General features: G+C 39.3%; 4 protein-coding genes and 1 long non-coding RNA gene across 9 annotated transcripts; 3 read left to right on the plus strand and 2 right to left on the minus strand.

The window, feature by feature from the left end:
* Positions 1–54,090: 54,090 nt before the first annotated feature.
* LOC124068629 lies at positions 54,091–85,190 on the minus strand. The gene is made up of 3 exons (XR_006844954.1): positions 85,079–85,190; positions 83,004–83,182; positions 54,091–54,369 (listed from the first exon to the last, which is right to left on the minus strand). It is a non-coding gene; the product is annotated as an uncharacterized LOC124068629 (long non-coding RNA).
* Positions 85,191–99,636: 14,446 nt separating this feature from the next.
* On the minus strand, positions 99,637–104,488 carry LOC124068454 (alcohol dehydrogenase class-3-like). Of its 4 annotated transcripts, none has more exons than XM_046406724.1 (10): positions 104,380–104,488; positions 104,226–104,269; positions 103,902–104,003; positions 103,402–103,552; positions 103,211–103,298; positions 102,337–102,556; positions 101,441–101,701; positions 101,011–101,143; positions 100,379–100,517; positions 99,637–100,023 (listed from the first exon to the last, which is right to left on the minus strand). In XM_046406724.1, exons 2-10 carry the CDS (start codon positions 104,241–104,243, stop codon positions 99,981–99,983), a joined length of 1,155 nt encoding a protein of 384 aa, XP_046262680.1. In that variant the 5' UTR covers positions 104,244–104,269; positions 104,380–104,488; the 3' UTR covers positions 99,637–99,980. The 4 variants fall into 4 exon arrangements, with proteins under 4 accessions (XP_046262680.1, XP_046262681.1, XP_046262678.1 ...); XM_046406725.1 differs by having other exon boundaries at positions 104,369–104,447; XM_046406722.1 differs by having other exon boundaries at positions 103,902–104,145; positions 104,226–104,407.
* Positions 104,444–108,129, plus strand: gar1 (GAR1 homolog, ribonucleoprotein). Of its 2 annotated transcripts, none has more exons than XM_046406727.1 (7): positions 104,444–104,585; positions 104,827–105,014; positions 106,778–106,932; positions 107,077–107,136; positions 107,224–107,338; positions 107,431–107,562; positions 107,649–108,129. In XM_046406727.1, the coding sequence occupies exons 2-7, from the start codon at positions 104,840–104,842 to the stop codon at positions 107,657–107,659; spliced, it is 648 nt and encodes a 215-aa protein (XP_046262683.1). In that variant the 5' UTR covers positions 104,444–104,585; positions 104,827–104,839; the 3' UTR covers positions 107,660–108,129. The 2 variants fall into 2 exon arrangements, with proteins under 2 accessions (XP_046262683.1, XP_046262684.1); XM_046406728.1 differs by having other exon boundaries at positions 104,452–104,521.
* A 575-nt stretch (positions 108,130–108,704) lies between these two features.
* LOC124068237 (alcohol dehydrogenase class-3) lies at positions 108,705–112,764 on the plus strand. The gene is made up of 9 exons (XM_046406284.1): positions 108,705–108,827; positions 109,422–109,523; positions 109,814–109,955; positions 110,046–110,133; positions 110,408–110,627; positions 111,220–111,480; positions 111,685–111,820; positions 112,297–112,435; positions 112,544–112,764. Exons 1-9 carry the CDS (start codon positions 108,810–108,812, stop codon positions 112,566–112,568), a joined length of 1,131 nt encoding a protein of 376 aa, XP_046262240.1. The 5' UTR covers positions 108,705–108,809; the 3' UTR covers positions 112,569–112,764.
* Positions 112,765–113,523: 759 nt separating this feature from the next.
* Positions 113,524–119,669, plus strand: LOC124068238 (eukaryotic translation initiation factor 4E-1A-like). The gene is made up of 7 exons (XM_046406285.1): positions 113,524–113,658; positions 114,862–114,965; positions 115,417–115,512; positions 115,852–115,915; positions 116,792–116,905; positions 117,843–117,982; positions 118,346–119,669. Exons 1-7 carry the CDS (start codon positions 113,572–113,574, stop codon positions 118,458–118,460), a joined length of 720 nt encoding a protein of 239 aa, XP_046262241.1. The 5' UTR covers positions 113,524–113,571; the 3' UTR covers positions 118,461–119,669.
* Positions 119,670–144,179: the final 24,510 nt, after the last annotated feature.

Below are 144,179 nucleotides of genomic sequence, written 5' to 3' on the forward strand. Positions count from 1 at the left end.
AGGGTTAGGAGTTAGGGTCATCATTACAATTCAGAGAAGCTGTTGATCAAAGTAAAACCTCTCCAAGTTGTTACTTAAGTTAACAATTATTGGCTGATATCATTTTGGCTAAGTTTCGACAGGGCTTACATGTCTCATCTGTGAACCTCGGATCTGCTTGGTCCCTCCTGTTTGTACAGGAAGTCTGCACCACACCAAACCTGCCCACCCCATGTACAAACAACAGGTAATTATGGGACAATACAGCCTGAGCCAAATCCCTGAATATACAGTTAGTTTGAAAGAATTCTTTCAAGCTTCATATTCACAGACATACTCACTAAGCCCAGCAAAGCAGCAAAGAGATTCCTCTTTCCCGACTGAATAATCCATTAATTTCTCATTCCTTCTTTGCATTGCCCAGTGGCATGTCTGGTCTCAGCGATTTCTTTTACCTCCAACAGAGCTTTGGGAAAACGAGAAATTCACCTTCTCATGCTGCCTTTGCCTTTAGCCACAGTCTGACATTAGTCATATTAGGCAGGTTTTATTGCTATCTTAAAAAAAAAACAAAACAAAACAGAAAAATCCGTGATCGTCTAGTATACACACAAAACTGGGTGGAGAAGGTGGTGTAGTGTTGGCCACAGGTTATCTGCACCTGCATCCATAAACAAGACTTAGCAGTGAATGGAGAATTGGAAGGTGAAATTTGAAAATGACTGTTGATGACATAAATGACATTATCATTCATTTGAAAAGATACAGAGGATCAAACATGTAAGTCATCTTCTGCCTGTCAGAAACTTTGCCTAATTGTGCAAAGAAACATTATTAACGTACAAAGTTGTTGCTTGATCAAAATCAGTAATTTAAGCCTGTATTTAGCCTGCCTACTTTGTATCTGCTGTCGCAGTTTCAGATTTTATTACATAAGAAGCCAACAATTTAAAGATGAGGGTGAAAATGACATTTTAAAAATACACTTGCGGCACAGAAACTTTGTTATTTATTTACTTAGTTTTATTCAGTTCTTTAAACTGCTCTGGTGTCATTATAAGCAGAACATTTCTTTCTTTTCTAACCCCATTTTTCAATCCAATTTCTATAACTAAGAACACTTTCTCAGCTGTGCCAGTCAGAATTTTAAACAGTGCCCCTTTAGACTGAAAACTCTCCATTTGTCATTATGTTATTTAATAACTGATCAATCTACAAGATATAAAAACATATGATTAAAAAAAATGTCATCACAAGTTGCCATTTCTCACAACTTTCCCTAAAGTGATATCTTGAAATTGCTTCTTTTGTCCAACCAACAGTCCCAAACCCAAGGACTCCTCAGTTATTATCTGACAAAGAAAAGCAGAAAATCTTTACATTTAAGAAGATGGAACAAATATTGTGGCTTTTTAAAATGACTGAAACAATTAAATATCAAGCTGTTTGGCAACTAGTGTTTTAACGATGAACTAATAGATCAGTCTACTATTTAAATCACCTCTGATTTAGATATGCTTCAGTGCAGGTTTTAAGGAACATTAACGGAAGGTGGCCATAAGTCAGACTTTGTTACATTATTGTGGGTTTCACTGCTCATGGAAATCCAAAACCCCAGTGGAGGAGAACATCTGTCCCCCTCCCCTCCACATGACTGATCATGGAGTGGTTACAAAGTTAAAGAATTCACATTTTTCACAATTTTACATGATGCTTGTGCTGAAAGCCAAAAGTACTACTTGTGTTGTGGCTTCATGCGAGACATTTTTGGGTTTTCGTCCTTCCCTGACCCTAAAAAGTTTGGTCCACATCAAAGCCACGACACATCTGGTTCTGCGTAGAAGCAGAGGGCAGGTGGACACAAGAGGTCTTCATTTTAGCAGCAGGCGGATGTCAGAGGGTAGCAAGGGGTTAGCAGCAATACAGAAATGTTGACCACACTTCATGGAGATTAATCAGAGTTTAGCAGAACAGAATTGCTGTTTCCTGGATGAGTGTTGGAAAATTAGCTTGGCTATAATTCTCAGTAGATCCTGCCTTGCCTTGGCTTTTGTCAGATTTGTATACATTCAGGACAGCCAAATAATAATTTTGTGTGAAACAAAGGGCAGCTCCAATTCAATAACCAGTTTTATTAAGTTTCTCTTACATTAAAACCTTGCAATTCTTTTAAGTTAATCATTTCAAACAAACACTGTTTAATTATTATAGCATTTATTGTAAAAAGTACCTTTTCCTGCTTGCTCCTCAGTATGTTTAAAATTAATGAAATTAATGATATTTCATGCACAAAACCACCAAACACAATTTTGTTTTTAGAACAGCAAAGAAGTCAAATGGGCGGCTGTGTTCCACTGGTATACAGTGCAGTCTCGAAGTGTAGTTTTGTGTTTTACTCCACACACTGGATTTCAAGTGAAGTAGTTTGTATCCATCTTGAGTGAACAGTGAGAGACTCACAGCCTTTTTTGGGACCATATCTGAAAATATCCACAGTTATAACCACAATTATAATGTTGTTCATCAGATATTCAAACATCTCCAAATTAAAGGCCCCATAAATTTTGTTTTGTCAGTCAGCTTCTTACTATAACAGAAAGATCATACATGATGGTGATTTCTGTAGCAAATGCACCAATAATTAATTTTTCAATTAAATTGTTGTTTTGTGCATTGATATTTGTATGACAGAGATAAATGAAGAAACATGGGAGAGATGGAAACAGGAAAAAGGTGAGAGAAAGAGCAATGCAGAGTGTGTGTGTGTGTGTTTGTGTGTGTGTGTGTGTCAGAGTACCAGACCTCTGCAACCACAGCCAAGTCATCCTGCTGAAGATTGCTCGCAGGCCTGGGGTCAGGTGTCACGCCTCTCAGGGAATTGTCCCTTTAAAAGGTTATCTAGGCCCCACTTTGGTGCTGTGATGTGATTTCAGTTTGTAATTGTGTATGATTGAAATAATATATAATATCAAACAACCTCTGAAGGTCATCTTTTTCCCATGGTTCCACATTTTCTCTCCTCTGAGAGGAATTCTCCAAATGTGTGACTTGTCTGGCAAATCCATTAGCAAGCAGCGCTAAAAAAATAAAACACAACCCCAGTAATTCAAGACATGCAAAGGAGTGTCTAATCTGCTGCTACAGCAAAAGACACAACATACTATCTCTGTTATCTGTAATGTAAATATACTTATGACAGGGCATTATGTGTACACTTTGTCTTCAGCTGTGAAAATCCCCAATCGTTTAAATGAAAAAGGGACATTTATTTCTTTGTTCTTCTCCTTTTCTTCCATTGTCTGTTTGTTGGTTATTCCTGATTACAAAGGATCTCCATCTGCCTGTCTGGAGCTTGTAAGCCCGCTCAGATCTCCGCTTCTTGTTGGGCAAAAGCTCAGCTAAATCCATGCAAGCCTAATGTTTATCCGATGTGAAAATAATTACTCAAAAGTGTTTTTCTTAATCCTGATAATTAGAGCGCGAAAAGGAAGATCAGTGTCACTGTATATCACGGGGCCCTGGCGATTGACTTCCTGGTCGCTGTAAGTTTCAGGTGAAGATGGGAGCGGATAAAGGTTAGATTAGGCCTAATCCAGAGCAGCAGCAGCCCTTAATCTGTTATGATACAAGGATGATCACTTAAAAAGGTCTGGATCCAAGGCTCTGCCTCCTGGTTGGGCGAGAGAAGGCTCGTATGGGACCCGTCTTAAAACCTGCTTAGCGGCTCGGTGGCGCCGGCAGCTGTGAGCACTTGTGGACGACCGTGGTTAGAGAGCATGAGAAGGAAAGAAAGAGAGACACAGGAACAGAGGAAGACATCTCAATATCATCCCACGCCTGGGTTTCCCCATCGAGGGCGGACAGGGCTTACAGGGAAAACCTGTTGTCGGCCAGTAATCTCAAGATCAACAAGCAGGTTTGCATGATTTCAGTGTGGCACATTAGAGATCTGCAAAATGAAGCCCAAAGTAGCATCAAGGGCCCAAATGGAAAATAGTTCATTTTGTCAGAGCCAGGGAGGCAGAATACTAGCGACCCAGTGATACTGGACAGAACGGGAATGCAGTCATCTCTCCATATCGTATTACCAAGCTCCAGCGGGATAGGAGTGTGAGCAAAGGGGGGGATTAGGCAAGAAAATCTGCATGGCTTGGTGAATTAGGGTTGGAAAAGATGGCTGGATGGCATGTGGCACGGCTGGCATCTTGGAGATGTTGAACTAGATGGTTTGGATGACTGTGGATCCACACAAGGAGGGCAGTGATGTGGATGTAATGACATAAAGTCTCAAGATGTTGTTTTCATGTATTAAAAGGGATGCGTCGGCGGAAGAAACATGTAGAGGAACACACACACACACACACACATAGTAGCAAAAACAGCAGAAGGAGAATAAAATAAATGATTTTTGTCTTGAGTGCACTAAAACTGATTTCCTGTGACTTTTATTGATACAGAAATAATAACATAATGAATGTGGAGTAGTGAGCATTACTTTATGCAGGTTATCGGATATTGGAGTGTCACCAGTAATTAGTTGCATATTTACCAGGCTGTTTTATATGATAATAAGAAGATGGAATCAATTTACGCATATGTTTATTGACTTTTTTTAACCAGCCTATTGATTGGTGCAGAAATAACTCGACACCCAGTTGCCTAAAAGAGCTTCATTATCTCATTTGCTGTGTTTTAGCAACGTGACAGTTGAAATGCCATTTTGTTTTACTACTCATGACTCTCTAGTGTTTGTTTTGTTGTCACCAAACTGGAATAATAGTTCATACCTATTGATTATTGGCAATTGGGATGTGACAGATCCATCAGTTGAGAATGACTTTCAATTTAAAGCAAAACAAGCTGATGAATTCTTTAACTTGCGCTTTAATCACGCAATTTATATTCACTAATATGAGCTGCTGTTATTCAAATGATTACCTTCTGGTTATTGGTGCCACATTGTATGTACAAGCTGTAATGCGACTCATATGCAGCACTGAGCATCATGGTCATATCTGAATGGAACATGATAGACAGTCAATGCAATATAGGAACATGAATTTGTCTGGGTGACACTGACACAGAATTGCTCAAAGGGAAAAACTGAAAACTGGACTGGCACACTACATCACATCTCCGTAATGTCATATTATTTTTAGCAACAAATCAGTGTCTTGAATTTAGCTTGACTTTTGTGCATTTATGAGCTCATTCATGTAAACTCTCAGTTTAGGTTCTAAATAAAAAAAAAATAAAAAAAAATAAATGATAAAGTAAAACATGAAAGGAAAGACCCTGCCTTGCATAATTAACTGCAGGTCAGGGTCTTCTGCAGCTGCAATATATTTAAGTGCTTTTTACTAAGCCTTGTAGCACATTCTCACCTAATATCACTGACAAGACCTTAACATATGCTCAATATCTCTGCTGATCTCTTTGAACTGGCAGGGTGTGAACTCTTTGTTTAGCAGAGCAAGGGAAGTGAAATCAAATCTAATAATGAACTATACATGCATATTACCGTGTGACACTGTACACAAGCAGTGCCAGCTTGTGTCCAGAGTGATCATGTAGATAAATTAATTCCCTCAACATCTTATTATTTCCTGGAGGACACAGACAAACTTTTTGTGGCACTAAGGTAATTTTCCTTTATTAGAAATCCAATCAAGGCATACGTGACACAAGGCTTTTAATCAACGCGTGAGCTGCAGCTGACAGAGGGCCAAGAGCTGTAGGGTTGCATGCATGTTATTAGATTCCTGCATGTCATAAAACAAAAGGACAAGAGGAAGAAAAGAAAAAAGGTTGAAGAGCAACCGTGTAGTTTCTGAGGAAATTATTTTAAAATTAGCAGAAATGACATGTAACATGTGTCCAACTGGTATTACTCTTCCTACACTCATGACAGAAAACACAAGTTCTATATACAGTTTACAGTAATATTTTTTAATGTTTTGAATTGAGGAGCAGTGCAACAAGAAAATACATTATAATAAGAAGAAAAATAAGAAATTAATATGGTCACAGTCTGACATAGCACTACAAACAGCTGCAAGCAATAAATAAATAAATAAAATCTGTGTAAAGGTTAGGCCTGCATTTGCCACATTGTTTATGGCAGATTATTGGCAAGCTTTTGTAAGAATCTTCATAATGGAGTCTGATTATATTCAGGCTTCTTCTTGCTGGTTTTCTGGAGTGACTCTGGTGAGCACAGGAGGGCATGTGCAATCTCTTTTGTCTGGATATAAAAGAATAAATATCCTGCTAAATCCAGAGTGCTCGCAGGGCCGGGCTAAAGCTGCCGCTCAGTATTCACCGCTGTGTCTCTCTTTGCTCTTTGGTTCCACCATCCTGGAACTTTCCTCCTTTTTTGCCTCTCTTGCAGTGAGATGGAGCAAAGGAGGGGAGTAAGGCAGAGGGGGTAGAGGACGGCAAGGGAGGGAGGAAAATGAATTGGGGCTGGCGTTTGATGTGTTGATTGGGAGAAGAGCGAGGACAGCAGCTGCACTCAGAACCCTCCCTGGGGAGAGCAGGCTTGATAGCTAAATGAAGACCTCTAGTGCTTTCTTGTTAGCCAAGATGGATTCTGCACCCAGATGAAGCACAATTAGTCAATGGTGGCGGCTTTAGGTGTCCACCGATCACAAGGCACAAGTCAGTGTTTCTCAGGGGCGATGCTATTGGCAGTTAGTGCCCCGGGCTGTGTCCTAGCCCTGCTGGCCTTTTTGGGCCTCTTTACCACTACAGAGGAGAGAGCAGAAATCCCGAGCCGAGAGGGGCTGCAAATATCTCTCGTCAAATGATCCCCCTGGCATTTGGGATACAGCTGTGCACATCTGATTAGAGCGAGGCGGGCATGGTCCAGCTTGGCTAAGAAGTGCTTTTTCTTAGATCTCGGCGGCTTTCTCATCTGACACATAAAAAAGAGGAAAAAATTCTCAATAGAGTTGCAGTTTGCCCATCAGTCAGCTATTAAATCCCTCATGTCTGTGCGAGCCCATGGCATACTGACAAGAGGGGATTGATTGCTGCTGTATCTTATGTTTAAGAGAAGCCCAATTTGTACTCTCTATCGAGTCACTTGGAAATAAACCCTGTCTTTGGCTGTAAAAGCATTGATTCTTCTTGCTGCTACTCAGCATTCATATTTCTTTGTTGTTACTTTTCCATATTTTGCCTCCCAGACAAAACAAACCAGACCAACCATTTGAAACTATAACAAAACGTGTTTGCTTTTTTCTGCGTGCTACCGGTGCTCCATCCCGTCGGCATGTCCTTCTACCTCTGCTGGAACTGCTAATGCCACTGGAGCAATGCAACATGGGGAAGTTTGTGCCACTGCATGATGAAGCATTCTATTTATATTAAAATGAGGGAGCTCCTCTGGGAGATATAGAGGAGAATGGAACAACAAACATGAAGCTTTAGAAGCGAAGGGAAGTGTGGGGGGACCAGTGACAGCAAAATGGCAACTCCTCCATACAAAGTGGCCCTAAGGACCTCAGGAAGAGTTATAATATGAATGGTGGCATCAAGTAGCGTGGGTGTAGTGCAGATACTCTGCACTTTGCCATAAAACAACACCCACAGTAATAAAGTAAACCCTTTAAATCCACAGACCACACCACACTATCCCCTTAAGGTCTTGACTTTTTTTTTTTTTTAACTCTTAATGCATTGACCAACAGTGTTGTAGCATCAGCTGACCTGTGATAGATTGTTGAGTCTTTGTCTGTTTGTTGTAGTGCTTGTCAAAGCCTCTATTTGTTAGTATATTGACTACTGTCATTCATGTTCTCACCCCAAGACAAATGACCCCTCTAAGGACTGTATGGAGGTAAGAAACGACTGCACATCGTCATCTTTCACTGAGGTTATTATTGTAACGTGTGGTAGTTAAATCTCAGTTTGTTTTCAGTTGTCTGGGAAGCATGAATGACAAGACATGAGACAGACAAATGTAGATGGAAATTGATATAGATAAATACAGACACACATTACCATATACTAGATACATATATATATATACACAACAATAGATTGATAGATGCAAAAACATATATAGATGATTACAAGCTGAAATGCATTGTGATAACACCTTTTTTTCTTTTCATAATCTGGCATGATGATGATATATCAACATTTCTATTTGATGTGATGGATTGATGGATAACACATTTCTTGACATTTTTGTAAGGATTCTTTTCGAGGCGAGTTTCGGTATTGCACATCAGTGTAACAGGGGCTGTTAAAAAAAGACCATTCCTCACAACAACTTGCCCTAATAACCTATATTATCATCCAGCCATGGTAATAAAAGCTAGTGGGCAATAACAGCTGGGTTTTCCTCTTTCTCACCAAGAGCCTGGCGAGAGTGGAGGAGAATGGACCCTGGCCCTGCGGTCTGTCTAGTTAATTAAGCTCAGGGGTGAAGGTGTTATTTGTGGGAAAGAATCCAATTATTTTGCCTCTCCACTCCCGAAGAAGAAAAGGGTTTGTGTGGTGGTGATGATGAAGATGAAGATGATGATGATACCACTCAGAGGCAAGATAGCCACTTCATGACATAAGGAGTTCATTCTTTGTACCTCTTCTTCTCCCCTTCCCTTCCCTGGATTAGCCAATTCTCGTATGTAACTCTTTTAACAGAAACGGTGATATTTCATTTGGTGAAGTGCAAATGTGATTGTTGCGGCTGCAGAAAACACAACGCAAATTCAGAATTCTGCGTTTCAGTGTGGCTCACATGTTTCTGGTGGGAAATTCTTGGGATGAATAAAGTAAAAGAATACTCCTGTTCAGTGTAACTTCAAAGGCCAACAAGCTGATATGAAACAAGAGAACCAATTAAAATCTCTGAAACCTTAATTACTACTTTAACATCTAAAATCCGACAACTGACTCCCACGGTGTCATCTATGGCTTTATTTGAACACAGATTTTTGCACTTCTCCATGTGATTAATGGCCTCAAATTGGGATTAGTCTTATTTTCTTTTTGTGATAAAAAAAATATCAAAATGGATATTTTGATTTTCAAGCAGAAGTTTCACATGCGTATTAACTGCAGCAGACTTGTATTTATTTTTTTTACTGTGATATATTTGGTGCTAAGCAGTGCAGTGTTGTATTGTTTTTGCACTACGCTACCCTGGGATCACTTGGCAAACAAGCCAGGTAGCCACCCGTGCCTTTTATTTATTCATTTGGTTTTTTTGCTTCTATTTTCCCTGTAAGGTCTGGTAGCTTTCACTGCTCGTGCTGACAGCCAAGATGTTCTTTTTGCTTTTTATCCAGAATTTTTTGTCCTTTTGTCCAGAATTGAAGATTTCTCCTGCCAGAAATACAAAAGTCCCCATTTCCTGTGCATCACTGGATGTTCCCCTGGAAAACCCAAGGGAGTCTTGCAAGGGAGACTCACGACCAGCCTCCACTTGCAAGTTAATGAGAAGAGATTGATTAAAAGGGAATTATGTGGCTAATGGGAGGCAAATATGGTAAGAACAAACAAACAAAAAAAACAAACATACAAACAAACTAGTTTTCATTCAGATGATAATTTGGCAGTTCAGTTAGTACACTATATAGACAAAAATATTGGGACAGAATATCATTACACCAGCAGGTACTTTTATGACATCACATTCTAAATACACAGACAGTTTTGCAGCTGCAGTAGCTTCCACTCTTCTGGGAAGGCTTTCCACAAGATTTTTGCCCATTCATGCAGTTGAGCATTTGTGAGATGAGGTGACACTGATGTTGGACCAAAATGTCCTGGCTTGCAATCTCTGTTCTAGCTCGTCCCAAAGGTGTTGGATGGGGTTGAGGTCAGGGCTCTGTGTGGGCCAGTCAAGTTCTTCCACACCAAACTCATCCAACCATGTCTTTATGGAGCTTTGCTTTGTGCACTGAGGCACAGTCATGCTGGAATAGAAAAGGGCCTTCAACAAACTGTTGCCACAAAGCTGGAAGCATAGCATTGTCCAAAATGTCTCGGTATGCTGAAGCATTAAGATTTCCCTTCAGTAAGATGGGAGCACAAACCCTGAAAAACAATCCCATGAAGGGATGTGTCTGTATACTTTTGTCTATATTGTGCATATTAAGGATGTATTTAGGTCTAACATGAACTGAAATGGATATCCATCTTGCTAGATAGCTAGACAATAAGGTTGATCTGATTCACTCCCAAAACTAATGTCCAAGGACTTTAGTTTGTAAAAGCAAGCCTTAAAATATTCTTAATATTTTATGTACCTCAAACATGAGCAATCCATTTGTGTGGTGCTTGTGACCTGTTGTGAATATAATTCTTAGCTTCAGTTATGAGGTTTTCTTTCTTCATTTAGTTTGTCTTTTCTATAAGCGATCAGAACACTTTGAGTTTAAAAAGAAAACAAAAAAACAAAAAACATTTCTACTTATTTTAAAGCACAACACAGTAATCTTGTGTTTTTAGGTATTAGTCTAATATCACACTGAGAGATGTGTCCACCTGTCAAACGTGACACATTTCCTAATTGGAGTTTTGCCTGAACAAACCTGAGCCTGTTTGATGGGACTGTTTGTGTGTGTTCTTGCGCACTTACAAAGACACACTGTATCGTTTCACACTTTCATGTCTCCACAGGGAGAGACAGGGCCCCTAATCTGAGCCCAGGAGAGCTCACCCTGTTTTCCCCTCCTGAACTTTGCCTCAGTGCGGGTCACCTCGCCAGGGCCACAGGGGAGAGGCTGCCTCAGCCAAGCTCTAATCCTGGGGAGTCGATAGATGCTAGCATGGCTGCAGGCCTCAGCTCCTCATAAGAGCCCCAGGGAGAGCTGCTCATTTCAATAAATGTAAGTGGTGCTGTCCACAAGCAAACATGAAAACCACACACACATACATTATTATACATGCATACACATACCCACACACATGAGTCAGAGCTCATATGTACGCAGATGTGACGGAGAATTGGTTGTCCTCAGGGCAAAATATGGAGGACTGCTCTGCTGATGTAGTTAAATGACAGGCAAGCGAGTGGAACATTTGCTCGCTTGATGCTGTCGATGCGTCGCTGCTGCCCCGATAAGACCTTATTTACATTTGTCAGGGTGGAATTGATTTCTTTTTTGCCCTTTACAGACTGCTCAAACTGCAGAGTGGATAGGAGCTGTGTCACACGCCTCCGATAAAGCCAAGAACGTCTGTCAAAAGTCTCGGCTATAGGACAACTTCTGAAGAAAAACAAAACAAAACAAAACAAAAAACAAGTTTGAAAATTAAACGGAAAACCAAGAGTTTTGTCACATTCCATCTTACATTCTGCTGCATGTGTGGTCGCATGGGCCTGCATCCTACACCTTTAAGTGTGTGACAGGGACATGTGTCGAGGTTAACCCCCCTGTGGAGAGAAGGCTGGTGCGATATCTGTGTCTGTGTGGATGTAAACCCTCGATATGTGTGTGTCTGCATGTAGCTATACATGCACTGTGTGTCTGCATGCGGGGGTGTTAGGCAGAAGGGGACACAATGAAATGGGTGGCTGAGTGGGTGCCTCCCACCATTAAAGCACTAAATGGGCAGCCGGAGGTCCCAGTGAGTGTGTGAATGAGGAGAGTTCTCCTGGGAGGCTAAGGTCAGCAAGATTCTGATGGGACTGTATGATTAAGGTCGGACCCAGCTACTAACGCGACTGTGTGTGGCGTGGAGATGGAAACTCTTAAGGGTTAAGTTCATGTTGTTTTTTTTAAACAGACCAAGGTTAATATCAGACAAAAAATAAAATAAAATAAATAAATAAATAAAAAATAAATACATAAAAGTTATAAATGAGGAAGACAGGAAGTCAATCATCATGTAACAGACTTAAATGATACTCAGCACTTCTTCAATGTGCTTTTTGTCTTTGTGCTTAAGCACAAGAAGATAACTGTCTGTTACTACTTGTTTAAGTGTTTGGAAGGTACTTTGTGTCTTCCCTGGATCATCTCTACTTAGGTTTCTAAATTCCAGCCCCTGCTTCTCCTTATCTGAATTGAGGACCTGATCACAGAGGGTGTAGTATGTTATGTGGACTGGAAAGCCTTTCAGGATGATTTTGGGCTATATGAATAAAATCGCCTTCACTGACTAAAGTGTCAGAAATAAATGAAACATAAACCTAAACACATTCCTTGGGGCTAGACAATTTTGGCTTGAATGTTTTGCAGTCCAGCGCATGACGTGTGTCTGTGAAATATAAAACTGAACATTTTGAAAAATCTCATCAGCTTGACAGCAGCACTCGATGCCACTACAAGTCATTAAATTTTGATGAGATCTAAACAATGCAGTGATATTTTGACAGATCCAAGAGGGTCATTTCCAATGATGCTATCATTAAAACATTATCACATTATAATGACATTCCAGACGGTCTTCACCCACAGCCAATTCATTGCACATGTGTGGCCGGACTGACTGACAGATACACACGCAAATAGATAAATCTGACCTCCAGTACTAAGGGTATTTCACTTAGATCTGCCAGACGGGCCCTGCACCAAACAGTGTTTATTAACAAGCCCTCTCTAAAAAAATAAATTAGAAGTGGCCCTCCCTGCCTATCTCCCCCAAATCAAACTCTAAAAGATTATTCCACATAATTATACTAAAGGGCAATTGGTTGATATCTGACAGGGTCGGAGGTCGTGGCCTGGTATAAGCAATCTGTGGGTTTTGGTTGCCAGGCGCTAATACACAACCAGGCGTCAGCCTCTAACCCTATTCCCCAGGCTGATTGCTACCTGTCACCTCCCTTCAACTCATGTAAATTGCATCTGCTTTCTACAGAATGGGGGGTTGGGGTGAGGATGGGGATATGTGGATTTTCAGCTGTGTATGTGTGTATGCATTTGTGAATACATGCCTGTCTGTTGGTGTGTGTGTTGGGGTATGTGTCCACTCTCCACCAGTGCCGTCCTGCTGCTGTTGGGCGGTAATGGCTTCTCGGGGCAATCAGGAGACACTTTCTTGACTCATCTCCTTTAATGGTGTGTCCTCCTCAGGCTAAAATTGAACAGTCCCGACCTGGCCTAAGGCGGCCGATGAAAATTCAATAATTCGGCTCAGTCAACATCGTGTCTTTTTTTTTCTGTTTTTTTTTTCTTTTGAGGGGGGGAGTGTAGTTATGCTACACTAACATGACATCTGGACAAGGTTCTGTGTTTGTGTGCCTGTGTGGGTGTGGTGCTGTTGCAAAGCTTTCCCAGTGATACCTACAGCACCTCAGTTTGGGGCATGTCATTTCGATGCAGCCGTATGATATCAAAGCCTGTTTAAACTGGTATCTGCTCAGATGGGATAATCAGGCCAGTAACATGACAAACTGCATGTGTTTTCAGTTTGACAACAGAAATAACAATATCTCATTTGACAAGGTTGTAGTGCACTGCAGTCGGGCAGCCCAAAGCTGCCATTTTGAAGTACAGCTAATTGGTTTGCTTCCTGAAGTAATATAAAATGATAAAAAGATGGTCACAGAATCATTTAAGATACTATTTTGGAGTAATATTTTAGAAGACTGGCTACAGAGTTTATGTATTTTTAAGTTAACTAGTTAATCTAGAGTGATGGTTCACTGCAGGAATAACTAGGTAGAGATGACATGATGAAAAGATTGTCAGTGCATATTTTTTATTCACCTTTTTATAGCTTAAAAAGTTGTCTTACATTAAAACTTAACATTGGTAAATACAGAACAAAAATTATATTTGTTTCAGAAATCTGCTGAGTGAATAGTTGTTTAAAGACAGCTGCAGTTTACATAACATGTTGTTTTAATGTTATTAGCCCGTTCTTAAAATATAAATAGACACAATTTATATGTCTAATTTCTTTTATCAGGAAAGCAGACATATAAATTTGTCACAAAATAATGAAGTGTACCCTATGTATGGTTTCTACATTCATATTGATTTTTGCCTCCAATGTCAAACACAAATGTTTCATTTTCAGAAAACGGAGAGAGGGAGAGAGAGAGCAAATACATTTGAAATGGAGAGGCTGTGACAGGGCCGCCCCACCGGTGGGTTGGGGCCGAGATGAAGTGCGGGGCCCTATTTGGCTCTGTCAGTTTTTATATGACATTATTATTCTCTGGGTGATAAATTCTGGCATGTTAAGATCTCCGACAACAACGACATAAAATTCAATCAATGACGCCTCCTTTCCCCGTGTCGACTCTCAGCCCAGGGGCTCGGCCCGCTGATAGTTCCTAAATCAAAGCCAATGGGATTCTGCATAATTGTGCAACAGCAGTGGCCCCGCTTTGGGTCTCGAGCGGTAGCCACGCGGCCTTACGGAGTTAATGTGAATGGAGGTATAAAGCACTGCTTCATAAAGCACTACAGCGCTGACATATTGCCAAACAGGGTCCATGTTTATTTATAACTGCTGTATGGCTACGTGGAATTGGTGGTCCCTCTCACTGCTGATGTTGGGCTTTTTTTCTTTTTTTCTAAAATACAATGGGAATTTTAAAGTTGTACAACAAGCTGAAAAAAAATCACAGAACCCCTGAAACACATAAATGAACATATTTCAACATCAAAAATGTTTCACTGTTGTTTCGCTCATGTGATACAGCAAATGTAAAAAGCATTCACTTACGGTCTTTTTTAATGATTTTTTAAAATGTCCTTTTTTTAAACCAGCCTCAGACAAACGTGAAATTCATGTAATGTAACTGTTATTGATTTCAATCACTTTGTACATATCCGATGTCTCTTTGACAGGAAAGGATTTTGTTGATCAGTGTAAACAAAAAAGTTGCATTAAATCTAAGGTGATTTAGTGTTCTAAGACATTAAACATAAAAACTTCCAATGCTTTTTATAAGTCCCATATGAGACAGATTTCATGCAGATTTGCATACAGTGCTAGTTGATAAAATTACCTATGTTTCTTTCATAATTGCAACATTGAACTGTTCAGATTTTACTCTAAGGCATTTGATGTCAATATTGTCACTTTACTGTGATTTTAATGTTGTATCATATGTTTCCCCCCCTAAATTTGATGCAGTAGTGTGATAAATATGTAAGATGCAGTAGATATATCACCCTGACAGACAGAATAACAAAAGAGCATTGAACCAGATGTTTTCCTTTCCCCCGAATCACTGAAAAAACAGACACATTTTATGTTCATCTCCATGTTTGTGTGTGCATGTTTGTGCTCTGAAATGCACCTCTTCTCCATCTGCATGCTGCTGCTTGTCTGCCTGCTGATTGCTTTGATTGATCATTATCTGATGGCCTCTTAATTAGAATGCTAATGAGGAGGAGGTTTTCTGCCTGGCCCGTCTCCTCTTCCGTGCCTTGTCTCTGAAATGAGGCGTAATGGAAATGCAGTAATGGAAATGACATGGGCGATGTGGGATGGATGATCCCCCAGTTAATAATTCCAATCTGTTAATCAATGACCTGGTCGATTGGCTGCTATACAGTGTCGTGACACAAAACCGCCAAACCACTGTGGTGTCAGCACCCTGGGTGAAAGGGATTGTGGGAGATGACAGTGATTTTGGGTTGTGGCTGATCAAGTAGATTGGGAGATGCGTCTGACAGGTTTTTTTTCCCAGCAAAACACACAAAATGATTCATTTCTGTTACCTTTAATATCTGTAAATAAGAGTGTTCAGACATTGATTTAGCATTACATTTCTAATCAGTGTGTGTTGAAAAAAATGACTTTGTCCATCCAATATACTGAGACTTTGCAGCTCTGTTCACAAGGTTAGAAGAAATCTCTTTTTTTTTTTTTTTTTTTTTTCAGGCAGCGGCTGTGGGGCACTAGGGTAGGGTTTGTTTGAGATCAGCGCGTGGAAAGAAAACGTATTAACAGCATAATAACAAAAGATTATGTTCATCTGGGGCGAGGCCCTCCGTTTTCTCGCCAGGCGCTGACTGTGAAGTCTTTATTCTCTGAGTCGGCAGCACGCTGCACCCTTAAAAAGGTTATTATGTTCCCTCACTGAGGCAGCACCGGCCCACGGAGCTCCGATATTGTAACGGGGGTCGTCTGTACCACATTAGAGCCAATAAATGTGCGTTGGCACTTCCTCAATTTAAAGTAAAGCCCCCTTTCCCTTCTGCCTCCCTTCTTCATTCCTAATAGGGTATTCCAGCAACGCATCTAATAAGTTGTGGAATATCTGTGGTGGGATAGGGCTGAATATTTCTCTTCTCTCAGTTGTCTGTTGCTGCAGTGGGAATTTGTCATTTGGCGGTTGTTATTTTGAATGAAACACATTCTTCAGTTGGTTATTATCTTTAATTAGTGGATCCTTGACTGCTCGTGGTAACTGTAGAGACCTTCTTTTGCACTACTGCCGTTCATTTGCACTACTGTCATTTGCACAATATCGCAGTACTGTGACATCTCTTATTCTGATTGTTTTTTTTTTGTTTGTTTTTTTTTATATTTATATAGTGTTGTTTATATTTATTTGCATTAGGTATTTTGTTCGGTAATTGGGCTTATACCGGGACCGGGGAAACTAATTTCGTTCCACCTCATATTTCTACATGTGTGAAATGACAATAAAGCTCCTTGAATCCTTGAATCCTTGAATCCTTGAATCCTTCTCTATACAATGCTTGTTTGAATTTTCAGTCATTTTCATTTAAAGAATTATTCACTTTGACTCTCTTTTAATTCATGTACTCAAATGAAAATATCTTTAAGGTGACTCCAAGTGTATTTTCGAAGCACTGTCACATTACATATATACTTTACTTTCTTTCTTTCTTAAAAACTCCAGGTCCAGTGATCTTATTGTGGTTTTTAAAGTAGTTAAGGTGAATCTAAACACATTCTAAGCTGGGTTATTCTCTGATGCCTATCATGGGAGCTAATATCAACCTCAGGGATCATCCAAAGCCCACTGGGTCCACAGAGGACTGCACATTCATGAGGATGATATGTTGTGTGTGTGTGTGTGTGTGTGTGTGTGTGTGTGTGTGTGTGTGTGTGTCTGTGCGTACATGTGTGTGAAAAGGCCAGATCTGATGATTTTGTGATCACCTGTGAAAGCTAACAACCACATCGCAGGTTTAAAGCTCTTCCTTCAGGGGCGGTAAAAGTAAAAGGCCATGAATAATTAGCCCAACACACACACACACACACACACACACACACACACACCCTAACCCCCATATCCGTTAGCACATTGAAAGTCTGTAAGTAATGAAGAACATCCTCCAATGGCAGGACAAGCACTTTCAATGACTGATTGGTGATTGATTGCCCACAGAGCACCTCCCTAACGGTCACTGTGTGAGGGTTTTTCTTTTCATCTTTTTCATCCTTACAGAGAAAGGGGTGAGGGATAGATAGAGAGAGGGAGAAGGAGCATGAATTCATTAAATGTGCCAAACCCTTGCCTCTAAAATTGATCTTCCCCTTTTTTGAGCCATCACTAGATCTCATCTGTATTCCAGATCCATTCCCAGATGATACCAACTCGATCAAGAGGCAAATGCGATAGAATCATAAATCTCCTTTAAAATATCCTGCTTTAGAACATGTGCATATTCTGCTGGATGATGGGATCTAATTAAATAAGCCTCCTTTAACAGTTTGTGTAAGGAGTTACTTTTGCTGCCTCTGCAGTGTTCAGAAATGTCGGTTTTATGGGTGAAAATGCTTGATAAAGTAAAAGCATTTTATTTGTTTTTAATTTGTCTTCATAGTCTTCAAGGGATTTTGAGGGGTCAAGCAAAGACTAAGCACCTGACCCCCCTTCTCCTTCAAGTTACATTAATGATAGTTTAAATAGCTCAGCAGAAAGGATTCTAATTTACACCCCTGTCTGAGTCAATTAGCCAAATAATGTATCCCGCCTTCTCCAATTGCCACTCCACAGCGAGAGAGATGTGACACTTCCTTTCTCCAACTATCCAATGGCACAGCCCAGCAGGCTTGGTCAGCATGGTGTGTCTTTCTTAAACACGCATTGATTTGAGGCGGCATCACATTGAACATTAACCAGGGTGCCTGAGCATCTTGTCATGAACACCAAGGGCAATTAATAGAGCAGTAATGGCGGGGGTGACAGATCACTCAGACAGCGCTGAGTGATGATCGCTCTGTTACCACCTGTTCAGTGTGGAAGGAAATGAAGTCAAACCTTGGCACCCCACTGTGAGACGCTGATTGAAATTTACAAGGCTACACGCACGCCACTGACAGCCATGTCGGATTGGACACTTTGAGGAGGGCCAGATTTGTAACAAGGAAGGCATGCATTGTGCAATGCACACTATGGGCTGTTGGATATTTGGCAAAGGTCAGAATAGCTTATTAAAAGTGTAGCGACTGGTCACATCATTTAAACAGTTAAAGGTATTTTCTCTTTTTGTCTTTCCAGAATGAAAGTTATTAACTTATATGTGATGTTCACCACATAATCCAAAATATTTACGTAAACATTACATCAAATGTTAAAGTTGTATCAAAGATATTAGCTCAGCTATATAAGCTAAGAAATTTATTTAGTACAGTAAGTTTTTCTTGCTCAGTAGCTCAGTAGCTTCATAACTACACAGACCTTCATCTGCTGTTTAACCAGAGAGCTGTACAAAAAGAACAAAAAACCTTTGACTCTTAATGTCATTCCTTCTTTTGTCATTTGCTCCTGCTAACAAGGCTTGACAAGTCTAAAGTGGCCCTGTTTGTTCTCCTTTATCAGGCAGGCAGCTCCTGGCCTCTTGTATTCAACACACACTACAGTGGAACCAGATGTCCTTTTGCCAGCGGCACAACTTTCAAGTTGACAAGGTCCCCCCAGAGAATGGGGGATGGATCGGTGGCAGGCAGAATTTGTGACTAATAGCCAGTTTGATGTGACAGGGCCCCGCCGTCTGGGGAAATTGAAGCGCTCTCTGCGTCGATACCTTTTGTGTCTCGCTCAGTTGTAGGTTATTGTTGGCCTGGCCTTGGGGACTGAGGGCCGGGTAGTTTACACTGCAGACACTATGTGGTCAGCACCAACTTTTTTATTGTGGCTATTGATTGGGCCCTGCCTCCCCACTGTGGCTAATTTGCCTGTTAACACCAGCCTGAAGTGTCCCAGCCTCCATTTTGTCCCTCTCCCCTGCTTCATCTCCACACAACTCACCTCAGACACTTATTTCAAGCCATCTTTTTTGTTCAGCTCCTTGTTCCTCTCTGGTCCAATACACAGGGCCTATTTATTAAACAGCTAGTTCTTAAGCTGTCATTTAATCAATACAGCTTCCATCCTCTCGTTGCCTGGAATTAAACACGAGTTAAACACAAACCAGGCATAATGACCTTTTTATGAGGCCCCCTCAGCCAATGAAATTAACACCAAAGACTGTCCATTTATACCTGTAAGCCTTTGTAAGTCATTAACTGCAGAAAATATCATGTTAAATGACAACACATGGCAGTCCACAGGGCCACACACTTTCTGCACTAACCCTTCGCAGTCATATGTTGAGTCTGTCAGTGCACGAAGGAATGCCGTGGCTTTCTAACTAACAACAGATTGAGTATATCTGAGAGAGAGAGAAAGAGAGAAGGCATGAATTTTATATTAAATTCCTTCAGCTAATCCAGTTTGCTGTTCAGTCCAGACTGAGTTTAGGCAAAATATTAATAATGCATCGAAAGGAGCTTATTTTCTTCCTGCTGGAAAGGGTTTAGGGGACTGGTACTTTCTCAAGTTATGCATCTTGGTTATTTGTTAGCACCCAATAACTAAGCAGGTGACAGTTGATTTTATGAGATCTTAAGCCTCCCAAAGCCTGAGAACGCCCCTGGTTGGATTTCCTAATACAAAAGAGAGATGGTATGAAAAGTAGATAATGAATTGGTGGAATATTCTTCTCCTGTTTCTTTGCATCCCTGAATGCTGCTGCCTGAGGCAGTTCCTTAAACTTTCACAAGCCACTTTACATTTCAGTAAACAGCAACTTCCTTCTGTTGTTACTCTCATATCAGCAATCTTATATTATGTGTTTCATGCAAAATTCACCAAATGTAAAACTTTTTCTATTAATCTGTCACATAATGTTGCTGGTCTTTCGACTCGGGGTAGACCAAAATGAAATTGTCTGGCACAGACACATATGAAGCACAATAAGCACTACTTAGTGTCACAATGTTGAACTGTTCTCACATGCCCAACAGTGTTTTGGACTATTGCTCAGTCTGACTGCACAAGCTTTAGCTGTCTTTGCCTCATCTCTGGGAAGTATAATTTTGGTTTTGGAAGCCGCTGTTGTCCTGTGGTAGGGGGACATGGCAGGGAAGCTGTCTGATATAGCGCACTGTCTGTGCCCCCCAGCATGACACATGTGCACAGACTCATCCCATGCCCCCCCCCCTCTGGATGGTGTAAGGTTTCCCAGCATGCCGCAGCCTCTGAGAACATGGGAGAATCAGACATGGTGGCGAAAGCCAAGGGTGACATCAGCAACAACTGGCGCAAGATACCATAGAAACATCAATAATATTTGACATGGCATTTCAAATAAATCATATCAGGGCGTAAGAGATATCACAACACTCAACAACAACAACAACAATAATAAAAATAATAAATATGCATGTTACACTGTTGAACTATTACACAGCTAAGTAAAAGAAGAAGAAGAATCAACATATTTTAAATAGGGCTCCAAGTAAAGTTTTTTTTTCATTATTTATTAATCTGGCATTTTTTTCTCAATTAATTATTATATCATTTTGTTTACATCTAAGTAAATAGTACAAAAAAATCGTTTCTCACAGCCCAAGCTGACATCTTCAAATTGCATGTCTTACCTCATTGACATTTCAGAACCCACATATATTTAATTGCTATCTTATATGATAAAGCAGCACATCTTCATATTTTAAAAGCTGGATAAATTAATTGAAAAATTGATTGTTACCTAAACGATTAACCGACTTATCATCTCAGGCTGTTCTCAGATTTTTTGCAAGTTCCCTCCTGTTTCAGTGTATCAGATGACATCTCTCTAACTGGATGCAGAGGTAAACAGTGACCACTTAAATGCTGCCCTAAGGGGGTTGGATACTTTGACCTTACCATGACCCTAACCTGACCATAACCCTGACCTTCATCTGACCTCCAACCTCTAAATTTAACCCTAACACCAACACCTCAGCCCGGCCTGCACTCTTCAACCTGATGGCCCGTGCCTCAGAGGCACATCTGCTTTGGGATCCAGCCTTTGAGCAAGAAGAAGAAAGACAACGAAATCTGACTCCCAGATGAAATCCACTCATTTTCTCAGTGATCCGCTACCGTGAGACAAATGTTGATCTTTCGTCACTGAAGCAAAAACAGCAGTGTGACTCTGACACTGGCCCCTCCCAGAAAGCAGCGCCAGTGGCTGTCTCCGCTGTGTTGCTTTTGCTGCTCGCTGGTTCATACTTTTCATGGAAAATTTGTCAGGCATGAAATGAGGCTTTGCTACAACGTCAACATCAATTGGTATTTTTGTCAATAAGACAAAAATAGGGATTTCATGGATCACGTATTTTATTTAAATTTTATTCATGAGGACACTTTTCATTGCATATTTCTGGAATGAATCAAGTATAAAAGATACCATGGAAATGGAGCAGATTCTGGTGAAAAGTGATATTCTGTGTGACTTTAACTCTGCTAAACTTAAACACCATTCAAACCATTTTCTTTATCATTAGTGTTCCTCTACAGTGTTTGGAATGCACCAGTACGAAGACTGAAAGGAAAAAAGTCTGTTAAAATTATTGGAAGGTTGTATTTTGATTTTATTTATTTTTAATATCCACCTCTGTTTTAAAGTTCGACTGTTAAGGCAGCAAACTAAATTGTAATCACTTGTACGGCATATTTTTCTGTCAAAGCCTTCTTTACGTTTGCCATTTCATCAGATCCCAGATGCCCAAGATTACTCAGGTTTGCTGCACTGAGTGTTCAGCCATGAATTGGCCTATGGGCTCCACTCGAACGCGGTGGTCTTTTTGATACATGGGCCTGCGGACTGGCCCAGGAGCAAGAGAACAGAAATAAATTTCCCCTTCTTACCCTTCCCTCCCTCTTCTCCCTTTCCCCGTGTCCCTGTGATTCCCGGGCCTGAGCCGTACTTTTCATCCCGGCTGCGGAAATACTCCCCTGCGGCTTTTGGCTTTAGTTCCTTTGCTGCCTAAATCTCTGGACCCCAAAGCTAGCATGGTACCGGTTTGCAATGGGTGGTCACCGGTGAAGTCGCAGACTTCCAGCACGCCGAGCAATACCAGGAAGAGAGTGCAATTTTTGAGAGAGAGAAAAAAAGAAGAAGAATACCACTGTATTAAGCAGACATCCTGTTAAAAAACCCTTCGTTTTTGAATCCAGATGCTCATATTGCATCTGACAGTTGTTGGGCGGTAAAGTTCAGACTTTAAAGCAACTGGCTTTCTGTTTCTGTTTTCAGCCCTAGCCTCCTAGACTGTAATGAAAGCAAAACAGTAGAAAATTCCCACATTATTAAATAAAACACGTCGGTGGCCAGGGGCCAAACATTGTCACGCTAACAGGAGCAGAGCACACACTGATATTCTGCTCTGTTACAAATTTAACACGCTTTGAATGACAGATAATGGGTAGAATATTACAAATAATTAAGACCTTATGAAAAATTCAAGATGTTAAGGAAAAATGTATTATTGTATTATTATGTAAGGCTTGGGCACTCTGTCTTGGACAAAATGAAAGCAGTCCAATTTAAAAGACATGAAATTAGTTTTTAACCTTTATAGACATAATATCTGATGTCAATACTGCACTTAAATGCCCTGTTTGAACCAGAGCACTAATCAATTTTTGCAGTCAAGGAAGCAGTCGCTCAGGGTCCCCAGGCCAGTGCAGCCAGGGTCATCCAGGGGTCACCATTACAGCTCCCCCCGACCTTGGCCAAAGCAGTCTATTAATAAGACAGCTCTGACTCTGATACAGCAAATACATGTTGTACAGGTCTTCAGCAAAAGGTTTTAATGGGTTTTACAGCTGTGGTGCTTTCATAAAAATGACTTTTACCAGCAGTTAAAACCTGGAAGACAGTTTGTTTATTTTTTTTTAAACATAAATATCACTGTCTAACAAACAAAAGCAGGAAGTCTTCACATTGAAAAAGTTAAAACCAACCAATGGCTTTAACAGAAAGTGTGATGGGGTGGGCAGGACTTTGTCTTCGACAAGCAAAGACCTACGTCCACCTTACCTATAATGAACAATGATGGATGTGACAGATTTATCACAAACCACAAATACTGTGGAAGTGACTTTTTGGCTTTTGTGTAGAAATGATTTTGATGAAATGAAAACAAGTTTTTCCTACTTCTGCTGCCTCTCTCTCCCTCTCCCTCTCTCTCCCCCTCTGTCTCTGTCTCTTTTCACTCCTGAAGGCCTTATCAGAGGAATCCTGTCCATAGAATCCAGATGAGATGAGATGAGCAAACACAGGACATGGCAAATATAGAAACATTAATTGCTTTTCTGAAACAGCAAATTTAGCACCGCGTGAATTTGAATTCAAAATACTAATATCAACCAATCCCATCCCATACACTTTGGGGCAACCATAATAATTCACATTTGTGAAAGTCTTGCCATTTAAATTTATTTTTCTGTTCCTAAATGACCAGACTCCCAAATGTGATAGGGGAGAAAGGATGTAAAGATTTCAAAGTGGCATGAAAAACCTTTTAGCTGTTGTTTAAATTGCATCGATGCTAAATGACTGATTATTATATGACTCAAGAAGAAGACGTTCCCAACTGATTCTCTGAGTGATGATATGGTACATTTCCTTGTTAAAACATGGGTTTGTGAAAGAAACAGAGTCATAGGTCATCTTCTAGAAAATCCAAGTAAATTCCAGCATGAAATGCACAGAAGCTACATTGTTCGAGATAACACTGCTTTGAAATCCACAGTATTGCAAAGTAAAAAAAAAAAAAAGAATATAGTACCGTGGGCAGATGAAAGGGAAAAACATACCCACCCCCCTCAGATTCACTCTCTTCCTGTCTGTCTTCTTCTGCTGGTATCCTCAACACCTTTCTTTGGGATTTACTTTGAATATGAAAGGATTGAAGCTACACCTGGCTTGACAGACACTGTGCTACTTTATTAAACCTCATTCGCCAAGTACGGCACCGTATGAAAATTGAAAGAGAGGCAGTGAGAACCCGATTCCTCAGTATAGACAGTGTGAAATCCTTGGTCAAAGCACCTCGGATCTGTGTCTCCTCACAGCCAGCTCAAAGAGGCCCTATTGATATTTAGATGATGCTGTCGTAGATGCGATAGGCATTTTTAAAAAAAAAAAAAAAAAAAAGATATTGATTTTAAATTGCACATTAGGCCTATTCCACGCTGCCCGCTATAACTTAAAGATGGGCCACTTCTCCCTTCCCCAGACGCTATCTTACGTGTGGGAATTTGTATGGATTTTTTCGGGCTTGTTTGCAGTGATGGGGGAGCGAATGCAATAAGCGCTCCATTACTTACACAATCTGTGAGTGCTCAGAAAATTAGTCACCAGTGACCTCTTGGCCTCCCTCTCATACTCATTCGCAGTCAAAAGACCTGATGGGAATAAGAATAAAGTCAAACTAATGGGGTGATGCTCTGCTGGCAACGCAGCAGCAGCCTGTCAGAAAATATGAGACTGCACTGTGGGTGTAATTAATAGTCATTCACCATTTTGATTGATGAACGATGACAAATATAGACAAGCAACTAATACATGTAATTAATTAATTAAAAAAGGTCACACTCATAGATGTGAATTAAGAATGCCACACTGTAGCACCTTATGATTCATGTACAAGTTTCAGTATTCTCCGCACTAACTCCACTGACTGAGGTACTTTACATTTGCATATCTGCAAACATCATTAAAACGATCTAAAATTGGATTCTTCCGGGTTGTCAGATTTGTAAGATGACTCTGTGTTTAGCATGTACACATGCAAAATATCTGGCGTTTCATTAAGAGGTCATATTTAATTTGAAATTACGAACTAACATCCCTCTTTCTTCACTTTCCTTGTCAAATTAATGTCAATAGTGTTCATATTGCTGGTTGTGTGAAAGGGCTGCACAGAGCAGACAATGAAGATCCAGACACTGCAGAGTACAGTAATGGACACTCTATAACTGGTACTGTGTTGCACTGGATTAATACCTTTTGGTTTTCCATTTCCACAGCCATATCCATATCCTGTATCCTTTTCAGAATACACATTAAAATACCACGTTAATCAGTCACCATCGACATCAGTGAGGTTCCTGCCAGAAACAATATCTCATGTATACATGTTCTGAAATAAAGTTTCATGCACAGACAACAGCCATAATCATACATTTAATATTGATTGATACTTTTTGGGGTGAAATGGAAGATACTGTGAAGATTGAAAAGACTGAGCCGCCCTTCCATTCTCCCATTTCACACATCACATTTCACTCTGGTTTCATTTGTTTCAGATGGTGGCAACTGTCCATCATTCTTCTTATGAAAGCCAGCTATAGCAACATATAGATTTGTTTTGCACAAGTGAATCTGATTTACTCATAACTCAATGTTTCTTCACCATAATAAAACTTTTAACATATAGCCAGAGAGAATAACAAATATTTTATGTGGTTTAGATGAAATCTGTAATCTCACAACAGCAGCCAAAGCCACTACAATGCGAAAAAACTTCAGCCAGCTACAACTGACTTGCATTGTGAGCTACCCCTGACTATGACTATAATATTTAATAGGATTTGTTCAAAGCTTCATTTTGAAAAACAACTAAGATTCAAGGACATTGTGAATCTCTTACAACCACGGTGAACATCGAGCTTTTATCATCATCATCATCTTGCTCCAGTTTGTTCAATAAGATATGCTCAGGTGTTAACTGTTGACTTTAATTCAGCATCCAATTTCAAATTCAGCATCCAATTTCAATTTCCAAACAATTTTCAATGAAATACAATTAACATGTTCGTTGTCTGCACAACTTATTTAAAAACGGCTTACTAAAATGTTTTGTTTATTTAGATGTGACATCAATCAAATTAAACGTTTTATGAATTATTTTAAAGCATTCTACTGGCCTCACCTTAATGAGAGAGCAGAGTTTCTTTTGGCGTACGAGTGCTTGTGACCAATAATTCGGTTATGATGTATCTTACAGAATCAGAAACTTCAGTACTCGTATGTAGGCAGGTCTAACTCGCTTGCTTGCGGAAACTCATGCTCTACTATAAGGGAGGGAGTGCAGGTGGTGTAAAACTTAAATCACTTCCTCTACGTTATTTTTAATGAAAATAAAGTAGGGTCAGCACAAATGATGAGAAATGACCTGGCAGAAGGTTGTTTTCTCCCTCTGAGGTGATACTAAGGGAGGAGAAGTCTTGGGAAGAGAAGAGGAGCAGGAGGGCCTCCAATGCCCTCCCTTTTCCTGTCTTTGCGTCTTTCCCTCTTTTTTCTTCCCACTCTTTATTGTGCTCTCCCCCGTTTCCCCACCTCCCAGCTCTCTCTGCTCCTCTCACCCGCTAATATGTCTTTCTCCCTCCCTTTCACTGTCTCAGCATATGAAAAGCCTTGCATTTTCCAAGCTGTATGTTTCTCCCAAGTAAAAAGAAAAAGAAAAATGCAATCACAATGATGCAGTGCTTGATTTAATAAATGAAGCTTGAGAAACCTTATCACACAACACACTTGTCTCCATAAAGTAGCACAAGGATACTGACTATTGCCAGATGGCTCTGGATGTCTCGGAACAAAGAGGACACACACACATGTAATCCCTTTGGTTTGGGGCGACACTGTCTTTTTGATGGGTGCCAACAGAGTGCTCACTCAGTATGACTGACTGTACTTTGACATCACAGGGAGTGCAGGAAAGATACTCCCTCCTTATGAAGAGTAAGATGGAAAATCCATTTACCCGAGCTGACTCATAACCAGAAAAAATCTTGTTTTAGCTTTCAAAGTGAATCCATGATGAAACTGCGCCGTATGTATGGAAACGTGGAGGCCTAGACATCCAGAGGGGAAACAAAATCTGTCACAACTCAGTGGGGCTCCATACTTGTTAAAGTTATGTGGTGAACTTAGCAAAAGCTCCAGTAGGTCAATAATTAACAAAGAAACCTTAATATCTGAGAGAAAGGACACTCTCAGCAGCACTGTTTTTTTTTTCCACTGACAGGAAGGTCTGTAATAGAGTCAGTACTATTACATTGTTCCTACTGCCCATTACTCCAACGCTCCAATAGTCAATCATCCCATTGGACTGAAAGCCCATTTCTCCATTTCTGATACCTTAAAGCAAAAAACTTGTCTATTGCCAGACTAACTGATGTAACTAATGTACTTATTTAAACCCAAACCCTGATCTTTTGCCAAACCAATTGATGCCTAAACCCAGCTGTGACTCTTTCCCTTTTTTTTTTTCTTACCCTGACAACAACTGTTACCATAACTGTGCACAGCCTGCATTGCTGAACAGATATATTTCATATATATATTTCTATATATATATTATATATATTTCTATGGTGAAACATCTCACGTATGTGAAATAACACTGACATGCACATAGTCAGCCATCCACTACAGTCAGCGTGAGTCAGTCACTGTGGCGAGTTACTTTGAGGGAGACATCGAGTTTGCTGCCAAAATTTGTGTTATATCTATACTGTAATGGATTGGCTGACATGTCAGTATTTTACTGCTTTTAATGTCATAGCCTCGAAAGGTAGCAGTTCATCTGAGGTGAAGCTGACTGTTGTAGTAACTGAGATCACTGAACATGTGAGAAAAAAAAAACTGCTGTTCATGTCCCACGTGAAACCATAAGTCAGCACATAACTATCATAGTTTTTAACCTAAACTATGTTATAACAATTAATAAATAAATGAATACACATTGCACAGCAAATATAAGTGTAGGTGAACTGTCTCTGTTCAATCATCCATCGGCTTTTAAATATTGTGGCACTCTTTTCTGGCCACAACAGCTGAAGGTCAGGCTTTTCCAGGATAGTGTGTTGTTTGTAAAATCTTCTGGCTTCTCAAATTGGAAATAAAGCAAGAAAGGAAAACAACTACAGACAAAAATCCCTAATTCTGTCTGCCTGCGATTTGGACAGGTAGTTGATGAATCAGTGAATCAAGACAGTAAAGTTGCAGGCTGCAAAACAAAAACAATAAGTTGAAAGATGCTAAATTGCTCCCTGGAAGTGAAGGCAACTGCACAGCTGAATGATAGGTCTCTGTGCTGTAATGATTTTGCTAATATGTTTATTAAGGAATGTTTTTCTAACAAATAAATACTTACCCTAACTTGGTATTTTGTATCTAATTAAAAAGGACTTTGTGACTTAATGCAAGGTAGCATAACTTGCTCTGCATATGAAAAAATAATTTTTCATCCTTTAAGGATTACACTGGTTTAGAAAATGATGTATGTTTGCCATGACTGAAAATGAGAGACCAGATGAAATTCCTTTGTCATGGGTGGGGAGAGACAATTATTTATGGTGTTGTTTTCGCTTATGTATCAGCTTAATTAAAACATATTGGCTTCCCAAAGCAATATATGAAACAAATTGCTTTGGCATGGCTGTGGCAGTTGGAGGACAGACTCTGCATATTGGCAGATCAACTAAGATAGGATTTGGAGTCTTTGAAAATACATTTGTGCTTCAGACTATGGTAATGAGGCCTAGCAGAATGACATCACCATCCCCAAATATTTAGTTTGTCATTTTGCGGTAACAGGCCCCTCTGTGCATGCATATGTGCAACATCAGGGATGTGGGAGCAGCTTTAGAGGAGTGGGTGAGCATCTGGGAATTACTTTTAATGCATCAAATTAATTTTAGAAGATTACCAGTTTCATAAAGTTATCATTAATTCCCAGAAAAATTAATTCATTAGCTAAGGTAATCTCATTACTTTTACTTTACTTTGAAATATTTTGCCCAATCTGTAGTCTTAATTGGTGGCTACTTGTAATCAAATGTTGCTGTAATCCAAAATAATGAAATTTAATTAATTAAGTTGAATGTGCAGTGAAATTGAGTTGAGACAGCTTACATCTGCTGTTGCTTTTTAGTTCAGGTTCAAGTATGTGCAAACGTGTCTTTGTGTGTGTGTGTGTGTGTGTGGTTGTACAAGAGAAAGACGGTTTCCATTGACCGACTGATAATTTCAGCTGAGACCAAGAGGAAACCATGTGCCAGCCCCTCCTCAAACAAATGTGAGGGGCGGCCATACACTGCGGCGATAATGGCCTCTTTGAAAACAAGAAGGCCATCCCCTGCTGTATTTTGGAGGGAACGTATGTTTGCCTGTCTCTACATCTGTCAACAGCCTCCACTACAGTGGCAGAGACCATAAAGAGGCTCTGCTCTTCATGTGCCGAGGGGAGGAGAGCTTCCCTGTCAGACACGGCTGATATGACGACTCATTTCACAGAAATGCACTGGTGTGGTTTCTCTGTAAACATGGGCATGAAAAATGCTTTTTGGGAGGCAGACGATTGTGGTGAAGACTAAAACATGACATAAGCTCTTCCAAAAAAGAGAGAGAGAGCAAAAAAAAAAAAAGTCTGAATCTAAATTGATAAAAGTTTCTGTTGGGTAAACCAAATTTTTCCCCCTTGACCTCTCGCTATCCCCAACTATGAGTCTCACTCTTTGTGTTCTCCTGAGAGTGGATACTGAAACCAGATGTTTTTAACAGATAACAAATGTCAGAGGCAATAGCTGACTGCACACCTGGTACAGTACAGACAGGGTGACTGGCCCAGTTCATGTGAACAGTTTGGCTTTTCAATTTCTTCTGATCATGTTCTGATCTTTTCTCTTCTTCTTTTTTGTTTTTTTTTTTAACAGAACCAACCATAGTGACTATTCTTCTTTAAGGTTTATTGGTGGTTTACAAATAGCTGGTGTTGCCGTTTTGACAACCTTTGCTACTTTGTTGCAGCTGCACACAATGTAACCCATACTGCCATTTTTGATGAAACTATGCTTTATGTAGCCTAGTTTAATGTACACGTGCCTAATTTGCATTTTCCTTTCTCTGACATTTCAAAAGTTTGCTTCAAGTGCACTTGACTATTTTGTGAAAACAGGTCAAATTGTTCAAAATACACTTCCTCCTCAAATTTTTGGCCACACTATCAAGGGATGGCAGTGTGGTCTGTTGGTCTTCCTGTGAAACATCTCAACAATTGGAGGATGAAATATAGTACAGAAATTTGTTTTCTGCTCAGGATGATTTTTCATAACTTGGTGATCCCTTAATTTTTATCTAATGCCAGCATCAGCTCAGAGTTTCATTTTTTTTAATTCTTTGCTTGTCTAAATAAAGACATTGCCTAATAGGATGGTGAACACGGTAAACTTTAGGCCTTTTAAACAGTAACAAAACGCATCTGATATCTCTGGTTCTGACTTTGTGCTTCTAAGCATTTGGATTACATGTCTTAATGTCACTGTCGCATACAAAGGAGGCATGATTCACATTATTAATTTTCCATGTTGGTACTGACAGCCTGAAGTGACCCTGAGCTATTGTGAGGCATTGTCTCTGATCTGTGGTTTGCTTTTGCTTTCGGACTGACATCACATGTACTGTACACAGTAATCCTCCCATTCAGATCTGGGTTTGAGCCAGTACAGAAACCAGCAGGGGAGGGTGGTCTGGTTCCCCAGTCTCTGATGATTAATGATGCTTCTTGTGACACTGACAAAGAGGGATCAGCAAAGCAACCAACAACTTCTGCATAACTCTGCTTGAGCCAGACGCCAGCCACGCTATTGTGTCATCAGCACTGGTGCGCACACACACTGAGACACTAGTAAACACATCAGGCACCAACTCACACACACTGAGTCACTTAGAGCGACGGGTTTGATTTATTATTGCTTAAACATAGTTTCTCATACATTAGAAATGAGTGCTGGACATGTTTGCACCCTAATGCGCTCCTATAAAAAGATGATTATCTTCTGTTCTATATGGATTGGATTACTCCTCCACCTGTCCTTCCAAACTCTGAATTTTGGCTGCCTCCTCTCTAAAATCAGCTTCTAACCACCTGTTCTGATGACCATAAGAGGCCCTGGGAACCAAGACCATCCACTACAAAAAATATCTTTCTTTTGGATGGTACAAAGTCTAAAAATGAATTAAATGTAAGACCAATTAAATGTAAAGATTTCTTTAATGGACATCTGACTTTACATACTCTGAAGCCCATTTTCATAGTTTTGATCATAAATCTGCAATAATAACGTAATGCAGCTGAGTTGCTAAGAAGAAATGAAATGAGTCAGTCAAAATGAGCTTTTTGATAGCTTTAAACACACCCCCTGATTAGCCAGAGAAAATGAAGTCAAACAGGAAAGGTTTTAGCCAAAATTTTGTTAAGATCCACCACAATTTACCAACCTTCTTTCTGGTTTTCACTACTGTATGCAGACAATGTCCCTAAAACATGTTTTAAATATGTTTGAATAGTTAGCTTGTTTACAAGTCGTCTGGTTAAAAGCTCATGTTTCTTGCCCCGTCTGATTGTGATGCTGAAGTCTCCCCAGATTAAGAGGGGGAATTTATTTCTCATTTGAGCCAGTGGCCAAAAGTGGAATATGGACTTGCATTTATTTTTCTAGTTTACCGACTCCTCAAAGTGATTAGCAACACATATCATACTCACCCGTTCACACACAGTTTCATACAGAACCATTTACACGTATTCTCACTTGCTGATGGAATTGAACCATTTGGGGTTCAGTATCTCACTGTAGGAGACCTGAACATACAGATGAACTGGGGACCAAACTGCTGACCTTCAGTCTAGTTGACGATCCGCTCTACCTCGTGAGCCACAGCCGCCCCTGTGGCCAAAATGGACAAAAGTAAGACACAAACTGTAACACATCAGAACTTTAAAGAAATAACTTTAAACTCTTGAAAACCACTGAAACAAGAAAAAACTGTATCTCTCATTGGAACCCAGTACTGACAGGCAGCTTTAGGTGTGTGCTGTGTATAATAATTATTCATTTTTATTTCAGTGCTGAATTACTCACAATTTACATTTACAGTTGGATTTGATGTATTGCTTTACTGCACTGAGGGAGCTAACCTCACAGCACAAAATCAGAGCTTTTAGTTTTCCTCAGTCCAAGAGGGCAGAACCAGATATTTAAAAAAGATATAGCATGTTGCAAATGAAACACACTACAATATACAGTACGTGTAACTAGGAAATACTGACTTTTTTTGCAGTGTGTTCACTCATAAATCATCATTTTTCAGTTTCACTTTTGCAGCTGCCCAGATGTATGATTTACAACTTTAATGTCTCAAGTAACTTTCATTTTATTGAGTTATCAATTTCTACGCATGAAGAACTCTAACAAACTCCTGTGATAGCTCCCAGCACATACAGTGATGACATTTAAAGAGCTGGCCGTTAACAATATATCTGGTTGCAGCCAGGATGGACCATTTTATTGCTGAGTGCATATCAAATAATGGCGTCTGTTGGCACATGCATGTGAACATGACACATCAATATCTTGGCAACAGCCAGTGGGCCACATAGGCTGCCTCGTGGTCGCTCCCGTTTGGCGCCAGCCATACAGACCCAGAATTCCTCGCTTAATAAAAAAACTGTTCAGGCCCATTCGAAGTGCCTGGTAATCAATACTACCGGCACAGCTGTTGGACCATAAAACGGCCCTTAATTTGGAGACAGCCCCTTCCGCTGTGCCAGTAGGCTTCAGTCTGTTGTAAGATGTTAGCTAACCCACCTAGACGTGGGTAAAGATGACAGTGACAGGACCAATTGGATGAAGATGGAGTTAACAAAGTCTCATTACAATTTTTATTCTCACCCTCATTTTAAGCATGTTTTCATAAACTTTTACTAAAGTGAATATGTCATTGAGCTCTTACTGGGCACATTTTAAGTAATTTGATTTTAACTGCAGAAAAAACAAATGTGAAAAGTTTTCTTGTGGTATTTTAGTGCACTGAAAAAAATACCAATTAAATGATTATAAATAATGATGAATAATTGTACCTTCAATGTAAAAGTATCCCCTGGAGTGCAGAGTTTCCATGGCCAGTGTTTTCTTCCTCACTGAAAGGTCAGCCGTGAAATACTGTACTACAATTCAGCAGTGCAATCTGATACGTTTGAGAGAAGACCTTGAAGTAGGCCAGAACCACATCTATCAGTGACTAAATCTGTCCTTGCATTCTCGGGGAAGACTCTCAAGGATGAAGCAAGTCTTCAAAAGCATCTCTCCCTTTTGATGTAAACTTCTGTGACTGGTAGGGTGCCTCTCCAGCCCTGCCGTCTTTTAATTGATTATGTGAGGCAGAGGGCACTGTATTGTAAATGAGGTGATAGACAAAGACCGCAGTGCTCAGTAGCTTCAGCCTCTGTTATTTTCCGCTACAGTGGTGGTTAACAGTAAAGAAAATCTCAGTGTGGAAGAGGTCATGGGAACATTCATTACTAAAATGCTATACTAAGTAGTAATAAGTAATAATAATAACAATAGAGCAATGTGTTATGTACTTTAAAAATATTGGTAAGCTGTTTCCAACATTTGTCTTATCCACTAAATGCACTAGTACAGATGGATTTTTTTCATCTTCAGAAAAAGAATAATAAACATCCTAATTTTTCTGACAAGAGAATATTATTAATAAAGCTGCCTCCGTGGTGTTTCCATATGTGTCCCAGGCTGCTGTGAGTTCCAACATGTGAATGCTCATTACATACGAACAGTTACAGTGCACACAGACACACACACACGTTGTCCTTGGGCACTCACTATCAAAACAAGCAGAAGTGTCTGGACCTGTTTTTTCCCCTGGTGGTAAACAGAACATTGTTGCTAATAGACTGCAGTGGTGGAAATAAAATAAATCTTTAGACTCTATCCACAGCACAGGGCACCATGACATTTGACAGTCTTTTAGATGCAGAAGGAGACATGTTTGGAGTCAGAAAATTCAATTGTAGAGTATTGATTCTCAGCTGTCTGTCATTATTCCCAGGTTGATTGACAGGAGGAAATTGGTTACATTAAGTATTTCATATGTTATAGGGGTTGACATTTGTTTGCCTACTCCCTATGTCAACGTTGTTGAAGAGATCTGTAGTTACATGAAATAGCATTATGCACTGTCTGTGGCTTTTGTGTGATGTTCCGGTGTTTTTTCCCGACATAATCTAAGGTATATTAAAAAACAGCAGAATCTTGTTTAATGCCAATATTATTGTCTTCATCCAGGGGATCATGTATGTTCATAATCGGTGGCAGCCATGTGCGCATATGTGCACCAGACACTCCACGACTGCATGTGCGTGGACACACACACTTAAAAATATATTCTCTGCATGATTTTAGGCATTGAGAATGCCAGAGAAGGTAAAATGGAGCTATTTTGATTGAGCCATGTTGATGCTTTGCATAAGGACAGAGCACAGTGACTTCATCATGCTGTCAGTTGGCTCAACTGACACTGGATTCACTGGATATTTGATTAGCACAGGCATATCACTATTTCTGAAGTCATGTCAACTTGGTTGGAGCACCAGTTGGTTGAAGTTTTATTCTCCACATCCAGATATGTTGTATGTCATATAAATGTATTCAGACATTTAAGATACTCTCTGGTAATTATGATACTGTCCTTTCCTCATTGTTAGATGCAGCTCTGCTCTTTTTCTCTCTCATTGGAACCACCTCCACTTCAAATTCAGGGACAGTTATGTCTACCGGAAAACAGGATTGATTTGAATATTCAGCCTTTTTTTTTCAACTTTTCATAAAAAAAAAAAAACTTTTCATAAAATAAATAAATTAACATAGATAGCACAAGAAATAAGGTCTTTGTCTTTGTATACCAAGTTATTTATCTTATTATGTCACTGCTGTATGTGGTGGCATTCTTACATGGGGATGGTCTCTAATAATGATAAGGTTAAATATATCATGCTGATGGCGAACAGTATCAAAAAAACTGAACTCATAATTTCAAAGACCGGTGCATGGAGAGTTATCGTTCAAATAATGACACACAATTGTGCATCACCAGTGACATTATTAAGAGAACAGTCTTTTAGGTGACAAATGTATCGGTTGAGGGTCTTAACAGAATTCAAAAGACCTGGGACCTCATTTATAACATGTTTTACTGATTCATAAAAGATGCTGAGTGTTAAAAACTTTGTTTAAGCAGATTCTGTGAATCCCACATTTGTAAATTACACACCTGTATCTATATATTTTAAATTATCTTAAACTGACCTCAGGAATAGCCATGGACCAAAAGAGAAAATCTGACTTTTTGCAAGACAAGATCACGATATCAGTAAAGGGAAATTAAAGCCAGGCAGCATATTTTTTTAGTGGACTTGTTGGGTTGACAAACAAAACTTAAACATGCAGCTTAGGACTGCGTCACTGCTGTGGTGATCAAAGTGGAGCAGACAGACAAAACTGTGGCTTACATTAAAAATAATTAAGAAGAGGTGGTCTTGCTTAAGAGTATGTAATGATTATGTGTTGCAGTGTGTGCAGAAATAATGACTAACGTGTATGTGCCCCAGACTGGTTATGTAGGGGTACAACAGTTTGGGATGCAGTTTAAGTCTAGACTCACTAGGCTTTGCTTAGAGATGAGATCATTTCCCTGTCAAAGTAAGATTTTATAAATAATGACTTCTGTGTGGTTTTATGTTTAGGTCCTACTTGAGATCAAAACTGATTGTAAGTCTGTTTTATAACAAGGCCCCAGGTTCACTTCCCCTGTTTGTAATTTGAAAGATATTATTTCCTCGTTGACACATTGGATTGATTTGTGGTAGAAGAGCGTCGGTGCAGCAAAGCAGACATCACTATCATGTGAATGATTATTATTTGCCTATTCAAAGCTATTCACACAATTAGTTCCCTGTTATTTTGGCTGATAATTCTGCCTGCTGGCTAATCATCTACAACAGTAGACCTGCCAAAATAATAGCAGGATTTTGAGGTGACTTTTCAAGCTGGAACTTGTTGTAGAAGCTCAAAGATGGAGCTATTGTGTGCAGATCCCAAATGAACTCAGTCAAGTGCTGCAGATTTATTTCTTTATTTTTTTACACAGAAAATTCCACAAGACTAAGATAGACACAAAATGTAGTAACCATGAATTCAAAAAACTGCCCACTCTGTTTAGTTGGTACTGTGATTGTTTGACGCAATTGTTTCTGAGCTTGTTGTTGCAGTGGCATTGTGTTTCTGTATTTATATGGAGATTTTGAGACTGAAGACTCAGATCCACCTTAGGCAGCTAACATCACACCATTCATTGTGCTTGCCCTATTGGCTTTTTCAGAGTTATTCTTTACTGGTCAAACCCGAAAGCAAATGTTTACATTTTACTTGCCCAACCCTTGCTACACTGACAAAAGCACTGTCCATATAGATCTCCAGTCCTGGGTCAACATCAGCTTTTAGCTGGACTGAGCGGTGGTGAGGTCAGTGGATCAATACTAAGAACATCTCCTTACTTGTGTATATAACATCAGCATCATGTATTCTGTAAAACGTTAAGTACACCAGAAGGTAGTTGTTTATGTCTGTTCATTTGTTTAAACAAAACTTTCAAACTGAATTTCACCAGGTAACTTTTCATGATTTTGCCCTCAAATGTTACTGGTTTGCTTCCAAATCTACAAAATGTAGCCTGAAGCATTTTCTACCCAAGCTGACCCAAACATCTTATCTCTGCACTGCAGCTCATCCTTAGCCTGGAGCCACCCTTGTTGGGTTTAGTATTTCCACTCTCTACTGTTTGACAGTCATCACCAGGTGTTTGAGTGGCTCGAGGGTGCGGCTGTCTCTTTAATATCGACTGCTTCATTGTTGTATTCTAGCTAAAAACATTACTTTGCAAACAGGCCGGAACAATTAGAATGTGGTAGTTTCCCCTTTATTGTGCTTGCTGATGATTTTTTATGTGCCAAGTGCTGCGGCTGTAATTTCAACTTCATTTTGTTAAACTAAACTGATGAATAAGTCTATTAATTCTTTAAACCATCAATTAGGTGCAGTGTGTGTTCACAGGCCCAAATTTTACAGCCTTTGGCTTCATAAAATGCCTCATAAAAAAGTGTGAACTTGTATCTGCCCTGCTCGGTTTGATGGACAAGACTTTTATCCAATGCGAAGTCTTGAAAGATTTTCAGACTGATTTTTTAGTTGCATTCATTGTCATTGGTTCTTGTTGAGTCTTCTCAGTTAGAACAAATACCCTTTTTGGATTACAACAATGTTTTTGATCTAGGATATAGATGTTAAATATTAAAATCTTGGCATTGAATGTTAAGACTTTCTTATTGAATGTCATTGGGATGGGGGATGAAATAGGCACTGACATTATTGCAAAAGAGGAGATATTCTTTGTAAAAATTCTTGAAATTCCTTACCATTTATAGGATTGCATTGAAATTAATTTCAATGGGGAAAACAGACAGGAAACCACATTTGAGAAATCAGATTTTGATGGCAGTATGCCTAGTTGCTTTGGACAAAAGCATCAAAATGCATGTAAAGTAAATCTAAATTATTTATACTATAATATCTGTATTTCTTTTACAACATACATTAATTACTGAAATGATCACATGTGATAACTAGACATCAGTCTTGATGTGACTCCAGGCACATTAAAGATTCATGCATGCCTGTGGGATATAGAAGGTCTGGGAGATGGTTTGCTGTTACAAGTCTGTGAATTCTGGGAAACCTTAAGTGGTGGAAATGTATTTCATGTAATCCCTGGATTAGAATCACAACCAGCTAATGGCCAAGAATGGACACCCTTCTTTCAGATTTTGTGTCCATTTAACCTGAGGCAACATGGTGGGTGGACTGGTTAGAGAAAGGGGCTAAGACCTCCAGCTGCTACATGGAGACTTTAGATGAGTGTGTGGGTAAAGACTTCAGGCTGGGACTCGTCCCTACACAATACTACTATTGACTCCATAAGGACTGAACGTTCTTGTGTGGATTTACTACAGCTAATGCTGATTAACACTGAAAGATGTAAAATTATAAGATCTTGCTGGCCAACATTTAGTAAAAATTTTGGTGCTCAGACAAAATAAATGCGATGTCAGTTATGAATATTTTGTCAAACTTTTTGCACAGATTACAAACATGGGTGTTCTCGAATCGGTTTTCTTCACTTTTCAGCTCTTGTGCACAATCTTTGACATTTCAAATGACGCTTCCTCCTTGAGAATGCATCTCTGAGACTGACTATGTGGATACCAATGTAACAACTTTGGAATAGTTAGAAATGTTTTACAGGATGTTGCCTACAATTAAATGATTAAAAAACACATCCTAATGAAAGGTTGTACTTAAACAGTTTATAACTCATTAAGATTGGTATTCCCAAGCTTACTAAACTGTTAAATATATTGTAATTTGTCATAGCATCTCATGGTTAGACTAAATTACTGCTTTTAATTTGCATTCATTTTGGTTTTGTAATCACTCATCATCCTTGTGCTAAGTTTACAGAACATTTTCCCCTACGGTTTTTAGATTGTATATTTATGTCATTTCATAAGCAAACTACACTGTTTCTATAAGAAACACATGACTGAGACCGTCATGTCTACATGACTGTCTCACACATGCTCTCTCCCTCACATAAACATGCTGATCTGACAAAATTACTTTGTACTGCGTGTCACAGAGTTAAGTAGTCATGATTTGTCTTTCTCTCTCATTCAAAGTTGTCTCATCTGCCCGTCTTTCTTGATAGAACAGAAAAAAAATCTGTATAAAACTGAGTATTCCTGTGAGTACACTAACTGTGCTTTCCATCCTAAAGTGTTAAGACAACTGCATGCAAATTCGTGGTCAAACTCCGCTGTGATCTGGCACTCTACGGCCTAGAAAACTCGAATAAGTGGCCTCTCAAGTTTTCTCACTTGAGTCGTCAAAAGTGCTTGAAGGGTTTTCATCACCAATAACCACACTGATCTCTTTGCATTCACGCAAAACCAACAGAAAAAAAGAATATGACAGTTGGATCATAGCTGTCCACAAACGATGCCTCAAGGCTTGAAGTGTGAGTTCGACCAAGCATAAAATGTCAGACGGGGAGCTTCCAGGGAATGCTTGTTGGCAGGACAAAGTGGAAACCCAGCTTCATGTGAGGGGAAAGGGAGAGGACGTTTGGTTTGTACTTTGTGGATGGCTTCTTGTTCCTCTCAAATGTCATCCCAGACAGCCTTGCAGCACTCAGACCAGAAACAGAAGTTGTAGCCTATATTTTAGTATTTTAGCTGGGTGATTATTTATGTACCTGCCATGAATCTTAACTCAAGCTTGCCATGTACGAAAACCTCCCACATTTCCCCCAAAACCAGATGGAACAAGGCAGAGTAACCGCAAAAAGCAGCAGACTCTCGAGATTCTCCCTTTCTTGAGTTATGAATTCACCATATGCTATGCAAAATTATACTTGTGAATAAAAGGCTGAAGTTTGTTTGTGAGAAGCTCTATGAGAATAAACACTGCAATCCCACTTTAAGTCCTCGATCAATCTTATCGGGTAGTAGGCTGGATTTGCATGATAAAAGCAATCAAATTTGTGGTTTGACAGATGATTGCTTATGGTATCCGGCACCAACTGCTTTTCACAGCTAATGCTAATGCATTATCCACAACTGCAAGAGCAGCATCACATACTGGCTTCAGAATCCATTAATAGTATATTCCTATTGAAAAAGAAATCTCAAGCACCATAATGTTACTCCATCAGCTTATCCTGTTTCAGCAAAGCAACGCCGTGCACTGAAAATACACCATCACTGACAGAGAGAGCCTAATCCAGTGATTGGTTTTACCTTATCACACAACTTAAGGAGTGTACACTTCTAAGCTGACGGATTGAACCTCTGTTCGATACAGGTTTGCAAAACTGAATCTGTTGAGCCTCCAAGATTTGATATGGGTATTTAAAGCTCTGTGCGGCATTAACCGCGGAGCACAACAAATAGCCTGCCTTTTAACAGGGCTAGTGAATCCCAGGGCCAGTTGGGATGCAAATTGAAATGATCCAAGAGTGGATTGAGAAGGTGAGGGTGGGCTCGAATCGGGTTGCGGAGGGTGGATGTAGGAGTGGTGAGGAAAGAGGGTTGTAGGAATGTGGGAATGAGGCGAGGTGGTATGAGGCTTGTGGTGAGGGCTGTTGAGGTTCTGAGGAGTTAGCTGTGATTAGCCCCAAAGACTAACTTATGACTTGAATGACAACTGTATAGTAACAAATAGCAGCGGAGAATGCGCTGCCACCATGCTGCTTCTCGCCTCCTCCCCTCTCTGTGCAAAGGGTGACAGTCATTTGGTCAGCAAACAGTGGATCACTGCTCAGCCCTCCTCTGTTGATGTGTGTGTTTGTGCTGGAGCATGTTCCAGTATGACTGTCAACAGTTCAAGAGGGCTGAGAAAAGAAGCAGATTTTGTGTTTAATGTTCAAGTTACATATTCACCCTTTGATGAGCCACTGATTTATCCTGAATCACATTATAATGATCAACAACGTTACTGTTACTGATTATGCAGCTGCAATATTTCTTGAAGATTTGAGATTTGAAGATTTGGGATACAACAAGACGGTATAGAGACAATTTTTCAGAATTATCAGTGATCAGAAAATCACTGTGGCAGAGGATATTCTTCCAAGGACAGGCAGACAGACTGAACAGAAAGCATGTTGGCAAACGCTAGGAGAGCAGAATGACTGAGTTGAAATGATACGTGATAATCAAAACCATGCAGAGGCTTGGCCAGAAGAAACGGCAGCATTAGTGCAATGGAACCACAGTATAAGTTGTGCATGCTTACTTCACTCGGTACACTGTGTGCGGACCAGAACATCTGACACCACCAGAACAAATGGGATTATTTTGATTCAAAATTGCCATCAGGCTGGCACCTACAGTGTAATATCACCCCGGCCAAAACTCGTTGACTGTCTTTCAATGTAAACTTTCAGGGAGTCATTATAAGTGTTGATGCCACCATGCCAGTGTAAGGATTTGCCATTGATGTCATCATATGTGCACACTCTCCTACTTACCTGCACAAACATACTCATTAAATTTCTACTGTTAAGCAGCCACTGGCTAACGACTGTAACCTGTGTACATCTCATCATTGTAATTAGAAAGGGATAAAATTTACATTTTGGATATGAAAAGAAGAAGAATCCCCCCATTGACCCTCTTAATAAAGACTGGAATGATTAGTGTAACTGGGACTTAATTGCCTTCTGCTGTTTTCTTCCAGCGATAATTTCGTTTGCACTAGCTACGCTGTGCCACTGAAGTAAGCCCTGTTGGCCCATTAAAAGCTGAGGCACTCTGTTTTGGTGGGTGTGGGGTGGATGTGAAGGGGTTGGAGGGGTTCAGGGGGTTGATGGCAACGGACATAGGGTGACTCATGATCGGGAGTCCATGGAAGTCAATGTAAGACTATAAAGAAAGCAGCTTCCCTCTCTAGGGTGTGGTGAGGTTTAAGGGCTTTCACATACAACTTTAAAGAGCCCAAGTTTTAAATCCTGGGATATACTGTTAAATCACATGGGAGGCTTATTGTTTTCAAGGCTTCACATATAAGCGCCTTTAACCCTTAAATGCCATTGAAACCAGCCCGACGTATGCTCATTATAGACTATGAGCAATCATCAGCAGGGCAGGTGTGAGTGAAATGCGTCTGTGTTTGAACACCCAGTTCATGCCACTCTACTATGTTTACAGTTATCCAATATCATATTACATTCTGTTGAAAAAGGGACACTTGCCCCTCCCGGGTCTCCCCTCCCATCCGAGCGTGTCCATATATGATTGAGCGTGCGTTTGCATGACCACCGGCTTGTTGAAACCACCCTGACATCACTGAGTGCTTTTTGCTGCATGTGCAAAACCATCCAGCAGGCAGAGATTGAAGCCTTTTCATTAATCCATCATCGGCTGCAACTGAGGCTGTCTGCGAGGCAACGCTGTGTTTTCGTCAGGCTGGGAATAAGATGAGAAGAAAATAAATAAGAAATAGCACATGTAGTTGCAAAGACATTCTGACAAGCTTTTTGAACAATCTTATTTTCTTATTTTTATCCAAGCGCATTCAAAAAAGACTAAGAGCATGAAGATACAGTAAGAAAAGAAAGAAGTTCTTTTTTATGAGATTTGACATCTAGACAGAGTTTACTGGTGCAGATGAAACCAATTTCTTCTCATTTTGTTGTTTCTTTGTTTTGTTGACATGAGATATTCTCTATTTGAAACAAAGTGCTCGTTTCAAAATTGTTGCAATTCTTGCTTGTCTAAGAAGAGCTGAAACTCTAAATCCATGACCACCCACACAACTACAAATCTGAACACTAAATCTTCTGGAGAGACGATTTTCAGTTACTTTTGTTGTATTTTTTAAACATAAATGCCATTTCAACAGTCAAACCTTTATTTTCTTGCTTGTTTTCATGTAACTGCTCGCAGTTCACACTCCCTAGTGTGGTGTGCTGCTGAGACGATGTCAAGAAGTAAGATATGATTGTATCATCAGATATTGATCCTAGGCACAACCAGCTCCATTGCCTGGTATTGATTCCTCAAACTGGTGCAAGAGGCCTGAAATTGGTCCTTGCAGTGAATTTCAGCGGCGTAGTGTTTTTATTTGTCAAGAAAACATTCATGCTCGACTCAGCCGTGTCAGCAGTGCTGCTCTGTCTGACTATCAGCTCTTTGGTGCTGTATTCATCCCTCTGAAGCCTCAGAAATGGTTGTTATATGTTTCTATAAATGATCTATTTACATGTAACTTGCTCTGAGTAATATTTTTTTCTTGGTAAGTACAAATGTAACGTATACATAATGTGTACATCTGCACAGAAATGTGTGCAGTTGCTACTTTGTTTATTTGGTCATTATCATATGAGGACATTTCATTACAGCACAATATTATTTTTAGATATAATATTTAAATGTCAAGAGCAGTTTATTGAGTTTTAATTTCTAATTTTAACCATATTCAAGGTTGTGAAAACTAGAAATCAAACAAATGGTTAGTGAATAAATGAATGAATGATACAAAAACTGAAAACAATGTCTGTATTTACTGCCAAACAGCAGCTTATTATATTTCATTGTTTTCGTCAGCTGTCTTATATCTGATGGGGTGAACTCTTTGGGCTTTGAGCTCTGCTCCACCAGTATGTGGCATTGCATGCATCTCACTACAATTTACTTCAGTGGAAAATATAACTACAGTGTAGAAACCCATCCCTCTGTAAGCCGAGCTGCTGCAGCCTTAGTCAGTCACTCGAGCCACCTATGCGGCGCTTCCTCAGTGACTCAAATTTATTTTGAAATAAGATTATATAGGATGCTTTAGGCCTCCATCTGTCAGATTTGAAGTAGATTTGGTTGTTTGTCTCATAAAAACTGCTACACCACATTTGATCTTGAATATACATAAAAAAAATATAGGTGTGATATAAGTGTGAAGGAACATAAAAGCAATTTGCACAGAAAATTTTCAACAGGCATTTCTGTTGTTTTTTTGTTTTTTTTTTTTGGTCTGTATGATTATTTACAGACAGCACGATGCTTCAAACATGTATAATGTGCTTTAATTTCAGAAGTGTTATCATAAATTAGGAAATCAACATCCTTTTCATTACTATTACATTCGAAATTGAAACAAAAAATGGAACATGCATTTTCTACATAATAAAATAAAAAAGAAAAGCTGTATACCCAAAAACGGAGCTTTACTACCATCCACACCCATAATCCTTTCATGCAGTGGCGTGGCTGTGATGTAGTTTAAGTGCTTTCACTACCACTGTTAATAATACCTATTATTCCAAGAAGCACCAACTGAACAGCATGACCCTGCTCAGTCTAATGAAGTCACTAATTTAATATGCCACTGTGCTTTGGTGGCAATAGATTCAAAATCTAATCTGAGCCAAAACTGATTAGGCCTTATTAAGTGGTAATGGAGCGAGGAGCACTTAGCATGCTTGGAGGTTAAGCACCTTTATCTAAGGCGTGGCTGCTCTTTTGTTGTCCTGTTGTTAAGCTGATTGCAGAGCTGTGACCATCTGTCTACTTGTGTGGTCTTCATTTTCGGTCAGATTCTCCGAATGTGTCCGTTTGTTACAATGGCGTCCACGTAGTCTGTCTCAGAGATGCATTCTCTTTGAAATGTCAAAGTTTGTGCATAAGAACTGAAAAGTGAAGAGAACAGATTTGAGAACAGCCACGTTTGTAATTTGTGCAAAACAAACAAACAAACAAAAAAAACCCAAAACAATCCGTCATGGACATTTGCTGCGGGTTTTGACACCTATCACATCACACAGTTCATTTGTTGTCATAAAGATCATTTGTAGAATGATAAAGAGCTGAACAGCATCATATTTAAGTCCCGCAAAAGTGCAACAAATGCAGTGTTTACACATATCATTTTGACAGATAGCAGACACATATTAAACAATATTTTAAATGAAATGACCTGTTTAAATAGTGCAGACTCCAACTTAATCAAGTGTCAGAGACAGAGAGCTCTAAGTGCTAAAATCTCCCCAATGGCAACAGACTACTGTGTAGGATTTAAACACTAAAACAATATTCCAGCGTCTTTTGATGTGTGACTGATCTGCCGACCAACACAACCTGAAGGCATTCCTTACCCAGAACGCTGGCTGTGGATCCTCGTTCTCTGCCAGCTGAATGCTCACTGCCACGGCACGTTTTCGTCTCACTCCCAGAAGGCCTTGACACTTTTCTGGCATGTATGAGGGATGGATCACGGAACATAAAAAAAGACAATGTCCTGCAGTGTCGAAAATTTATGGCTGGACAGCCTGCGCAGACCCATATGTTTAGGAGTGGAGACGGGGCTGTTCTTCAGGCTGCAATCAAAAACATCTCAATTAAAGCTTTTTTTCTCCCTGTAATACCTGCTTTAATTTGATGGGCTCAACACAGACTTGCCAGACTGCAACACGAGAGGCATTTAAAGCCTTTGACATGGTTTTTATGTTGGCTGTGAGTGGAGTTATTTCTCCTGTGAAGATTTTGTCTTTTTAGGCCCTATTCTTTAAAGACTTTAAAAGTATTTTTTAAAAAAAAAAAAAAAAACATGAAATATTTTTGTGTTATTGAGCAGTAGAAAAAAAGAAGATTTTTAATTGCAAGTTAATGAAGCAGGAAAAGAAATTGCAGCTTTAAAAAAATTCTGTTGAAGCAATTAAAATTTTTTAATCAGTGAATTTATGCGTGAAGCAAAACTAACAATCAGCACGAATAAGTCAACACACACTGCCTTGATATGTAAAGGACTTTGTGAAACAGCAAATGCCTTCAGTTTTAACATACATTTTTATTTTAATTATCATGATTACATTTTATTTTGATGTGCATAGGATTATGTCATCTTACCTAGACATCAATGTTTCATTTATATTTGTCCTTTATAGGAATTTGTCATCAGGAATCAAACAGCAGATTTGCAGGGAAATCGCAGGATGATGGTGGGACAGTTCACACATCTAAAGCAGGTATCAGATGCCATCTACTGGCAGCTCAAGCTACTTCTTCCTTCTGCAAGCTGCTGCTGAACACTACCTGCATTCTCGCAGAGAGAAATGAGTGTATTGTACATATCCAAGGCCTAAATGTTTTCATATTACTTCATAAATAACTGAGTGCAGCTCATAAGACTGTTATTTGAGGATAAAATTACCAGCACATGGAAATGGTTTGTTTTTCCTCTATTACCAAATCTAATGGAGAGAGAGGACATCCATGTAATGGATGAAACAGTCATGTGATATTGGATATTTGAAAATCTTAAAAAAAAAAACCAAAATGGAACATGCGGGTAATAAACAATATATTCCAGCATGATTTGAAATGGAAATTTAATGGTTATTTTGAAAAATATGTAAGTACAGTTAACACTTGACCCTAAATCATTAGAAAATGTTTGTACTGAAAGCTAAAACCAAATTTCCTGAACAAGAAAAAAGTAAGTTTGTTCAAAACAAGCCAAAATCAAACAAAAACAATACAGTTTGAATAATTCTGATCAGAACTCAATCAATTCCTCTCCCCAGCCGCTTCAGTGTAGACTCATAAGCTTTTGAGGCTGAAAGCACAGACACGAGCAGCTGAGCACCATGTTGCCTGTGACTCCACCATGTGACCCTGTGGCCTGTATATCCAGATGGCCACTTTTCTGTCTGCCTGTCTGTCTCTTTGCCTGTCTCCCTCTCACAGCTCCGTCCAGCTGAACCGGTCACATGAGCGACTGCTAACCAGCACCAAAATACCAAAAGCGCCGCTGGTTGCATACATTGTTCAGGAGGGGTTAAATCATGTGTGTGCGTGTTTATGGATGTGAGTTTAAATGTTTTTCCACAAGGAGGCATAGACAGATGATGCCAATACCAATGTAATTTTGTGCTAAAAGTCTTGACAGCTGTAGTATTGTCCCGAAACGAGAAAAATATCTATCTATATATATATGTAGATAGATATGTTTTAAATGCCATGTTCAAGGTAACATACTCCTATGTTGATATAAGAAAAAGGAAACCATTTGTTGGTTATTTTTAAAGATGCCATTTTGCACGACCCTGTTTTGTAATCTGACTCTCACAAGGAGGAGAGATTGCAGTCCTCAGGTGGGCGTCTTCCTCACGTAGAACCGCACAGACCCCACCCCCGACATGGAGGATCTCCTTCGAGATGTGTTTTTATCGTTTCTGGACTTAAGTGTGGGCCACTTAACTATCTAAGCTTTGGTAGTGATCATCCCATTTATCTGGGATTATTGCAGTGAATTTACTGTTTGGTCTTCTTCCAGGCCTAAAATGTCAAGTCCAAAGTCATGTATGCAGTAGCTTTATTCCATAAGACCTTCGCAGATCCGTCCAAAGCTGGTAGCAGTTGATCTTTGGATAGAGCATGAAATAAATAAATCCTCTTTAGCAGATCAATATTCATCCTATTTAATGCTGGATGTGAAACTGCTGGATTCGAGGTGGTAATGCTGATGTACAGCTAATCGTTGGAAAATAAGCAGCAGGGCTTTGCGATTCTCCAGCAGATAGTTTAAACAGGAAGCCGGATGAGTAAATGCCCATTGTCTAGGCAGTGAAGAACCTGGTAGTGAGTACTTGAAATTTATACCTTCTAATTAATATGCAGAATGTCTGTTCTGGAGTGGGAGGGGATGGAGCGTAAGGATTCATGTTGATGAGTATGTTATTGGAGCGGGAAAATGAACCGGTGACACATTTCCTGCTGCAGTTTCACAGTAATGACATTGTACACTAATGATATTAGTCGACACCGCTTGTATAAATAGAGAGAGAGGGGAAGTAAATTGATATAGCAGAGGGATGTGAGGTTTCATTATTACTCTTACTCCTTCGCTGTACAATGAACAAGCAAGAGGACATGACCTCTGGTTGGATTTTGGCGTGAAGGAGGAACCGACTCTTCCTCCATGTGTAAATTCACTCTGCGGCAACAGCACTAAAGCACCTGTGACAGAATGTGACAGTTGAGAGTCTCGACGAGATGTGACTGATAAGTTTGCAGTGCACAGCATAAGGTCGGTTCCCATAGCATAAAATACATTAAAGCATCAAGAACTTGACCAGTGTAATTTATGGCTGAACTCTCTGTTCCCTGTTGTGAGGTGCCCCGCCCACACAGACTCTCAGCGCTTCTGGCCAATGATTTACTTTACTTGTAGCTCCTATACAGCAAAGGCTGAAGTCTGCACACTCTGTGCAGTACTGTCTAATGCTAGCAGGACTGAAGCTTGCTTTGATGGATCGACCCAAGATGTGCCCTAATTCCAGCAACAAATGGTTAAGGAAATACTTTTGAAAAAATGGAGGTTCATAGCCAATGCTTCTTTTCTTTTCTTTTTTTCTTTTAATTTTTATGATGAAAAATTAAAACCTCCACAGCTTGTGTGTCTTGACTTCATAGCCTTTGCATGGATAAGCAGGATTTCAAGTTTTGCTTTTAATAATAACAAGCCAAAAGACCAAAGGATTTGTTTTTCTTTTAATCGTGGTAAGAGTATACTTTCCCAAAAAGCATCACAACCTACAGTAGAATTATCCTCCAACATGCTAGTAAAATAAGTTATGATTAAATGCTACCTTTTGGCCCTTTTCTACACCTGCTATACCTATACATCTTCAAGTATTTTTAAGAAGACCCAGGCTCTTTGTGCTTCTCGTGTAAACAATAAGGGTCCTGTCAAAAACCATAAATCAAGACAATTTTGGCAAGCCAGTCTGGCAAGCCAGACTTGATGACAAGGAGACCTTAAAATCTAAATATTAGGCCATTAGGATGATCTTTGCCAATATGGGATTACAGTGGTGGCCCAACAGGTGAAAAATCTATTTTTCTAGAGGTCCACATGATACCCATATGGCTACGACTGGCATGAATACACAAGCAGTAAATTCTGAAACAGATCCAAAACACCTGTGTTCTTATGGCTACAACCTCACTGGTTAACATTTTTTTTATATAAACATGTTTGAGTAATTCTTTGTTGGAGACTATTACTAAACATTTGAATTCATGGTATTTTGACTTTAGGTATTGGTATTTTGATCCTTACAGCAAAATTAGAAACAAAATTATGGCTTTTTTTTATTTTGCATTGTTTCATGTTTTTTTTTATTAATGAGTGCAACACATAGATGGCTGGGAATATAAATCCATAAGCACAAAGTGGCAGGTCACAGAAACCAGAGAGCTCAGTGCAAAGGGGGGGACGCCGAGAGGGAGACCGGCTCAGTAAAGCTGCCGAGCCGGGATGTTTACCAAGGATTTTTGGCTCACGAAGCTGAAGGGCTACAAGAGAAAAGAAGAAAGGAAAGACGAAAGAGGAAGAAGATGGGGGGGAAAAAGATATTTGGCATTTCTGACTTTTCCTCAACAAACACCCGAGGGTCTAAGAGTCTCATTTAAATAAACAAAACCAAGGGGGTTGGATCAGTTTGTGGACAATAAGCTTTGCCTCAGGGCCCCGTGCTCTGACAAGCTTCGAAAGTGGCGCCGAACTGTGTCTCGCTGAGTCAGAGATAGAAATCCATCCTTCAACAAGTCGTTGTGAAGCAGTGTTCACAGGCTTCACTGGTGGCCTCACCCACATCTGCAAAACTTTGAAGTTAGTTGAAGCAGACTCAGGCTGCAAATAGGCAAATCTCCATGTACAAAATGGCTGCTTGCCACAAAGGGTGTAAGGGCCTCAGAAAAAAGCAGTGTTGGCTGTGGGGAGTGGAACTTGGAAACCATCCTCTGGACCAAACTGACTGGAACACCTGCAGGCTTCGCTTGCCAGGTCTGCCCAAGTCAACTAAAAAGGTTGTAACATCATTTCAGAGGCAAATTTAGGGGTTCCATCAGGTTTCTGTGAGTCGTATCTTCGACAGCATTACCACAGTAAAGCCTGTGTTCTTCATTCTTTGTAGTTACCACATATGAACAGCAGAGGGGGACCACGGCCCTAATAAGCACCACAGGTACCAGTATTTTTAGAGTGTTTACAAAGATTGCAAGTAGTCATTATTTCTGCCCTCCCTAAGCCATTATAGCATTTGAAGATGTGCTTTATGTGCATAAGAAGAACTGTTTCTGTTCCCTCAGACAGAAATTCAATTCTGATATGCTGATATGTTGTCTAATTCTTACTAAAGCACGTGAGCCTAAAAACAAACAAAACAACAAGAAAACAAACACCTTCCTAGTTTGGCACTTGGTATTAACATAGACTGCAAAAATGAGAGTTGTGTATTAGCAAAACAGTGTCACGTTTGTAAGAAGGAATAAATTCAACATCATTATTTATTTATGTTGGGAATAATTATCTACAAGTGTGTTGACTTTTGTCATTGGATCTCTATAGTTGCATAAACTAGTTCACAAACAACCAGTAACATATTGTACACTAAAACATTTTTAGGTCGTAAAAGATATGGTGACTTTAACTGAAACCGTGGCTTTCTGAACTGCACAAAGACCAGTGGTCAGCTGTGATGTCTCTGCATTACTACCAGAGACCACTAGAGACTGAACTGCGTCCACAAAAGAATTTAAAAAATAAAAAGAAAAGGAAACTTATTTAGCAGAGTGAGTTTGGTAATTTACTGGCTGCTGATGAAATGTGACATGACATTTATTTGGCTGCATCTCACACCAAAGGGAAGTTTTTACACAACACACACTGCAAAGAAAAATGAACAATAAATCAGAAGACCATCATCAACTTGGTTGTTTATTTCAGATTCGGATAGCTGTCAACATGCTCCTTCACTATGACTGTTATGAACATGTTTTACTTTATAAATTGGTGCAGACAGCAGTTTAATCTGGCAGCACTGTGTTGAAACTGAAAGTGGAAGTGGGTTTAGAAGAAGGTTTCAGAAGCCCAATGACATTTTACGCTTAATTTTCTGCTTTTATCTATATATATTTATATTTTATATCTTTAGCTTAGCTTATATCTTTAAATTACTGCATTATAAAGCAAGACTAAGAAGTAAGAAGAAATGACTCATTCCACAAAACACTTTATGAAACATCAGTTACTTTCTATGACAGTATAATAAAATCTGCAAAAAATGATACTTTTGTTGTACTTGCTATTTATTTGCTGTTGCACAAAAGGAACTTCAATTATACTGGCAGTGGACAATATGTCAATATGTCAATGTGTTCACGTTTTCATCTCAAGTTCTCTTCATGCTTTTTGTTGATCAAAAGTAAGAACAAGACTCATATGTACACATGCACACATGCACACACACGTACACAAAGGAACCTCAATTACACTGGCAGTGGACAATATGAGTGATTCATATCTGACATTTTAAAAGTATCCACGTGAAATACTGGTCACATTGTGAAGCGTCAATAAAATACGTATTTCCACAATTAAACCCACAAATAGACACATATGGTGAATGTCGATTCACTCTAATAATAAATTCTTAAACTTTTTAGTTTTTTTTTTCCAGTAGTGATGAACTTTACATCTTATCTACCCTTCACTGTCCAGCCAGGGGTCATGCGGGGTCACTGACAGTCTGTTTGACTTCACAACCCAGCCTCCAAGCTCTATCAAGACATGGCCGACATTTTGACAATGGCATGATGAAAAACGGTAAGCAGCTTGAAACAAATTAGTTTGACACGATAAAAAAAAAAAGTGACATCACTGCTAAGACGGGATAGAAAAGTACGATACCACCACCGGAGCTGTCTGCTCTCAGGTACATTGTAAAAACACCACTAATGGCTTATCAAGGAAATTAATTGATGATAGTCGTAGCCAGGATTTGGCTTCTGGAATACATTAACAAAAATAACAGATTCAGCTGTAATAATAAACAGAAATGTTCCCAATCTTGAAAGTGCAACTCGAAGAGAGAAGATATTTTCTGAAACAGACCTGACAAGATTTGCAGTGCTCATGCCTTAAAAGGCCCATCCCATAAAAATAATAAGAGGTGGCAGATTACTTGTTGCTGTTGTAAGAGAGTAGAGAAAAGAAGCAAACATATATATATATATATATACATATACATATATATGTATATATATTTGCATGGGTGATAGAAGGTCAACGATCCAAGACAAACCACAAATTTAAATTCCCACGCTGGTTAAAATCCTCTGGAACTGATTGTATCACACCCATTCTGCTGAACAAATATAAAACATCAAAATGTGAGACAAGTTTTATTCTCTCTTCTGCAGCTCCACTACATTCCCAAGGAAAGAGCTGAGAACCTCTGGTAGTAAAATCTCCGGAATCAAAGGACAATTTACAACCATGGGTCAGGGAAAGGACAGTTCATGCTGCATTATATTGTACTATGCTGCACCATATACTAAATGAAAACTGTTTCAGCCAGTAATATACTTTTAAAATTCTTTGGCCTCTCTGAGCTGAGTTAACAGTTCCTTTTATTTTTCATGTTTCATCTAAACAAAGCCATTAAAAAGGTATTAAATTGGCCTTCTTCCTATCCTTAAAAATGTCTTTATTGGTTTTCATGTTGGCTGTATTTCTGCAGGGGAGATGTGACATGTTCTTCAGATTGTATATATGAAGGAACTGAGACTCTTAATTTCTTTGATCCCACGGCTTCCTGAAATGGCCAGCTTAAATATTGCTCTGCTGTTCTCTCTCTTCCCACAGGAGACTTTCCATCCCGTCCCAGACACTGAACGAGCTGGTGTAAGCCTCACTAAGTCACTCATAGCTCCACAGCTTCAGCTTGTGTAAGCCAATTCATGCTGAATAAGACCTTGTTAATCTGGGGTTTACAATGCGACTAAGTAACTTGATTTCTCTCCTCTGTTAACCTGAAAATTCTGCGATGGCCAACTGGACTCATGGCTCGAGGGTTTTTTATTGCTACTGTACTCAAGTCAATGTGTTCATGTTTTCATCTCAAGTTCTCTTCATGCTTTGTGTTGCTCAAAAGTTAGAACAAGGCTCACATGCACACATGCACACACACACACGCATGCCTTCAGTTCACACAGTATTGTGTACTCAGTGTGTTCTGTTGCAGAAATATCTACAGAAGCTAACCTGCTAACTAGCTAATTCAAATCTGTGCTGTCTGTGTATTAATAGAGGCCAATGTCCAATAGTATAACCTCACCTCTCTCTTGTTCCTCTCCCTCTTCATGATTCTTCATGCCCCACCTGAACCCACTTTGTCTTCATTCTTTTCGACTCCTTTTGTTAAATGTTGAATAATTTTACTTTTTTAAGACTCAAACAGTTTAAATAAAAGTATCTAAACCAGCCAGCAACTTTGACAAACTTTTCCCTGAAGTGAGCTAAAATGGTCACTTTTGTGCAGGACACTGACAATAAAGACTTCCAAAAAAAGCTTTATAAAGCAGAGAGGACAGAGTAGATGAAAGAACATCATTGTGACCATACACATCAATAATTTAGACTGACAAAACAGTTAAGTCTTCCATGGAACTAAGCTGTTTTAGAGAACACTTGGGACCATTTTTCTTAAATTCCCTCATAATTTGTCCACAAACCGCTGTCAACATTTGATTCAAATCAGTAATAATCTGTATTTATTAGATACAATTCAAACTTTTATAAGCTTCTCAACTGTGGATAATAAAATTGAATGATTGGAAGATTCATAGAAGACATGAAGCAGCTACAGTTCCACAAAAATTTTAAATAGATTTTAAAATCAAGTTGCACTGTTGTGGTTGTAAAATATGTTTTATGATCTCTGCAACTTTGCCATGGGACTACAATCCTGGTGTGTGTTACACTTTGGCAGCCTTGACAAGGAGTTTGGGGCTGAAGATAACCTGTCATCAGGAATCCTCAGATTCAGGCTTGGTGCTGTTTGTAACTGTGGACTTATCAGCAACTGTCTACACACTGTGGTGTATGGCAGGACTAGTCTTGAAGATGTAGACTGCAAAAAAATGGCATCATCAATGGAAGAATTTCAGCATTTCATTTAGAATAACAACAGACAATGTAAGAGCGTCATAGAAATTCAAAAATCGCCACAAATTGCTTGGTTGACAAGTGATTTCTGAAGTGTAAATATAAAGTCTTGCATGCAAACACTAGCCTATCAACTAATGTGTAGTTATGACTAACTCATATTACAAATGTATTCCTGCTAGTTTTCCAAAAGATGAATTGAGGACTTCAAACAATGCTTTCTCTCACTGAATCTTTCATATTCAGAAGATCTGTCTGTATTTTGACAGAGTTTCAAAACATTCCCCCTTGCTTATCAAGGTTTCCAGACATGACACAGAGAATCATCTCGGATGTCATTTTACAGCCCTTTACGAATTCACACAAAAAGTAATCCACACAAAGTGTCCAACATTACTCACAGGTACCTCCAAAAATGCAGTTATCAGGGGCCCAGTGTGGAGTACAGTCAAAGAACACCCTGCCTTCTGCTCCTTATCTCTGCACTCTTCAGTGTGGGTGAGTGTTTGGTGGAGGGAGATGGGGAGAAAGATGAGTGGAGCTGCACAGAGCTCTCTATTGCGTGCTGTACGGGCACTGGAGCCTCTCGTGACTGGACATTGTCAAGTGGGGTCACCCACAGGGCCAGCCCACAGGCTCACCAGGAATGCAGTCGTCTTATCAGTTGTAAAGAAGCTCTAGACCCTCTGAAAGAAAAGCAAATGTCTACGTAGGAAGACACAGATGGGTCTTATGAGGTATTTTTCTCGCGCTGCTTTCCCTGGTTGGCAGATTTAAAGCTGAGGTGTAGATACTGCATGACTCCAGCTGTCATGGAGGCTGTGATTTAAGACATGTTAGTCTCTTTTGTCCCTTCACCTCCCTTTCTACTAATATTTTGATAGATTTTTATCACATACTGATAATGATGATTGTTCATCTACCAAGGCAGTAGCTGCAGAAGCTTAAAGTCTCATTCTATTTTTCTACTTTTGACCACATAAAACTGAGGTGCATTCACGTTTGTAACTGAAGAGTTTGAATTGAAACCGATACAATCAAGTGCATTTGACTGATCATTATTGTATTATTGTTGAGTTCAGTTGCTCCATTCCAGATGGCCACGCTGTTGTGAAAATATTTGTGTGTAGGAATGATTAATGAAAAATGACAGGAGCCTTCTGTTTGTGTGTGTGTGTGTGTGTGTGTGTCTTCTTGACTTAATTTTGATTTGATTATTCACTTCCGCACTTCTCTCTTCTTGTGCACTGACTCGCTTGGCTGAACTGATTTTTTTCACCAACAGGCTCCGCTGCCGATTTAACAGATTCAGTCAGTGGAAAAGCCACCCACTAGAGCCAACTAGTGCCAAATCGGAACACACTGCAAAATTAGGACCACATACGCTCACCCATGGCCTGATGGTGCGTCATATTCATCAGGTTAAGGAGTTTTTATATAGTGTTATTCCATGTATTAACAGAACTAATCAGTATGATAGTAATTGCAGGTGATGTACCCTGGCAGGACAGTTCTTTTGTTTATATTTGGATTATGCACTGAGCCTTTAAATATGTGCTGTTATCAAATATTTTTTGGAAACCTGAAATTTTAGGTGAATATACTTTAAACTCAAACTCAGCCTCTTACTCACAGTTATATCTTGCAACTGAGACACCAGATAACAGCCAGAACAGTCTGAAATTCACAAAGCAAAAAGACTAAAAACTCTTCATAGTTGACACTGAGCTTGGGGCTACAAAGAAAAAGTTCTCCATTTTTATAAAAATTCTGCAGGATTTTCCATCAGCTGTGAAGTTGCTGAACTCAAACTGCCATTCTCTCCTGGGTCATATCTCATCCCATAATCCCTTGCTCTGTCTCCTCCTTGGCAAGCTTGGCCAATCAAAGACCTTAAAGAGGTGCGTGAAAGGGGGTAGGATGAACCAATTACCATGGCGAGGACTGAAACCCTCCCTACAAACAGCCAAGTCACTAAGTCACAGACTTGTTGCTCAGCGGGAAGCAAGCAGCAGTGGATTAACACTGCAGCAAACATGCACAAGCGCCAACACGGCTGGGGGCTCTGACCCCACAACAGAGGGGGAGCAATACCTCCAAGTAAACCTCATAAAAAACAGGCTGTCTGGAGGGAGAGGAAGCCTCATCATACTGAGCTGACCAGAAGCTTTGCATTGTAAGGACTGGCGCGCTGATGCTGTTGGGTGGTCATGACCCCATTTCCATTGCACTAAGAGGTTGGCAAACCAAGAGTAAATCCTCCAGCTCACAGAGAGCAGCCTTATATATAGACTCAGTCTGGTCTCCTCTTTAAAAACTCATCCTCACTGGAATAAAACAGGGCGTGTGTGGTCATATTGTGAAGACTACAGCAAACAAAAGTTGTTTTTTTATGGCACCAGAAACGGCTGCACCCTCACTGGACTAACTGAATGTGGACATGGCAGGTCAGGCTTTGCTTGTCTTGCAACAAAAACATCCCTTCAGGATGCCTACCTAACACATTTCATGGATCCCCACAGAGCTAGAAACATAAAAACGTTAAAATGAGAAATAGCAGATGTCGTATGAATGGTATCCTGATGCAGTGTAAAAGAGGAAAAAAGTGGGTCTTAGTATCACATGATGGAAGAAGGGTCATGTCAAAGTGCATGTGTTACTTAGGTGATACACTCAAGACGTTCTATTTTATGCATCCCTATGCATTATGTTATATTACGGTATACTACATTTATTTGAAAGCCTTTGTTTCTAGTCATTTGCATATTTACATTATTAGCACTGTGCACTATGTCCCACCTTCACCAGCTGCAGCATTAAGTTATGCTTACACATTTATGCATCAGTAATTAGAATTCAGTGCTATTTATTATTCCAAGATGGGACATTGTTCATAGTTTTACTTTTGTTGCATATTTTGATGCTACCACTTCCGTACTTTTACTTAAACTGACAAGATAAATTTTTGCTTTGTTGTATTATTATGAAGTAAATGTTGATTGCACCATGTAATGGGTACAGAATAATGACACTGTCAGTGTTTAGATTGTCCTCTATTAGCCTCACTTTCGCTATGCCATTTTGTCTGCCACCAGGCATGAAATCTCCTGGGAAAATGAAAACTCATCCACTCAGGCTTGCAGCCCAACACTTTGCCATCTACCTTTACGTCTCCATTATAGACTAAATGAGTGAATGACTTCTGAATTATGGAATCCTTGAATAACTAAACTTTTTTGTCCTGTGATGCTGGCAGCTGCTACACTGAGGAAAACAGAAAACAATTTGGTTATCTCTGTGAGGCACCTACATTAATCAACATACTCTAATCCCAGGTCATCAGATACTGATTCTTTGTCACACCCTCCTGCGCCTTGATGAGACGTTTGTGGTCAAAGAAGGCTTTGCACTTCCTGCCAAGAAGCCTTTCTAACACATACTTAGCATGAAACAGCACTAAGTTTAGTCACAGGAACTTTGTGGTTAGGTTTAGGAAAAGTTTGGTGACGTGGTTCTGGTTTCACATGGGATACAAACCCTGTTCTCTTGGATGAAAGTGACCTCCACCTCTCTTGGGACTTTCTTGTTTCGTAAACAATGTTGCATACAGAGAGGTTCTGATGGCCTCATCCTGACATGGCTGTGTTTCCATTATAAGAAGGAAGGATTTTTAATAAGCCATAAGACTACTTAACTCTACATGATCACTTCCCCTCCTCCCCCACACATACACCACTCAGGACTACAGCCCATTTATTTACCGTGCAATATATTTATATTCTGTGCAAGCTACAAAAGTATTATTTATTACAAATACTCACTGTGCAATAATAATTACATATGTATATATGCTGACTGACTTTTTATACAAAATATCTAATTTTTCAAGTACTTTTTACTGCATATTTATTGTGTATATATTATATTTTTTTACTTTTTTTCTTTTAAAAGAATATTGTCGGTAATTCCTGCTATGTTTGAGCCACTCTACCGAAATTTTGTTTGCGATGAAAATCCAAATGAAAAATAAAGAAAGTCTAAGTCTAAGTCTAAAAAGAGTGAGAGAAAGGGAGAGAGGAAGAGAAAAAACAATTCTACATACAACAAAAAGCTGTATATTAACAAATAATATAACAGGCCAAATATCAATACTTGTAGTTTAGATCAGTCACCATCAATTTACATTTAAAGGTTTATAGTGTGCAAAAAAAGATGATTTTGTAATGTTTTTACACAAATGACTGAATATATATCATAGTCGAATCCATCACTTCAACCTTTGGTTTGAGAGAGACTGAAAATCTGTTTTGATGGTGAAGATTTCTCCACAGCATTTCTGCCAGGAAATCTCAGCAGCACCCACACTCATACTGCTGTCAGTGTATATAAATGATGACAATGGCTTTCAGCTGTTTTTGTCTTCATTTGAATTAAAATTTTACTCTGTGCTGTGTAAGAATTTGATGTGAGTTGGCTGGCATCTGGCCTCCTCTGCATGTACCAGTTTAGTGTATAACAACAGATACTGAATCATAATGATATGAAATTATACTTAGGATTCTGTATTCACACATCATTTCTATCTGACTGCACATGTATACACTGCACATTACGTGCGACATCCTTCTCAACACACAGACAGCAAATTACACCAGGCAACACACCTATCAGTATATCACTATAAACAAATTGCCACCTATCTGACCTCAGGAGTCAGAACATCTAAACACATGCAGAGATGTGTATGTTACACACACATTCTCCCTCATTCTAATGACCATTTCAAAGATAAATAAGGGTGAAGAATGCTTATACAAGCTTTCTATTTTCAGATTAACATGCAAAGGATTGGACAGTTTGAATCTATGCAAAGTGGCTGCATGCAACAAAACAGAAATGTTGTGTGAGAAACTCATAGAAAGTACCTGGAAAGTTTCTCTCATTTATAATTAAAATGCCTTATGATATGAAAATGTATTTAGAAGGATGTAACATCAGCCTCATGTTTCCTCTCTCTTGTTTTCACTGAAGTATGGTCTCACTGTGTTACAGCATGTAAGCTGTAATCATGATAACACATGATATATGTATTATCACAGTGGTCAACAGGACATGTGTTTCCATACTTTCCTCTGCACCCTTCTAATTTGTGTAATTTGTAAAAGGTTCTGAGGAGCAGCCCATTGCTTATTTAAAATTAATGTATATTCAGGTATTTTAGTAATATTTGCATATTTACATTGCTTTTCCATTCATTAAGCTATATCTACCCTCTCTTTCAATATGACTAATGACACAAAAGTTCTTGGCTGGCATTTCTCATACTTAAGAAAAACTGGATCCTCAGCTGGTGGTTTTCCAAAGAGTTGTTATTCCCCAGACCCCCTCAGGAAGCCTCAGTGAAAGTGTTATGCAGGGTGATGATGAAAGATGTAAATGCTTGATTTAAATGTCTATCATTTAGTCCAAAAGTGGAACATAATTCTGAGGTGTGTTGGCACTGTGGGGCCACATTGTCCTGCTGAGCCACGAAGCCTGAGCGATGAGCTGCAGAAGCATCAAGTCTTGTCTCCGCACAGGCAAGCGGGGCCTCATCTGTGACTGAGTGGGTGCTAGAACGCCAAGCAGAAAAGTGACGGGTCACCGTAAAGGTTAACAAAATCAAGGCAGGGAATTTACGAGCGTCCGTGCCTCACAAGCGATGTCGCCAGCAGCAAATAGGGGGAGTGTAAAAGACAAGGGTGGTTGAGAGGATTATAGAGTGTGTGCGAGCATATGTGTGGATGTATGTGTGTTTGTGTAGAATTGGTAGTGAGATCCTCACCTACTTTGCAAGCAATACATTGTGAGAGAATGGTGAGTGTCCTTTACTGTGCGTGTGTGTTCACTTCACACTGTTGGCTCAGTTGCGCTCTATGAACTGGCTGAAAGCAGCTGGACCTGAAACAGTCACATGGTTGGAGTCAACAGACGCTGTCACCAGTCAATCTATAATTTCATTTTTTGTCAGGTTCAGTTTTTCTATGTGTACCTCTAGATTTCATCTTCATCGTCTTCAAGACAGTGTCAAGTCTGAAATGATTACAACTGCAATAAAAAAAAGTCAAAACTGGACTATGGGCACACCCCCATAACAGCTAAAAAGACCCCAAATTATACTGGTCCAGTGCTGGTTCTGGCCCAGTGGACTCTAAACTGAATAATTTCTTCCATTCTGACATGAACATTTCTTCTCCAGAAGAAACAAAAAACAATTTACTGCAATCATAGAAAAACTTGGAGAATGGAATTTACTTTTTTCATTTTTTCACAGACTGTTGAAGTATGCGTAAGTATATCTAGTGAAGCCCTTTCAAAGCCTATGACAAATGCTCAGAAATGCTTTGTATCAATAGAGAAGACATTGTCTTGAAGGACCGTGTCTTCTGTGTTGATACAGATCCAATGTCCAAAAAAACATCCTGTCTTCTCTATTGTTACAAATCCATTCTCCAAAAAATATCCTAGGCACATTTTCAAGTACTGAACTGCTTATCTTTGTCCAAGAGGGGGTTGTAGTCAATGCCCAGATAGTGAATCTGATTTGTACATGGTATATATGCAAATATGCTCCTGGACTGACCAACACAACGCAGACATGATGAAATGTCTGGTAGAACTGTGATGTTAGCATATTCTGTCTGATCTGGCTCTTACTTTTCTGTGTCTGGCTGTGAAAACAATGCTGACCCAGTCTGTTACCATAGTTCTTTGTTGTATAACAGATTCTAAATGGTCTTATTAGGCCATTTGGTTGTTGAAAGTCTCCTCACCTGCAGATGAACTTTTTTTTCTGTGCCATTGTGGAAATTAGTTAAATCACTGTGGCTATGTGAAATCTTTCTGTGATTAGAATTACGCTTGATTCATCTGTTAATGCAAAACAATTTCAGACTGTCATTATTTGACACTATCTCAATTTGAAGATACTGACATGCAATAATGTGAGAAACACTTCACCAACACACACACACACACTCACACTGTACAGATAAGATTTCCCTGTGGTTCATGGCTGTCTATAAGTGAAGTAGGGGCCCAAGGTTTTGGAGACAACCCAGCGATAGGACACTTCGTCACAGTGGTTTGTGGAAGGTTCTCAACTCTTCTCCCCACTGATAGCTCCAGTTTGTCTGGAAGAGGTTATGCTTTGTGATAGTCTGGCAGAATCTTGGATTTGTCTCCTTAGCCCAGTTGGAACCCATACAGTGTATCACTTTCTAGCACCATGTGGTTTCAATTTGATCCCTCACAAGACTGCTTTCATTTCTCTTGATCAGTGTCAAACAGTACTAATGCTATTATTCTATGCATTATCAAAGTAACAACAGATGATATAAGTGTTTGACTTCCAACCAAGTGTGAGACTGTGGCTCGAATGTGCATGGATAGTGCTGTGTCACATTCGGGCCCCCTGACTGGTTCCTTGCCGGCATCCTTTAGGCCACACCACATGTGAAGACGTTCATCATTTTCACATATAATAACAAAGGGCATTGAATTTCCCTTTCTTATTTTTACAAAGCTACCCTGGAGCTTAGTGCACAGTAGGCATCAGTCTGCTCATCTATCTCACCAACTACGGCGCTGATGGCTGGTCTAATTCAAGCAATATTTTGAGTTTCTTAAAAGTTGTGGGGGAGAGTCTATGGCTGATGGCTCCACCCTGGACTGGTCTCCATCCATCTCTCCCCCTTTCCGTCGCCCACCGCCCCTTTCCTGAGCGCCGCCCCACTTGAGATCCATTCGGAGAGCATATTTGCCAGATGACAGTGTGCTCTGTGTACCATCCATTATGGCTAAGGCAGATACATTGTCATCGGGAGCCTCTCACGCTGGCATAAATCCATGGTCAACAGTAAGTCTAGGTCAAGTGATTTATACACAGGGGCGTGTATGAACATACACTCGCCCCTCTCTCCTAAAGACATATACATAGAGGCAAGAAACATGTTCAAACACACATCTGCCACGTCACTACCCAAGGCAAACTTTGGAAACCTGTTACTGTACTCACAAGGGCTGTAATGGGAGTCTTGTTTAAAGTACAGGGGAATCTGGTCAAAGTCTGGCGGAGGTCACTTTTTGAGGAAATGCAGAGCCTCAAGGGAGTGAGTGAGTTCTCCTTCCCCGTGCTCCTCTTCACAGAGTAGGAGGAGGTGGAACATTGCGAATCGCACAGACACACTCACGCATCTAACACAAGCATGTATGCAGCGTGGAAGCAGAGAGCTGTGCACAGACAGAGGAAGATGAAGTGCTAAGAGAGTTGACTGTACTTGACCATAATCTCTGGAGGAGAACTGAGGAGATGCAGTGTGTGTGCCAAAGGCTCACTTGTAACAGGTCTGTAGAGCCTCTGGTAATACTTGCGCATTACAATATTCCAGAGAGGGACATCTTACTTGAGTCAATTGGTGTGGTCTCGAGGTCAGAGCAGTGTTAAATGAGCTTACAACCATTGTTACACCACGCTTGAAGAAAAAGATAAAACATTCAGCCAATAGAAGATTGTGTCATAATTCACACATGAATCAAATCAAATAACACCACACAGTGTAAATGCTGTAGCCTAAACATGGATTTAAGGGGTTTCTAAAATAGCTAAATAGCATCATTTCCATCATACCAAACAGACAAGCGATGTGGCAGACTATTGGCATTCTGTCAAAGTCACATCATGGCTCAAAGATGGACTGATCCTTCTGATATCCTTCCTTCTGATGAGATCCTTCTGATGTCTGGTCTTTGAAAAATACAACTGACAGTTGCTTGTCTTAGCCATAGTCCTCCTGCCCCCCTGTTGTACATCATCAGACTTCAACAATATTGACTTCTGTTGAAGAGATTAGTTGTCAAGCTTTTATTTTGTTAAGGGATCAAGGTCCTTCGTGTTCATACCTAAATATAACTTTAGTCAGTTGCAGGTTTGAAATTGCTGGTGCAGGTGGTATTTCATTTATGAGAGTGCTCGAGACCCAGAATGCCTCCGCTTGACCGCTTGGCTTTGGAGGGATTATCTGATGAATTTGTGTTTTACAGCAGCTGTTAGTGAGAAGTCACCAAGGGTCTAAAAGTGGACGCGAAACCCTCCACCCATTGTACCAAGTGGTCACTTTCAATTTTCACTTGTCTGAAAACTTGCCATTACCCCATTTATTTTAAAACTTTGCATCGTCTGCTCAATATAACCATGCATGTTGAAGATTCCGACTGAAACATAATGGGAAAAAAACCCCATTTGACACCATCGCGCGGTATGTGATAGGGGTCGTATCAAACTACACCCAAAATTAAACGTCCTTAACCCTGTCTCTGAGAGCATCGAGTTAATCTTGTGCATGTTTGCATTGATAAGGATCCTACAAAACAACTATGCAGCACCACTTAGGTCACTGGAGATTTTGATTTATTAGCCAGGAGGGGCCATGACTGACGACCTGCTAATGCCCACTCGGATGCTTGGATTGCCAACAGACCAAGACTAAATGAGACCGGGATGGAAATGTCACCTGCATGCACAACCTTTTATGCCCTAGAGTCCTTCTCAGAACTGTAAACTCTGTCTTACATGTCTCTTGCCACTTCCATTGATGGCTTAGGGCAGAATCCCACTTGCGACACCAACCTTCCCCCACTTCACTGTAAATCAAACTGCTATCTAAAGCAGCAGCAGTCAGCTTTACCGTGCTGGACAGTGATATAGGGGAAATCCCCACCTCTGCAATATACCACAGGAGATCAACAAGACCATAAAGGTCACAGGCTTCACTTGGCAAACTGTGTTTGGATTTTTGTTACATGGTGCGCAGGCAAAGAGGAAGCAGATTGCCAGCCCCCTTAAACAAAAAAAAAAACCTTGTTGACAGAGTTTGAATAATTGAAAGCCAGTCGGCTCTGTTTGTGAATATTGGGTTTAACAAAGAATAAACCAAAGTATATAAAAAATGCTGCCTTGTTCATCCCTTTGAAACTACTTCATCTGTGAATGAAGTGTGTTTAAAGCCTGTAATCCAATGTAAGAGGAATCAAAGTGAAAAGACCTATACTACAAGAAAATAAAATTGGCTCATTGTTATTAGGTAGAGACTTAAGTATTTATACATTATTTTCAGAGAACTGCCCTGTAAAACAAAATGAAAAACTCAAAATTCTTACACAAAAGAATCAAAACTGAAAGAGTTTTAAAAGACCTATTTACTTGGTCTCTTTTGTGCTGAGATACCAATGCCTCCCTGCTATTTGGTTCAGTGTAATAGAAGTTAATGCTGATAGATTTCAAGGAATTTTCAAGAATTTTGCGTCTGGAGGTGCTAGCTTTGTACACTGCTTTGGCTCACCAACGTATCTCCAGGCTGCTGTATCTTGCAAATTATCTGTCAGCTTTGTCGCAGGAAAAATGGCAAAAATGTTGTATTTTCTTGCGGCTTTTGAGGGCACAGTTTGTGCACAGTCTGAGCCTTGTGTTGTGACCCTTTAGCCCCAGCATTTCAGTTAAATGTGTCCTAAGTATTATTTTTACAATAACATGGCATAAAATCAAATTCAGAAACACAGTTTTAAGACATCTTTAGTATTTTACTAGACATTTTTCTATGATCTCTGTTCAAAATATTACACAAATTTGTTATGACATATGATTTTCTTATTTGCCTCAATCACAGACCATTAAAAGCTTCTGCTGCAAGAAGCCTGCTGCACTTTATCTGTATTCCCGAGAAAACCTTTGTAGATGTGATTCTCAGCATACAGCAGTGATGTGTCTGTAGCAGCTGGCCTCTGTACTGTTTCTGACCTGACATATGCAAACTGCTATCTCCGCTACCTTCAGCAGACACAGACACACACCCTCCCCCAGGGAAGCGCCCTCTGAGTAATGGGACATATCTGGGCCTACATTCAACGTCCCATCACTTAATGTGACATGAATCTCCCTTGCTATGTGTGATCGATCTATTTATTACCCTGTTTATGTAAAGCCAAGCAAAGTCTCCTGACGTGGGATTTCTTCAGGCTGCAATATCAATGGCCATCGCTCACTTTTTATTGCTTTTTTCTCATCCATTGTGGTCTTGTGGCATTTGTTCGGGGTTTATTGGGCAATGGATATAAGATATGGAACAACACTACAGAAAATCCACAGGTATATGTACTTGCGTTTTTATTGAATGATGGTATTTGTCAATAGCCAAGAGAAGAAGTCTCATAATTGAAGCAAATGTTCAAAAGGGGACTGGCATAGAGGCATTTCCACTTAATATATTCTACATTTATGCTAGTTTTTTGAATGCCATTTTTTTGTTAAATTAAATTAAACCTGACATCATATATACCATTAAATGACCATATGGTTCACTTAATTTTGATTCATACAATTTTTTCGAAAAGTCAGTTGGCGGATTATATTGGGCTTGTAGTGAAGCTGCAGCAACAGGTTGATTTTCAGTGTCTCATTACAGTATGTGTCAAAAAGAACCGAATTCTCTGTTTTGTCCAGCACTCATCAGAGTCAGTGCAACATGTAGCCTTTTTACCCCGGATCATCTCCAGCGGTGTGCCGTTTACCCTGGTCCAAAACGCACTCCAGACCTGCTGTGTGCAACACTCATATGAGTGCCAGGGCTTTTGCTATTGTGCAGATGCCAGGCCTTCCTAAGAGTGCTTCTTGGGGCAATCCCAGTTACAAGCTCTGGTGTTAACCTGCTGGAGGACTCTTATCAGCTACATGTCATGTTCACATTTTCCTCGCAGTTCCGCCAACTCCCTCACTGTCGTCTCAACACTCTCCTAAGCTCCACCCTTGAAGACCACTTTTATCTGAAGCACTACAATAGCAAATGTATTTGTCCAGAGCTTTCCCACAGTCTCTGGAAACTGGACGAAGCAGCTGCATTGTAGAACAGGAGTCAGTGTGTCTAGATGGAGTCCGCAGTTTCACATGTGTCCATAGGCCCCTCAGTGCTGCTGACCCAGTTTCTTTAGAGAACTATATTGATATTTCTGCATAGTTTAGAAAATTAAAAGTGCTGTACAGCATTTACAGTTTCCCACATTATCTTTCATTACATACATTTTATAGATTTAGATTTCCTTTGCTTTCCATTCAGTTGAAATAATAAACCATGATCTGAACCTGACTTTTATTTTGCTAATGATCAGTTGTTGCATGCTTTCAGTTGCTCATAAAGTAGTAAAAATGCTTCTGTTTGGAACATAACCGATTTTCTTTCTCTTTCTTGCATTAGAACACCTTGGATACTTTGGGATTTATATGTAGCAGTTCATAAAAGAACATGTTTTATTCTTGGTTACACACTAAGACAAATTGGTTCATTAAGAAAACAGCCTCTAGACTCTGTAACATCTCAGAATCTACCGATAATGCTTGATGGACATTGACAAAGAGGGCTTTTGACTGTTTTCCAGAGCTGTCTGCTACGTACTCAGACCCCCACCTACCGCAAACGCCCCACAGGATCTGCTCATTACTGTGAACAATGAAAGCGGATGAGGGGGGAAAAAAAGTTTTATTGCTTATGTTGTCATGTCCAGTCATAAGTTTTTGAAACTTTGGGTTTTGTTGATGTGGAGGAGTTGGCTTAGTTCATCTTTCTTTGCCTTTGACTACTGTCAGGCCTTTTATGTTCTTCTTGTGGATTTTGGGTCACTGTCTGAGAGAGACTGAGAGGGGGTGTGAGGGAAATTTAAATGTGGCTTTCCAAAAGCTGAGAGAGAATATTGACTGGCTGATTTTCCTTTGGGGAAATACAGAGTTTCTGTCCTATCTCCGTCCAGCCTTTGATGCCTCTGGAACACATGTGAATATCTATTGTCCGTAAATTATCCATAATTTACTGTAAAATATATTTTCTGTGTTTTTCTGCCAAGTTGTTGAAATGTAATTTGATGAGATATTTTGACTTAAAAATGTGAAAATCTCTTGAGTCAATGCACTTATGTAGTTCTCTCTATGACTCCCATCTCTGCCTCATGCTGGCACCTTTTTCTCTCCTTGGGGATTAGAAACTGTCAATGGGCCCTCCTGATCCACACACACCCACATACCCTGCATGCACACTGCAGTAGCTGCTCAAATCTCTAGTTCTTAGGGCACTGTGTATGATAGTGACTGGGCGAGCTTGGGGCTTGATTAGTGCAGTTAGCCCTTCTAAGGCTCTGGCTGTTTACAGTGGATTACAGGGAGAGAGGCAGGGGTTAAGTCTACCCAGGCACCAAGCCTCCCCCTCAACCCCCCCACCCCCAACCCCACAGGAGCCACTGCAGCAGGGCTGGCAGCTCGTCTGGGCTCCCCATTGCAAGGCCAGTCTGACAGGTAGCGGGATTTGGCAGAGCAGTTTGCATGAGAGCCAACAAGAAAAACTGAACATGGCGGATTAGTTTGGGATTATGTTGTCAGAGTTAGCCTTGACGGACAAACTGCAGAGGAATAAATTGCAATCTGTTTGAGGAGCACGCTGCCACGCAAACAGGAGAGGCATCGGCTCGTCTCACAGCCTGTCCAAAATGACAGGGAGGGGAGAAAATCATTAATAATTTATAAACAAAGTCCACAGCCATTACTGACGTCTGCCCACTCTGGCAGGATGAGGTGTCTGGTTGTCTAACCCCTAACATCAGGGGCTGGTTCATGTTAGGTCTTAAAACGAAAAGTGACAGGGTATGTGTAGAGATAAGAGAAGATTATACTGGGAAGACTTGTAAAAGTCAATGACTGACATTGTTGTGACTAACATTGGTACTTGTACACTCGTACCAGTTGTTGTTTATTTGTATTTATTTTATGCAATCAGTGCCTTGTAGCAAAATATAGATCCAGCATCCATACATATTTTCACCCCAGGTGAGAATAGCACCACCATTTCCTTGCAGTTGCATGCAAACATCACCAATACACAACAGAAAATCAGTTAGGCCAAATGGGTGAAAAGGCCAAATGTGCGATTGTTAATGAATCGTTTAGAAAAAATGAGTTAATTATAATTAATGAGAAACACTGACAGTACACTGACATCCAGGAGAAATAATATTTTTAAAAATTACAAATTTCCCACTGAGAGAGTAAACACACTGGAACAGTTATATTTTATTTTTCTCTGTTTTCATGTCAAATAAGAGTCGTTCTTTATTAGAGAAATGAATTATCTCAATTTGACGGTGTGCAGACGTGTTCTCATGCTGAGGACTGACTGGCATGGTAAAATGTATTAATGAGCTTCATTGCATTCTGTCCTCTCCTACATCATTAGAAATGCATGTCTGTATGTTAAACATATGAATATGCATCGGCGTAGAGCATTTGCTCTCAGAGTTAGGAGTGAGCCAGCGTTGTGCTTTGAATAATAATCTATCAGAGAAATGAACTGCATTTTCTCTGCCTTGTTATTGAAAAAACATAATAAGTAGTAAGATCTCAGTACTATATCTTCTAATAAATTTGCAAATAATAATAATAATAATAAAGCAGAATCAAAATAATACTGAGGTATATTTCATTTTTGCCTGTTTTCCTGATCAAATCCAGTCCAGTGGTCCCAGTCACACTGTCAGACTGATGGTGATCCTTAGGTCAGCAGAGGTCACTGGATAAAGGTTAACAAATTACCATGATGGCTCTCACGGACCTGACTGATGTTGGGGGGAGGTGTGCACAGGGGTTAGGTCAAGATAAGGTAAGCTTGGAGGTAAAGCATTTCTGTGCAAAAGTGTTTTACAGCATAAAAAAGCTGAAAATAAAGAAAAAGCTATTATATTAAGTATACCAGTATGCACATTTATATTCACTGTGGATTTCATTGCAGATTTTATTACCTAAGACATCTTGATGACTATATGTTTGACCAAGAGCAGTGTTCAGCTATGTTCTATTTACCAGTGTTTTGTGTTGACCGATCTCTTGTGAGACACCAGGACCTACAAGTGGAAACTGGAGCACTGCCTAATTCTAATAAAGAAGCATTTAATCGATCCACTCACAGTGATTTTTTCCCCTCGGCGTTCCAGTTCTTTTACCATCCGTACTCTCATTGTACCCTCCAGCTTTGGCTTGCAGAAGATGTGCTATTCATTCACTACGCCCAAGTCGCCAAAGAAAACAGCCGGCACTCCTCAAGAACAAAGACACTATCTACACTCATCAGACAGTGTGTTATAAAAAAGGGCTACATGGAACGGGAGCAACCGAGGCTTTTGATTTACAAACAGAACAATTAAAGAAAGAACATCTTCTACCCGAGCCAAATTGTCTAGACAGGGTGATAATGCAGCAGAGCGAGGAACCATCCAGGGACTCAGAGTTGAGGTATCACTCACCCAGTGGGGGACCACCAGGGTGTTCATGTTCATTGATTTAACTGAATCCAAAGGGACGTATCTTCTACTGTGAAAGATGGGGAAAAAATGAAAAAACTTTGCACCAAAAATAGCAGCAATCCTGAGCTTTAACTCATCCACGTTTTTAACATTCAGAAAGTTAAACGACATAATGCAAAATAGTTTCCAGGACAGACATAAAGCATTTTGGAAAGATGCTAAAACCCCAGGAGTTAGTTGACTATGACATTCCCTCCTCATCCTCCCTCAATCCCCATTACAAATAGATAAATCAGCTATGTCTGTACACGCAACTTTTGACCCGTGGTGACTTCACTCACTGGAAATTACAGTTTCCACTTTCCCTTTGATTCCCAAATGCTATTATGTTTTCTCTCCAGTGGAGGGAAGGTAAACAGTAGTAGTGGAGTGTTGTATGTCTCTTTAAACAAACTACATTGTCTGATGATGTTTTAATGGGCAAACCCCGCTCCCCTGGGTGGTGACTCTTCTGAGTGCCTCAGCTCTGTACTATGCACAGGGTGCTGAGATGTAATTGCTATGTACATACCAGTCCACTCTCTGGTTTCAACACTGCAAGAAATGACCAGTTGGATGAACATTTTAGAAATGTATTTTGTTAAAATGGTAAAACATTTATTTTTCAAGAAATACAAAAACAAGTTACAAATAAAGTTAGACGTTTCTATTTTTCTTGTCTTTAGCAGAAGCAGATTGAGCTCATGAGTCACCACAGGTCTTGACATAAAGCAAATTACTTTGCATTTGGCTTGCAGTGACATCCCACATGCTTTGAAAATGTTCCAAAATGGAGACAACACACAGTTGACTTCACAAATCACATTTTAGCACATTAATCAAACTAAAATAAAAAAATTTACAAAGAATTCAATATATTCTTTTTGTTTGTTTTGACCAGTACACTGGTCATAATCCTCTTTATTCATTAATGTAGCATGAATTTGGTGTTCTGATGGATCACATTGACACTGGTAATTACAGTTGTTCAATATTTAGCTACTATTTCATTGTATGGTACGGCTTGGCTCAGCTCTGCTTGGCTCTACTCACTTCAGTGTGTTGTTGAGCCAACAAGACGGCGACAAAGAGTGACGGTAAACTGTGAGCAGAGCAGAGGAAATGGCCAACAGTGAAGTTGTCAGTTTAGCAGCAAATGTACAGAGTATGTTACAGTTTGTCAGTGAATGAAAGCTCTCATGTATTATGTCTGAACTGCTAGAAAAGTCAGCAGCATTGCGCACTGCGTTCAAGGGATATTGTTTGCTGTGGAAAACAAAAAAAGGACAGTAGTGGAGCTGTACCATGTAATGGAAACACAGCTTCTCACAGGCAAGTCAAGCAGTCGTTAGGCATTGCTTAATAGCCCCATCTGTGTTTTAAACTCTCCCTATGTCACTGCTTACCTTATCTGGCAGTTGGATTCACAAGATTTCACCACAGGTCACACAAGCCAAGAATCCATTTAACCAGGTTTCAAGTTACGCACTTGTGGCCGAACCACAGTGGTTCTGAATCAAGATCTTATGAGGAACTCCTGGCAGCTACGGTTGTAGCTTAGGTGTGACAACAGCCAAAGAAGTGACTGTTCAAAAACAACAAGAATGACTTCCAAAGAGGTTTGTGTAGATGCTCTTACAATCCTAACATCAGTATTATCGGAACTGTGGAGTACACTTTCATTCAGAGAAGACCTAAGAATGCCACCGAAGGCATTTCTTGTTGGAAGAGATGTTTTCTGTCTTCTACCAACTAGTATTAACAAGAGTCTTCCTATGTCACATGGTTCATTGAGCTGATTGTTTGAGGTTGGCCCCTGATGGGGATGGTGACAGACAGATGGTTAATCTAATCACCTGCCAAGAAGATTCCATGTAACAAATCATCTGGTGCGTCAGATTACGTACACCCTGGACTGGTCGCCAGTCAATTACAGGGCTGACATGCAAAGACAGACAACCACACACACATATCTATTGACAATGTAGAGTAGCCAATTAACCTAATGTGCATGTTTTTGGGATTGTGGGAGGAAGCCGGAATACATGGAGAAAACCCATGCAGGCACAGGGAGAACATGCAAACTCCACACAGAAGGGCCCAGACTGGGTCCCTTCTGGCCCTGGATTTTAACCTGGAACCCCGATGCTATGAGGCAACAGTGCTAACCACTGCACTGCAATAAATCAGTGCTAATGTCAGAAAGCTAGGCGCTAACTTAACTGTCTGAGTAGAATACTGAATTAACAGTAAGATCTCAAATACTGAATGTTAAAGTGAAAAGTGTATTAAATGGTACATCACCAACACTATGCACTCTTATTCAGGGTGGAAAATTACATTTTGTGTCAACATTCACATGACGTTCAGGATGCTTTATTTTTTCCCAGGATGGTGAAGGAAAGTCATGAATATTTAATGAGCACAAAACAAATGTTATGTCAAATTCTTGGTTTTAGGTTTTTTGGTTTAACCCAAACCATTATCTTTAACTAAACTTAACTGAGTAGTTCTATTGCCTAAACCAAACTGTGACAGAAGAGTCAAAATATTTTTTTTTGAAAAGACTCAGAGAATAATAAGCCAGCTAAGTCTAAGAATATTAAGACAACAATAACATACAATAACTAACGCATGACCTGCACTCTCTGAGGATATTGTCACCTTTTATATTACATAACATAATTTCCTAAAACCTTTGTACCAGAATGCTGAATGTGGCAGAAAGCTTTCTTTAAAAATCAACATCACACTCCAGTATGTAAAAGCAATAATGATTTTATCTTAAGTGTGGTGTTTAATAGACCCTGGCTGCTGTATTGTCAGGTCAGCAATAGCTACAGTGAATTTTAAACCTTCTTTATGTGGCCTTTAAAAGGTTTGACAGTAACATTTGTTTGTTATGACTGGATGAAGAATGTTTTGCACTCATTAAATATTCACAACTTGCCTTTGCCATCCTTGGGGTAAAAAAAGTATTGCGCACAGGATTAAGACATGGTCCAGTCAGTTAGCACACCACATAAATTGACACCATAGCCTTGAATGTTACATACTGCTTCCAAGAACATGTCCTAAACTGTTTGACCATTTCTTAAAAAAGGAAAATAATATAGAAAAGCTACAAGGTTATTCTTAATATTAGTTCATAAATTAATGTTAGAATCCAAATTTCAGTTCCACTTTAAAATGACCTACTTCTTAAAGAGGATGTTTTTTGCAGTGTGTGTCTGCCGTTCACTCTTTATTTCCACGTGGTGTCCTTTTCCATTCATAACAGAGTGGTTGTCTGCAGAACAGACAACACGGTGATTTCTACCCTCACTCTGACTTTTAGTGATGTTTCCCTCAGAAGAAACAAAGACATCCGCAGGAATGAGGGGACCATAAAGAGCACAAGAAACTTTAGTGGAGAAAAAACAGAGGATGTTATCAGATGGAAGGAATGAGCAGGAGTGGAAAAAATGAGACAAAGTAGCTCAGCTCAATATGCGAACGACTCCCACGTTTTCCTTTTCAAGCTGAAACTAATGAATTTTGCGGGAAGAGGAAATGCTTTGGGAATAGGTAAAAAATTTCATCAAACACCGGATGTGTGCATTTGATTAGTAATTCAGACTAAAGCTAACTTTGGTAAGACAATATTACAAGAGGGCTCAAGGAAATTGCTAATGAGCAGCTAAGCTAACTTTATCTTGCTCCAGAGCATACAGTCATCTGATTTTCGAGGCATCGAATCCTAATTGGATTGTGGAGAAGTGAAGAGGACAAAGAACATTTATCTTTCACAATTATCAGGAATTCATATCTTGGGCAAATTTGCTAACTTGCATTACAATTTGATTGAATTAACTATTGATGAGCAGCAGAAACCCATATCCTTTCAATTTTCCGACCCTTCACAGTCGACAGATTATTTTGATTTTGGATATTAGGGAAAGCTTGAAAAATCTTTTGTGATGTCCGACCATCCTTTTAGTCATCTTTAATTTTTCAGTCTTGGCCTGTCTCTTTCCCTCTCAACACCTGTCTTCTATTAGAGTTTTGGCAAGCAGCTATTGCACAGTGCACAGGAAGTGATGCAGTGGCGTGCTTGACAGGCTTGAATCATTCACGAGCCGACAGTGAGGGCGCGGCCATGATGAAGATGTAAACTAATATCCCAGCCGCACATGAGGTCAATCGTCCCCTTTTTACAGACAACATGAAAAGAGGTTCGAGTGCCGGTCACGAGACGGGGCTGGGTCCTCATGTCTCAAGGGTTCATCAGTTCACATAATGCAGCAGGGTGAGGTGGCTGTTGCTGGACATTTCTAATATACTGATGTAATTAGATTGTATTGAATGCTTTCTTTGTCATTTGCAGGCAACTTTAACAACTGAATTATGTATAATTGCTGCCACATGAAATCCTGCAGTTTCAAGGAATTAAAACTTTGACTTAAAATTGACCATCATTCATTTTTTAAAATGTCATAGGAAGTGAAGTATGGGGGGTTGGGGCAGTGTTTACTCATTACATTACAGATTTATTAATAAAATCTTAATATACTTTAATATATATATATACTGTGTTTCTGTGGTAGTTTTTAGTTAGTCTTCAGCCTTTTTGATATTACTGGTAGCTTTTAGAAAAGCAGTAGTAATAAATCTGCCTAAATCTTTCTCAGTATAGCAGGATTATGACAGTCTGCTGTTGGGGGGTGTGGGTCTAACAAGCTGCGAGTTTTGCCACACTTTTTTTCCATCTGTTTTAGTTTCTGCTACAGGTAAAGTTCAGCACGATATTTTGTCTACCTCCTCAGAGTAGAAACCAACAGAATAAACTGAGGTAATTTTTGTCTGTTTTGACGTTGTCCACAGGTTAGGGTGCCAATTAGACCCAGATGGATGAAATCACTCACACGAAAGGTGACGTGAGGTGATTCGCCACCACTCTGGCATTAGTCTCATAATGCAAGCTGAAGGTGGGGATTTCAGGAGCAGAGGAGGGAAAATGGGGGGTCCAAAGAGTTCATGTTCGGACCTCTTCTGTGAATCATGCAGCCTAGCGTGCGATCGACACACTGCCCTCCTCTTGACTCCCTCATAAGCTCTGTTACAATAACACACTTGCTTTTCACTCCGGCCCTAACCCCAAGCCTCCCCCGTACAAATCCCCCCCCCCACCCACCACCACCAACACTCCACGTCTCTGAAAAACACAGAAGGAAAAAAAGAAACATCCCTGCACCTACATTTTTCTGTAAGATAAAAGCTGGAGGGTATTTATTTCGGCTGCTGGCTCCCCTCAAAACTCCCTTACTGTTGTTAGCATAACTGTGATGACAAAGATAATCTTTGTTATTATTTATTATTGTTATTATTATTCCCCACTTTAATTAATTTCTCCCCGGGGCTCAAAGTAGTAATAAGGAGCAGACGTTCACAGTTTCTATCCCGCTTTACTTCCTCAACACTGTAGTCCCAACCAAGTGCAAGTCAAGGTTAACAGTGCCATCTACAGTAGAGAGAAAACTAGTCCATCTTGTGGTCTGATGATATTGTTGATAAGCGAGGTACGGGCATATCTCAGGTATTAGCCATCTTGTACTGGCTGGTTTACCTCTTGTTATTCAGGGCATGTTAAGCAAAAGATAAGATTCTTTTTAGCTAGTGTGCTAGGATACTACAACAAATATTCACTCATACAAATCATGTTTTGTTCAGTTGTACAACCCTTCCTAACATGCATGTTTTGAAGAGTATGAACCTATTTAAAAGTTATAAACTCTCAAACTACATAAAGTCCCCATTTTCCCTTATCCGTGTTTTTGAGGTTTAGTGGGACAGCTTTACAGCTTATCTGCCAAAGCATGCAAAAGCATATGTGCATGTGTGTGTGTATAATTACACATAGACCTATGATATGGATGTAACAAAATGTAGTAATATATAGGTAATGTTGCTATATGGAAGTATGTGCTGAAAATAAAATAACATTAATAATGATCACGTGATTACACCAACAACACGAGACCCTTCATCATTCTAATATTGACTAAAGGGGTCGATATACTGTATAACTTATTTACTAAAAGACATTACTTCTTTGAGTTTTAGAACAACCACATGCCCTCACACATAATAAAAAAAAATGTTATGTTTAAAATATTAAAATAATAAAACAAAATAAAAGTGATGGGTCAGTGGCAGGTAGTATTGTGACAAGATTTTTGAGATAAAAAAAATTTATTTGCAATTTTCAAACATCTCACTCTTGCACGACTCACCTCAACATCAAGGAGTCACGGTTTAAACTCTAATTAATCTGAGGTATATTTATCTCGTTTATAAAGACATACAATCCTGCAGGTCTTGCACTTCTAAAGTTATTCCATGATGGTGCAGTTTGTTCCAGGGCCCTTTTTCTGTCTGCAAGATCCATGTTTCAGTCCCTATGACAATTTCTACTCTTGGCATAAAGCTGATTCCCAAATTGGTTTGGAACCCACACCCAAGTGCGCTCCAGATGTCCATTTACACCTCATTTTATCAATATTACTCTAATTAAAATATCCTAAAACATAAATAATTGTTTATTCATTTGAGCTTGAATAAGGCTCGTTGAGTGACATGAACTAATTCACAGCTGACTAATTTCGCACATGAATGTCAGAGACTAAACACAGGGATTCGGAGATTTAACCATTTGCCTTGACGGAAGAGAGAAAAAAAAGGATAAAGAGGGACCTTTACTGTTTATCCTCAGCCTTATCACTGCTGGCAATGGACTTGTAAATATTATCCTATTCTCCTTAATCCACTGCACAACGCCATGCTCACCCACTTACCGGAAACTCCGACATTTACCTCGGGATTTGCTGGGGCTTGGGCTAGAGTGGCTGCGAGTGGGAAAGTGTTAATCTACAAGGCGGATTCAGGATTAGTCTGGCGTGCCAGGTGACCTGAGGGCCTGAGACCTTATTGGCTGGAGGAGATGTTGGCCTGTGGTCCTTGGCAGGGGGCAACTGGTGAGCGGAAACTATGGAGGAAAGGAAGGTGGTTGGGTGGGGGTCAGGGGTTCCTCAACTCTGCTTTCTGGTTGTTTCTCCCAGCGCTTTTCCCCCCAGTCTTCTTCTCCTCCTTTCTCTCTCTGCCACAGTCCTTCTTTCTTACTGTCTCTGAAGGAGCTCTGATGAGAATTCCACTAATCAGCTGAGGATTAACAGGGACTCAGACAACACTACATCTAATTCCCCCTTCACTGCCACTGGGGCAATGAGAGGCCCCACACAGCACTACAACACACCAGCATTAAACATATCACTATACATGTGTGTGCAACTAATGCCTGTTAGACTCAGATATGAGCTTGATATTCACTTGTTAATTTACTGATCAGCATTAACTAAATGAAGTTGCCCCATCTTGCTAATCCTGCTAAGAAATTACATGTTTATAGTTTTACCAAATTAACAAATCATTTGTTTTAATCTCATTTTTGTGACAGCAGTTTCAAATGTTCTGTCTTCCAAAATGGCGAAATTGGTGAAATGGTGAAATTAAAAAAAAAAAAAAAAAAGTCCAAAAATAGAAGAGTGTAGTGCTGAAACATGTTAGCAGATTAATTAATCTGTTAACATATTTGTAGTTACAAGAACTGTGACAATCAATGAATTATAAGTCATTTATAAAGAAAAATGGCAAATTGTTGCTAATTTCAGCTTTCTGATGGTGACAATTTACTGCTTTCGCCAACTTTTTATCCTAGCGTTTATGTAGACTTTTGCATTTGGCATTTAGACTTTATTGGACAGTAAAAACAAAAAAAAGGAGAACAGGAAAACAAGAGGAGAAGAAAGAAAAAAAGAAAGACAAGAGGAGAGGAGGGTGTGACTGGAATCAAATCCCTATTTCATACACAATTAATGAAAACTGATAAAAATTCTATAATAATATCTAATAACTACTAATTCATTGTGTTGGAGCTCATTTAGTGTGCAGCTGTGCTGTTGTTGAGCAGAGTGATGCTGAAATATGGGATGAAAGCATTTGTCAATGAAAACAATACAAAATCAGTCACTGAATAAATGATAAATGACTCATTTTGGCTATAATATCCAAATTGGCCATGAATGTGCTGTTCAAACACAGCAAAGCTCAGTGTTTTCTTCCACATTTTCTCCATTTCTTATTTTTCTGCCCGAGATGAATGTGTAAGCCACCGTGAATGTGTAATTCTGTATGCTTGGATGAAAACGTGATGGTCAGTTTGTGTTTTTCAAAGTGATACTGGTATCAAGAGCTCATTCATTTTAATGCAGAGACTCATTCACTTGCCAAGTCATGCTGGGCCACCCACAAAGCAAAACTACTTTTAAAAAACATAAAGAGTGTGCAGTTTCACACCATGTGAGATGTTTTAAAGTCAGTATTTCAGCTTCTGCTCAATATAAACGCCTCAAACAGTACATTATGCTTGATGCACAATTCATGATCATATATTAGAGGCATGAAGGGGAAGTGGGTTGCATTTTCAGCCTGGTTAAGTACATTTTGGCAGCAGGCCCGCACTATCTCAGAGACAGGTTGGCTTCCCAGCCTCCCACAGTTTTGCAGTAATGAAGGAGCTGTCTTACCCAAACAAACAGGCTCTCTGGAGATGTACCTCAACTACCTCCTTAATCCAGGAAGTCTCTCTTATCTCCCCACAAATGGCCCCATAGTGAGGCACAGCACACTGCAGTGTCATTCATCAGTTAAAACCTGGAGCAATGAGCAGGTACGATTGCTTCATGTTGGAAAAATGAAAAGTGACAGAATGTACACTGGCATTGGAGATGAGGGGTCTGACTTCAGTTCTGTCAATCAGCCATCCATCTATGTGACCTAAAACTGAATCCACGCAGAATCATGGGCCTTTAATTTAAATTGGGAGATATCGATACCTCTAGTACCTCTATAACACTCAAGCTGCCTGGTATGGTGGTGCTTTAAGTCAGTCATCGAGGATTTTAAGCCTCTTCTACTGTGGCATTTGTCATAAATCTTCCAACAGCCTGATCAATACAGGTATAATACAAAGTATTTTGAAGCATGCTGTTCCCAGGCAGTCTTTGTAGGATTTTATCTATCTCCAAAAACATATTTTTGGATAGTTGTATTTCAGAAATTAGGCCAAAATCTGCCTCATGATTTTGTGTGTTTAAGTGTATTTTTTTAGATTGATTTGTTTTGACCAAAGGTAATTTTCAATTTATCATTTGAGTTTCGAAGTATGTTGCTAAGAATCACTTAAAGTTAAACTCTCACTTAAACCTAATTTAAATCCATGTTCTGGTTTATTTAATTCCTTAAATAAGTCAATTTGTCAAATTTCTCAAGAACAGTTAACAAATTCAAAAGTTTGTGACTGCTGCTGGAAATGTACAATTGCTGATGGCTTGTCCAAAGAGTGTGTGAGAGAGAGGTGTCGACAAGAAAATAGGGACAAAAAGGTAGTGGAGAGAGTGGGCACAAGCAGTAGAGAAAAGTAATTTGTGGAGGAGTTGTAACACTTGGCTCCGCTCATTAGACAACTTCATAGAGAGCTAAAAGCTTTGCTTCTCCCCCCCAAACACACTCCCACACAAAGCTGACTGGAGTATGTCAGGCACCGTGCTGTTGAATGAAAACCAGCAACGTACGAAATGAAAAAAAAAATCAGTTTATATTCTACCCATGTAGAGTGCAGAGAGCAGTTTTCCTAGATTCTGCAATGGGATTTTAATTAAACTTTAATTAAATTGAATTTAAACCTTAAAGGATTGAGAGAAACAGAGCCGACAAATTACAATTTAGTAACACACACACACACACACACCAGATCAGTTGGCAAACTTTTTTTTAATTCTTCGCTTCACAAGTAACAGTTTCTAACTGCTACATGTCAATGAGAATAATAATAAAAATTATAATGATAATAATAATAATTTTCTTATTTAGATTGTATTTGATCTCATACTGGTCATAAAAGCTGCAACAAATCATACATTTTCACATCTACAATGAAAAACTGGAAAGGAGAAGGAAAAGAAAAACTATATCTATAGATACACTATATCTATAAAATAATAATAATGTTATCAGGCACATTCAAATGCCTGTAAGAAGAACATAAAATTTAGGTTAAATTGAGTTTGTTTTTTCTAAATATATATTTTACAAAACTTTTTGTACTTATTTTTTCTCATAATGACTATATTTTTAATATATTTTTAATAATTATTAATTATTAGCAATTATTAATTAACAGTATCAGTGGTAACAATTATTTGTCTACTCTACATGCTTTTCATGTAGTCTTTATGCCATTTGTTTCTAAACTATAATTTATAATAAAATAGCCATTCTCTCAGCTCAGCTATGACTGAATTGTTCTCTCTCATCCTGTGCTAATATGCTTACGTGTTAAATAGCCCAGCAGTTTCCCATTACTATCAGTTACTCTGAGGCAGGTTTTGAGCCAGTTGCTAAGAGCTTTCATCCAACAGTGTTGATCGTTAATACTGATCTGTGCATTTTCTCAAACTAAAGCTCTTATAAAGAGCTAAGACCATAAGACTGTGTTTGCGAGTTTAGTGAATACGCCAACAAGGCAACAAGGAGCTGGAGAGAATTGGAAACCGAGTGTGCAGCCGGTTCAGAAAGCTGAAAACAGCTGTGTTTTTACAACCTCTGAAACACAACACTAGAAAGGTTTTTTTTTTTTTCCATTGGCTACTCGTACTGCACCTGCTATTTCCATCACAGCCATGCGGTCACAAAGGGAGCAGTATATCTGTCAACAGGATCAAGTGCTCAATAGACCCCGAGAGCCACTCAATCCTTCAAGGCACCCTTTCCACTGGCCTCAACAAAGCCAAACCCAAAACCCCTCAACCTGGCCATCTCAGCCCAGTTCATTCAGGATATCCTCCTATTTTCTGTAAGAAGGATACTTCCTTCACCTGTCCAATCTGTCCAAACTACCCGGGGAGCAGTGTGTTACCGTCACAGTGATCATTTAGGGTTCTGTTCTTAAAAATCTGACATGTACACCTGACATTGAGATATTTATATTTGAAAACTCCAAGATAAACATCCCACCACACTGAGCTGTTTCACAAGAAATGTGCAGGTTGAGCCTAAGTGTCCCAGGCCAGACTGTTTGGCGCTTCTGAGTAAATGTAAATGTCAAACTCAACGTCACCTGTCTCAACAGCAATACTGACAGGCGTCATGTCACCGAGGAAGGAAACAGCAAATAAAAACTCACTGTTCCTTGGAAAAAAACTTGTCATCACGGCTCAGTTCTAAACTTAAATAGTTTTATGTGATCCCGTGGTCTGACATGGATGTTAGCATTGGGGAGACACCTTCAGAGGTAAAAACCCAAAGGAAGAGTGAAGGAAACAGAAAGACTGGCTCGACCCAAAGGGGATTAAAGAGGGGTCACAGTGGATCAGCTGGGTCTTCCTCTCCCACAGAGAAGGGAAAACAAATATTAATCACCTCTAGCACTTCACACACAAAGGACCCCAAGACGCAAGGGCAGGAGGGCTGGTGGGGAAGACGACACAGGCCTCAATAACTAATTAAACACCCACCCCACCCTGCAAGGGTGGTGCTGTGGTGGGGCCAACGCTCAGGACCCTTCGATGTGTGAATGCATTTCTAGTGTTGAAATTCAGTTGCACTTACACATGCAAGTGATTTTGAGTGGACGTCAGGGATCTCTTCTGATTAATGTAGTGTTGGTAATTCTGCATTAAGAGCTTGTTTACATGTACAAAGTGTCTACTGTATGTGAGAAGAAAAGATTGATCGAGGTAGATAAAGAGATTGAGTGTGTGTCACAGCAAAGGTAGCTGGAACAAGTGTTTGTTTTTCTTCCTCCTGCTTGGCAACATGCTCGGTCCACACTCCTCTTCCTCCCACACCTCCCTCATCCTCCGTCCATGAGGCATCTCACGAGTGGCAACGACGAACCCCACCTGGCATACTGGGGATGGCGCCATCTGGTCGTGGCCAAGGCTCGCCATCGGGCCCGCAGTCAATACCCACACTGCCAGTGTGGTGTTGTTTAATGAGCGCATATGAGCAAACATTTGACTGCCAGGTGGCGTTGCCTCCACGCCATGCCGACCAAACAGGGTTCTGCCATTGCTGTTCAAACCCGGGGGCATCAAAGGGGGGCCTTGGATTTCCAAAGTAACTAAGCCATAATCCACCCCCTTATTGGTCCCATTCATATTGAAATACATGATCAGAGGAGCTGAGGAGGCCCTAATCTTGCCAATGAGCAGTCCGGCACAGCTGCAGGGATAAAGTCAGAGTATGAGACCACCAGTATATTAGAAAAACTCAGGCCTTGCTGATTGGATTAGGGGAGATGAGGGAGGGGGGCACTCGGGGTTGAGGAAATGTCATCTTCCAGTGTGTGAATGTGTGTGTGCGAGTGTGTGTGTGTGGCGTGGTGGTCTTGGCATTGGTGTCCTCGGATCAGGAGGTGGAGCAGACACACTTTGTCCCGGGGTTGGGTGACTCGCAAAAGAGAAACTGGAGGGGGTGAGGCGAAGAATGGCGACAACAAAATGGAAAGCAAATGCTGAGTGTGTGGAGTCAGGCCTTGATCGCACCTCCCAACCGCCCAGCATGAGCTCGTCTCGTATTAAGTTGAAGCATGGCAGTTTTAAGGAGGGAAAGAAAGAGAGAGAGAGAGAGAGAGAGAAGGAGGACTAAACCGGGCATTAGCTGTCGACTTAAAGGTTTGTGCTGGTTCCTCTGGTAGGAAGAGCCGCCCCGTTTAAACGCGATTGAGCGTGGCTTAGATGGGGATCAATGGTTATCCTCTCGACTGTTTTGTTTTGAGGTTTCTTTTCTGTATTTACTGTGAGGCAAAGAAGAAGCCATTTTGTTTCACAAAGCAGGAGCCAAATATTTCCATAGTTGTATGTCTGGCACTGGCAATGTGATTTATTCATTTAAACTGGCAAATACTTCTAAACCACAGACTTCACAATTTATTGCTATAAAACACTGGATTCTCTAGTTTCACTTTTAACAAAGACCATGGAGGACTGGCATCCAGGCGTGAAATCTGACTGGATCATCACATGGTGCTAGTTTGCTAGTGCTCATGTTCTGTAATGAATGAAGAAAATGTCATATCAAATACACACACACCCTGTAACAGATGTGTTCCTGAAGTGACGTCAGTACAAAGCAATGCACAATATTTATGTTTGTTTCTACAGGATGTAAAACATGAGCTTTAAATGTTGTGTCAGGAAGACGCTCTGCTGTAAGACCGGTTAGTGTACTGTCTCAAACAACACACAGTTGTGTTTAAAGGTGCTGATGATTAATTGGAGTTATGGCAAGACTTTAGTTCTCATACTCACATCATGTCACATTTACACTATTATACTGTGTGTCGATGCTTATAATCAATATTACTCATAAAAAATGAGTTTGTGGTACATACTGTATAATAGAAATGTGAATATTCCAGAAAATGGCAAGGAGATGTTTGTTGATAAAATTTCCTCCTCCATCTTCTCTGTTCTTTGCTGTAATATTAAAAATAAATGTAATAATTTAATTAAAATTTCATGAGTCGAAGCATATTATTAGTTATTTTTGCTTTGTGTATGAACATACAAAGTCTGACTATATTTGTTTAATAACTAATGAGCACATTTGTTTAATGTTCTTATACAACAGACTGTGTTTATAAGTTTGTGCCTTTTCAAATATCAAATACAACATGTCAACCAAACACAGACAAAATATATACCAAAATATACTTTACAGCATTAAGCAAAATAAACAAATACAAACAAACTTATTTTAAGTTTGATACATACATCACACAACAATAAAACTATTTTATTCTTTGAGCACTTACTGCACACTGTGATTAGAGTGAATCAGCCTCCATTTCTCCTCCAGACTCTGTGGACTCCACAGCTGAGCAGCAGCTCAGAGCCACACGGCCTCCACTGAGCTGACAATGGATTTTTGGCTCTTGGTACACCTGCCCAAGATGTTTACTCTGGATTGACACTTGACGCTGTGTGGCTAGAGCTGTAGAGACAAATGTGAGCCTATTTCACATTCCCTCATCTTAACAGCCTGTTGACATTTTAGCTGATGACATCAAATAGGTTAACAATTTGACTGATCATTTGTCCCTGCCATAATACAACACAAAACAGTAATATAAACAGTGCTAGTATATATGTGTGTGTATAGACACACAAAATATTACAAATAAGGTGTTTGTGTGACATAAATTGTATCAATATCTTTTAGGCAGGACATTACAGAGGGATTTAAAATACTTGTGTTATTATTACATATGGACACGTGTATGCGTCCATAGACAGATATGTGCGCACACACACAGGTGTGATGTCTCATGTCAGTCAGTCCTTGCGTTTGTAGACAGCAGACTTTTATGGAATCCATCTGCAAATTCATCCAGTCACACTGGAAAACCTTCAGCACTTCTGCATTCGACTGTGATATGCCAAGCACATTTCTCTGTAACGTGTTAAAGATAAACTTTGAATCCGGGAAAACAATGTTTTATTCTGACAGATCCACCATAAATAGAAGCTTTTTATACCGGAATCAGTGTGCATTGTATCTCTAGGATTTCTCTAGGCATTTGAAGTCTCATCGTAACTGGAGGGTTTAAACTTTAATCTTTGGATTCCCTCTGGCTATATATAATGTATGTAATATCGACTTTTTTTTTTTTTTTTTTTGGTGTGTGTGTGTGTCATAGATATGCATTGTTGTCCCACAAAGGAAGTACTTAATTTTTTAATTCAAAATTGACACCATTGTAAAAAATTCACTTCTTGTGTACCAACTGCCAAAATGATATATGGCAGTGCAATATTACTCACATAAAGTACCACTGTTTTTCCCCCCTTATATTCTTAGGTATTTTGTCATACATTGCCTAGTTACTGTCTCAGTGTCAGTGACAGCGTTTTGAGAAAATCCTACTTCAGTCATTTAGTGCATTTTCCATTGACTGGATTAGGATGATGACAGTAAAGGAAGTTATATTTTTAGTCTATGTTTTAGCATCTTGTCATATTATCACTGCAAGTGTGCTGTGAGGGTCACTTGAGTCCAAAGCAAATGTCGACTTTGGTCTCTGCGGACTGAGAGAGCTAGATCAACAACTCTATTGCCCCTCAGAGGGATCTGCAGTTGATTAAGTACCCTGCTGAGAGAATGGAGCTGTTGCCAAACACATACTAAAATGTCCAGAGCTACAATGGCTGGTCATGAGCCAGTGCTTATTCTCCACTGTACAGGGCATTATATTTACAATTTCAAAATGTATCATTTACAGGACGCACTTTAACATATATGCACCAGTGGAGCTACCTGCAGTAGTCCAAATAATGTCAAATGGAATAATCTTTTTATACATTTCTTGCTACATACTGCTTCGCCTGTTATCTTTGTGCACAGGTTGTCCATATACAATATAACTGAGCATTGAAATGAATCTTGTTTAAAGTTAATTTATTTTAAAGGTTAGTAAAGTTTAAGTTTTCACAAACAGTGGTATGACAAGTCTAGCATAGACAATGAAAGTGTTTCAATCCACAGTCCCTCTACCCTCACCCCCACCCAGCAAAGGAGTCAAAAGAAAAAAAGTAGAAAGTCTTCCAAAGCAGTTAGGCCTCTTTTGGCATGTCTTTGGCTGATGACATAGCACCTTGCTTGGACACATTGCTAACAATGCAAAGAACATGTTGATAGCCATTAATATTTTCCTGAGTTTACTTAATTATAGCCGCACATAATTCCCATCTCAGCACTGCAGGGGTTTTGGAAGGGATCCTCCTTCTACTGTTCAAGCTCACAGCCTGTGCCAGTATGGCAGACTGCAAATCTCCAGTCCCAGTGCGCCCTGGGAGTGGAGTGACAGTTTGTGTCAGCTGCATCTTTTACCTGTCGTCAGGGAGCTGCTATCCTTCTTCTTCTTTCCTCTTCTTCTTCGTGAGAGGAGCAGGTCCGTCTTCTGACCACATGTATCAGAGGGCTCCTCGCTGGGTGACATTCCTCTGTAAAGCTGAGGAGCCCCACAGCTATTTATCTCTATCTCTGCACCTTTTAGAATTGGCAACATCCCATTTCACTAGTGATCCCTCAGTCAACAGCTCAGTGCCTGGCTATCTGCCTGTTAGCTGTGACAGCTGTATATTCTTACATGCTGAAATAGCAGCAAGTGAGTGAGTAGGTGAGTGAGTGAGTGTTGAATTTGTTAGGATACCACCATGTTTAGTCGGTGGTGAGGCCTTCAAGGGCACGCCATGGCAGTGTCACAAATCCCTGAACAGCCCTGGATCACTAAGGAGTTTTAAAGGAGATGTAATGAGCAGTGTTGACCATGACACAGATCTGTTGAAAAATTAGGAATTAGGCCCAAATTTAGAACAACATAAACTTGTGAACAATCAGCTCAGTTGCTGCAGACGTTTTTGGTTTGGTTAAAAAACCAGCTGCCTGTTTAGGTATCAGGCCTATCATATCATACTTATCATTGCTAGGCATTGTTTTTAGGGCATTGTGCTTATAACACCTTATCTAATCAAACTGTAACTCACTGAAAAGCTAATAGCTGTCTTTGTTAAACTGGATATTCAGCCAGCTCACACTACAATAAAAGTCCACCGGATCAATTCTACTTAAATTGTTGAGATTTCACTCAGCTTTAGAGCCATTAAAGTGCCACTTAGCACTTAGTCTGTTTAAAAAAAAGCTTGAATTGTTCTATTTTATCACAGTAGCTTTAGATTAACTGGGAATTTACGTAACTAAGTCGGTGTCTGTTGACTCAGACAACATCTTCTCATGACAACAAGAATACCGAAAGTTTAAGTTTAAATTTTTATTGTAACCCCTCAGATTATCCTAATTATATACAATAATAGGCTCAGTCCTTTGAAAGTTAAGCCTCTTTTACCTCTCTTATCTCTTGCCTGTAACTACACGCACCAGTAAAATATCACTGGAAACCCCCTGGAATAGTATCAACATGCACAAAATCTGCAGTATGTAAAAACAATGAACACAACAATGAACTCTAACATTGAGAAATAATCATCTTTAAGCAGTTTTTTTCCTATTTCTGTTTTCTAAATTAAATGCACAGCACAATAGGCATGATTTCTTTAAAGCAAACAAAATAAAGATTTGTGTATATTTTGTTTATCCAAAATCCATTCAGATTTGTCACATACCGGCTTGTTGTTGCTTGCTGAGGACTCAGCAATTTTCAGCTCAGCGCTTAAGTGATTTTGGCTGCAATTTTGTTGGGCCTCTCTTGTAAATGAGAAAGACAATAAGGTAATCTCCCCGGGTTTACCTGAAATAAAGTTGAAACATGCACACAATCTTTTCAGTCCGTCTGCTGCCTCAGCACTGCTGTAGAATAAAAAAATGGGTCCTCTGAAATCCAGAGGAATTCTTCCTCTGGATTTCAACCCAGGAAGTTTCCTCACTGATGCCCGTCATAAATGTTTATGGTGCTCCTTAAAAGCTAATAGTTTAATTTGGAGGCTCTGGCAGATAAACACATTTTTTTATGATGTATCCACACATCTGCTGTGAGGTCTGCACCTGACAGAAGAACCATATGGTGAGTGAGAAGGAGAGCAAAGATTTATTGTGCTTTCCTTGCACCCATGCCTTGATGCCATAAAGTGTTACGATGTGTTTTCCACTGACTACATTTTAAGCACATATTTACCAGACAACAGAGACATAATTCACTCATGGTCATGACTTAGCCAAGGCAGCTTTCCTAAACCCAGTATGAACCTGCTGCAAGTTAGAAATAAAGCACATGAGCTGGTTTTCGGTGTTTCATTTTGGCTTCTGTGTTGTAAAGTGTTTTAGGGACAGCCAAATTAAAGTTTCTGTGCGTTGACTGATCAGCAGAACAATTTACAAAGATTGGGGTTCAAATTTCAAAATAAGAATCATAATAAATATGCCAGTCTGTGTCTGCACTACCAGTGTGATGGAAGTTCATTGTTGATGTTGTTACATCACAGTCGCATTAGTTTAAGTTTGTCAGCTGTAAGTAAGTAAAGATGAATGCTTCAACAAAACGTTATATCTGAATATTGTGTTTTTAAGCAAAAGCGACAGGACTTCTATTGCGTGACATATATGGGTTTAAAGGAACTATGTTTGATATGCCACGAGAGTGTCAAGGTGTTATATATGTTATGTTATATATGCTAACAAGGCCACAAACTGTGGGAAAGAGAAAAAGCTTTGAAATTGTGTTCCAACTTAACTGACAGACAGAATATTCTTACCAAGCAGTCGATCATCCAAAAATCAGCAGTCTGCTGTCATACAAGCTCTCAAAACCGAGCAAATAATTCTCTGGTGGTGAATTTTTAAATCACAGTAAGGTAGAGCCAACCAGCATACGGTGCTTAGACAGCAAATGTTGTTTATCATAATTAACAGCTCAATTTGTGACCTTTCACTTATTTATCTATATCTAAGTCAGTGTGGCCCTCTAGAAAAAAATGCTGCTTCTGATGCGTTCCAAAATTTGTTTATTAAGGAAAATGGCCACTTTTAGCATAAATATGGTCAGACTTAAAAGAGCCAATAATGGCACAAAACCTCTACTGAAACCAGTTTTGGTACAAAAATGTGTGTACATAATATAGCAACTGCACACAGTAAACGCATTTAACATTTAACATATAACAGGAATAATATCCTTATCTGGTCAGAACACACACACACACACACACACACACACACACACATGTAGAGTTCAGGTTTCAACAATGTTACACCAAAATGAATTTTGGCAGTCAGTGTTTTGCTTATATGTTTTGGTTCCCAGTTTAAACACACTCATTTTCACTTGGATCTGTAGAGCTGCAAGGGTTCAAACTTGTCCTCCAAGCGATACGACTGGAGGGCCCTAAATCCTCATTCTGTTAATTAAGGCTGAGAGAACTATTGTGGATGAGAGAAAATATCTTGGCAAAAAGCATCCGTGAGGGATGCACATGGGAAATTATTGTTTTTAAGTTAATAAGTTGTTTTACTCTTAGCGGAGTGAGAGGGGATTTTAGGGATTCAAATCAAAACAAACAAAATGTTGAAATGAACTTAAGAGCAAGGGACGAATCTTTGAAAGGAAATCAATTTCACACATGTATGAACAAAACAAAGTGATGTTAATGCCCATGCATCAACTTGCACAGGCACACACACTCACACACACACGTACAGAAAGGCCTGTCAGAGATAAAACATCATGAAGGAGCCCACAATCTCTTTCCGCTAATCAAGATAAATAGCTTCTACTGTAGCAAATTGAACAGGCTCCATTTAATGGTGCTTTAATTTTCATTTCTTATCTGAGCAGAGGTGAGACACTCAAACAAATTGTTAACATGAAGATTTGGATAATATTTAAAAGCTTGAATGCAGCCGCATGATTAATGTGGTCACAGTTGACAGATAAGAAACAGACTAATGGCTCTGAGAGGCAGCCAATTTTATAGCACCCTGACAGCAGATATGAACCCTGTGGTTCTCTAACCTGCTTTTTGGACACTCTTTATTTGAAAAGATATGACAAAGTGTAACATAACTGACTGACAAAAAAAATTGCACAAGATTCATTAAAGAAAAAAACATATTTAGAAAACACAAGGATTCATATAAACTGAATATTTTAAAGAATTCATTTTGAATCATGTAATTATTTCTTTGTGCAAATCTAAACTTCAACAAATCAAACCAAATTAAAACAAAAAAGGGAACAAGTCGAAACTCACTTTCCAGATTTAAGTACTGAACAAATGATAATGCCAATAATAAAAACTGTGACAAAACATGTTATGTTTTCTTCAGTGATCCTGCGTCAGCTTAATGAGATCTCTTTTAACTGTCCCTAAACCAAATTTAACTCAGATCTTTAATTAGGCATTCACACAGTAAGGTATACTGTATTTCCAACACTAAAATGATTTTGCATGTTGCAGAAAATCGCTGTTGATGTCAAAGCAACAATAATGTAAACTGAACGACTGTTTAATATACCATCTAATATTTCTGTATGTTGTTTGTTCTAGTATGGAAGACATGCAGTAAGCTAAATACTTGAATACACTCTATTTGTACAGCATTAAATCAGCTTGGTTACCACACAAAAACAGATTGCAATTATGTTGACTACATTATTGCTGTTTTACACGCACACCTCTAAGTAACCATACAATTCATGTCATTCAATAAAATGTGTAATAGCAGTACAGTGGTCCTAATGTCAACATAAGTTATGGACAGATAATGTATTTAACAAAACCACTACAAAGTTGCAAAAACTGCTAAAATTTGAAAATGTGTAGATGGGTCATTCAATGTACTACGACAAATATAATATAATATAATATAATATAATATAATATAATATAATATAATATAATATAATATAATATAATATAATATAATATAATATAATATAATATAATATAATATAATATAAAGCATGAAATTACTAAACTAAATAATAGAATTGCTGTTTATTCATTTGACACTTGAAAACTCAAAGGTTTCTTTGTTTGGTCTGTCTTAGTCAGCTTTGCCAGACTCTTTGTCTTTGAAACTCATGCCGTGGCAGATGATTTTGTGCAACATTGCTCCCCCTAGTGGAGCTGCACGTCCACTGCATTTACAAGATCTCATGACATGACACACCTCATCGCAAGATAAATTGTAAAACTTTAATTTTGTGCAACCAGAATTGGTTGCTTCTTAATATTCCAATTGTATTTTGTTTATGTAGAACACAAAGACATGATGATGGTTTTCAATTAAGACAACAAAAAGAGCAGTGCCACCTGCTTTCTTAATGAGCCGAGAGGTGATTAACACGCTGACAAGGAACACAGACAGGAAATAAAATCAATGGCTCCACATGTGTCTCCTCAGTGACAGTTTTTTTTTTTATTTACAGGCTTTAGACCTACAAACTGATGCTGTATTTGTTCAATAACAAGATGTGTTGGCGCATTAAAACAGTTAATATGTTTGCAATGTATTCCTTACTAATTGTTTTTTCTTTAGCTCTTAATGTAGCATAGTTGCCTTTTCTTAATTGTTTTTCTAGGCCATGTACATGCACTGAAGTACTATATTTCAGTTCAATTTCAAGGTCCTTGTACTTAAGTAGTATTTTTATTTTAATGCTACAGAAGGAATCATTTTACTTTATATTCCACAAAATTTACTTTGCAGATATTGTTCAGACAAAGATTTTACAAACAAAGTGCACAATCAGTTCATAATATATGATGCATTGTATATAATCTACCTAAAAACATAAAAAAATATTTAGCTCCACCTTGACCAACTACAACATGATATCAATAATGATGTATATGATAACATAATGATAAAATACATTTATAAATACAAAAAACCTAAAGTTAAATAAATTATGATTTAAATAAATTTAATTATGTAATGCTGGATTACGGTGTAATATTGTGTAGTAGTACTTTTGATACTCAAAGTACATTTTGATGCCGATACATGTGTAGTTTTACTAAAGTATACTTATAAATACAAGCAACAAAGTAGTTTGGCATTACTATTTTACTTGCAGAATGTCAGTGATCTGGATGAGACCTCCTCTCTTTGGTTTTTCCACTACGAAGCTTCTGTGCTGTTTACTCCAACAAATTTCCGCCTGTAATATGCTGCCATTGACGTTTATTCTCCCCTTGAGGGCTTCCAAAGTCACTTTGTTAAGCAAATGAACACAGAGTGGTGGCTGTGGGTGTTCTGAGGGCCCCAGCTGTACACTAACTTGTCAGGGCAGGACAGAGCTCTGGGGTGGGTAAATCTGCCTCCAGTGCCCCAGGATGGGGGATTACCTTGGGCTATTTGGCTTCTTCCAAACAGGTGAGGAGCCAGGTTAGACATGACAGTCTTTGTTGGGGTGTCCAGGGCTTAGGGATATTACTTTTAAAATCGTCTTAGTGGGTGTTCCCAGTGCTCTCCCTCTGTCTTCTCTTGGTTGTTTGTTTGTCAGTCATTAGAGATCAGGCATTTTGTGTGGGTAGAAGTTCTTAATCCAAATGGCAGTGATTACAGGGGTGGTCAATAGGAGCTAATTGTGTGAACTCCAGAGTTAATAAGAGAAAGATAATCAGTTGGCTTTAAATGATCAAGTACTTGTACTTGTACTGGTGTTGCAAGGCTAATTTATTTTTCACATATAAAATCACAGCGTGTCACTGAAACAGACTTCTGATAAAAGAAAAATGTTAGAAAAATGTCATCATTTTAGACCAGTGAGGACGATCAAAGTACTCAGCTGGCATTGCCACTGGGCCCATTCCTCAAACATAAACCCTATCTAGGCTGCGGATTTTGTGCGCCTTAATAAAGTCCTAATCACTGGGAAGCATTGTTTATTTTCTGTTGCACTGGCCCCAGGGTCACACAAATTTAAACCCTCTGGCACTGTGGCTTTCCCTCAAAGCTTCATATATCCGCTAAATACCGTCAGAGATCTGAGACTTTTCCTCGATCGTCCCTTTCATTAATGGTTGTGTGTGTGACCTGACTCGGCCTCACTGGCACCAGTTTCGTTCATGAATCATTCAGGCCTCCACTATGCAAAAATACTGAGTTTATTCTGCAGGGACAGGAATTATTTGTTACCTATTGTCAAGATGCTGAGGCTCTGATGCTCGCACTCTTTGCTTTAGTGTTAGTAATTTAGGATTTGTTGCTTGTTGTAGCGTTACTTAAATTAGTCTGGTTAAGAGCAGTAACTTAATGCTGAAAAAAAAAACAAGATGAATATCTGGAAAATATCAGTGTAAAGTTAGAGTTCTGTCAAAATACAGAGTACATAAGCACTTGAATAACAGACAAAGTATAGTTTTGATTAACAAGCTGAATTCAAGTAAACATGGCAATCTGGTCTTTTTTGTTGTACTAACTCTAAAAAGTTTGTGTGAATTTGCGATAGAAAACAAATGTTTTAAAAAGATTTGATAATATAAGCTCTGGGTATAATGTGGATGTGTGGTTTTTGGTTATTGTGGATATCACAACACCACCTAGTGGATCATGTTGTTCATTCACAACAAACACTTTTTTGCTCTAAAAAAACAACACGAAAGAAAACCAAACAAACCACATATCACTTCAAAAATAGTTTCAGTCCATGAATGTCACTTTATAGGGTGTCTGTACACTGGACATCTCAATAAGGAGCAAAAATATCCCATCCCAATTATGGCTGTCACTGATATTCATATCAAGGCCAGATTTTCACCGTTTGCTCAGAGAACATCCCATTCAAGCAAATGTGTTTGCTCATACTCTCAAGACATGTGGGCTGAGGACTGAAATATCAAACAGGACAACTGTTTAATGGGAGGCACATACACACATATACACACACGCACACAAAATAGCGCATGCATTCACGTACACTTAAATACACATGCTGTATTTCTCAGACACAAGCAAGTGAATCTGTGAGTGCACACTTACTGAAACTATAAATATATCTATAACTGACATTCTATAATTAGTCCTCTATCATGCCTGCTGAGTGATCAATGACAGCACTATAAGTTGTGAATTAATCATTTATGAAGGAGAGAGCGTGACAAACAGAGTGAGCGAAGCTGGATATGTGTCCTGTTGTGTTCTGGGACAGAGGGGGGCTAGATTACCCATGTGCCAGGGGAATCTAATGCAATTACGAGTGTTTGCTTACACCATGTGTCCCCTTCCGTCTGCACAGCGGCATCGGGACTGCACCCGTCACCATCCTCCCATTCAGCTCTCTTGTTTGTTTTCAGTATTTACGCTCCCCACCCTCCTTCCGCCTCTTCCTCACCACCACCAACAACAACCCCCTCCTCATTTGCTCCAGCCTTCAATATCACTAATTAAAGTAAAACCAATAAGGTTGGGGGAGGGAGAAGTCAGAAGAGACACTGATATTGTGTGTGTGTGTGTGTGTGTGTGTGTGTGCATGTGTGTGTGTGTGTGTGTGTGTGTGTGTGTGTGTGTGTGTGTCCTGGCAAAATATACATTATTTATAATGCAAGAAAGAAGGCCACATAGGGAGGGGGGAGGTTTGTTTAAGAGATTAGTGATGGCCTGCTTATTAGATTTAGCTTTCTTTCCCAGTCATTTGACTATTCTTCTCGACTCACATGGCATCCACAAAGAAGTAGCTGGATTATTGATTAAAATCTATTTTGACTTTTTTCTTTTAGTTTTCTCCCTGAATGTATCTGCCTGGGGTAGAGAGAAGAAAATTCAGATAAATAGAAGGAGTCAGACTGATATTATGCCCTTTGCACCATATCAAGCAGGGCAGCCCTGGTTTGACTTTCTTATTTTGACTATACCCTGGGACACGGATGACATTTCATTTTTGTGTATTTAGTGCCGAGGATGATATTAAACTAATCTGCTCATGCTCCTGTTTGCTCTTAGGGATCTGGGAAGTATAGGCAAACATGAAGCTCACAGAGACTCCAGCTAAGATAAAGGGTGACAGAGAGACTTTTGGTAAAGCTATGTAGCTGAGATGGTGGCAGTGAACTGTTGGCTTTCTCAGTGTGAGGCTAAGGGAATATTGCCCATGCCCAGCCTCCCTGGTTAGGATTACATATTTGATGTTAAATCCATTGCTAAAGTTTAAATCTGTGTATTTTGTTGGCAGCAAAGTAGACCTTACAATGCGTACTTCTTAAAAAATTAACTCCCCAAAGGCATTTAAGATGGATTTCTACAGCTCTGCTAATGTAAGATCAGTGAGAAGGGGTCATTCTTTGGGGAAAATAAACAATGAGATCACAAAATGACAAATGACAGCATAACTGGGCTACATGTGCAAGGTGCAAAATGACCATTAATGGAGAATTTTTAATGTCACCAAGTTGTATTACATTATTTAGTGGATCTGTGCGAATTCAATAACTTCAAGGCACTACACGGTGTTCTTTGGGTCAAAAAACAAAACATCCTGGTATGATGACTGCACTGTGTCCTTGAGCCCTATAATTACCTTAAATTATTATTAACAAGAACTGCACATTTAAATAAACCTTAACAAACAACACGACTACACTTTATACTGGATCATTAGTGTATTTATAGTGCATTTAGTGTATTTAACATATATACACATATTACATAGTATATTGCTACTATATACTAATAATACTGCTGTTTATTTCATATATATTTTACCACGATCAATGAAAGTGTATGTTTACAGTGCCCCAATTACTCCAAAGTCAGTTCTACTTCATGGCCCATGTAAGTTGCACTACTGCGCTCATTCTGTCTACACACATTGTATATTTGCACAAAAACATGCACTATGGCTTAAGTATTCCTTTTAATTTTAGTTCTTTTTAAATAGTTGTTTCCCTCTGTAGAGTGTTTCTTTTTGTAAACTTTAACTGTCAACCAAGAAATGTTGGCCAGGTTTAACTTTTCGCTACTCTTGGCTTTAGCTGTCACCATCCAGTCAGACTTCCCTTCTACCCTCTTCTTAACATCTTTTGTTGCATTCAAATAAAGTGTAATGTAATGCGACAAAGAGACTTTACTGAACTGTGCTGCATTAGAGTTGATTCGATGCCCTCAAGTAATTTTATCATCATATCTACAACTAGTGAGTCTTAATTAGTTGAGTCTGTCTAAGAACTCCAGCCGTACGCTTAAAATATACAGAAATGAAAATTCGGCATTACTTGGTTAAGTCCTGCTTGCCAATGTATAACTGAAAACTGTGGGATGCTAGAGAATGACTAATGTGCCCAGGCACCTATAATGGATCACTTCAAGTTTCTTTTCTTTTCACCACGATTACCAGCAGAAGAAAAGTGTTTCATCTGTGTTCAGTTACAAGTGTATTTTCTGGGATTTGGCCCAGTCCTTTTGTGGCCTGGCAATGGGCCAAGGAACAGTGATTTGGGAGCCTCATCTTTGGACAACAGTGAGTTGTCAGGAAGAGAAGGAGAAAAACAGAATGATGTACTTTGGTGTGACTGTATAACAAGGTGACTATGACTCACTTCACACTCATTTGGATTTCTCATGTCCTACCACAGCCTTGAGATATATAAAGCAAGACATAAATGTAGAGAATCCGACATATGGTAAGTGCTCATACTCAGAGTATTTTTCAGGGCTGAACACAACTAGTGCAAAAACATTTTTCTCAGCGGTGCGAAGAGAAGTTGCACAAAGTACTAAGAAGCACTGTTAATCATTACCGTAAGAAACATTTTAAATTACATTTTAGCCATTTAGTTGCCACTGGAGGAAAAGCAGGAAAGGTCTTTGCACAGTGACCTGTCATGGGTCAGGGCACTAATACTTCTCTATTTTCATTGTTTCTATGTTTCTTTGTAGGAGTTACAACAAACAAGTGATGTTATGTATATAGAAGTTACGACTCAACTCTTCTAGCACACAGAAGTACCCATGAGAAATGAACAGTGAAAAACATTCCTTATAACATGCAAACACTCTTTTTTCAGCAAATACTCTATTGTAGATTGTTCCATATAAGAACACAACAGACAGTTTCATACTAATTATATTCTTACAACCAGTCACACACACAAAGACCCCTTAACAAACATTCCCAGGAATTACCCAAGCCACATATTACTGTGGAAAACAAGGGAGCAGTGAACTGAGCAGGTTTGGGAGGTAGCTAAATCTCCCAGTACTTTCCTCATGCTTGTGAAGTTCTCAGGGATTAGAGGGTAAACACACAGGGTCTGAGAAAAATATCTCCCACTACCTCCAGCCCTTAACCACATGAAATGACTCTACTGACTCACTGTTGGCACACAGAAAAATAGCATTGTGGCAGAAGGAACAGGGTTTGGTCCAAGTCTGTCATGGATGAGTTCTGTCAAGCCCACCAGGTCAAATGGTCTGAGATGTAGTCATTTCAAAAGACAAGATTTCTCACTGAAATAAGTGTCAGGTAGTGACTGAGAAACACACCAAATTGAACACCAACTCGTAACACTGTTTACACACTGTCTGCCACATGTGTGACTGCAAACTATCTGAGGAGTTATTTCAGCCATTACTAAACTAACTACCCTGCTTCCTGTTTGGCGCTGGAGAGACAGTGCACCTAATCTCCAATAAGTGTGATTTATCGGAATGCCACAAACAGAATGGCAGCTCGGACTGAGTTTGACCTCCTTACAGAGATTATGCCATGGAACCACTGCATCTGCTTGTCTCACTCTCTTGCTGTGCACTTTGGAAAAGAAACCAACAAACTTTAGCCTGCACCCTCAGAGTCTTGACCTGCGCAATTGTGGCATAGTGACTGAAAAGCCACCAAACAGACGTTCATAACGCGCCTTGTCACGTAGTTCTCTGGCTGTAGACTAGGACAGAAAATGTCATTTTTAACTCACAAATGAAACCAAACTAGCCAAACTAGCTAAAATAATTAAAGACAGCAAAGCTGTTTGATCAAAAAGAGAGGATGCAAAAGCACATGTTTGCTCCCCTAAACCTAAAAGCTGGGGCGCAACTGTTCCGTTTGCTCCATTGCTCAGGTGCCCATGACTATGTTAACAATAAGGGAGAGACCAAACAAAGGAGTGCCATGATAGCACCACAGAGCTAATCTCTCAATTGCTACTTTACTGCTGCTGTCAGACAGAACACAACAAAAGCTTAGAGCTGTCACGCATATAGCACTTTGTGTGTGTGTGTGTGTGTGCTTTCGGTAACAGTCATGTGTGGTCTGTCTAATCCTATTCTTTGTAGTCTATTTCTGTTGCAATTCAACTATAAAACACTTACACAATATGACTGACAGATTACAAAATGCAAAACATATAGAACTGCATGGTTCAATGAGAGGAGCATGATACAGTCAATATAAGTGTATTGAATTACAACAAGCCTTCAGCAGTGCACCTCAGTCTTTTTTAATGTATTTAGCTGGAGTGCCAACAAAATATGTAAGTTTTTGGAAAAGTAGCCTAAGTGTCTCCCACTAGTTTTGTGTGCCCATGTATGTTTGCAGTTTTGCAACAGTTCACCTCTGTGTTCTCGTAAAAGTAGACCACCGTTGTTGAATAAAAACAAACTTCAGTACTGGTAATTTTGGAACTTAAATTCTGATTGATGTAATTGCTATGTATTGTGGGTTTTGAATGTCCATTTTTGATGGTGGGAAGTGCCTTCTGATGGTCTTAATTCTTGTTTTAAGTGTGTGGGATCGTCCGTAGTCAGCTGGGATAGGCTCCAAGGCTGCCCTGCGACCCTGGCCGACAAGTGGTATAAAAAATGGATGGATGGATGAAATGTGTGGGAATGATTTCCTGAAAGCTCATGGTCCCTGAATGTTCTCACCTGAGGTGTTAGCTATATGTATCTCCAGTATCTCCAATAGTGTTTTTTGCAATTTAAAGTATACAGTGTGCAGGAGTGCTCTCTAAAACTTAAGTTCTTCTAATGCTTGTGACATGTAAGAACCTCAGGCAGTGGAAATTTAGTTGGCCCTTAAAAACACAAAGTACTGTATTGTGCCGTCCTTCTAGTGAAGCTGGGTATATTCCACTGACACAGAGGCTAAAGCTAACTGTGTCAGAAAAAGACTGTGGATGTCACAGGCAATGCCTGGCATTAGCCATATAATGGCCAGGATTTGCCGATAAAACAGGGGCCTCACTTTGACAGTCTTTAGTGACTTAAGTTGGCCATTCTTCCATAGCCATTGGGGCTATACAGTAGATCCATCGCTCTGTCTCTGTCTAACTCACTATGTCGCTTCCAGACATGCTTTCCCTCTAGCCTGTTTCTCAGAGATGTTAAGATGATTTTGTGTGACAACAGCACAGTAATGTCATCTTGCACATTTATAGAGTAGATGTTGCAGAATAGAAATGGGTTTGAGCTGGAAGAAGAATAAAAAAATACGATGTATTCTTATGCAAAGGCAAGTCTTTTCCAGATGTACTCAGTGATATTAAGAAATATAAGACAAAAAACCCAACCAAATTCTAATGTTATATTGTATGTATTTGCTATGACATACAGTAAATTATCACTTCAATCAGTATGTATGTACGTAAACGGGTCTTGGTGTATTATATGCTGGTTGTTAACAATACAAACACTTCGTTTGCTAATATAGGGTGCTTCCCCCCTACTATTTTTAAATTTTCATCATATTTAGTGTTCAATCATCTGTCTGTCACACAGGAATAAAGCTTAATAAATAGAAGAAAATCTGTTGATCCCAATCTAAATATTGCAAAAAGGCAAAGCAGCACTTTTGACATTTTTTTCCAGACATGCCTTTATTTGTGTGATGGCATTTACTTGATCTGGCATTTCTGTTGTTTGTCAATTATCTCCATGAGATGACAGCATGAGGTAAAAAATAAAAAATAAAGAAATAAATAAGAATATCAATAAAAAATGTAAATATGTTAGCTACCTTTATCATTAGTCTGTTCCATGCCACTTTATGACAAAGTTTCGAGTTATCTGCAAAAACATTGCACACATGTATGTGAAACACAGCAAGACAGATGGTCAAGACTTTCAAAAATGCGTACAATGTTGTGGTTGTAATTCAGATAGCACATCTACCCTGTATCAGTTGCAAAACGCTGTGACATTCCAGAGGTTTTAAAGTTTAAACACAAAAGAAAAAAAAAAGTACAAGACTTATGGTCACAACTTTGGATAGTTTTCTCATAGATGAGGAAGACATTCGGAAAAGTCCCCAAGAAAGCCTTATAAATCTGTGAGCATGTCCAACATTTATAGATGAGGGTGCCCAGTCACATTACCACCTGTCAAGGTTCATCTTCCTCTTTCTTTTGATCATTATTATACTTTCTATTTCTTAAAAAATTCTTTACTTGGAGATTCTTTGGGTTGTTAGGTTTATGATTGATAGCACACAGGCAGAGGAGACCCGCTTAAGAAAAAGAGCACCAATTTATTTTCCATTTTGACTAAAGATGGAAAAGCAGGGGAAATCTGCAAGGGGTACTCATTTGACCTGAGTGGAACATCAATAAAACAAATTCCTTCAACAGCTATTCCAGTTCTTCACTGAGAGGCCTTCCACAAACCTTTTGTCATCTGCCCTGACAGCCCATGACTGTCATTTTAGCTCGCCACGCCAGCTCCCTTTTAGATAAATATATAATATTACCAAGGATGAAACTTGGTATGCCTGACCGCATGAAGCAGATACTTCTTTATGGCTGATGACAGATTTAACCATTTGGTTTCTGTGTCTTTTCTCCATCTTCTACACGGGTATTTAATTCCAACTATCACTTCAAACTGATATCAGAACCAGAATCACTGCAGGCGCCAAGTGTTACAGATGTTACTGCAGATGCTGTACATATCTATGTATTACATTGGGTCTCATTTTACACAAGTGCACTGAACATTCTTTCGTGTTTCTGCCTTTTTATTAGATATGTGATATACAAGGGGAAAAAAGAACATGAGAATTTATTCTTAATGAACGTATACAATAATTTGCAGCAAGAAAATGTCTTTTTAATGTTAGAAGCCATTCTTGGACACATGGCACAGAAGCTTTTACATGACATAAGACTGACATCTAGTGGCCAATGATGTAACTTGCAACAAAGTTAAGCAGAGGAAACATCTTAATTCTCAAAATCTGTCAAGGAAAAGAGCATAAATAATTTGAGAAAATGCAGTACAGATTTGTATATGACATATCATTCCAGTGACACTGAATGTCAATCCATCATCTTATAAGGTAGACATTTCAGGTTGATCCTCCTTGCCACAGACTGATTAAAGTACGGATGCTAAAACAAAGAAGAACATCTGTTAGGATACCAAAGATCTGAAGAGTTCCCACCAGAGAATCTCACAATAAATCTCTTATCTATATCAGATTTTTCATGATGTGTGGACATGCTGTTGGAGTATAAAAAGCAAAGGTATTTTGCAAAGATGGCCTCAAAGCAGTTTGAGAAACCACTGCAAGGTCCATATATTTAGGAAAATTCTTCACAGAAGAGGAGTTCTAAAGAATTCTCTTATCATTGTGTTTGAAAATTATTTTCTCAAACAGGCTATTTTGACATGATTTATCCTCTGTACTGTGCAGTAGACTGCTGAAGCTTGCTAAGTAGCAGCCACAGATAAATCAGGTCTTACCTTTTCCCACTTTGCAAAATGTCAAAGGCTTCATTGATTTGATGCAGTGAGCGGTTGTGGGTGATAAATTCATCGAGCTTCAGCTTATTATCCATGTAGGTGTCCACCAGTTTAGGCACATCCTCAACACTCTTCCAACCTTGAAAATGATAATGAATCACAACAAAGCAAACATTAATGAGCCATTTTTGTATGATCTCATTATTTTTATGCAGTGACTGAAAAAAATTGCCTTCCTTTGGATACTGTTATGATGTTAGACATTATAAACCTTTGATGTTGAATGCATATAAGTTGGGAGGTTTGCATTTTCGAGCTGGTGGACCCGCTTTCTATAAAACTTTTTGTTTTGGGACTGCTGACCAGATTATGCAAGGAATTTGAAGACTCGGGCTATGCAAACATTTAACTATCAATATTTTAATAAATAATGCACAAAATCTTTACTTGAAACCATCGGCTAACCCTTAGTTAACACAGATTTTTTTGTTAACATTTTCTAAGTTCAGGGAGGAAATGCAACATCTGATTTTCCACAGTTTATTTATCATATTAGTTACTATATTGTTATTGAAGAATAATGGAAGGCCACTGTGTGAACTAAAATGCCTGGTGACTTGGTTTAAGTTCACCTCCAAAATAAGTCCCCTTCAAGGTGCGTCCCATCAGGATCTTTTCAACCATTACGCTCATTTTCTTTGTCTCCGTCCACCCAGCAATGACACACACACCCCAGGCATCTCTTGTAGACTCAAGTGCAGCACTCTAGGACAACACAAAGCAACATTTGTCTTAATCGATTCTCCTTTTCAAATATATTTACAGCTTTCCAAAGTCTGCTAGAATGTCCCGAAAAAATACAATAGCACAATTACAAGTTGTACAATTAAAAACTTTGCAATTGTGCCATATTTTGTTCTGATCAAAGCTGCATGCTCACACTGCACTATAAACATAGTGACACTGACTGCTAGAGGATTCCCACTGTACGTGTCAGACAGATTTTTCACAGTCATAAAATAATCAAATGACTGAAGTTTTGAACAAGACTGAGACGCCCACCATGACAACTGGACTTCCAACACACTCCAGAGCGTAGTCCACTCCTCCGCCTGTCATCTCCACCAAAACCTCCTGGATGGGTTTGGTATGATCTTTGGGGTTGACACATTCAGTGGCTCCAAACAATTTGGCTTTCTCAAACTTGTCAGGGTTGACATCGACCCCGATGATTGTTTTCGCCCCAGCAGCCTTGCAGCCCATAATAGCAGCCAGTCCGACCGCTCCAAGCCCAAAGACGACACACAAGGAATCTTTTTCAACCTTGATGCGAACAATATGACAATCAGTAACTAAAAGCTGTTTAAGAGATGTCCGATGAGGTCAGTTACTTCTACATAGTGCAATTTGATCTCTAAAAATATAAAGCATGCACTTTATACACAATTTCTTTCCTTTCTATTTAATTTAATGTAATTTTATTTCTAAGCCTGATTTAAAAAGTACAGTATTATGGATATTTCACAAAAACCTAAATTGTTATTTTGTTTTCTGAAATGTTTTCACCCATGGGTTATATTTCTAGCTCCAAAGAGGATCAAAATAAAAAAAATAAATGAAAAAAAAAATAAAGTCACACTCCAGCAATCCCTGGTTTCATATTAACCTTATTTTAATATGCAGAAAAAACCTAAGAGTATGGCCCTCGTTTTATCTAGTGTCATCTAGTGGGGAAAATAAAGAAGTACACTTTCTGATAACATCACCGGGCAGGTTCAGCCTTTAGAAAATGTCAAATACAAACTAAGATGCTTTCCTTCAGGTAATAAATTCTTTTTCTTAAAATAAGCTCAACTAAGGTCAGGCAGGGTTCTGCCCCAATAACCACTGGTCCACAACAGGGTTTAGGAGAATTTATGGTTTGAATGCAAGCATTTGACAGACAAGCATCTTCTTACCTTCCCTGCATTAAGAGCAGCACCATAACCAGTGGACACACCACAGCCTAGCAGAAACACTTTGTTCAGTGGGGCATCACTTCTTATTTTTGCAAGTGAGGTATCAGGGACCACAGTGTACTGGGAGAAGGAACTGACACCCAGGAACTGGTATACCTGCTGCCCCTTACAAGATATCCTGCTTGTGCCGTCAGCCAACACACCAGCTTGTGTATTTGCCCTAAAAGCCACAAAAAAGAAACAAAATAATATTTGAAAAATGTGAAAGCAATAGTGGAAAGTAAGTGGTACATCAGTCAAATACTGTTTGTGTTCATTTTTAATTACCACTTTACTCTACACTTCATTTTTGAGGGAAATATTGTACTTTTACTCCACTTCTCCCGTTACTTTTTCCATCTTTTTGCTCAAAGATGTAAAACTATACCATATTTAATACATGTGAGAGAAGTCCCAAAAAATGATTCTAAATGTGTTTAGCACAGCCTTCATCTTTCCTCCCCCCATTAATCATCTTTTGACCTCTCAATTTTTCCTTTCTGCCAAACTCCTCGTAAACTACTTAGCTGAAAATAAAGCAGCACAAATTAGCTTCACCTTGACCAGCTACAACAGTAAAATGCTTCTTTGCTGCATCAACATTAACAGTTTAATACTGTCATAATAATCCTTCAAAGAGACCACTTTTTTGTAACTTGTTTTTTGTTACTTTTAGTACATTTAGCTAATACTACACTTCAGTAGGATTTTGAATGCAGGACTAGTACTTTCCAATTGATATACTGATATGTACAGTAAATAAAATATATAAAGACTTCTTCCAGTACTCTATAAAGGTAAATGTGTGCGTGTAAATATGCAGTAAGGAAATCACCAGTTCTTTCTGCAATGATTTGTCTTAGGACTTAGACATCGTTCACATTCCCCACACTGTGGCAGAAAAAGAGGGATGACTTTATCACCTGTGAAAACAACAAAAAACAGAAAAACTACTCAAGTCAATTTTGTATGCAGAAATCAAAACCAACGGTCAGCTTGTTTGCTGTGGGCTGTGTTATACTTAACCTGGTGAGAATTTGGTGACTTCTGGACCAACACTCTCCACTACACCTGCTGCTTCATGGCCAAGAACCAACGGGAAAGGTCTGAACCTCATCCCCTTTTCAGTCTCATACAAGTACTCACGGTCCGTGTGGCACACGCCTGCGGCAACAATCTGCGTAAACAGGCCTGGTGTTGATTCACGTGACAGTTTTAGAACAAGGATGTTGTTGCTGTTCATTATGCATAACGAAAGCAAACCAGAACAGAGGAAGTCAAACGCATTCTACATTAATGACCTGTATTCTCAAAGTAGAAATTAGAGGTTATGTTCACGTGAGCAATTAAAGTCACTTATGAAACTCAAACATTGCTCCTATTAGTTTACTTCATTATAATGTAATACCATCCACATCAAATGAGTACCACTGATAAAGCTTCACAAGTGACTACATTTACAACAGCTGGAAATAAGACGCTCGTATTATTTTTTGCATGAGACAAACTTCGGTTGGGCAGCGTACCTTGATGCGAACTTCATGGGTCTTAGGCGGGGCCACCTCCACATCTTCAACAGAGAGAGGTCTCCCTGGACCCCACGCAACAGCTGCCTTGCATTTGATCACCTGAGAGGAAATGGGTGCGAGTTGCGATGTTTGTAAACTCTTTGAAAATGACAAGGCATTTGCCATTTTGGTTGCGCGTTCCCGCAGTCTGTGGAATGACGGACTAGTCCCCATGTACACATATGAGAGGCACAAAATGGGGCTAAACTGGGCGTTGAACAGAAACGTAAAAAATATACCGACAAAACAGTAAATATACCGTAGATTCATTTTTTTTCTTACCTGACCAGCTGTTGTCATTGTTGTTTTTTTACTAATTCAATTTCCTACATTTGAACAAAATAATGAAATTATTGGAATGTTTGCTCTTGCAAACCACCAAGTCACACATTAAAAGCTTTGTGGAATATCATATTCATGCTGACCCAGTTCTCACCGTGAACCAGATGATAGCTGCTCCTTTAAGTAGGATGTGCAAGCGTGGTGGGTAGAGATGCCAGCGACACGAATTTACGACACTTGCCGACACTGGTCAGTACGTTTGCGGCAGTCTTTGGTCACACGTGTTGTCATCACATGTACGTTCCTCGGAGTAAATAGCTGCAACAAGCCGGTTGATTTTAAGAGTGATCTGCTTTAACTGTATGTAGGAAGTGTTTGTATTTCATTGTTTGCGTTCTGATGTGAATCCATAATGTAATGGTTTATGGGAGAAATGCCAGTTACTTTTGTTATTTTAAATGGCTGAACCGAGCTAGCATGTTAGCTGACGTTAAAACTTCTGTGGTGCTGCGTTGTCTCGTCGCAGTGAATTCACCTAACTGTGTTTGGCTAAGCGTTTTCCACGGACTTATTTCCTCTCTTTTTGTCGTGTTTCTCACAGGATTTGAAGAAAAATGTCCTTCAGAGGAGGAGGTGGACGAGGTGGCGGAAGAGGTGGCGGATTTAACCGAGGTGGAGGAGGCAGAGGTGGTGGAGGATTTGGACGAGGTGGTGGAGGATTTGGACGGGGTGGTGGCAGAGGTGGTTTTAATAGGCAACAAGACTACGGTCCTCCAGAACATGTTGTCGGTAAGACAGTAACACTGGTGCCACTGACCGATTTGATCGTGCTGAATAAGGTTATGGCTTCAGTATTTTTACTGTTGATGGGACAAGAAGGTGAATAAGTCAGAGAATTGGACCCAGTTCTGATATGTACCCTCAGCACTAAACTCTGAGCCTTCTTAAATGTGTTAAGACCATTCACAGCAACCTCAGTATCAAATCGCTGCTATGAATCTAGAAAACTAGGAAGCTGAAGTGCAGTTCGAGGATATTAAGTCAGCGCACATTATTTTCGTGCTCCACAACCAGCTCTGCAATCAGCCATCCTGGGTTCTCTGAACAACTTGCAAGTTGTGAAAAACATAAGAATATTTCGTAATTCAAAATTTATCGTACAGGGTTTCTGTATCTGCTTCTCTTGTGCTTTATCTTCACAAAAGGCAGCAGTTGTGAACATTTATTTATTTAGTGTCTAAACAGTTACATTAGCGAGATGAATGAGAATTTCCACGTCGGGCTGGCTGATGTGCCCTTGAGCAAGGCACTTAACCCCCCCCAATTGCTCCCTGGGCGCCTGACATCCCGTGTGTTTCACTGCACGTTGCATGTTGGATGTGTGTGTGTTTCAATCAGTGATGGGTTAAATGCAGAGGAAGAATTTCAGTGTATGTAAAAAAAATATGCTGACAAAATAAAGTTTCAAGTTTGAACGCAGCTCTGCCTCTCCTCAGGTTGTTATTCTCAAACAGGCAGACTGTTGAAAGCTTTAAAATTAATTAATTAATGTGGTTATTATTTTTTTCCCCTTATCTGTTCATTCACTCGAGAATCTGTTCTGAATCATATTGGCATCCAAGTATTGTGATAGCATTGAAGCATATCTCCCAGGCCTAATTTAGGAGATGTTTTTGAATTAGAGTTAAAATGCATCAGCTCATAAAAGCCCAGCTGTCAGCTGAGGTCAAATCACAGTATTTGAAAGTCCCTGTCATGCCATCATAAGATAAGATAAGTCCACATGGTGCTGGTTAGTGACATATTTTAATACTTATAGTTTGTTTTTTTTAACCAGTTTCAAGATTATCTTTTTGCTGACTTTTCTCATGGATGTTTTTCTTTCCATGATCAGTAAATCCTTACTGAACTCAGCCCCCCACTAACATCCTCACCCTACACCACACTCCACTCTATCCTAACGGAGTACTACGTACTGAGTGTTGCACTAGTTCCTCTACCTCACTGTTAATATAGTTAGCCTACTGCCTATCGCTGTATACACTATATTGTCCATTGCACTAGTGATTTATAGCTTAATATAACATCTGTAAATATCTTTTGTAAATTGTGTTATAGTTTCCGCCTACACTGGATGCACATTAAAGCACATATCCATCTGTATAGTATGTTCTTAGTACTTAGAAATCCTGTATATTATGACAACTACCTGTATATCATGTTTGTAGCATATCTGTAGCATAGACAGATGTACATACCCTGTACATACTGTAAATTACTGTATACCTGGCACTTACTGCTTATTGCACATCTGTTTAGATGCCAAACTGCGTTTCGTTGCATTGTGCTTGTACATGTGTAATGACAATAAAGTTGAATCTAATCTAATCTAAATTCCACTGGCATTGCTGTTGCCCCAAGGGTGTCAGTTGTGGGTTATTTGTTTGATGAAAGTCTGCTGAGTTCCAGACTCATGGAACTGGGCCTTTGCTATGATGGCGAGAACACCTTTAACATAACTAACTATGGTTTCTTGTGTTTCCACAATACAGCGTTGGGAGAGTTCATGCATCCATGTGAAGATGACATTGTGTGTAAGTGTACAACAGAGGAAAACAAAGTTCCCTATTTCAACGCCCCAGTGTACTTGGAAAACAAAGAGCAGATTGGGAAGGTGGATGAGATATTCGGCCAACTCCGTGACTTTGTATCCTTTCTGTTCTTTTTTCAGTCTGTGGAACTCTGAAACAACTTTTGGTTTAAAAAAAAAAAGGTCCAGGTTGTGAGGATTAAATGTCATTGTTGCTGTTGAAAATCTTTTAGCCTTTAATTCCTTAACTTATCCATGCAGTATTTTTCAGTTAAACTTTCAGAAAATATGAAGGCATCTTCATTTAAGAAGCTTCAGAAGGTATATTTAAAGTAGCTCATTTTCATCCTTAAAAATCTTATAGTACCTGTGTATTACACTGTGTGTTATTTGCAATGTCTCTTTTAGTTTTATATAGATCCAATGAAGCTCCTCCCACTGCAGAGATTCCTCCCTAGGCCGCCAGGAGAGAAGGGTCCACCAAGAGGAGGACGGGGTGGAGGAAGAGGTGGTGGTCGTGGAGGTGAGGCATCCATACTTTGTCTCATTTTAATTCATTCTGTAAGAGATTCTATAAGAGTGACTAATTCAGCTTTGCTTTTGTTTTTGCCTCAGGCGGTTTCCGTGGTGGCAGGGGTGGAGGCGGCCGTGGAGGAGGATTTGGAGGCGGGCGCGGTGGAGGTTTCAGAGGTGGACGCGGAGGAGGCTTCAGGGGAAGAGGAGGCGGTGGGGGACGTGGATTCAGAGGTTGGTCCTTTTTTAGTCCTCTACAGATTTTTGGTTGTCTTTCATGGTGATAATTACTTTGTTACCTTTTGTTGTTTTACTTGTAGGTGGGAACTGATGGTCTGGTGTCATGGTCCCATTCCAGAGCTCTGCCACACAAACAAAAAGGCTGCGTTATATATAGGTGACTGGCCTGTTGGACTCCGAATATGGACTTTGCTCTCTTTGCAGAACTTGAGTGGATTTTTTTATTTCAGTTTTATTTTATTTTTACCCATTTTGAATGTGTGATGAATCTTTGTGGTTTTTATTTAAAAGGTTCATGTGTATGATTGAGTGTAAGATAGCAAGGACTTTCTCAGCCTGTTAGGGAGGATTTTTGGGTCCCTTTGTGAACAGGCATGTCATTATCCTGTGCTGATTGTCTTTAAATGGTAGGCCATGACAAATGTTTGTAGAAAAATGTGTGGGGAAATCAGACTTCAGATGCTGTCAGTTGAAAACAATTTATTACCCATAATCTGTAAAATCTTAAGCAAAATATTGTCATATTTTTGTTAAAGGCCTTGATTAAACAGTGCTTTGTAACTGTGTTGTTGTTTTAATTTCTCAAGTATTAGTAGTGGAATACCGAGGGGGTTGTATCTTGTATTTGAAATAACGAAAAAAAATGTTCACCAAGGTTTGACAAATTTAGCCAGAGAATATTCTGTTCTGAAGCCACTGTCCACTCAAAACAATGTTTTATTTAATGTTATTTTGAGGTAGCCTTTTATTGTGCAGAATGATGATACTATTGGGTTTTATGTTCATCTGCTGAAGGGATTAAGTTTCACCTTAATTGTGAGTTGAAGTCATGGATCCACAGGTGTGATTTTGTGATACCACCAAGTAGTGGAATTAGAAACCAGTTGTAGTCAAACATGCACAAGTGCGATGTGGAAATTCACAGAAAGCTGCACAATATATGGCTTTTATTTTGCCCAGCTACTCTTTCCAAGGCCAAGAATGTTCACGTTAAGAGTTTGGTATTTATATTTACTACTTCATAGATAGATAAAATTATTCTGAGATTTTCGAAACATGTCTTAGAAGGTTTCTTTATCTGCCCTGGTCCCGCATATAAAGTGAATAATTGAAAATTGAGATTTTTTTTCTCCACTGGGTTTACGTAGTACGTAACGGCGCGTCGTCATTTCTGATTGGTCGCGACGTTAACTCCCTCACGGTCGCGCGGCCCCCCACTTTCTCGCGCTGAAAGAGCAAACATGGAGACAGCTGGGAAAGTAAGTGCTTTTCCTACAAAATGCGCAAGAAATCCAGATGCATTATTTCTCAAAGTACGTGTCGTAAGGATGGCACAGATTTCAGCTTTAACTCAACAAACAAGGTTAACGTGCATGCGTTCAAGTGCGCTGAATGACGTACAAAGAATCGCTGTTTCATTACTTCATAACGGGGGTCTTTGGGCGGTCGGCTAATCGCGACTGGTGTTTGCAGGTTGCTGAGAAGCGTGTCCCTCGAGATATATTTAATTCTGAGAAGTTAAGAGATTTAAAACTGAGGATAAAGTGGACGATAAATCGTAGCCCCGCCTTAGTGAGTTAGCGTCAGGAACTTGAGGCAACCGAGGAAGCCACTACACTACACTTACACTTGTGGTTTTAACGGTATTAAAGCAGAACAACAGCGAGTTAACTTGCTGCGACTCTCAGTTGGCTTTGCAGACGCTAGCATACAGTTCAGATGACAGCTACACTGTTCAGCTAGTTCGACTGGCGTGTGACAGACTCTGCAAAGCCTCACTTAACCCGTGCATTTACTGGGTTCACTATAGAGGCATTGTTCGAAGAAAACAACGTACTGGACTTTGTCCTCAGGTGATCAAGTGCAAAGCAGCTGTTGCATGGGAACCTGGGAAGCCTTTTTCCATTGAAGAGGTGGAGGTGGCCCCGCCTAAGGCCCATGAAGTTCGCATCAAGGTAAACCAAATCACTGCGAGCCTTTTTCATGCCAGAGAAAGCCAGACATGGATTATATTCTCATTTAAAAGACCAGCTCAGTGAGGCTCTTTTTCGATTAAATCTTGTAGTTTCTGTATTCTTTTCTAAAGGACCTGTTTTTTAATAGCAGAAGCCTAACATTACCTTACAATTTCCTCTGGAAGAATCACACATAGCTCAGTTTTAATCTTTCATTAATTAATTTTTCATTATTTTCATATTCCACTCTTGCATCTGACGTAGTCTTTAAATGATATTGTGACTCTCAGATCTTCGCTACAGGGGTGTGTCACACAGATGCCTACACTCTGAGTGGCAGTGACCCTGAGGGACTTTTCCCTGTCATCCTGGGTCACGAGGGTGCTGGAACAGTTGAGAGTGTTGGTGAGGGTGTCACCAAATTCAAACCAGGTATGGAGCTTTCAAACGAGGTATTAAAATTTAAACTTGTGAATAGTATGTCTTGTATGATTGATAATTATTTAAGCTTTCTCCCCCAAGGTGATACTGTCATCCCTTTGTATGTGCCGCAGTGTGGTGAATGCAAATTTTGCAAAAATCCCAAGACCAACCTTTGCCAGAAAATTAGGTAATACTGTCTTGTGCAAACTAATACTGATTTGTGCAAACTTGAGTTGGTGAATAAGGTTTTTTTTTTGTTTTAAAAATGTAATTAAAAAACTTCTCTGCGATTTAAGTAGTCGAACTTGCAGCTTGAGGTGCTACACCTCAGGGCAACCAAATCAAAGCTCAGTCATCATCAGTTTGAACTTCCGCCTGTCCTGCACTGATGTACTCACAATTGAGTTTCATCACGCATACATGAGAAGACATCATCTTTTTCCTGTGGTTCCTCCCTGCAGAGTAACCCAGGGCCAGGGCCTGCTCCCTGATGGAACCTCACGCTTCACTTGCAAGGGAAAGCAAGTGTTTCACTTCATGGGGACCAGCACCTTCTCAGAGTACACTGTAGTGGCTGACATCTCCCTGGCCAAGGTGAACGAGAGTGCTCCACTGGATAAAGTTTGCCTTCTCGGGTGTGGCATCTCTACAGGTTACGGCGCTGCTCTTAATACTGCCAAGGTAGGTGTCATGGCTGCAGGCCATGCAACAGGATATGACTGGTGCATTACATAAAAAGAAGTGTTTTGTACCAGTGTTCATTTCTAAAGTGAGATAACCATTTTTAGAAGATTGTGACACATTTTATTGTTTAAAGATTGTTGTGCAGAGTAAGTTTGTCATCCAAAGGACAGAATGAAAAGATATGAGATGTACTTTTCTTCTGTTGCAGGTTTTTCTCTGAATGGGGTCACCCTCATTAATCATCATTGTTTTGCCTTGACTTCCAATGAACATTATTTTCCAATTCATGAGAAAATCAAAAACCCTTTAGTGGCATCTTTGCTGAGAGCATGGCATAAGCACCCCATAGCTGTGACATGTTTCTAGCTGTGTCACTTTTTTTTTGTTCCTGGTACTTATTTTTACAAGTACTTACCACTACTAAAAGAGAGAAGCTGCAATATACAATACAGTAACATGCAGCTTTGATATTTGTGTAATGAAATGAGATGAGGCTACATAACTATAACCTTCATACACACATTTGCTATATGTAATCTTGTTTGGTGTTACTTGAATTCTCTCATTGCTCTTCTTCCTGTTCTTTCAGGTTGAGCCTGGTTCCACTTGTGCAGTATTTGGCCTTGGAGCTGTTGGCTTGGCTGTTATAATGGGCTGCAAGGTTGCTGGCGCGACTAGGATCATTGGTGTGGACATCAACCCTGAAAAGTTTGAGAAAGCCAAGGAGTTTGGGGCCACTGAGTTTGTGAACCCCACAGACCACAGCAAGCCCATCCAGGAGGTTCTGGTGGAGATGACTGACGGGGGTGTGGACTATTCTTTTGAGTGCATTGGAAATGTGAAGATCATGGTGAGACTTACTTTGAATCAGATTGTATTATCACATCACACAGAAATAAATCAAGTTCATTTATCGTCTTGGTTGGTTGTTGCATCTACATAATAGTGCCAGTGCAGATAAACACAGTGTTTAGTGTACTCAGCAGGTATCACGAGTTGCTGATAAAATAGTTTTCATAAGTTGGCAGTTCATGGAAAATTGGTATTATTTCAGAGAGCTGCTCTGGAGGCATGCCATAAAGGATGGGGTGAGAGTGTCATCATAGGTGTAGCCGGAGCTGGACAGGAGATCTCGACCAGGCCATTCCAGTTGGTGACGGGCCGAGTGTGGAGGGGCACAGCCTTCGGAGGTGACTGCCTGTTAGAAAATGGCTTGTCATAAAGGACATAACGTGGGCCAATGTTCAGAACCTTTTGCGTATTTCAGTTTTGTTTTTTTGTTTTTTTTTATGGGTAATCCAGCTTTTTAGTATCCACTTTATTAGGTAAAAGTTTGACTTCTGCTGAGTTAAAACTGGAACTTTAACTTTCCTTTTAATAATTTGGACTCAAAGATAGTAAATTGCTTTTGAATGAAAACTGAGGTGGTTATGGAGCAACTTTATAAGACATAAGCTCTTAATGTCGGCATGTAAAATATTGTAGTTTATTATCACATCTGCTTTTTTCAGTTCTGTAAATCTGCAGCAGCTATTTATCTTTTTTTGGTCGGGGAATAAGTGCCTTTCGCAAAGCCTTGTGGTGAAACATTGGTGCCATTAAAGCAGTTATGTTCAAGCCAAATGAAAATTCCATTTGTTGAACTGGTTTTGGTATTCACCCTCAGGGTGGAAGAGCGTGGAGAGCGTTCCTAAACTGGTGGAAGACTACATGAATAAGAAGCTGAAGGTGGATGAGTTTGTGACCCACACGCTGCCCTTTGAGAAGATCAATGAGGGATTTGACCTCATGCATGCTGGGAAGAGGTGAGATAAGCAGTTCATTTATAGATTTAATGCACTTTGTTTTCTGTGGTTTTGTAGACTTCTGTTTTTACATGCTAACCTAATTATTTTGTTTTTTTCTCGTTGCAGTATCCGCACAGTGTTAACCCTGTGAAGTGCCTGAAATACTGACATCCTTCACATCTGACCCTTAATCAATCACCTTCCATAGTTGCAGCACTTAATGTATTTCTCTGTCCTTGTTCACTTGTTTTGATGACACAATGTTGAATATTGGAACATCCTTTGTACCAACAGCAGATTAGCTATTTGAAACAAAAGCTGTTATTAAAATGTTTTGACAACTCAAATGGTCAACACCGAGTCTCTTTCAGCCCCATTTATTTACTGTTTCAAATCTTTAATGCATGAAAACAGCATTTAAACATATTACTTAACTGTTACTGCACAGTAAGACATTCCTATGTAATACTCATGCCAGACACTGAATATCACAAAATATATAAACATTAAAATGATTAGTAATTGAAAATCTGTTTTACATAATGCAATATTTTCCAGTTCAAATATCCTGAATAAATAACAAGATGTATAATTTACCTTTCCCACATGGGCTTTTGGTAAGGTCGTCACAAACTGTGAGAGTATAGCACAGCCCAGATAGGATCACAGTCTGCATCCTGAGTAAAAGATAATTGCGGATCACTCAGAGGAACATGTTTCAGCAGTGCATATTTCTACTAAGTCTGCACATCGTAGAATACATGTGGAATATTTATGGTTGTGGTAAATGTGGTGAAGCATGGTAAAGTTTTACCATTTAAAGAGGTGACTTTGGTATTTGAGGGAATGTTTTTATTTTGTGTGTGTACTGTGATTACTTTTCAGACCATGATTTTTCATTAAGGCCTAAATAAATAAACCTGATCTCCCAACCACCATCAGCAATATATCTCAAAGGCAGGGATGATCACAATCAGAATTCCTTTATTTATCCCCGAGGGGAAATTATTAATGATTCAGCTAGTATGCAAAAATACCATATTTCTGAGTTCGAACAGGCTTTGCACATCTCGTGGATTACACTGTTCTCCGTTGACTTTGTGTCCCAGAGCCAGGATCATCATGTACTGTGTCGGGGTTCTCGCGCATGCGCTATGAGAGTACCAGTTGGTCCAATCAGCTATTTTAACACACCCCTAATAACTGAATGTGATTTCCAGAAGATGGCGACTTTTCTGGTGGTGAGTGTACTGCTACACACTGATAGCCAAGTCACGCAGCTTGGGCTTCATCTCTTAAGATAGCGGTTTTAGCCAGTATTAAAACATCAACGATCAGAGACAACGACGTTTTTTCAAGACTGGCAGCCTCAGTAATTCTGCCGACATACTGTTATTAACGTCACGCTTGGCAGTTAGCGTTAACAGAACTCGCTAGCCAAACAGCAGTAAGTTAGCAGCAGTGACGTTAGTCCCTTTATATTCATTATTCATAGGATTAGCATTTGTAACAACGTTTCTACGAATGACGGTAAATGCTGCCAAAGTGCAGTCAACGCGAGGATTGGCTCCCGTTAAAACACTGTGTGGCCGAGATGAACTCTTGATGTCTGGATGAATGGGAGAGCTCAGGCACTCTGTCAGCCGTACGGTGTGTTCCGACTAACGTTATTGGCTACTTGGACTGACAGATGGCGTTCCTAAACGTTAACTAGCACTGGGGATTTTGAAAAAGACAATAGCATACTTTTAGAAAGTTCTAAATTATAGCTATAACGTTAGGCTGTACGGATCATTGCAGCGCTTATTTATTGCAGTTTAAAATGGGGCTACCTTTGTGAAGACGTCATGTAAGTAATTAGTCAATCGGTTAATTTTAAGTTGAGATTAGTTGTGAGTACTGTTGTTTGTTGGATTCTACAGTGTCCCCTCTTTTACATTTGGAAGGGGATGTCAATATTTGGTAAATTTGCGTGCCGGGGTAAGTTTAATATTGTTTGGGACGTTAGCTGCCTAAGCCCTCAATACAAATGCAGACATAGACAGGGTAAAACTAGTCTCATGAACAAGATTCAAACTTTAAAAAAAAAAAAAAATAAATAAATTCACAACACTATACTAGGAATAATATAAAAAATGTAAATATGCACATAATATTATTGTTCTGTATGTATTCTCCTTTCCTTACTGCTTACTTATCTGTAAACATCTGTAAATAAATAAAATACCCCCAAGTCCACAATCCACTTACACACACTTCTCTTGCAAACTATCAAAGTATCACAGCTATGACCATAAGAAAAATTCAATCATGAAAAGACATATTAGATGATTACATACAGCATAACAGTGCAACTAGCATGAGAAACACAACAATTCAAAAAAACCTTCAGCAGTTTTTTTTTTCTTTGTTTCAATGAATCTTTGTACTCACTTGTCTGCTAGGTTTCAACTTCAGTTCCTGCAAATCCTGAAAAGGAAAAATGTGAAACAGCCATTCAAAAGGTTGTGAGCCCTGAAGCATACATCAAGCATCCACTACAAAACAGGTAAGACCACAGCTCGCTTCCCTTTTCCCCAAAATGTTGTAATTCCCTTTGACAAAATCTTTAACAACTACATCAGTGCAGTTTAGAATTTTAAAGGATGGGGACTTGAAAAGTCAATTAGTGGTTATTGGCCGTGTGATAGTGCTCTAACAAGTTTAGATACTCAGTGATAATACTTAATTATTTATATATTTGTACAGCACCTTAAAAATTGCTCAAAGGCCATTCCACATAGCGCAAAAGATAGACAGATAAAGTAAAGGAAATATTGGTTAAAAAAATACAAACAACTTGAAACAGTAGAAAGATATAACGGTGTAAGAACAACTACGGTACACCAATGAAAAATGAAAGGGAGGGGGTAATGGATCATTAATGAAAGGCAGATTTAAACATGAAAAATGAGGGAAATCATGCATTTAGTCTATAGTAACCCTTCTTTAATTTTCAGGTGGGCTCTTTGGTTTTTCAAGAATGACAAAAGCAAAACATGGCAAGACAATCTTCGTCTTATCTCCAAATTTGACACCGTGGAAGATTTCTGGGCGTGAGTATATTATTGCTGTGACTCCACACAGCACAAGCTTCACACATCAAACCCGTTCATGAAAAAATGCTGCATAATAGAGCTGTAATCGTTAATAGAAAGAAAGAAATTTAAATAACATCCTGGATTTCATGATATTGGTCAGTTTAAGTTGGCAGCCTGTGACCCCACAACCACCACCAAAAAGCAATGCTGCATTTAGAAAATTAACTCTTAACTAAATTTATTTCTGTGCAGCTGTCAGTTGTTGATATGTGAAGCTATGATTGATATTTCCGAGCTGCTGAATAATGTTCTGTTGTTTACTGTAGTACATGAAATATCCTCTGTTCTTCCCAGGTTATACAATCACATTCAGCTATCAAGTAACTTGATGTCTGGCTGTGACTACTCGCTCTTTAAGGTAAGAGTGCCTTCACATTAACTCAGGGGGGATAGGACAGGGCTATAGTTTTAGAGCTAATATGTAAAGTGGCTAACTTGGTTTCTAAATGCACATGTTAGCAGACAATAGACGTTTCTCTACATTTGCCAGGATCAGCAGATGAATTATGTAATGAATTGTTTACTTTAGTTCACCTTTTCAATTCATTGTGGTTGTTTGGCCCACAACATTGGCTGACCAAGTGATAAGTGTACCACAGAGTGTTTGAAGCTAGCTGAACCAAATGAGTTATGAACAAACCCTGAGAGACAGGCTGTTTTGTTCATAAATCTAGTACTCTGTAGCACACATCTCATGCAAATCAGGACAAATTCAAGACAAATAAAGAATTAGTATTTTAATGTTTTTCCCATGCACAACTCAAATGTGAAGGGAAATTTCTTTTGTATATCGATAGGATTTTGTCAGCCACTCTGTTACGTTTTTATCCTATCCATGTTGAGCCTGAATCATAGCTATAGAGATGCTTGTCAGGCTTGCAATTTATAACGCCATCAAACCAGACAGAACTGCCTATCAAGATGTCAAAGCTGGTCTGCGCAAAGTTAATCTAGAAGGTGTCTCTTTGATTCGGTATAATACTTTATCAGTGTGTTTTCCCTGGGGGATACTGGGTATAGTTAACATATTAGTATTGTAAATTAATTTTTTTGATGAACAGTGAAACTTAGGAACTAAACTGCTTTCTAGTTAATGCTGATGCTACAGAATGTGTTCAGTTCCTCTTCTGATCGTATCCTCAGGGAGAATCTGATAAGATAAAGCCTTTGTTGATCATTGATACATCAGGATATTTACAGTGTTGTGTGCTTTGACCTTTTTATTTGTACACAGGATGGCATTGAGCCCATGTGGGAGGATAAGCGGAATCGACGAGGTGGCCGATGGCTGATAACTCTCTCCAAGCAGCAGCGTAAATCAGACCTTGATCGTTTCTGGTTGGAGACGGTATGTTCAGTCCTGTCAAGTATTGGATACTTTAATGGTGCCTTTGTCAGTCTTGTGTGTAGACCCTTTCCAGCAAGGCGTTCTGTCACAGCACAACAGGAAAAGCACAGGTGTAAATAAAATGAATGTTTTTAGCTGCTTCGGGGGCAGGATCCTGGTGTTGTGCATGCAGGCTCACTGTCACATTGTTGTGGCTTACAGGGATGTTAAGACCTTGTAGACAAAAGTATCCAGACACTCTCTTTATGGGGGTGTTTTTCAGGGGTTGAGCTTGACTCCTTACCTCCAGTAAAGAGAAATATTAAAGCTTCAGCATGTCAAGACATTTTGGACAATCCTATGTTTCCAGCTTTGTGGTTAGGGACGGCTCTTATCTATTCCACCATGACTGCACCCCAGTGCACAAAGCAAAGTCCATAAAGACATGGTTGGATGAGTTTGATGTGGAAGAACTTGATTGGCCCGACCAGAGTTCTGACCTCAACCCCATCCAACACCTTTGGGATGAACTGGAACGGAGATTGTGAGCCAGGCCTTTTGGTCCAACATCAGTGTGTGACCTCACAAATGCTCTACTGCATGAATGGGCACAAATTTCCACACAAACGTTACAATATCTTGTGGAAAGCCTTCACAGAAGAGAGGAAGCTGTTATAGCTGCAAAGCTGTTTATATATTTAGAATGCAATGTCATTAAAGTACCTGTTGGTGTAATGGTGTAAGGTGACATAATACTTTTTTCTATGTAGTGTACATAGAATGGAGCCATCGCCAGTGTTACTAGTAACACGTGGTTTTCCTCCAGTGGCAATTTAAAACATGTGCTTTGACAAAGAGCCATCACCTTAAAACTTTCTAACTGGTGTTGAAAAGGAACTGCCTCCTGAAAACAAGCCATTTGGAAATAATGTTTGTTTTTTTTTTCCCCTGTCTGCAGCTCTTGTGTCTTGTGGGTGAAGCTTTTGATGACTACAGTGACGATGTGTGTGGAGCCGTCATTAACGTTCGAGCCAAAGGAGATAAAATAGCGATATGGACCACAGACTACGAAAACAAAGAGGCCATCACACACATAGGGTGACCTGAAAACACCACAGTTATTGATAACAAATCATAATATGTCAGAAAGACAATAAACAATGGATGAAGTCATTGCAATGGAGATATTTTCTGACTCCATTTGTAACACCTCTCAAGTTCAAGTGCGTATCCTTAAATATGCTGTGACTTTTTTTATACATGTAAAAAGACTGTGTGAGGTTCTTACTAGCTTTTAATTCACACTTATACCCCAGTAGTTTCAATGAGCTGCTTAAATATGGCTCAGTAGTATATTTTTTCAGAACTGTGTAAGAAATCACACGACATGAATGTGTTTTTTCTGTGTGTTTGCTAATAATATGCAATACGTTTGTGTGTGTGTATGTGTGTCCCCTTTAGGCGTGTGTATAAAGAGAGATTAGGCGTTCCGCCAAAAGTGATCATCGGATACCAGTCACACGCAGACACAGCCACAAAGAGCGGCTCCACGACCAAGAACAAGTTTGTTGCCTGAGGACTGATAACCAGAATCATCATCAAAGCTTTCTTCTGTTGCCAGCATAGATTTTCTGTCATTTGTCCATGAATGTAACTGACATGTTTATCCACTAACAAACATTTGAAGTGCAGATAAAATTGCTTCCTTTTTGTTTGCCTATTTGTTGCCAATTTACCAAAGCTTTTGTTTGTAAGTATGTACAGTTAAAATGTAGCACTCTGGTTTGAGAACTTCATTGTTTTTGTGGCAGTGATGAAGAGAAGACAAGTAAAAGATGTTTTGATGGCAAAATTGAACTGCATATTTGTGTAAAATTTGTTTCATAGTATATGTCAATAAGTTTTTCTTAAAGTACTTAAGATTAAAAGGTTAAAAACAAAGTAACACATTTTCTATTTTGTATAATCTGTGACTTTTTGTTTCTACCTTGCATACCTCTCCATCAGTAGTTTAAATGTATGGATTTATTTGCATTCCGTTGCATGGTGGAATTTTGCCTTAAGCCACATTTTCTGTAAGTGAAGAGAGCTAACAAATTTATGAGGAACCTTTGTGTTCAGAAAATGTTCTGACACATTTGTGCAGTCATTTTTTCAGTTTGACAAAAAGTTGCTTTTTTTGCAGATATGAGCATCTAGTGCAAATGTTAAGAGTTAAAGCTGAGACCAGCAGAAAATCTATTTAAAGATGCTTATGGTGCTTCACAATGAATGTTATAATGAAAGATTTTGACGTTGACTTCTTTGCCACTCGATGCAAGAAGCATCATTTATCTTAGGTGGTGCCTCAGATTTATCACTTGTGCAAATATGTGAAGTATATAAATTCTAGCCATTCATACCCAAACTCTTGGAATGCTTTTTCTGTTATACATAAATACTTATTATTTTTTTTGTTTCACAGCATAGAAAGATGTCAGTGATGAAAGCATTATTTTGTGTTGTATGAAGAATGATTTTCCAAATGTATGTATTTTGGGGTATCTTTTTTTTCCTGGTGAGTGTGCAAACCATATCACAGTTTACGGTGTTAAAAAGGTTTACCTTTGATATGTGTGTTGTTGCTTTGATGAAGTTTGCATAGTTTCATTATGTACATTCCAGGTATTGTTTTGTTTGTCAGATAATGTGGAGGAACTGAACTGTGCCTAAATGTAACATCCTGCCCCATATTTCTAGGCAGTCAATGTACAATTTATTGATGTAAATAAACATGTACAGTGAAGTGTCTTCTCTCATAACAAGGCGTTTTAATCATGAACTGACCATTTTGATTGTTAATTCATGATGGCATCCTGTGTGTTTTGGAAAAATTTCATCTTGATTACATGAGAAACTCACTCATCTACTACTTAACCGAACATTACACAGAGACACAGACGTTGCCTCAACGCTAGAACTTTTAGCTCATATTGAATAGTGCAGGGTGGTCATCGTTTTCTTCATTAATTGGATGTCTGACCGATTGATAGGTCATCACAGACCTCAGTCTTCCCTCCTTGTCACGCTGAAATCGCATGTTAAGTTTGTGTTCCAGTTTTTTTGTTTACACCATGATTATTTAAGGTAGAGAACGGGATTTCAATGTTTATCTACAGTAATTCATGTCACGTTGTCTTCACCTTTAATAGGCTATACAAACTGCTGCTGGACATTACAGGGCTTTAATCTATGACCTCCATTGACTGCTACTTAAGAGCAACACAGCTAGTCCCATTCCTTTGAAATAAGCTCTCTAATTGATGCAATTAATCAAGGCACATATTTCACAGACGAGCCAACTAAAGGGAATTTGGAAGAAAGAGCCACAGACATGTCTCCAGAGGTTGTAAGGCGAATAGTTTACTGCACCATCCAATAATATTTATTGTATGGAAGTGTGTGAGTGCGTGTGTGTGCACACATTACATAAAGAGATTACGCGCTGATTTTATAGTCTCTCTAGATGAGTACAAAATGAGATAAAATATGTCAATGCAATTAACGGCCTCTGATGGATAACTTAATTTTTTTATTCAGTGGATATTTCAGTTATTGCATCAAAGAGCTGTAAAAACAGATACAAATTATCATTCTTGCTAATTATTCCATCATCCTGCAGTTCTTACTTCACCATCCACAAGCTCATTTTTTCTTTGCTTCTACAGGCCCTTTTCTGATTATGAGTGGTAACAGCTAACATTTGCCTTTAGTGGATTTGCTGACCTTGATGTAATAAGAGCTAATACCTGTAACAGAGGCAACATAAATGTGTTCCTTCTTTTAAGGCTGAAGAAGGTAAGCAGAGGCAACATTTGGGCTGTTAGCCAGAGATGAAAATGTATTTCAGATACTTCACTTAAGTAAAACATTTCACTGAAGCAGAAATTCTGCAGCAAAGGTTAAATTTGATTTCTGTAATAAATAAAAAAACTCAGATTGTTAAGAATTCATTAATATGTGAGCAACGTGTTAATGTTGCAGCTGGTTCAGGTGGGTTCAAGTGGAAAATTTCACAGAATTGTAATAATCAAGTTGAAGTGGCTCAGAACTGTGTTTAAGCAGGGGGCTGACTAAATGAATTTGTCACTGTCCACTTAGGTTATCTAATGCTACTGTTAAGTGGGACTGACAATGAGTAGCCTTACATTCTCTGCCCATCCAGTATAAGGATGCTTTGATGTCTGTTATGACATGAGCATGTTGGCAGTCGCAGGGATCAAAAACCAACACTTACAAGCAATCTCTGGATATACTGTCTAGCAATTTTTGCTTTTCACATGTGCATGCTAAGGGAATTCTGCCTTTATGACTGACTGCATGCATACAGTACTTTACATAAACCTGAATGCTGCATTATCTATCCATTGTCCTTTTTCCTCAGGCACGGTCTATTCATCCACCCATCCATCCACCCATCCATCCAGCACACCTTTATTGCTATGCATGATAATTGATGAAATAGTGTACGTTCCAGTGATTGTGACAGTGGTGATTCTCTCCTCTTTGTATAAAACGCCCACATGGAGGCAGTAAAACTTCACACTTGACTTCAGCCTCCAATCTTTCAATTCAAGCACAATTGTTTTAGTAGAGAAAGCCAGGATTCTGCTGAGTGTATTTGCTGCACGTGCTACGGCAAGAAGATATCTGTCCATAGCAGCTGGGTCTTATTTATTCATATACCCAGTCATCAAACAAAATAAATAAATAAAAATCAACTTTACACGCCCCCCCTTCCCCCCTCTCCATCGCCTTAGGCAACTGTCAACCTCCTGCTCACCAGCTCTTGTATGGCGCACAAAAGGGGACAGGGAGAGTCAAGCAGTGCATCCTCCACATGACTAACGTTTTTGTACCACCTCCTGTGCACGAGTGCAAGAGTTACAGACCGGGTGACATGACACCATGAGGCTGTAGCATAAGAGGATACAGATATTTGCTTGGCATCTGCAGGAGACTCCGACTCCTTCTGTGTTTCATGACAGACATGTCACTTAACTATTCCTCGTTCGAAGAACCTCACCAGCGGCTGCCACTGGAATCTAAGCTAGACTCAGCAGGTTGGCTCTTATCCCTGGTGCTGTGGACCATATCCTGGAGTCAGTAATAATCTTGTCATCTTTTCTGTCTGAACCAGAGGGAGGAAGCTGCTAATTTGCCAAGTAGCATGTAGGGGGCTTCATGTCACATGAACACACACAAGCTTTGAACACTGAATGTGAGACAGATTTCAGATCAGCATAACAAGCAAAAAGCTAAATGGAGTTCTACTTTTCCCCTGTTAAAAGTAATACATTTTTTTATATAGTTTTGAATGTTTACAAGAACATGGCTGACTGATTTTAATCGGTGTCAAGTAATGTTCTGATTATATCGTTATGTTTGATTATTCAATTGCTATTATAATTTCCATACTGCATAAAAACATAAATAACTCCTCCATATATGACATCTGGTGACCTTCGATATGTGAGTCTGAAAACAAAACAAGGAAAATCTAAATTACATTACAATAAACTGAAAATGCAAGCAATGTTCTGAATCAGGATTTTAAAACATTTAAATAAACATTTTAATATTGAAGATTTAAATTAGGTTCAGTTCTTGATGTGCATGTCAAGATATTTGTTATTTCTTGCATCTTTTACCTGAGACAGCTGTCATATGATATTTGTGATTGGTTGGCTGAGCAGCAGTAGCACAGAGGATTGCTATGCATAATAACAGAGAAAGAGCAAACTTTATTGGTATGCCTGGAGACACCTAAATTGAAGTCAAAACTCAAGGAGACATGGCAAAGCAAACATATCTGGGATAAGAATAGCTACTTCACCAAAACAGAATGTACGTGTTTTGTAACATTTATGCATTTTTGATCACTGTGAATTGATTTCTGGCTATGAAAACAGAGTGTGTTTTTAAGAATGTATAAAATCCTGTGAATTTAGCCTTGAATGTGTGATTTTCTTGATCTACAATTTTTTTCTCTTCTGTTTTAACCTGATGTGCTTTGTTCTGTGAACCACTTTGTGACAAATGTATTTGATGGAAAAGGCTTTGCATGTAAATGTGACTTTTCCTCACTCATTGGAAACAGGTGTAGAGCTAAAAGCAGCCGACAGTGGGGCCGTGCAGCGAAAACTTATCTTAACACTCATAACTGCATCAAAAAAAGCCAACAACAACAACAACAACAACAACAACCCAAATAAGGCTTAAATTGTGGTGGTGCTGTCAGTAGTGTTCAGATATAATCCACCAAGATCCAAATTCATACAAGTACTTATCAATATTGCAATTTATTGGTGCTTTTGCCAATGAGGTTTTTCTAGCTCGTTATGTCCAAGACTGGGTTTCCGAGGAATTTGATCAGTGTAGATGTAAGGAACACCTCATTAGATTTTGAAAGTGATTTGTAATTATGACTCTTTTTTTTTTAATCACAAGAGAACCCAATGTGTTAAAATAGGGTCAAATTTGCTAAGTTCAGATTTCTCAGCCTCCTCTGAGAACAGACTCCAAAATGGCAAACACTAATATGTCTGTAATCCAGGCACTAGTGCTAGTAAGCTGCCTGGGCCCTGCACCAAAGAAATGAACTATGTGTATCAGTGCTTGTGAAATGACATTGCTCAATGAACTGAACAACCACTGTAAGCTAATTTATTTAGCAGTTCACTGAGTTGTAGCATGAGAGTACAGTGTGCTTGTCCTCGATGATTGTCCTCTACCACAGCGATGCAATCTAGAAGGGGACAGCTGCTTGCAGACTAAAAACTCAGCTGTAGTAAAGTGATTTTTTCTCAGACCTGATTATCAGAAGCGTAAATGATCAATCGTGGAAATCTGCTAAAAAAAGAAACTGATTAATAAGTGTTTCACATTACATATAATCGGGATTATATAATCAGACTACGAAAGATAAGTAACTATAATCAGTGTGTTAATTATACTACAGGTACATTTTCAAGGATTCAGATTATATCATTATTATTGTTTTTTTTTTTTCTGTGATCCAATGGGTTTGTTACTAATTGCAAAAAAATGCCATGATGAGATTTCAAACTACTCTGACTCCAACGTCAGCAAAACAAAGTGATTTAGAATGTAAGGCATTTCAATGAGCCTAATTTTCCATTTTCTTTTTCTCTTACATCAATCTGAAAATGCATTTGTCCAGAGAGCCCCGTAATAAAAAAAACGCAGCATCATAATCACCAGATTTCAGATAAACATCACGCTGCAGTCTGTAAAAGCAAAGAAAAAATATCAAATGTTGGTGAAATACAAAAAACAAATATGAAAAAGCCTTCAAAATGTCGACAGGCCAGGCACAAACCTTTATAGATCTCAGCTAAACAAAGCAGTTTTTCACTGAGCCTGCTTCAAAATTATTTTAAACATTTTTTTAAAAAAACACACAACTCATCTGCTACCATTTTTCTTTAATGCTCAAACACATTTGTTCCACAATATCTACTTAATATCACTTTTTTAAGGTCCTAGTAATAAAAGTCTTCTCTCTGTACAACATCCAGTAAATAACAATAACAAAATCTGATGAGTCTCCAAGGGAAGGAATGAGATTGAATGTAAAGAGGGTAAAAAATAGTTAAAAAACAAACATCCTCAGGCCTCTGACAGGAAAAATAAGCTGAGATTCTTCCATATCCCAAGCAATGTTTCATCCATGCTGCTATGTCCTTGAGCGAGACAGTAAACTCCTACCTGCTCTGGCAACTTTTTGTTCTGACCCATCTGGTGAAACGGCAATGTGTGTGCGCATGTGTGTGTGTAACATGGTGCATAAGTTGCTTTATACATGCATTCTCTCCCCTTCTTCAGTTTTAGTACACATGTTCAGTTTGGGCAGGAAAAAGATCCCCTGGCACTTACTCAGTTAAATGAGCTTTGCCTCACGTCAGATCAGCAGTAATCACTGGTGTCACAGCTCCAGAATCCGGTCTATGTTAAATCTGTTCCCCAAAGCTTTGGGTATCATCCATCTCTGAGCCTGCTTCCTTGGACAAGTTGGGTTTTCTGACCCAGTTTTTTAGAGAAAAAAAAAGCGCAACACATTTACATCAGGTAATACTGGGACAGGATGAGCTGCTTATGCAGAGTTTGATCTTGACTCTGAGGTCCGCTCATCATGCCTAAGTGGTGTTTCCTTGGCAACATATTCCAGAAGAGAAATGCTGATGAACACAGTGGAGTGAGTGGAGTGAAGATTTCTATCTAGAAAATCATTCACTGGCTGCAAGACCTTATGATGATGATCTCAGAGGACAAATATTTTAGAATTTAGGACACAGTTGAAATAAGTATGTAGACATTTTCACTGGAGAGCATGAATAAAAGCAGCACAGGGACAAAAAAAAAAAAAAAACCAGACTCGCACATCCACATGGTAGCCTCTGATCATTTTATGAAGCAGATTAAGATTCATTCTTCTGGGCACTTTGACAACTGAAGCAAAGAAACCTCTAACCTTTTTGTACAGAAAGCTCTCTGAGACACCATCCCACCCTGTTGTGAGCCTCTATGACAAATGCACAGAGTCCCAGAAAGGTGTTTGCACTAGAATACAGTCACACCACAGAAACCTTCTGAGTTCTGCTCTAAATATTCAGGTCACATCAGCTATTGATGTGCCATTAAATTTTTGCAATTACATTTTCATGACTGATAACGGAGGCACAGTGTTGTTTGTAAAACAAACAGCAACTCGCTCAGCCATCCTGTTCTTCTGGATGGAGGTTAATGCAACAAAATCCTGCATGTTCGACATTTGTAACTATACAAAAAGGCCTCTAATCCAAGTCTCCAGTGTTTAGAGGAGCATGTGTGTTTTCTGTGTGTGTGTGTGTGTGCATCGATTTGTTAGCTGTGTAATCCTCGATTGTGACAATGGTCAGCGAGATTAGGGGCTAGAGCCTCAGAGTGGGCCCTTTTAGGCGGGTAATGGACAAAAAAGCGTGTTAATTGCCCTTGACTGTTGGAAGTAAATTAATTATTGATCGCTCTCTCGACTTCTCTTCTGTACTTACATACCCTTACAAATCCTTTTATCTTCAGCTCAGAGTAAGAACATTTCCTCTTTTCCCATCATTATGCTGGCTGGCGAGCTGGAAGACCACTAGCCACTCTCTAACAACCAAACTATTGCTGTTTTTTTATTCCTGTTCATAGCGTGTAATGTGCTGAAAAAGTAAAGACACTTTACATTCTTCTGTGGTCTCTTGCTACCCTTCTCATATACCTGCTCTCTCTTTTTCTTTCCCCTCTCTAATTTTCTAATAGCTTCTTTGTGTCCTGACTTCATGGCTTGCACCTCGAAAACCCCCCCACACACACACACACACACACATGCACATACCACACACATGGTCTCTCGTCCCCACATCCGCAGCTGTTACAAATAAGTGAGAGAGCAGATGAAAAAACTGAGGTTGAGGTCTTAAGGTTGAGTTGTAAATTGATGACAGTGAATGTAAAGTTGTGGAACAGACTACAGCATCATTATGCTGCCTATTGATTTTTTCCCTCCGCTGCTAAAAGGAAAAAGCCAACTTGTATTTGAAAAGAGATATAAACAAGGTCTAACGTAATGTAACTACATATATTTTTTCTGCTTGTGCAGATGTGTAAACCCTGAAAGCTTTACCTTGAAAAGAGGCGTGTATACCTGTATACATGTTTGTGTGCGCTTGATCTTATAGTGTATATATGTTTGCAAATGAGTGATACCCTACGTTAATAACGTTGTATTTGATGCTTTATTCACTGTTAAATTGCAGTCTTGTATTTGATCTTAACAAATCCAAATCAGATATATTCTGATCTATCAGTTAGACAGTTGGTGACAGTAAAATACACACTGTATGGCCCCAGCAAACAAACAGCAAATCGACAAGACAATCATTCTAAAGCCACATTTGTATCCTGTGCAGCCATGTTAGACCTCCTCTTGCAAAACGGACGAGTGGTTGGTTGGATGAAATTTGCACAGAGAGCCTTTGCTGTTCTTTGGTCTTTAACACTATAGAAAAGACAAAAGGTCAGGTTCATATTAAAGGCTATGGCTTAAAGTAGTAGTTCAGCATTATGGAAAATATGCTTAGTCCCCTTCATTTCCTTTCGAGTATGATGTGAAGGTCAACAAGCTGCCACTTTCATCTGTCCATTAAGCATGCAGCTAGAGCCAGGAGTGGGTTTGATTAGCTTAGCAATAAGACTGAAAACAGGAGAAAACAGCTTTTGTGATTACTTCCTGGAGACTCCACTGGACGCTTAGCAACCTCATAGTGACACCAAGTGATACACTAGACAGAGTTGTGCTAAACTGATCATCTCCTAGCTCTAACTACATAATTAGCTTACTTTAATCAGCTGTCTAATCAAGCGCAATAAGTGAAAACACCCATGTGTAGAGAATGCCTAGTATAATCAACCAAAGTTTTTAACAACTGTTCCATATTACAATGCTGCCAGTTAGCATTTTAACATGCTTGCAGACATTAATTGACTATTGACATCCTAATGTAGATCGCTTGAACTGATTTCAGACAGACTGCCAAATATTTGAAGTACGTTTCAAATCATCATATGAAGTGATGTACACTGATCTTAAAATATACTGTCCTGTCTGTGCAGCATTTGAAATACAATTGTCATTTGGACTTTAGTGCATCACTTTTTAAAAGAAAATTGTTTTAATTATCTTATGTTAAAGCCACTACATGCAGCATTTGAAAATTCCTTGCTTTAGCACCATCTGATGTTAGGATCAAGAATGGCATTGTAGCAAAAAGTGAACAGTTATGTTTGCAAAATTATGCAAAATGATTGTGCTAAATGATGTGTCTGGAATACTACTCATTGTCATAAGCACTCACTTGATGCTATAATGAGATAAATTAACAGGATGTCATGTGAAGTCATGTCTATCTCTGGGAATAGAGAAATCACAACACAAACTATAAATGTGGCAGCTGTTCCTTTATGTGTGGAACTGTCCCCTTGGAATATAACCGAGGTAGTGCTGTACTTGAAGTTGTACCTGCCTTTTTGTACCACAATGACTTTGATAGTCGTTTACTGTGCCAATGTCATGAATAAAATTGAATTCCCATTCTTCGCTCTCAGTGACTTGGTTCTATTCTTACTCTGACATTTTTATCATGGAAGGACCTTGAATCCTCCTGTAGCTTTTCTACTATGATAATTGAGAAAGCAATTTAGACAGATCTCAGGCTCCTCGATGTTGGCAGGGAGGTGTTCATCTCTTTAAGGCTGGGATCTTTATGGCTATCTAATCTCTCTTCTGGTCAGCTGAATTATATCCTTTCACTTTTTGAACAAGAACGCAATTTCTTTTTGGGTGAAGTTTATGCACTGAACCATTACACTGACTTCTCTTGAAGTAAGTTAAAAGCAGAAAGTTATCTGTGTAATGACCACATTACTTCTACTCCACTTTTTTCATATCAAGTTCAGTATCAATTCAGTATCAAGCCTTTGGAAAATAAGTGTGAACAAAGGATAGAACATATAAAAATCAAAATGTAATCTAAAAAAATGATATATGCACAAAATGATAAATGGATATTAAAATGATTACAGTGGTGGGGAAAAGTCACAACGTGTGGGTGATTCCAAATTAACAATAGAAAAAAGCAACACAAACATGAAATGTTGTAAATAGAGTGGACACTGGATTTAAGAGACAAATTCATTTGAATCCTCAGATCCTCAAACAGAGGATAGTCCTCAACGACACCTGACATCCAGCAGAGTCTGTGTGTTAATCTGCAGTGCTGATAATGTAAAGCAGGACCTTGAAAAGGCCTTAAATACAAGCCTTGTATGCATTAAAAATACATGTAGAAAACCACAACCCAATTACAGTAAGGACATGAATAGCATTGTTATTTCATTACAGTGGTATACATTTTTATTTCCTGGACTATTTAGAAGGTATAGCATTTTAGTTAGTTATAAAGGGTGAGATCAAATACAGTAGCTCTGTTGATCAAGATCATGTTTGTAGGATACATGGCTGTTACATGGATCTTTCTTTCTTTATCTTTCTTTATTTCACTTATTTTATTTTGTGTTGCCTTACTCTATTTTATTTTTATCTTTATTTTTTATTTTATTTTATTCTTCAATTATATGTTACTGTTATGTTCTATGTATGCACCAATCACCAAGACAAATTCCTAGTAATGTGAAACCTCTTCACTTACATGGCAATAAAGTCTTTTCTGATTCTGATTCTGATTCTGATTCTGATCTTCTCTCCTACTGATCATACAACATACTACAGAGAAAAAACATGGTGGTGAGAGGCCTTGCTGGGATTCAGTGACATCTGTAACCTGTTTTTCCATAAAAGTTTGTCAGGGTAAAGGGTTTCCTCTGTCATTCCTTCCTTTATACTTTTCCATTACATGACCCATGAATGATTCAAGAGCCACTGTGTTTGTTGCAAATAGTCATTCATTTTTCATAGTGACTTTATCTTGAAAACCTTCTCCTGTCCTGAATTACCCAACTGGATCATGGTTGGATTTTCATCACTAGTGGATGAAGTGCCAGGTCCGCATTTTTTTTCCTGACCTGCCCAGATGCAAGAATTCATAAATTGTGGATGTGGACTGATGGACTCCCTTGCTTTGTCTGATGACATTTCCATATAAGGCTCACTGTGGAAAATGTAATTTTGACTCACTAGCATCACACACCATAAGCATCACCCTCTTATGGTAAATGTGATACTTTAAGTGTTTTTTTTATAAATAAATAAATCATCACTGTTTTGCATATCTGCTGCACTGAGCCCCCACAGTTTATATCGCCCCAACCATAGAGCAAATGCTTTTCAGTGGGAAAGCAAATACATGCACATCACTAATTGACTGTGCGTGGTTATACTGTTTGCTGTTGCTGTTGACTCAGCCTCATTTGGAGCCACTTCCTGTGTAGCTGCTCTGGATAAGTAGCGATTACTGAATGACCAAAATATCAAATGGTATTAATGCCTTATATAACAGGTACTCTCTTAGAAAGAGAGAAAAACAGCTAAGTTGATCTTCAGACCTCAAGCTATTTGTCAACGTATAAGACAACCACATATCAGCTTTTCATGGCTGTGACTTATCATAAAATAAAAACTGTACTGAACCTGTAGAATGGATATGGAGTCACAAATGTAGCAGCAAGCCGTGGACGTGGGATCGGGTGTAGTGGGGCCATCCCAAATCTCTCTTAAGGCAGAAAATGAAAAAGAGTCAGTCATGTTTGCTGGTGTGTGTGATCTTGTCTTAGAGAGAGCCCCAGGGTTCACATGTCCATGGACACATGTGTGTCCCTGGCTGTAGTGATTTCCCGCCAGCCTCAAGGGGACGGTCATCTCCTCGACTTTTCATTATCTGAAGCTGGTGACATACTCTCCACCCACCTAAATCTGCAGCTGTGCCAGGTGAAAGTGGCAACCCCATTTAGCTAAATGTTTTCCTTTTTTTCCCAGGCACTTCAGGTTGTAAAAAGAGTTCAAAGGGAAGTTATCTTGTCCTCTCCTCACACCACGCCCTCCTCCCCTCGACTCAATTCTCTCTATGCTTCCCCTTCTTTTTCTCTTTTTCTTTTCCTCCACATTGCAAGATTAATAATGCAGCATAACTGATCCCAACCCCTTCTTATTTTATCTTCACCAGATAGTGCTCAGCCAGCACAAGCTAATTTTAGAGGATGACACCGCTGAGTGCTTGCGATAAGCAGCTCACAATGAGCAGGACATTATTTTCTTTCTCTTTCAGGTTCCCGTCCTTCTCAGGTGAAAATCACTGTTAACACAGCATGTCCCAGATCTTACAGATTGCAGAAATTGCAGAACATATTTTGCATCATTACCCAAGTTTTGAGGCATGCATCTGGCTGACATCTTATTTCTGTTTCCTTTCTTCATGTTTCAAGGTGCAAACGTAAAAGCACAATGTCTTATAAAATTAACACTTTAAGCTATGACGTCTGCACTTATTCAGAACAAATACAGCACAGTGCTTTTAGAAGAGAAGACAGGAATAGTGGGTTAAAAATGCGCCAAAATGAGAACGACAGCGTAATTGATGAAAAAATGGCACTGTCTGTAAATCATTGATACTGCAAAATCAAAACACACCTCATTTGTTATGGATAACAAGTGCCTTAAGAGACATATTTCTGCAGTTAATAAAGAGGTTGAGTCAATAGCAGCAGGGGGCCCTAGATCCTTGTTTGGCATAGTGATCCAACTGTTTAGCATTCCATGCCTGGAGCCAACAGTGCGAGTATTTATCATAAGCAATGTATTATTAATTTTCAAGCCTTCAAAAATATTGACCTCAGTATTTGTCTAACCTAATCATGTTTATTCTATCTTGCCCATAGTGCTTAAATCATGTTAAATCAGCTTTAATTACACTGGAGTGGAGTTTGTGTACAGCTGAGGCAGAGATTAGATCCAAGGACAGGATTATTTTATTGCTATCGCTGACTTTTTGTTGCCTCCTGCTTTGTGTGTGTGTGTTACCCTGCTGACAAGTGGGCATATGTGTATGTGTGATCTTATCTGACGAGGGAGATAATTGGAATTTATAGGAGGTAATAGATAACATGGCTGCACGTCCAGCCTAACTGGCGACAGTAGGAGCAGTAATATACAGTATATCCCATCATGGCTGTTCATTTTCCATGAGTGGTGGAGCCAGTGGCTGGACGATGCAGTCTGTCTGACACAGATTTGAGCTGCTCCACTTTGGATTTCTTCTTTTTTTTAATGCTGGTTAATCACAGTACCTAGTGCAGGTGTTAATTTTCAAACTGGGGATTTTGCTGTATGCAGCATCACATTATCTTCGCTAAAGTCTTCTAAGGCCTCAGAGGACATTTGAGCAGCTGTTTTCTATTCTCTTGTGTCTCTAGTTTGTGCTTCTGTAACCTTCTTTCACACTTTCAGACTTTTGATTGCAGAACAACAAACTGTTCATTTATTACAAGTAGCACTTTAGAAAGCAGAACCAAAACAATAGAGATGAAAGAAAGCATGAAGGCTTGGCCACACCAGCATGTAAAAAACGGAAATAAATTCATTTCAGCTGAATTGCTGTGATCAGTGAATTCACTGCAGGGGTAAATGAATCAGTGCATGTGTTTCACAATGAATTTAACTTTGATGAACTCTGTCACAAAGACCTCACCAACAGAAATCTGTATTGACAGTGTTGACTTTTGATGGAGAGGGAAGAGAGAGTCCAAAATACTATCACAGCTGATCAGGTCTGTTGTATCATTCAGTTTTAATTAACCTCCTCTGTTGAAGTATAGGCTGATCCGTATTAGAGCCACAGTGTTTAGAAAGTTAAGAGTCAGAAATTAATACGGAATCATGAATAAATTTTGAGTCTCATTTGCGACCAGACTTAGGAGTTTGCTGGCCAATAAATACAGACAAAGCAACAGTAGACAGCAGTATTGTTACTAGCACTCACATAGCCCTAGCCTGCTAGCATATTAGCCATTAACTTGCAGCCTCAGTAGCTCACCAGTTAGTCCCACAGGCAGTCCTTATGTCACATTTCACTGGGCTTTTTGTGAGGACTAGTATATAAACAGAATTTAAAACCTACAGTTTGATATAAATAAAAGTTATTTCAAAATTACTCCTCAAAATAAACACTGTGGCTGAGTGGTCAGTATTTTTCATAGTACTTACATGCTCTTTGTGTTCATGTGCTCAGCCCACAATCAATATACATTTAATCTAAGGAGTGCAGATTTAGGATACGTTTTCAGAAATTTGTGAATAAAGAGTCTCTCTATTCTTTACACGATGAGATGTATTATTGCCGTAGTGTTGGAAGTAATAATCCCTGCCACTGCAAAAGGTTAGAAGAATGTACGCAGAGATTCTTGTCGTATTCAAATGAATGTTTGACAAATGAGTCTCCCTTCAAGACATATGATAGATTATTAGCATTTTATTATAACTAATGATGTGAGCGATGAGGATTGTGTAGAGAAGATAAATCATTTTCCTTCCTTTCATTTAGAGAATGACAATGCTTTATGGCTCTTTGGTCGGGATTAGACTTGGGTCAGAGAATATGTCTTTAGTTAATTTTAAGGGGATATTTTCAACTTAGGGCCCGCATTTAGAATTTTTGCCACCATGAAAATTGATTGTGTTGAAAATTTCAACTTCTCTATGGAGCTTCAGTTCCCAACAGCAACCTAAAATATCCAAAAGGTAATTAAAGCAAAACCAAATCCTACAAATGTGCTACAATTACTGTTAGAGTTGTGGGCAACTATGACTACTATTACTACTGCTCTAACCTGTATTAATATTTAATTAATACTATAGGGGTAACCGCGGTACCTTCATCTATATTGAATTTACACTGTCGTGATAGGTGCCCCTCCCGACATCTATTCTGCATTAAACTGTGATGATAGTAAAGGTAAAGGCCCCGTCACAATGCATCTCTCTTACAATTGTCTTGCAGAAGCTGCTGCAACTTACCCTTTTAAAAATGTGATAAAGAGGAGTGGAAGATTTGCAGTATATTGCGCCAGTGACCTCATATCTCAAACAACTTGGTGCTAAGCTATTCCTTGCCGTCTGACAGCTGAAAAGGAGAGCACATTTGAATTTTTTTTTCTTTGACCGTTTCGTCTGAGGGCAGAGCAACATCATAAAAAGTGGTACTGAAGAGTGGAGTGAAAAATGGTTTGTGTGACAGAGAGGGCCTTGCCCAGTTTTATAAGGCTGGCTTCAAGACAGACTAATAAACATATAATACTAGTGAGAAAGACAGTGTGAATACACAGACCACTCAATCATTCTTTGGCAGTGTGTGCAATGTCAGGGCTTTATCTTGGGAGTTATCTATGCAGGACTAGTATTCTCCAAATTGTGCTGATAGACAATTCAGATTAAGAGTGTTGACTGTAGAGGTACACAGCAGCCTCTGTTTGGGGATTTTAAGTTACATTCAAGGATCTGCTTCTCTTCGTCAACCACTTCCTTCTGTCCTGCAGCCAACAAAAGAGCACAAGCACTTGCTTAATTGAAAAAGGAAAAGAAAACTTAATTTGTTTGATTAGCACGGTCTTCCAAAATGTTGTCAGTTAGCATTCACTGCTAAGTACATCACTAATACTGCTGCATCCTTGAACTGTCAATGTACTGTAAACGCAGTTTTGCAAGATGTTTTTGGTCCATGAATGAAAATTCAGTTATTGTCTACTTACCCCTGATGGAAAGTCAGGTTTCTTAGTTCACAAAACATCTCTGGAGCTTTACAGCACATTTTAAGACAAGCTCCCAGCTTGTTCAGTTCTTTGGGAAAATGGTCTCCATTTGCCATTTTGCTTTGAAATTCCTAAAATATATTGTAGACTAATACTCTTCATCCGACTTTCTATCAGCACTTGGGTGAATAGGTAATGACGGATTTTTAATTTTTAAATGATCTGTTCCTTTAATATGTGTATTTAAAACAAATAAACCACATGAATTATGGTAGTGAGCATCAATAATGCAAACCGTATGTTCATGAAGTACAATGTTGAGCCCTAATAACGTGTTAATTACCCGCTGTTTAATTTCAAATGTCCACAGTCAGTAAATAAATAAATAACAATTATTTTGTCTCATTTTCCTCCTTTGAAGTGGTGACCTCATACTGCTTTCCATGCACATTAATGTGGTGGAAGGAACACATGAACAGTTTGGTTCATAACTTCTTTGATGAATCCTATCATGAAATTCATTCTGCTCTGTACGTTTTTCTCATGGTACATTACTCACTGCTTGATCCTCACTCTCCCCCTGAGGAGCTGCACACCATCTATATGCCATTCTTTTTTAATGCATGACTATATAAAGAATGTGTTACATTTACAGCCTGTATCATTTATGGTGGTCTGAGACATTTCATGAAGATATGTACAATCAACAATCAGAAATCTGTGATGTTCATTTCATTTGTGTTATGATGAATACATTTGATGATATATTTTTTTGATGTACTTCCTATGTGAACACAGTTCTTTCTTTCTTTATTCACTTATTTATTTTTCATAGGTGAAAAGAGCACTAGTAAAGTGCCATTTTTTAAAAAAAATTTTTACTACGTGAACACGGAACCAAACATCACGATTTCTTAGCATTTATTTCAAATGGTCAGACATTTTTTTTTTTTTTCCGCGATGTGTTTCTGGACTGAAAGCAGTATCAGAGACCAGTGATAGATGAAAAAGAGTCATGTCAGCTCTGTGCAGTTGTGATACTGAGGCAGCCGGATCTCCAGCCCTCTGGAGCTGGTTGAACAAAGTACCCTGTACCTGAACTCAAACACATATTTATTTATTTGTCTCCTCAGAATACAGAGTTTGATATCTGATTTTTTGCAAGACGGTGACTACTGTATATAAATCTATACTGAGAGTGAAAAATTTGTACCTTCACAATCCTAATGAGCTTAAATAAAATGCTGCCTTGGCTGAGGATTTAGATCTGAGCAAACTTTTGATTGAGAGATGAATTGACAATGCTGACTGCTCAATTGTTCCACTAACTATGGCCTAATAATACCCTAAAGCCTTTCTTTGTGTTCCACTGTATTTTTCTGAAAATATTGTTTGCAATGAGGTCAAAAGAACAAAGATGAAAATCACTATACAATAACTGAACTGGTTCAATAGTGTGGGTTTAATATCATCACCATCTTTCAATAATATTGGCCTTTACTTTGGATGAAGACCAATTGGTCCTTGTAATCAGGTTCCCGATTCAGAGTCGGCATTAAAAAATTTTACAGTGCAGATTCATCAGCAATCCTATCACAACTCGATAAAGCATTCTAGCTGCCCCGCAATCAAAAACTGCAGACATTGTGGTTCTCCAGGATTGATGTAGAAAACCACTGCTTGTGGGGTTAAAGAGTACTGCCATTCCATCATGGTGACACCAAGGCACATAAGCCACACGGGACATTTTAATTGAGCCTTGTCGATTAAAAACCCACAACCCCGTTAGGTCTCTGAAGTGCTGAGGTGGGTTTTTCTGCCCCTTGTCTGCTCTGTATTCTAAAATCTTGTACAACAGTTACGTGACATGGGGTTGAATGTCAGGTTTTAAGCAGCGATGGGATCAAGCAGAGGTGACTGCTATCCAGTAACTTCAAAGTCAAGTTCCGTCTTCTTTTATATATATATATATATATATATATATATATATATATATTATTTCAGCTTTAATTTTCTGCAATACCATCAGCAGTTAGTAAGTCCCATAAGGCAGAATAAATGCCTTAGTAAAATTAAAGAAAAACCATTATATCATTATTAATCTGTTATCCCCTTTAGAATAACAGTATCAGTATATCTGTCTATATATGTCTTACATGATGAAAGGGACATAATACAGTCACAGAATTTAATTGTGAATCTAATTGAAGGTTCATGAAGGGTGACTAGAGTAGAATACTGAATGCTACTCACACAAATTTAAAAGAAAGATTTATACCAAGTACGTGCAAATGTGAGCTGCATGTTCTGCAGTGTGTGTTTGTGTGTGTGTGTGTGTGTGTGTGTGTCTCAACTAGTCGGTCTAGTAATTAGCTGTAACTCCTTTTAGGAAGTCAGCAAACCCATCTATGAGTTGTTACAGTCTCAGTTGTTTCTGGTCTGAACCACCTTGTGTCAAGAATTTTCATGAACTGACTGACATTATCTTTCATAGCAAGGGTGAGTGATATTCATCACCCTCACTTCTTCCAGAACAAACTGCTCTGGAAGACAATAAAATCACCTCACTATAGTGTTAGTTTTTTTTCTCTTGTTTTTTGAAAGGAAGTAAAATTTGTAAGCACCATTACTGGATGAAATGGCTTGAAAAGATGGATATGAAATAAGATTCTACCAGGGCCATCACCTGTACTGTAATATGGAACAGTGTTGTGATGGACTGCGACAGGGGCAGCTACCGACGTTCACCTTGAGATAAGGGTCATACTCCTGCCTCATAATCCATAAAGGAGCCATAATAGCCTCTTCCTCTGCCAGATACGACCCCTTTTTACACCAAAGTAGAACAACACTGTCTGTCAGTGCAGAACTTTTATACTCCTGGACACATGAGAAACACGCAGTGAAGACAGGCATGCAAACACACATGCAACTTTCTGAATGTAATTTCTTTTTTGACCTGCATTGGGTTAACATTCTGTAGTATGTAAGCATGGCTGTACGCAGTGTGTCACTTTATTACAATAGTAAAAGGAGTGGAACAAGATGAGGAAACAGACAAACTGGTAAGTTCAGCTAAGTGGTGTTTTTAGAGCAATCATCATGGAAACTGGAGTTAGGTTTTGTTTTTGTTTTTTTTTTTTGGGGGGGGGGTTGTTGTTGTTGTTGTTTTTTTTAATAGCAATGAATGCCTGCACTTTTTTAAAATATAAAAACAAGACTCCAAATAAAATTTTAATCAAATTTACTTTACTTCATAATCCCTTGTTTAAAAGAGAAACTCAGTTCTTCACACTTGTACAAGGGAGTATTTATTGACAAAAAAAACAACAAAAAAAAACTACCACTGTATTGCATTGTATTTTGTTATTTCTGTACCTATGCTCTAGTGAATATTTATGGAAATATTGTTCAGCTTTTCACACCACTGATGTTCTTTGAACTAAGAATTGAGAAATAGGCAGAGGGATAGAAACAGAGTGAAAATGACAGACTTGTCGACAGATAATGTTGTTTTGCTCCTCTCTGAGAGGGTTCAGGACCTTGATAGAACTAATTATGGGTGTCTCTTAGCTTCTCGTAAAAAAACACTCATTCTTTTGAAATATAGCCTGAAAATGGATTCACTTGTATTCAGAGCACACTTTTATTCCATACTCTGAAATATGAAGATTGTAAAACTGTTTGCATGCGAACGCTCAAAAAGCTCAAAAGGTAGTTTAGTATGTTTGTTAAGCTGAACAGTTACTTCCTATAATATAGTAATATAGCCATTACTTTGTCGACCGAGTGACTGATAGAGTCTCCTTGAAAATATTCTTTTATTTTCTTTTTCCTGTCACTCAATTTTCAAGAGTGGTAGATGTATCAAAATGCAATCTAATTTTTTATGTCAATCATTTCTCTGAGAGCAGGTGTCATATTTTTCAACTGACAGATATAGTGTCTCACTTTAGCACCAAACTTTTTGAGCTACAGGCTTTTCAGGAAACAGACTTTCCTAATTTATGACCTCTAAAATGTCCCATTGCCTGCAGCTATTCTCTGAATGTTAATGAACTGTAATGTTGGTTTTGTCATTATCATGAGTTCTGCTCAGCCACTAAAAATCTATAGGCAGGTCCATGCATAGCAGTGATGGACACTACAGGTCTCACAAAGACAGCTATTAGAGGGAGAGAAAGGAGGAAAAGAGTGTAAAATTGGACTAAAGTGAGCAGCCTAATGCCTCCACCAGCAGCTGTCAAGCCATCTCATGGCCCCGGTACTAAATGAACTCCACCATCCTACTGTTCACACTCCGCCCACCTCCTCCTACCTCTGTCCTCCTCGCCCTCCCTCTCCCCATCCTCATTCTCAGAAAATGGGCACTGAGAATCAGTTCAGCCCCACAAATCAAATCATATTATATTGTCATTTTCCATCTCTACTTTGTCTCTAGCTCCTTCCCTCTATGTCCTCTTCAGTCTATCATATTCCTATTTCTCCCTCTTTTCCTTTTCTCGCTTGACTTTCCCTCTCTCTCTCCCTTCCCCTTTCAGAAAAAAAGGAGTACCTGATGTGATGAAAGATATATGTCAAGCTGTAGGGAATTTCCTCATTAGTGGGGTATAATCCCATCAGCTGGAGACTCTGGGCTAAAAAGACACAAGCAGTGAGGCTGCTTCTCAGTTCGATTTGAACACTTGTTATGTCGATGGTACTGTTTGTAGCCAGTGTCATGTGTGAGAGGAAAGCCCATTTTATAACATTGGCATTTGGTTTTGTTGAGTCCTTCTGACCCAAGGGGAATTATATTTCAATGTTGTCAAAGTGGAAAAGTTTGACTAGCCTGCTTGGCTCAGGCTGACCTCATTCTGTTTGTGGTGTGTCATGTTCCCCGCCAAACGTAGTGGCTTCCATCTTTTAAAGGAACTCACAGAGCCACAAACAGTAGAGTGTACACACACAAACACCAGTCTAGACACATAAAAACACAGTACCACATCTCTCTTCCTGGGTAAGTGATCATCTTCCAAGGAAGTCGGAGAGGCAATATCAGATTCCGTGGTCAGTCTATTTAATAGAGGGTCTCTAAATGAAAATCTGAACTTCCACGTGGGAATGGGCCTCCTCCTCATCAGAAGCACCTGCCTCTGACCTTGGAGAGATTAGAGTTTTAACATTGGTGGGCAATGCTATGAAATAACTATCCTGTCCCTCTCACCAATCCACCTCTCCACTCCACCTCAGGGCCTTTTACAAGTGGAATATAAAGAAGGCCTCTCTGAATGCCTCCCCTGGGGCACAGCTATACACATATATCAGGGAGTCCAAACAGAGAAAAACAAGTGAATAAGACAGGCCCTTGAGGGAATCATGACCACAGCCTGATTGTATTAGAGTCTGTGTCCGTCTTTAGCTCGTGTCCACATCTCCCTGGCGAGGACCCGTGCATTGCCTTGATGTAAAAGATTGTGAAATGAGGATTAAATTGTACAGCTCTGAACAGAGGTTTGTTACACGAAGGACAGATGGCTTCCACACCTGAAGAATGGATGAAATATTATCATTACTAAGGCAACAAAATGGTTAATTATAGCAATCAATGTATCAAAGATCTTTAACAATCCAGATATGCTGTGATCTTCTTTTTGCTGGGTTGTTTTGCCAAATCAGTACAAAAAACAAATAATCAAAGCCTACAAGTATTACTTAAATTGTGAGATTTATGAAGGATTATAATGAATTAACCAGACAAAACCTGATAAGAATAAACAGTTACATTAACGCATGACTTCGAATTGTCTAAAGAGGCAGTTTTAAAAAGTGGCTTTTAACAACTGTTAGTCCTCAGATGGGATGTGCCACATACCTCTGGCCCTACAGCCTCTGGTCTGCACTCTAGAGCTTACAATTGCCTATCTGTTCCTGCTTTCTTAATTCCCTCATCATCACCCATGGGAAAAATTAGTCAATCGTTTGTCCTCTCCATAACAAGGTCAAAGCACATGGTCAGCAGCAAAACGCCCTTTTCAGCAGGAATGGATATGTTCAGCAGATCTGATCCTTGAAGTAATGGGCCTTGAACCCGAGCTTATGCTGTATAGTCAGGGACAGAGTCTCCAGTCACTTCATGTGCCAACCCATGCAACATAAAATAATTTAGATTCATTTGTCATCACAACTTCATGAGAATCAAACCACCAGTGGAACCATCACTGAAGTGTTGAATTACAAGTAAAAGCAGGCAGCGGATAAGAATTGATGCATTATATTTTTTCTATTTTCAAGCTATCACAGTCACAGAAGATGGCAGCCAGCTTCCTCATATTGAAGGTGCTACTAGATTATGTCCACTCCTATTGACTGTTAGAATCAGACGGTCAGAAAGTGCTTTTAAATATAAGGCAAATTGGGCTAATTGTCAAAACTGTACATATAATTTATATAAAATAAATGTTGTACCCCTTGTAAAACATGTTGAAGTAGGTAGCTGGTTTGAGAAGCGTAACCTTTTCTGTCTAGTGTCAGCAAGTCTGCTATTCCTTTCAATATATTTAACATGTCGCTGTGCAGTCTGGTAAACTGTATTGTATTTCTCAGGGTGTGGGTACATGTGGTGAAGTCATTAGTCTGTTACGACCGTATGTGCTCCTTTGTACTGTTTGTCCCTTCTCCCCTACCTTCTTCTCTGACCAGGTGCCCTACATCCTAGTGTAAGAAGAAGAAGAAGAAGAAGAATCACTTTATTGACAGTATATATATTTTTACATACACACACTGAATTCGTCTTCTGCATTTGACCCATCCTTAGCTGAACACACACATGCAACACCCAGCACATTACATGCAGTGAAACACACACAGGAGCAGTGGGCAGCGTCAAGCCCCCGGGGAGCATATTGGGGGGTTAAGTGCCTTGCTCAAGGGCACATCAGCCGGCTAATGGAGGGGGGGAGCATTTTTCGCATTAATCACTCCACCACACCCAAATTTTTCCTGAGGTAAAAATTTCCGGTGGGGGAATCGAACCGGTGACCCTCCGATCACAAGCCACTTCTCCAACCTCTAGGCCACGGCTTCCCCCCACAGCAACTGAGATGCTATGGATGTGATTACATTTTGAACATAAAAACAAACACAGACAGAAAGATATAAAAACTGTATCTCTTAAACACATATATGACAGATTTAGCTTTTCTTTTCCCTTTTACATCAACTAAAAAAATGTTGTCTCGCTGACTGTAATGCACTGATTTGCTGAATATTGTTTTTTCACTTCATGGTGAAAAAACACCTCACTTCACACTTCACATGTTGCTTCCTTGTGGTGGAAGGGTCAGCATCCTCACCTTTCAGCTGACGCGTTCTGACTTGAATAAGGTGAGAGAAAAGGCTGATTGACTCATACCACCATCATATCATTCTTCCCCGACCTTCACCCTTCACCCCTCCTCTTCCCTATAAGCAATCAATAAATATGCTATTTCAAGACATGATGGGAAAATCAATCTGAGATTTTTCTCCACCTAACACTCTTCCCTCTCTTCCTTTCCCTCTGCTTTTCTCACTGTGCCTTGAAGGACCAGTTGTGAAAGTGGAAAGTATTTTCAAGGACTGCTCTGGACTTGGTAGAATGGGGAGATTAATGAAGCTTGACAAACATAAGAAATGTGTTGCACAGGAGCCCAATGGACGCTGTTTGACTTTCATTTCTGAGAAATCTCACTTGCTGCAAAAAAAGCCTTAAGATTGATCAAGATTAATTGATCATCATCGCTCCAGAAGAGGAAAAAATATATATAAAAACATATTTTTTTAAATTTTCAAAAACATTGAAGAACATCTTTTGAATTTGTCCCTTTGGTGGCTGCATACAAAATGCAAGAATTTGTATAGCTCTGCTGAGCCTATTGGGGCATTTATTAATACAAGACACACATGCTAAGGCTTCTCATAATGTTAGTGTGATGTCACTTAGAGACAAGTTCAAGTCAGTTAGTCTGTCCATGAAATGCTTCTCCTTCACTCCCACTGCACTGCTGTCAAGTCTGCATGCAATCATTTGCTGCAACATATCTGCTATTTATTGATCGAGTAATGAACTCAAAATGAGAAATAACTTGCCTTGCTCTTTGCACACATCATATGTGCTGTAATTTAAATTTAGTGACATTACTGTGTTCTTTAGAAGACCAAGACAAGCTATGGAGCTAGCAAGAGAATGCTGTAATGAAATTTAAATATATGAATCATTGATTAGGTATAGGTCTTCACTGTGCGTGTGCCCTGAGACTGTCCACATCGCTACATATGTAAAATAAATATCTGATGGGTGGGACTTGCATATGAATGAGACAATAAATTAATGAAAACTCTTGGTGAAAAGTCCTCAAGCCTAAAACAGCAAGCTGCCTTTGACTACATCACCTAGAGGACTTAGAACTTTATGGTGCATCTGATATATTCTAATGTGAAGGAAGCATACACCACCATAGCCCCCCACCCCCGTGGGCAAATCAAACCACAACTTAGTTTACCTCAAGCCCCAGTACATTCCTGCAGTTCAGTGACCACAAGAACTTTTCGGAGGTGGCCACAGGAAGCTATGAAGACCCTGCAGGGTCAAGGACGGCGAGGAGCAGTATAGGAGAAAGCTGGAGAGCAAACTGGCTCAAAACAACACCAGGAAGGTGTGGAATGGGATGAGAAGCATCACTGGTCAAGGAACAAAGACTGCGGCAGTGATGGGCGGACAAACCTGTTCTTCAACAGGTTTGATCTTGTGTACACTTCCCACCCCTCATCCACACCTCCAACACCTCTCCAGGGGTCATCACACCTCCTGGACTACTACCCCATCCCTCCTCACCACTGTGGACTTCAGCCTCAGCCCCTCCCTCTTAACACCCCTCCAACACCATTGTCTTTTCCTAACAGGTCAGAGCCTGTTAGAAAAAGCATGATGGCCGTTCCTGCTCTGTGGAAAACAACATGCCAGGTTCCGGTGCCAAAGAACAACTATTCAAACTCACACAGTGACTACAGACCCGTGGCCTTGACATCACACACCATGAAGTTACTGGAGAGGCTAGTCTTAAAGCATGTCCGATCAGTAGTGGAACCATACCTGGACCCCCTACAGTTCGCATACCAGCCACGTATTGGAGTTGACGACAGGGCAGGCAGCACTGTAAGAGTCATGTTCTTTGACTTTTCCAGTGCTTTTAACACCATAAGACATGCTCTACTCTGCAGTAAGCTCCTGGACATGCAGGTAATGACCTGGATGCAGATAAGTCACCATCACCTCTGCTTTTCTCACTGTGCCTTGAAGGACCAGTTGTGAAAGTGGAAAGTATTTTCAAGGACTGCTCTGGACTTGGTAGAATGGGGAGATTAATGAAGCTTGACAAACATAAGAAATGTGTTGCACAGGAGCCCAATGGACGCTGTTTGACTTTCATTTCTGAGAAATCTCACTTGCTGCAAAAAAAGCCTTAAGATTGATCAAGATTAATTGATCATCAGCGCTCCAGAAGAGGAAAAAATATATATAAAAACATATTTTTTTAAATTTTCAAAAACATTGAAGAACATCTTTTGAATTTGTCCCTTTGGTGGCTGCATACAAAATGCAAGAATTTGTATAGCTCTGCTGAGCCTATTGGGGCATTTATTAATACAAGACACACATGCTAAGGCTTCTCATAATGTTAGTGTGATGTCACTTAGAGACAAGTTCAAGTCAGTTAGTCTGTCCATGAAATGCTTCTCCTTCACTCCCACTGCACTGCTGTCAAGTCTGCATGCAATCATTTGCTGCAACATATCTGCTATTTATTGATCGAGTAATGAACTCAAAATGAGAAATAACTTGCCTTGCTCTTTGCACACATCATATGTGCTGTAATTTAAATTTAGTGACATTACTGTGTTCTTTAGAAGACCAAGACAAGCTATGGAGCTAGCA

Source organism: Scatophagus argus, chromosome 12, assembly GCF_020382885.2.
Source record: "Scatophagus argus isolate fScaArg1 chromosome 12, fScaArg1.pri, whole genome shotgun sequence".
NCBI lineage: Eukaryota > Metazoa > Chordata > Actinopteri > Scatophagidae > Scatophagus > Scatophagus argus.

What these genes read in the sequence shown, in the direction of transcription:
- LOC124068454 (XM_046406722.1), bottom strand. Translation starts at nt 104,117, where the DNA reads ATGGGGACTAGTCCGTCATTCCACAGACTGCGGGAACGCGCAACCAAA. An exon ending in AGTCACCAAATTCTCACCAG is followed by an intron (nt 103,299 to 103,401) that starts GTTAAGTATAAC and finishes TTGTTTTCACAG; the next exon opens with GTGATAAAGTCATCCCTCTT. An exon ending in CTGCTCTTAATGCAGGGAAG is followed by an intron (nt 101,702 to 102,336) that starts GTAAGAAGATGC and finishes GTTCGCATCAAG; the next exon opens with GTTGAAAAAGATTCCTTGTG.
- gar1 (XM_046406727.1), top strand. Translation starts at nt 104,840, where the DNA reads ATGTCCTTCAGAGGAGGAGGTGGACGAGGTGGCGGAAGAGGTGGCGGA. An exon ending in TCGGCCAACTCCGTGACTTT is followed by an intron (nt 106,933 to 107,076) that starts GTATCCTTTCTG and finishes TTATCCATGCAG; the next exon opens with TATTTTTCAGTTAAACTTTC. An exon ending in AAGAGGTGGTGGTCGTGGAG is followed by an intron (nt 107,339 to 107,430) that starts GTGAGGCATCCA and finishes TTTTTGCCTCAG; the next exon opens with GCGGTTTCCGTGGTGGCAGG.
- LOC124068237 (XM_046406284.1), top strand. An exon ending in TTGGAAATGTGAAGATCATG is followed by an intron (nt 111,481 to 111,684) that starts GTGAGACTTACT and finishes GTATTATTTCAG; the next exon opens with AGAGCTGCTCTGGAGGCATG. An exon ending in GAGGGGCACAGCCTTCGGAG is followed by an intron (nt 111,821 to 112,296) that starts GTGACTGCCTGT and finishes ATTCACCCTCAG; the next exon opens with GGTGGAAGAGCGTGGAGAGC.
- LOC124068238 (XM_046406285.1), top strand. Translation starts at nt 113,572, where the DNA reads ATGAGAGTACCAGTTGGTCCAATCAGCTATTTTAACACACCCCTAATA. An exon ending in AGATGGCGACTTTTCTGGTG is followed by an intron (nt 113,659 to 114,861) that starts GTGAGTGTACTG and finishes CTTGTCTGCTAG; the next exon opens with GTTTCAACTTCAGTTCCTGC. An exon ending in GAGGCCATCACACACATAGG is followed by an intron (nt 117,983 to 118,345) that starts GTGACCTGAAAA and finishes TGTCCCCTTTAG; the next exon opens with GCGTGTGTATAAAGAGAGAT.